At 29.1% G+C, this 144,179-nt stretch overlaps 1 protein-coding gene across 1 annotated transcript; it reads right to left on the reverse strand.

Annotated features, from left to right (window-relative positions):
- Window positions 1-10,218: 10,218 nt before the first annotated feature.
- LOC129960510 (MFS-type transporter SLC18B1-like) lies at window positions 10,219-117,240 on the reverse strand. Its single transcript, XM_056073986.1, has 14 exons — window positions 117,093-117,240; window positions 91,440-91,666; window positions 62,408-62,503; window positions 61,492-61,565; window positions 59,664-59,811; window positions 58,421-58,489; window positions 56,043-56,130; window positions 54,553-54,692; window positions 37,303-37,401; window positions 33,260-33,351; window positions 22,864-22,959; window positions 17,951-18,025; window positions 15,909-16,002; window positions 10,219-10,524 (listed from the first exon to the last, which is right to left on the reverse strand). The coding sequence occupies exons 2-14, from the start codon at window positions 91,641-91,643 to the stop codon at window positions 10,429-10,431; spliced, it is 1,371 nt and encodes a 456-aa protein (XP_055929961.1). The 5' UTR covers window positions 91,644-91,666; window positions 117,093-117,240; the 3' UTR covers window positions 10,219-10,428.
- Between the last annotated feature and the right edge of the window lie 26,939 nt (window positions 117,241-144,179).

Below are 144,179 nucleotides of genomic sequence, written 5' to 3' on the forward strand. Positions count from 1 at the left end.
TAAAACTTTTCTTTACATTGCCAGTTACTATAATGAATACTGAGCGCTGTTTCATCAAATTAAAATTAATAAAAAATTGTCTTTGGTCATGTAAGCATAACGCTTAAATGCAGTTGCTATACTAAGTATCGAAAAAGAAATTGCAAAATTGTTTGGTTTTCCCTTAGTAACTAATAATTAAGAAAAAATAACGCATTAAATAAACATGCAATAATTATATGTGTTTGTATTTGTATTTTTATTTCTTTTATTGCTTTGCAAAAAAATTTAGGGTCCCAAATGGTTTCTTGCACCCGGGCCTCTTCATAGAGAAGGCCGGCTCTGGTCTATTTCTAATTTATGAAACGATATATTGAACGACTCAGGATAAGATGAAATACTCAGGATAAGATGAAAGATAAAGTTTTGCATATAGGAGAAAAATGCCTTAACTTTCTGTTCATGAACATTCTGTCATAATTAATAATTGTTCTGAAGTTAAAGAGTAAACTTAACTAACGCATTTTAAATATGCTTTATGAAATTTTACTATCAGCTACTGGTAAAGATTATTTTCAACTGTAAAAATTCAGATCTTAATTGGTCCTTATATAAATAAATTACCAAACAGCATTTTTTAAGGATGGATTTGATATTATTTAATTATTATTGAGCTCTTCTATATGTGTATATGTAGGGAAATACGTATAAAATCTTGACAATTTTGTTTATTATGAAATATTGAATTTTGAAACACAAATTATGATTGGTAATTAATTATAATTGGTATTTAAATACATCTGTGCAAAATAAAGAAGACCAATCATATCTTTGAAAAACTATTTTATTAGATATTTTACTATGATTACTGTGACTTCTTTTTACGAAAGATAAAAAGAACATCATCATTGTTTGCAATAAGGATTATTTAAAGTGCACAGTGGATTAATGAGTTTCAAGAATATAAATATATTATTAACTACTCTGATTTGAAATACTTCGTTAATTTTTATGTTTTAACAAAGAGTATTAAAAATACTAATTTATCATTAGATTAGAAATGAAAAATTGACTATTGCATTTAGATTAAAAATTAGTTAACGCATATATATTAAATCTCTCAAAAACTTACTGTTATTATTAACATTCAGTACAACTCTAATATTATTATTGGTATTTAATGTTACTTTTAGTTATTTAAAATATTTTTATTTTATCAGATTCAAAAAATTCATTCAAATTAGAATGGCGGGACATGCCAATGAAATTTTAAAACAAAATTAGAATATTTTTTTAATGGCAGACATGAGCAATCAAAATATTCAGAAATACTTCAATATAAATTATTTTTCTTTAACATTTTTTCCTTTAAATATTTTGACAATTGTTTAAAAAATAAATAATTTCCGAGGTTAAATGTTAAATGGCATGTGGCATTACTTTTGTCATCTGACGACGCTATTTACGTCAACTGGTTCCATAATACTATTTGAGGCGTCATTTTTATGCGAACAGTTTAACAAATTAGTGCTTAGTCAGTTAAATTTTAAAAAAATGTTAGAAAGTATTAAAACACCAAAATAAAGAATACACTGTTGTGCATTTCTTATTTTAATTAGTAGATTCGAATAAAAATGAAATTTATGATAATTTTAATGAATATTTAATTTTATACTATGTTTGATTTATAAATTTATGCTAACTATATAGATGTGTTTTATTTTTGCATTAAGCAGTTTCAATAATTTTGTCCATACTCAATTATAGAACAATATATTTGAAAAACCACTGTAATATTTATGATATAAATGTAAAGATATATATAATCTATTGTAAGCTATATTTATGATATCAATGTAAAGATATATATAATCTATTGTAAGCTATATTTATGATATATATGTAAAGATATATATAATCTATTGTAAGCTATATTTATGATATAAATGTAAAGATATATATAATCTATTGTAAGCTATATTTATGATATCAATGTAAAGATATATATAATCTATTGTAAGCTATATTTATGATATCAATGTAAAGATATATATAATCTATTGTAAGCTATATTTATGATATATATGTAAAGATATATGTAATCTATATATATATATGAAAGATATATGCAATCTAATGTAATATTCTGTAATATGTAATGATATACATTGTAATATTCTGTAATATGTAATGATATACATTGTAATATTCTGTAATATGTAATGATATACATTGTAATATTCTGATATTATATACAGAAATATGTTCTATAACATATTTTTGATATTCTGATCTCAATAAACATTATTTATTGTAAAATTAACACAAAATATTTTTGTTGTTGTTGTTGTCATTTATTAAAGCATTAAATTATTCACAAACTGATGCATGATCGGATGCAAATTAATCTAATTAATCCAACTTTGCGATAACATTTTTGTATTTAAATTATTAATATTAGTAAATTGAGTTCTTGAATTTCTTTTTATACAATTTCCGTGTTCTAGCCTAATTATGTGCAGATAATTAGATTGTTCATCTTCATGAATACAGAGGTCAGATTTGAAAATGAACTTTCCCTTTTTTAGCATTCACACTAAAGCGGTCCATTTATTTCCATGTCAAATTCACGAAGACAACATGAGAATGAATTCCTAAATCATTTAACAATTAACAGAAGCCATAGAAGTTCTTGTCATTTTTCAGTCTTTCAAAAATTTAAGGTTTGAAGATTTGTGATGGAAATATTCTACTCAATCAAAAGAATTTCAAACCAAATTTATTATCATATTCAATAGTTATTTTAGTCGCATGATGAGTATGGCTTGAAAAACTAATGACAAACTGTACTCGTCATTTTATCGGAAATAGTTAAAATCTATTTACTATAACTTTCTCTATCCGAAATTGAACTTCTGTAATGTGTATCATCGACAGCTCTATAAAACAAATGCTGAATGAACACTTTTTCTGGAATTTAGAATGTTACGGAGGTATAAAAGCATTGAGCAATATCCGTTGGTAAACATGCAACGTTTTCTTAGTTTCAATTATAGACTCGATTTACTTAAAATATCATCTTAAGATTTTTAAATCATCTTTCATTCTTTAAAGATGTGTGCTTGAAGACTAAAATAAAAGATTTTTTTCATTGGATTTTCTGTTAAGGCCTTATCACACGGGCAAATATATATATATTTTTAATACCATCTACACTTTCGTTGAGGGTAAGTTATCCGGAGCACCCGCCTTGCGTAGCAAGGCTATCTCCATGATCCTGGTAATGAAAGCCTGGCGTTATGGTATGCCTTTAACTTCGGTAATAGATGGTGAGCTGTAGCAGGGAGCTTTCGTGGACAGTTTTCCGTTTATATTCGCAGATAACCGGTCAAACAGGATTTTCCTCATCGTGGACTGTTTTCAACCGGCTTGAAAGTGTAGACGATAGTGACGGAAAGATGGTTTGCAAACGAAATTCAACCAATCGTACATACTTTGGTAGTGACGTAGTTGCCAAGAACGGCGCGATTGACGCCAGTATAAAACTAATTTGTAAACACATTTCCGAATCACTCCTTAAAAGACGGCAAAAAATGTTGTATGGTCGTGTGATAAAAAAATGGGTTTTGATCGACTTTATTCATGAAAAGCCGGCTATTTGGAAACCACTGAATATTCATTATTAAAGAAAAATGTTACACGAAGAAATTCGTACAGTAATTATCAGAAGATGAAGAGATATTGACACCCGTAGATAGTCATCAAAACCAAGGAAATTTATTTTCAGAATTCAAAAAAATTATTAATGTTTATGTAAACTGTCTTCTTTTTGTGAACTGTATTTGATAAGATTAAATCTTTAATTTTTTTTTTAAAATAATGGTAGAATTTTGAATTTCTAAAATATGTCATTAACATCTTCCATACAGTAAAAAAATTATTTAATTCCTATGCTGTTGTGAAAGTTAATAAGGATCAATTCATTTTATTACCGCTGAAATATTGTTCAGAGCATTATATAATACATTTGAGGGAATAGCAGAATATGAATGATTCTGTTATTGTTTAATGTTTTAATTAATAAATAATAGTGAAGTTTTTATTTTTAAAATTAATTGCACATCCAACTCACAAAATCGCTTATTTAGCATATTTCTGTGTTAACCCTTTAAAGGGCCATTTTTTTTCTAGTCATATTATGTTAAAATATTTTTAGGCTTGAAATTAGAATAAGAAAAGGGATTCATTTAGCTTATTAGATAAATTTAATTTGATTAATTAATTAATTTGGTTAATTAATAATTAAGTGACAAACCAAGACACATCATTTTGTGTGAGATAAAGAACTGAAGCATCTAAGTTTCTGTCTTTCTAAAAAAAATTTGTCAGAATTTATGCCAACCTACATAATTTCATACAAAGATTGATAAATTTGGTGGGAAGCATACTTCCCAAGGCCTTAGAAAGTGTTAAATTTGATTTTCATTATTTAATCTATAAAATACCAATACAGATACATTATGCAACTATTAGATTTTTTTTTGTACGTAAACCTGTCGTTATTACTGAAAAATTAACAAAATTGATGGAACAGCATTATATCCCAGAATATAATGTACGGAATGTATGAACAGGAATCCCACTAACGAAATGAGAAACAGAAAAAGCGAATAAAGAACGATAAATTAGCCATAAAGTACACCTGTGTTTTAAGTTTACCATACAGCAAATCACCATGTGACGTCACTACACACATTTTTCCGTGCGCGTTTATCCACGAAAGTGTAGACGGAATTTGCCGTCTGATAAGGCCTTTAGAGTGCAATTCTTAAGATGGCGCTATGCTTCCAACTTTCTTTATATTTTGTATATGTTGCAAGAAAAATAGTTATCTTTTCTGGGATGCGCAAGGAAAAAAAACTAATATTATTAGGAAATTATAAATTCTGATTTACTGAACATTAAATTGGCATCAATAGTGGAGACCTTGATTTTAAGCAATACTGCATGTCTATCTGACTAATATGCAAGTATCGTCCACTCTAATAAAATTTGATCTAATATTCATAATACATTTATCCCCTCTCGTCCCATTAATGCTCATCCGAAACTTGGTAATTTTTGTATTCTATTAAGATTTCTTCCCAAAAAGAAACTTTCGCAAAAATAAATAGATACATATGAATGGAAAATTACAAAATGGTTTATAAATACACTGTGAGTTGTCAATAATTATAGCAGGAGAAAGAGAGCAGGGAAAATACTGAATACAAGAAACAAAGTTAAAAAAAAAAAAAAATCATGATCCAAGAATGAAATATCTGCGTTGTTTGAGCAAAATATTATTTTTGAAACTAGTTACTCATCTTAATGGGTTTAACAAAAATAAAATGCCGGATCTAAATCTGAAATAAGCTATGGGATCGTATAAATGCAGAGCACTACTATGAGAGAATGTAGATATAATGGAACCTTTTTATTACATTAAATATTTAATGAATAGTGTAATAAATAATTCATTTATAAATAATATTTAACTAAGGATCAAAGGAAAAGAAATTTAACTGAGAATTAAAAAAAAAGAAATTTTCTTTTTAATTTTAATTAAATGTTTCAACCGTACACACTTTAAAGTCGTTAATATTCGGTCTTAAGAATGTAAGAGTAAATTAGCAAATATATGTGAAATCTTTATCTATTCAAACTTGTTCCAGTGCTCTCTCTCGTTTTGTTGTTGCCTGCTGATAATTTTCTTAAAATTTCCACCGGCGACATTCACCGAATTATAAAACAGCTGTTATAAATCAAATTTTACAATAAAGTCAAAGAATAGCAAATATCTTTGTGTTCCTCTTACCATATGTATCGATCATCCAATATGATATAAGCTAATCTCAGTATTACATTGAAGAACTATGTCCTCAATATTACTTGCTGTATTCCTCCCTAGTTTCTAAAAATCTCATAAAAAACAATTTACAGCTGAATAAGATTTGATAGATGTAAATTTAGCTACCTGATATTTCCTCTGAATTCGTCCAATTCACAAACTAAATGAAACTTCAATTGAATTTCTTGGACCATTTTGGGATAATGCTATCGGTAATATATTGTCCAAGCAGAAGCGTCTGTGTCCAGTGCAGTGTTAATCATTACAGCAACAAAATGAACTTATTCAGCGATGATATTTATATATTGTTACACAACCAACATTGATTAATGCAAAGTAATAGCCTCAAACTAACCCAAGAAATGGATCAAACCATAACATTGCTTTCAAAGAAGTGAATACCTTCAACAGAAGGATTGGAACCCACGCTCTAAGTCTCTTCCATTTAAATTCTCACTCTTTTTATGCCATGTCAAAAAGATTATTGCAGCCTAAATTTGCAATACAGGAATTCCCAATTTCGCATTATATAGTAGATATAACAGAAATGTTTTTCCCCTGTAGGTTGTAAAGAGTAAAAATTCTTGGCATCGATATCCGATGCGGTGTAATATGTGCCTATTTCTTGTAGATTTAATAATCGTTAAGTCATGTGATGCTTGGCATTTTCTTATTGAAATAGAAAATTCTGGACATCTTTTTACATTGTTTTAATGACTATGTCGAGATCCAATGGTGTGACTAATAATCTGTTCCTTTAGCACTTATATTACAGTATTTCTTAAGAATGCCATAAAAATAGTTTTCCTCCAATACGATCCGTGATTTTAATTTTCAAAGTCGTTCGAACGAACTTTTTTCAGCTGTCCATCTCAAGCAGTTCATCCTGACAGTTCTTTAAAATTTCAGTTTAATGTGCCATTCTCCCTCTAATGGCAAAAGTGTAATTTTATAGTTACTTTACCTAAAACTGAAGTTTTCATAATAAATTAACAAGTCAATCATAATTTTCCTGATTATATAACAAGTGACCTTAGAAATTTAATGATTTATCAACGGCGAGCTTGAAAAAAAAGTGCTCCCCTGAATTAAGAAACAAGAAATTCGGGGAGTTCTTATCCTCTTCTAATGCATAGTCATTCTCTCTGAAGTTCCAGAACAAGAAATGAAAAAAACTGGTTCCCATGTGATTTTCAATGCATATAGTTTAATGAGCCCTAAACTGGATTTAGATTATAAAAGTTTCTTAGAAAATGGCCTTGAAGCTCAATTCAGGGCTTTGTTCTTTTATCAATATCTAATGAAATGGCACAAAGAGTTTTTATAGATCTACCTGAAATTTGCGTGTTTTGCTAACTCGGAGATTTTTTGTTTGATTAGCTGTGCTAAATAGATGCAAATTGTATTGGTTTTTCAAATGTAGTAAGGGGAGTATACATTTTTATTTGGCTACTAGCAATATTTCATGAATCAACAAATCTACTCGGAAAATTTTCGCCGTTATTTCAATCAAACTGAAAATTAATTTTTTTTATAAGCAACGCTTGCGAATAAGTTTAAGTAGTTCTGTATCAAAGCGAATTGCATTAGGTATGATCACGACGAACAGTTCGAAGAGTGATCCTATTAAAGTACATACCACATATCTGCATATATGTTATATGAAATAAGATGGGGATTCTTCAGTCAAAAAAATATGTGCTAATGCGGAATAATTCAATATGATAACGCTAAGTTACTTTTTTTAATGTTTTCAATAGCTCATTAAATTTAAAACAAGAAATAGGAAATAATTTTAGTATTAAGAATATTCAAAGCAATAAGACAGCACATGAAAAATAAGAATTACCCCACTACCTATTTTTTGCCTTATTAGTTGTCACTGCTTATAGATTACAGACTATTATTCACTTAAAGATACTAATTACTGAAAAATGTATATATGATTTAACCAGTTGAAATACAAACAATCCAGTGACGCTGTTCATAGACGTGCATTGCTTTCCTCATCATACAATAAGGGTAATATAGGATGATTAAACGGTCTCATAGAATGAGAGGGGGGGGATTATTTGAGTTTCTCCATCGAATATATTAATTTGATTCAAACAAGTAATTAAATTTCACAATTCGGTAATAAATCATTCAGTTTCAAAGGTGTTCCAACGTTAATAGTAAAATGTCATTTCTGAATGGCGCATTTAGTTATAACAGAATTTTATTAAATCTAGTTGTACAAGAAAAAAAAGATTTCGAATAAATAGTTTATAGATTTGAAATAAACACTATGTCCTATTTTTATTACCTATAAATACAAAAAAAAAAGGTCAATTGAATATCGACATTTAAGAGCAATCTTCAGAGAAGAATGGAAAGTCGTCTCCTGTCTTCTCTGAATTTTATAATTTAAATGTGAATTTTCCCCTCAGTTTCGTATCCATTCATGAATAAATATAAGAATTTATCAGGTGTGCTTGCGGTCAGGTATTTAATTTAATTTTAATTTATCAGGTATTGCTTTGGGCTTTCAGCATATTTTTCTGATTTATTTATTTCCTAAGTGATCTGATCTTTTTTTTCCTGCATGAAAAAAAAAATGCGTCGTTAGACTTTTTTTTTTTTTTTTTTTTTTGTAAACGCACATTATTTACCGAAGATTCTAGTTTAAATAAGAAGCAAGATATTTCAAATAATCTGTTCTTAAAATTTCAGTGCTAAATCCACAGATGATTGAGTTCATCCACTTCTAGTTTACAGTGTTTTCAAATAAGTTTCTCGGATTTTAAGCTCAATTAATCAATCAAATGTAAGATATTGTAATACTTCCTATGGCTGTAATTAGATACTTAGTACAATTCCCAGAAAACTTACCGATATAAATTATATTATTGCTTTGACTACAAGCCAAAACAAACATTTTTGATTTAAATAAAAGAGCTTATAAACCGTCTAAAGGACGCTAAAGGTATTCTGAATCTTAAGTAAGCATACAGCTTATTGTGATCATAAGTAAGCAACAACAGATATGATTTTCCACAAGACGAATGGGTTATAATCGTAGAAAAAACAACTTGTGTGATAAAGTTTTCCTACTGGAGGTATATTCTTGCTTTTTGTGTAAAATTAAAGGTTTCTAAATTAAACTTTCGGTTAGACGTAATAATAGATATCAATATAAAGAAACGACCGTCATATACAAGTTTAAAATAGTTGATACTATGTTACACAAAATAATTAGATATAAGTAGCTATAAAAATCCAATTTTGGTTCAAAATCCTTCTCAAAATTCTTGAAAAGGAGCGTCGACCTTATTCACAAAAGATTTATTGCAATTTTGTAAACGAGGATGAAAATGAATGCACGATTAATGAGCTTCTCTAAAATTGAATATATCTAGTACATTGAAAAAGGAACCAGAAAATTTGGAACCATTTGTTGGCATGTTATTTAGCATATAAAAAATTTCAAATGAAGAAGATTCAACATCGCAAGATTTGCCCCCAAGAACTCAAATAAAAAATGAACATCAAGCTAATTAAGCATTTGATGCTCATTTTATAAATTTATTCATCTACTATATGGTAGATTTAAAATAAAATGTACATTTAATTTGATAACAAAATAAATCAAAATATTTCATGTCTTAACTTTAATTATGATGAAAAGAATTATTTAATTAATAAATCTGGCTTCTAATTAAAAAATGTACTTTACCTTTTTTCCCCGCCAATATAGATTAAAAGACTTGCATGATTTCAAACACAATTTTAAGTTCCATTCGAAATTTAAAAAATTACTAAAAATTAACTTGCCTCGACTTTGAAAGCAATTTGCTTGTCTTCGATGTATTCTAAATTTGCTATAGCATCTTTTGAAAAGCCAGAAAGAAGATTAAATACGCGTGTTTTATCCAGAAATTTTAACCCCATCTGGCAGTGACTAACCAGTACAGTGTTAGAAAGAAAACAACAAATTTTCAAAAACATTTTGTTAATACTGTACAAATTTTATGGATATTTAAACATGCTACGCGCATTTTCGATTGTGTTTTGTGAAATTTGCCCCAGCCCAATTGGCCATTAAAATCTCATGACGTGTCTGTGGCGAAAGGAATTGATCATATTTTGAAGTACTTCAGTTGTCATCATATAGTATCACATGCCATTCGATAATACGTATTCAGCCTGTGATTTTAACACAAAATCAAAAAATATCCACCCATTATGAGCATTTTCTAATAGCTATTAAATCTGGATAAGAAGAGATGAGAAGATATGTATTTAATAATGCACTTCAGGAGGGTTTTTTGAAAAATAAAAACTGACAAATAGAATGAAGAATATTCGATTAATTTTATTTCCTAATATGTAAAACATATTACCATAAGCCAAAACAATGATGTAAAAGAAATAATTTTGTCCTTAAAAGTCTATATTTGAAGACAAAAGAATACTCGATATATTATGAAGTTATCACGCGCAGTACAATTCGATGAAAGTATGCACCACGATGAAGTCTCTGTTTAGCTGTTATTTCAGGCAGCGTAGGTGATGGGGACTTATGATTCCAATATGGGATGTCGTTCATCAGATGCAGCCAAATTTCTTGGAGATCTGTAATTACGTTTGAAGGCAAAAACAAAAGACACAGCAACCTACAAAGAAAATAATTTTAATTGATACAATCTGAAAGATTAATTTAGAAATGCAATAGAATATAAAATACTACACGATCAATACATAAAATATGTAAAAGACAAAATGCATGCAACAGATTGGAAATTTGCTTCAAATTTTTTTTTCTGCTAAAAACTACTTTATGTAGGAAGTTAAATATATTTCTCTTCTGGAATTTTAAATTGACACGGTTATTAAATAAAAAACAAAGTCCCAATTGTGCATTATTAGGTGCAGCAATTTTCGCAAAATATGAAAGAAAAAAATTCTTATGGCATATTTTTAAATTCATTATTGAATTATTAATAATGTCTTGTTAGATGGATTCCAATTTGTTCCAATTTTTAATTTAATAATTTTAATGATAAACTACACTCATTAATTTTCAATAGTAAACTTGAAATCCATAATCTCATGCGTTGATTCCTGATCTAATCTAGTATCTGAGAAGATACGACATTCGTAGATTAGTTTCCTATTAACATATATGGTCTGAAAGTTATAATATTATACCATTGTAGTTAACATCTTAACAATTTCAAATACTTAAGTTAATTGATTAAACTCCATGGATTATAAATTATTATTATGAAATTTTACTATTGGCGGATAAATACTTGAACTTTAGATAACAATTTTGAACTTTCGATAATAGGAATAGTCAAGAAAGTATCTTATTATTTTAAACGAGCAATTCTTGTATTTATTTATTTATTTCGTGTATCTCGGAAACGGCTGTAATGATTTGGATCAAATTTTGCACTTAGATAAGGTTTTGCTTTTTAAATTTATCTACATAAGTGTCTTTCCAGAAAAAACGCGAGTTTCACACAATTTTTTTGTCACTAACTATTAGATAAATATATTTAAGTTCGACTTCGAAGTACAGTAAAGTGGTCAGAACAACATGAATGATGTGTGTGTTACGGATCCGCGGTTCGAGTCCCGCTTTTTGCTTTATTTTTTTCTATCTGCTCTCATGCTGATAATATCACATAGCGCCATCTCGTATCCGATTTCACCATGGTTAAGCTGAGTGTAAGTTCAAAAATATAAGTAATGATAGATGAACTGTTAAATGAATACTGTAATATAGCAAATTGCTTCGATTAACATGTTAAACTAACTGCATTCATGATTTTTTTATTTTTATTTAAATGACCAGTTCATATGTAGGCAAGATTGAAAAAATATTCATATGTAATCAGTATGTGATTCGTATCTAAATATATCCTCTAAAAAAACAGAATTTTACAAAAAAAAAAAAAAAAAAAAAAAAAAAAAATGCCTAGTGAAGCTTGGTTTTCCAGATATTTCCTCTTTAAAAACGTGAATACTCAACGGGGGGGGGGGGGGGAGCCGCGAGAGGGAGATAACTCGATGAGAACTTGCCGCTTGAGTAAGAAAGTAGAAAGTACATAACACAGCACAGTAAGAATTTTACAGCTGATTAACGGTCCCATCGAAGGTGAAAGGACCGACCCCTCTTCTGAAGATCCGCCGCACGAGATGTCTACTTGTGTGGTTTATAGCTTTTGTATTATTGTCTGGTGCATTCTGAACTTTTTATAACACCGCATATCCATTAAAGGTGGGACAGGTCTTTATTGTAATCAATACTAGAATTTTTTATTATGATCCGACTGTACTATTATACAATCAAACTTAGATCCCAAGATCAGATTTTGTATACTATATAAAAAGTTGGATCTTCAGTGGTATGAAGATATTTAAACAATATTATATTATCAAAATAGACTTCGCTTCTATTTGATAAGCAGTAGACCATATCTAAGTCATGTAAGATTTGGAAAAAAAATCACTAAAAAATAGCATGATAGCATGACGTTAACCCCAGGGTCAACTCAAGAAGACCAGCTTTAAGAGGAGTGGATCCCGATTCGAAAGAAGAAATTTTAGTTAACAATTTATATATATTTTAAGAATCTAAAGATTTGGAATTAATGAAAAAAAAATGGGTTTGTACTCCTCTCGACTTTCCACAATATGATGCATTATATGCTAGTATAATTAAGAGAAACGTACGAGCGATTCTTTTCACTCATTAGGAAACAAAATTCTATGCAAAATTAGAATTTTTGTAATCAGCAAACATAACACATTTCATTTATCTAAGATGTTGCATTTTCAGTAAGTTTTCACATGCCCATAAACAGACTGACAGACAGTCAGTGAACTCTTTCACACATTTGGTTCAAAATATGAGACAAATGTACGACTAGATAATAAACTATATGCATAATTTAATCTTTCTAATTCTTTTCGTTTTGAGTTATCATCCATTCGCTCAAACAAGCAGATTTACCAGCATTCGGATTTCATTTAAAATTTAATCAAAATAGGAAATTTTGTTATTATCACCACAAACAAATTTCATGCGTTGCTCTTGGGTTTCGCATTAGACTGACTTAATTTCAAATATAGCATTTTTTCCCCTTACTGATTGAGGTCTAGAAAGTGGAGATTCGTCAAAGTTTCGAGGTTGAATTTATTGAAGACTGCCCCCCTTTATTATATATGTTATATGCTACAATATAAGTAAAAAAAAAAATCAAACTCTTAAATTCTTTAATTCAATTTTGCACTCTCTGAAAATACATGCAAAGCATTCAGTTTACTTAATGTAACTCTAGTAACACTACTGAACTGAGTTGTGAGTCAACATCATTTTTGGGCGAGTTTCCTTAAGCGCTGGGGCCAATTAGAGGCAACTGATTTAATCGGCTGAAAGCCGACCCTGCAACCCAAATCAAGGGCAAAAGATTGAATCACTCAAGGCCCTCGACACTAAATGATATTGGGGGAAGAAATGCTTTAAAAAAAATGCGGAAACGTCTGTAACGAATTTAGACATTTTGCGGCTTTGAACAGGCCTACATCAACAGGTTAATTTTTTTTTTTTTTATTTTAGTAACTTTGATAACGCAGATGTAATTTTTCTTATTTATTTTTGATATATATAACCATGGAAATAGTTACAAATTCTTAAAAATTAACCTTAACTATTAATTAGTGATTTTGTCAAATAAGCAAATGGAAGCATCTAATTATCATGATAGATTATAAAGTAATAATGAACTCCAAAAAATATAATACCAAAATTATTATTTTACAGGACTATGAAGTGGAAGATAATATAAGTTAAATGAATAATTAATATATCATTATATTCCTACCATTATTCCTACCATTTTATAATGTATAGGATTTGAATTTTTTAACATTCATTTTAAAATGAAGTTAATTACATTTTTTAATTAACCTGTCTTTGGTCCCTCCCATTCCTTCCTAAGTAGCTACCGAGCCCGGAATCTGCCACTAAATATTTCTACATTTGAATATTATCCCGCAATTTCTGCGCATTTCATTTTAGAAGCAGTGTTGGTAATGCATTTAATCTCATTCTTCTGGCATACAGTTAGCCCCAATTGTATAGTTCTAGTCTTAATTGAATGTCAAGAAAAGATTAGAATTTTTTTGCAAATCTGAAACCTTATAAGATTTTTTACTAAAGGACTGAAGACGATTTTTCAACTTTCGTAAAGAAGGAATGAAATCACATTTATCTTCGAGTTTTGTCTTTCTCAATACCACAAATAGTACAATATTTATTTAAAAATAAAATAACTCATTTGAATTACATCTAATTTTTTTTTCTGGAAAATTATATTAGCCTTATCAATTGCCGACTCAACTTTAGAAAGATCTTTCTCAAAGTTGAAAATAATAATAAAATGTTATTATTTTCAACTTTGACATTTAACATCAGTCAAGAACGATTCGCCTCCTTAATGCTTTTAACCAAATTAGCGTTAAGAAAAACTAAGAAGTTTTGAAAGAAAATGTTATGAAAATCACAGCTATTGTCTTCGAGTTCTCGCACGGACGAAGAGAGAGAATTGATTGGAACGAGGGACGATGGTAGCGTTATCAAATAAATAAATATTCTATCTGTATATATTGGAAAGAAATAGTTCGCTCGCTTTATCCCAACTCACCCCTATAATAAGTGTTATATTTTTCAAATAATTCTAATTCTTAACATACAAAATATAAATACACATAAAAATACAAAAATTATGAAATTAGCGAAATATTTTAGTTCTTCATCATTAGCAGCCATTGTAAGAAAACTTACAATTAACCCTCCAGCTGCGTATCCCGCGATTTACGCGGGTTGGCAATCAGTTCATTTTCTGTTGCATCCCTCGTTTTTCGCAGTTTAGAGCGTGTATTTTTATGATTACAAATGTTTATTATATTATATTATTATCGTGTAAGATAAAGTATCAGTTCACTTTCTTTGAAAAATATTTGAACTTATTTGCAAACATCGCATTTAAATAGTGATTTTAAAGAATTACGCAGTCAGAGGGTTAATATTTTAGTTTGAATATATTCGAATGTAATTACATTGTCTTCCAATAAATTTTTCACAAAATGAAAACGTATATTCATATTTCTTGATTTATTCAAAAACCTAGTGCATTTAATTCACTGAATTGCTGCTTGACTATACGGGTTTAAGGCTACTGCATCATTTATATATTGTTCACATTCTAGTTCAGACAATAAATTTATAATTTATATCATGTCTTTATAAAGTTCAGAAATTGAAACAGAATAAATAATGATGAATCGAAGCATTCAAATTCCTACAAACTGATTCATGTTTTACTATTTTCATATCTAAAAATCTAAGTTTTATTACCAAGCATTTCAAATCATTTTTAATCTTGGTAACAATTTCGTGACACATTTCATAATTATTACAGAAAATAGCTAAAACATTTACACACATGCAGAAAATAAGGTAATTTGGGCCATTTTTTTCGTAAGGAAAACACAATAGTCAGAAGGCAACAACATTAATCAAAACTTTCCTAATTCACCTTTTTTATAGTTATGTATCAATTTCTACCCAATTGTGGTAAGCCATAAACACTATTTTTTCACTTTACAAACCTTTTCTTCTCCAATTAATTTTTCATAACCTGGTGTAGGTAACATATGAACGGTTTTTTATAATTTACTATACAAATATACAATTTTTAGATCAAAGGACTTAACAAACAAATTTAATTTTGATGCAAGTGCAATTAATAATTGTACATTCTATATTTAACACAGGAAAATATGATTCTGAATTTTCCTTATATTTTATTACTTTATATAATTTCGTATATTATGTAATATTTTGTGCGGTAAGTAGGCATTTTTTTTTAAATGAACTTCTTCTAATGCGGCAGTCTTTTGATTTGATGCCTTCGAAAGACTAAGAGTCTATCATATTTATTTAAAATCGATTATATTTATGCTTTTCTATGCATTCATTACTTACAGTAACAACTTCAAGTGCAAGCAAAACATATATTGCTTCTCCCATATCTAAGTAGTAGTATGCAAAGCCTGCAATGAAGGAACCTGAAAAACAACTGCAAAAGACATTGGCTATAACTAATGAATTCAAAAGAAGAAAATTTCAGACTGCTAATACTAAAAAAAAAAAATGTTGCTAAAAATTTAATAGCTTGAACATAAAAAAATTTAAGATTAAGAAAAATAATTTTAAGTGTTCTTTCAACAGAATAATTTTTTATAAATATTTAGGGTGTCTATTCGATTCGTGGCGCAATAATTAGCTTCTAAATCGTTAAACAGGCATCTATTTTCAGTTGCAAAAATACTTTGAGTGAAGTAAAAAAATATTTTTATGTTATTTGAGAGAATAAATGTACTGTTGAAATAATTATGAAATTTGCCTTTTTATTCATTTTTCCGGTTCTGTTTTTCATATTTAGAAAAATATCCTCGATACACTAACAGCCAATATTGTTTGCTGAAGTGAAGTACATTCTTTTAATCAAAAAATGTTTCGCTTTTTTAAAAACCATTGCCTGAATCCCGAAGCTTTGATTTTTTTAAATTTTAGATCAATTTAGGCTTAGATTTGCTTCTAGGAGACAGAATCCATGGATTTTATAATATTCTTTGAATCAGCCTTTGAAATAGTTTAATATAATCTAAAAGAGTGGTATTCAAAGCTTCATAGAGGATCAGTTTGGGCTATAGAAGTATAGAGCTTTTTAGTTTAATATATTACTTCACCAAGAATATTTAACATATTCTTGACGAAGTAATATAATATAAGAATAATATAACCGAGGGAAATGAAAAAATTTAGATTCTATGATTTTTTATCAGCATTGAAAAACACAAGAAAATTATTTGACTCCATATTAAAGTATTAAATTGTTCAAGCAACATAAAAAAGTTATTCGTTATTTCATTCAAAGGAGTTTTCTTAATGGAAGTATATGCCTATCTTTAATGATTTAGAAATTATAATCGGGGCCACGAACAAGAGTGGACACTCTATATATTAAACATTCTGCAAAGCAACAACAGTATATTATCAAATTTCTCTATTGTAGCTTACAGAAAATTCTTATTAAAATGATAAATGTGACAGCTTGTTTTTTTATGAACTGAAAAATGTTCCTAGTGTCTAACAAAAGTATGTGAATTATCTATGAACAAAAATGTATTCGAAAAGAATTAAGAAAATCCATCTTCAAATAAGAATCGAAAGAATTATTTACTTTTGATTAACTCGAAAATAATGCAGTGATAATTATCTTCAAGAATTAAATTATTGTTGATAGTCATAGAATCATTATGGAATGAATGAGGTAAATAGATTTAAATTTTCTTCTGAAAATATAATATTGTTGCATTTTTTTGTTAAAAATTTATACTTATTGAAATAGAGTGACAAAAATTTTAAAAAATATCTTCCCATGTTTATAAAAAGAAATATATAAACAATTAGTAAAAAGGATGCGCAATTTGAATTTTAGCTTTTAATACACTTTGTTCTACATTCTTTAATTCTACAAAATATTTATAAAAAATGTAATTAAATAATTTTAAACTCCTAAAATGTAGGAGAAATGAGCGAAATTGTTGAAAAGTATAATTTTTTCAAATACATTGTTTATTTGAAAATATAATGTTTTTAAGTGTATTTGGAAATGTCATTCTAGTTCTTCTACTTACTTCTGACAGAATTCTAATTTGGTTTTATTTCAATTAAGAAAAAATAATAAAAATCACATATAAAGTAACTGTGAATTATATTTAAAAGAACTACTTTTTCAAATAAATTTTTAAAAATAATTTTAAAAATACATTTAAATAATCATTTTAACGCAAACTGATATTTAATATATATATATATATATATATATATATATATATATATATATATATATATATATATATATATATATATATATATATCGTTGGAAAAAATCGTTGGGGAAAATCGTTGACGTTTCATCGTTTTCATATTTCGACAATCATACAGTCATTAATACTTACCCTAATAAAGCTCCAAAACAAAACATTGTGGGGATGAGAAGGGGTTCTTGGGTCCCATTAAGGCTCTGTCTTGATCTGAAACATACATACATATGTAAAAACTGAATGTTAAAATAACATCTTTATAAAAGTTTTCATTTCTCAACGAAAAAAAACAAAACAAAATATTATTAAAATTTTGTTTTATTTTATTTTATTTCAATTTTTTTTTTGTTTTGTTAATACTGTCTTTCCTTATTTGTAACCAAATGATTTTCTTCTCTCCCCCCCTCCTCCCCCCCCTTTTTTTTGCCCCTTCTCCTTTTTCAATATTTTCTTTTTGGTTCTTCCTTTGACCAAATATATTAATTAATACTGCACAAATAATTTAAATTATTTAAGAATACATTTTGAAAAAGTAAGATAATTCGATTATAGACTCCACATTAAAAAATCAGCAAGGATGTTTTGCTCTCGATTTTCCCATATACTAACACAATATGGCGTTTTCGTGTTTCATAGAAATGACGAAAACTGAGTATGGATTTTTGGTGTCTTCTTTAACACCAATTGGGCAAAAATTTGATATAGATCTGTAATTTTGATGGTAAAACTTTAGACTAAATTTCATACATCTAGGTCCATGCGTTTTTAATTAAATTATCATATTCAAGTATACTAGGACAGATAGACAAATTGACTCTTCTGTATAAGGTTTCCTTCAAATTTTGACAGAAATCTTCAAATTAGGTATAAAGAACAGGTACCGAATTTCCTTTATCTTGACAAAAATGATTTGAGGCATCATTTTCACCAACAGACAAACAATTATAATTCCGAAAATAGGTGTTGTTGGACTCAAGGCGGTCTAACACGAGGAAATTCGTCGAAATATTGTGGTTGAATATTACCTGTACCTGCACACTTCTTAACGAAAAAATAAAAATAATAAATTCACTTTCTCCCGCAGAGGGAAGGAAGGACAAGAGCAATAACCTCACCGGGGAGGCTTTTGAAACGTTTTGAAGGACAAGAAGAAAGTGTGCCAAAAGAAGTCTGAGTAGTGGTTTCAAATATATAGGATTTATTTTATCGGCAACGTGATTTATTTTTATCTTTAAAAATAGAGTCAAACGTGTTTTTAGATCCACGTGTTCCAGTCTTCCGATTTCCATCTCTGTTGCTAGCCGGTGGTGTTTTGTTTGTAGCTTCCCCTTTTAACTTTTAAGCCCGAAATTTCTATCGTTGAAAATTGAGTCTTATCATTACTACCTCGTAAAAAATAAAAAATAAAAATAAAGAAATTAAAATTATAAATAATTTTCACCTTCATTGTCTTTAAAAAACTAGAAAGGTTAGAGAAATTTAAGACATAATTCAAATTCTTTATACTCAAAATTTGCAACATAAGTATCTACTTATATTTAAATTCAAATTTATTCGATGGAGATTGGCAATTATTTAGTATAAAGACACTAAAAAACTATTCAAGATAGCTAAATACATACTAAATAGCCAGCGATAAATGCATTAAAATTTCATTTTAAATTAAATTTGTTTATTTTACTTGATTAATTTTATCTCATTTGCTCTAAATTAAATATACAGATTTAATAATTTCAGAGGTGAATTCAATTTTGCACATTAATCACTTTTGTCATCTATGAATGTTTCATATTTAGGCTTACTTTTCTCGTCTTTTATAATTGTTAAATAAAAATTATTGGACTGCAACAATAATAGAGGGTAAAATACTGAATATAGAATTTATATAAATTAATGCCTTTTTTTCTCTCATAGTCAAAAATACTTTTTTTTTAAATTTTGTAAAAATGAAATGTGAATGTCCTGATGTACTAATAAAATTTGTTTTAAATTGTTAATAATTGAGCTCGCTAATTAATTTAAAATTATCAACCTTACCTGACCTAATATCTGAGCAACAGGGTTTTTTTTTTCAAGCAATCTCAGCACCTTATTAATAAAGGATCAGAAAAGGCATTTAACTGTTAAATGTATTTAAATGAAAGCAAACTTCAATACCGAGAAATTGATTAAAAATGATAATACCAAGATGCAATCGTAATGTAGGTGAAAACAGCTGCCTAATGTAAAAAAAAAAAAAAAAAAAAAAAAAAAATCCGCCTTTGTTTACTTTACTGATCGCATCAACTTAAACAGAGCGTGAACGTGTGATTTATCAAAAATATTAGTTTACCTTACATGTTTGCTTTCTGAAACGGTTAGTACTTTCAAATCTGTGACAACAGCTGTTTGCTCAATAAAGTAACGCTGTAATGCATTACTTGTAAATACTTCCTAATAAAATTAGAATAATATCAATGCTTCAGTTTTGCTCATGGGTCAATGTCAAAATGACCTTCACGTTTGTTCATCCAAACACACCAAATTCATGCATCAGAGAATAGGTGCCGTGATGAATGAAAACGTGTTCTAAATTGCTGTATGGATGTAGAAGCAGACACTGGCTCAACATTTATTTTCTCTGAGTAGGGATTATATAATGCTCATAATTTGTTAGATAGATATTCTATTTTGAAGCGATTTGAAGGGCTACTTATAATAAATATATCATATGCTTTTTATGTGCAAGCTATATTTTTAAAGGCATATGATATACACCAAAGTAACGTTATAATTTTGCCAGAATTTAGAGTAAATAAAAAGCATAAGAAATGTAGCCAGGAAGGAGGGGGATTTCAAAGCCCCTCCCAAAAAAGTAATAAAAAAGTAGAACTATCAGAACAGTAATGTTATTCAGAAGATGAACCGAATTAATTCGACTTTCATTAAAATTTTTACATCTGAAAGATCAGTATATGTATTACATCTGAAAGATGTGGAAATAAAATGAATGAAATGAAATAGTAGTATCTGATTTACAACTGAAATATTAACATTTAATTCTTATTTACTCTTTGTGTTCCAGGGAGGACATTTATTTGCATGAACCATTTATGATAAAGCATATATTTCACATATTTTTAAGTACATTAGGATTACTTTCATGGCTATTTAATTGAGATTAATGATACAGCATCACAGCCAGTAGTATCAACTTATAATTATCATTAATATTAACAAATTCTATTTTGAAGAATATCAGAGCATCTTAAATTCTTTCTATTTTCTACCCAATTTCAATCCATAGAAGTTTCACTGCTCCATTTAGTTCAAAAATCTATTAGTGAGCATCTATCGCCCCTCTTCCCCAAGTACACATTCATATTAAAAAGTATAAACACATAAAACTAAACGCTAATTAATGATAAATGGGGAAAAAATCGTTTAATATAAATACTCGATACATTTTTTCAAAGTGTGAATTACAATTTTTATCTTATCTATCTGTATTTTTACTAATATTATTAATAATAATAATAGTAAAGAGTGGGACAAAAGCAAATATTGGCGAAATTTATGCGAGAAAAAAAAGATCCATTTGGGATATGGACTTATAAAAAACTACCATCTCTGTGCAGAAAAAAAAAAATGTACAATACAGTTAGTTTCCAAATATATCTTGTCGAACCTTTTAAAACCTATGCGTGTTTAATGTCATTTCCTTCGTGTTTCTATTATGATGATCTCCATCATTATTTTAGGCGAAGAACTGTTTTCGGGATCCATTTCTTTTCTCCCATTTCCTTTATGGAAGAGAGAACCTTTTCAATTTGTCATGAGAGCTCTCTCTCCCAGCTGGAAATAGAGTATTGATTTTTTCTAGTGAGAAGCGGTTAGAACTTTCTCCTCTGTCTCCAAGCAGGTTCTGAAAAGCTATTGTAAGAGATAGAAGGCGATTGAATTGTAATAAAAACCTGTTGGTAGACAAGATTTCGCGAAAGGGTAAAGTACTAGGTTGAACAAGCAGATGAATAGCTCTGCAGATGGCCAGGTTTACAATGAATACTTTCCGCCACAGGGGTTCCTTTTTACGCCTTCTGCAGAAAATAGAAAGGACCCCCTGTGGGGGTCCTAGCGGCAATATTCTAGAACTAAATTTTACGCTGAATTAAGCATAAATTTTAAAAAAGAAACCACAAAGAATTCGATTTCCAGTGAGCTCACAAATATAAAATATATACTAGATAAAGAAGTCAATAAGAATCCAAGTCTCAAAGGAGATTTTTTGAAGATTCTACGTCACATTTTGATTAATTCTGCATTAATATATGCATATATAAAAAGAGTTAGTGCGTTTAAAAATCATTTTTAATTCAACGAAGTTTATTCTCACACTATAAAATATATCATAAAATTTTATGGAATGTAGAACTTTTCATTATACCTCTTGGCTTGTTTTTGATGGCAAATATATCGCGAGCTTCTAACAGTGGCAGAGTTTTGTACTTCCTTCAATCATGTCCCATTATTTACCTTTCAATTGACTTAATATCTGTGTTGTAATAATTTTAAAACATATGAATACATATATATATAAAAATTATTTGAAATCATTTTCTTTTTGGTGAAGGGAAATTGTAAAGTTCTATGTAAAATTCTGGATGCATATACAGAAAGACTTCAAATAAAATTGTTTTATCTTTAATACAAAGTTGCTGAAGCTTGAAGAAATCTTAAAGACGTTAATCTAAAATCATCATTCATTGTCGAACTACATTTTTCTTCATTGTTTTTCAATAAATGATTGCTTTATTATTTTTAGCTTAACAGGAACGGCCCAATAGTCTTAAAGATTGTACTTCGAATAAATAACTTCGTTTTCTTTTCTTATTATAATTTGATGTCGCATAATATTTGAATCAAGGGTAACATTTTTTTGTCGAATCAATCAATATCATATAAAACTAAAGGGTATTTTCGTATTGAGTTAGATTATAAAACTACCTTAATATATTAGGGAGAAAAACGAAATTTTAATTTTAAGAAATTCAGTTCGCAAAATTACTTACCCGAGGTCTCTATGAGCCGTATAAACAACGCAGGCTAGCTTTCCTCCAGTGCCAAATCCGCATAGCAAAAGAGCTGAAGATACATTAGCAAGAGTTCTGAAAAACGATGATAAAAATACTATTAATCATTTACTGTAGCAAATTACTGTTTAAGAATTAATATTAGTTCTACAGGTTATTTATAATGTCGGTAACAATTTTTCTGTGTCTAATCATTTATTTTCAGTTCTCAAAGCTTAAATAAGAAAATTTTTCAACTCATTTTCCTACCATCTTTAAAGGTGAATAGATGTGTTCACCAGAAATTACTTTTCAAAACCTGAAAATTCCTACACGAATGGAAAGGAGGGGAGAATTTTTTGTTTTTGGTTTTTGTAGATGTATTTCATAATCAGAAAATTTGACTATGATAGATAAAATAATATACTAATAAACATGGCTTATCTCACGATATTATTCTATAAAAAAGGCGATAAAAATAAATATTTATTTTATTATATGTTTCTAAACAGATTAATATTAACCGCTTAACTATTTTGTCCGAGTGCCATACGTGCATCGATTTATCGAATTTTGATAGTTATAAGCAAAAAATAAACCATTCATAACGATTATAATTCAGTATTAAAATTACTTCGAATACATAGATAAGTCAAGTATTCAATGTATTTCCATTTGAATCAAAATAAAAAAAAAATATTCCCGAAATAGAAGGTGTCATCTTATTAGGTAGTAAAGAAAATAAAACAGTTAAGGGGTTAATCTGGTTTCAAAGTTCAAATTTGCTGCTGAATTAGACAGCAATGATATCCTTAAATGACCCTTCTTTACTCAAATAATTAGTTATTTTAAAATGCTGCACAATGCACATGCATCATTTTTTTTTTTTTTAATATTTCAGTTTGCAGTACTTTTTACATCACCTTTGTAACTTCGTACAGGTTAAACATTCATTCTTCTTGACGAATGAAACCATTCAATGGAATGAGACACCAAACATAGTAATAATTCAGGTATAATGTTTAATGTTATTTCCATTTCACAGAGTTTTGCATACATTGATATTATTACTTGTTGTATAAAATGCTTAATGCGATAAATTTAAGATTTGATATTTAGATAATATTAGGTGACAAAAATTCTGATGCAAATATAATTTTGCTGAGAGACAAGCACTCCTCTGTTTAGTACATTGACAGGTAATTAGTGAATTACCTATTAAAATTACAGCACTAGAAACTATTATTTTCCACATTTTCCTCATTAGCATTCCTTCCACGAGCCCTCGAAGATGTAACTATGTGTTTATAATACTTAAAATATGTGATCTCCATGTTATTCGTCTTTGCTCTCTTTATATAATTATGTGATAAATGTGCTGTCTAAAAGAACCATGATAAAGATATTATTTAATAAACAACAGTTTTAATGAGTACCCTTAAGAGAATGGTGGCAAAATTTCATTTTAATTCACTTATTCTCCATAAATTGATTCCTAAAAGCCAATCGGCTTGTTTGCTGAATTGTAATTTTTTTTTTCCACTTGCATCATGATCAATACATCCAATTTTTATAGTCCCATTTCCAAATACAACTATTTCGTTTGTTTGTTTTTTCAACTTATAATTTAAATTTCAAAGGAGAAAGACAATTTGTAATCATTAACTTATACGAATTACAGTGAAAGAATAGGAAGTAAGATATGTTTCTTTTTCATAAATTTAAATGATAATGATGTCAAAAAATTGATTTCGAGAACATAAATAAAAAGCTTATATGCTCATTTTTTATCCCTTTTTTTTATGTGTGGGGGAATTTTACTTAAATTGATTGCTAAAAAATTAGAGAAAAAAGAAATGTAAAAAAAGGGGAATAATAAAAAAGAGGAAACTATTTTCAGTATTTTGATCCTCTAAATGAGTTAAATGAATCAAGAAATAAGAAGGTGGTGAATTAACTCACCTTCCCCAGTTACAGGGAAATTAATAATACAAATATAAATATAAAAGAATTCAAGTTGTTACTCGAAATGTTTTGTCTGGGGGAGGACAGGAATCCGCAAACAAAATCTACAAAACAGCTAAAAATAGCTGTATGTTCAATAGCGATATTTCAATACATTATATAAGTACACGTAATGTAAACAACATTATTTTTGTTATTAAACTGAAATGTCGTAAGGAAAAAAGTTTTTTTTTTTTTTTCTCTCTAAGATATTTTTTTTTCGTCAGTTATCCAATTATCCAGATTGATTCTGATAACTGTGCATGTACTGTGTGCTGAATTCAACCGTGCATCCAGATTGAAAGTGATAGACGGATTCGTAGGCTATGTTAGATTTTGCTTGAAACTATAATTTACTGAGTATAAAATATATTAATATAATGACATTGGGGGTCATTTGATTGCTATCTCATTTATAATGTCGTTTTCATTCAAATGTACTTGCTTCGTCATGCGTTGAAATAATGGTTATCTGCAATTGTGTTCAACATCTTAAACAAGTGAACAATTTCTTCGAAATCTTTAGAGTCAAAGATGCCTAGATTTTAATTAACTTTACCAGAATTTTTTTTTAATTAGTAATTGTTGAAATTTAAAAACATAGTTTATGCAGTAAAATAATACGCTTATCTTATAGATATAGACGAAAATAACAACAAATCATTACATTTGTTTACAATATTTGCATCAGTGCACTTTGTTTCTTTGAAATAATTTACAGAATTAGACAATTCTTTGAAATTCATGTAATTATTTTGCTTTTCGTTCTTTTCTAGGTAAATAAAACCGAGACGAAAACGTGGATTATTAAAAAAAATAATAATAATAAAAGAGTTTTAACTGAATTTCTTTCTTACTTCAGATTTCATGACACATTCAGTTCTGTGAATTTATTTTCCTTTTTACCCGTTTATGAATGTAAAGAACATTTGATGTATTTAATTGCATTTTATCAATGTTATTGCGAGACTAAATGCTCTAAATGAGTTCCAAAATTTTTAACAGATTCATTATCTTACAGTGTTTTTGCTTGCATGGGGAAAAAAAATAAATAAATAGAAAATAATAAATATGCAATTAAATCAGATTTTGTTTTAAAATTCAGAATCTTGTTGCACAGAAAATCAAATATTGGTTACTGAAATTCAATTCCGTTTAAAAAGTATGTGAAGTACTTTATAGCGTGTTCGAATCAAACGAAACTATTTAAGTGAGTGAAATGATTTTAGATGTTCACTCCTTGAAGTCCTTTTCAGCCACTTTCAAATAATCAAAGTGGAATTTAACACAAACGAACATAGATTAATCATCTCGCGTCTCTTTCCTCCCCCCCCCCTTTTTGTTTCCCACTTCCTGTCATTCGTTATCATGAAACTGTCTTCCCCATAGGGATATTATCTCCCACGTTGTAGAGGGATGGAATGACTAAGAATATTGACTTGTTTCAAAACGCCCTACATGATGATGCCCCAAAATGCCCCACATGAAATGAGAGAGAGTTCTTAAGACTGAGCTCGACAAAGAAAGCGGCGATTAGAATATAGAAAATGGACTGTAATAAATTACCAAGAGACACAGTTCAAGTTCGTTAAAAAAGGGACTGTAATAAATTACCATGCAACACGGTTGAAACTCTTTAATTTGGATCCCAATTTTTACTTTGCAAAATATCCAGCAATGAATATTGCAGATGGCGATATTCTTTTTTTTAAAGGATCATAAAACAAAATCATTATTCTATTAATCTGGACAATTCTTTTTATGTTAAGTTTTAAAATAATTTTTATCAGATTCTTTAGATAAATAACGATAACCAAAACATTCTCTTTGCTTATTGTTTACACTTCCGTTAGGAGAACTTGTGACAAGACATTCTATTTTCCATTAGAAATGCTAAATTTTTCTGTGACATTTAAATGCTAAAGAGAGCGAAGCAGCATTTTTAACGCATTTCTAATCAACATAGGACTTCATTGACAATTTTTAAATAAACTTTTAAATCACTTATAAGGCTTTTTACTCTGATGTTTCTAACAACCTGCTTCTTAAAGTCATTGTTTAGTCCTTCATAAACACTGAATCAATTCCTTTTTGTTTTTAGGATTTCACAAGATATTATGTCAAACAATTTATCGTTTTGAGACATGTACTCCTATTAAAATAGCATATTTAATGCTCTTGAATTATTCTGCTCATACTCTGAGTTAGCGTCCATCATGATTTTATATTGGATAAAAAATAATTATCCAGTGTTTTTTATATTGAATTAGGCAAAATGCTTTAAACGGAACAATGCAGTCAATGCACATTCTCGCATCAAAACTTCCAAAAATGCTATGAAAATAAACGTGTTTCATCATAAATGATAATTGATGATGTCGTACTTTTCTTACTGTGTAGGCCCAATAGATAGCCAAATGAATTATTTGCTCTGTTAGTAGTTCCTTGTTCAGAAACACATAAAAACCTCCAAAAATGAAACCATACTTTATAGGACCAGTGCTATCAATTTAGCTGCCACGCAGAATAGAAGATTGCAAGTGGTTCCTTGCGTGATACTTTATTTCGACATAGCGTGTTGTGCAACAAACACATCATCCATCAACGATTCCTGTCTACACGATACCTGGACCGTAAAAACGGGAAACAATTTTTAAATTTCCGTGTTGTTTTGATGGACGCGTATGAATATGTTGGACCCTACGCCGAAATAATGTTGTTTTGAGTGTGTTCATCTTCAAAAGATTCACTCAATTTTTTTAAGAGGAAATTTTTTTTTAAGAAAAAATGAATTGATTTTTAAAAATATTAACCAGAAAAAAAATTCATTTCGAAGTTCAGAAATCAAAATGATTGACTGTTGTATTAGTGACAATTTAATTTTTGGTAGCTCTTCAACAAGTCAGTTTCATTTTAAAATTAATTATTTGAAGTTTAATATTTCAATACAAAGTTAAGTATTTTAAATTAATTGTAAAATAATATTTGTTTGTTTGGTGTGAAAAAGTATTTTCAAGTTGCGGCAGTAAAGTTCAAATTAATTAATTAAAACTGCATACATTATTTAAGAAAAATTATCTAAATATATGCACACTCGTGTCAATTTTCAAGCGAGGACTATAACGATAGATAATTTTCCTGAGAATTTGTGATAATTTACATGCATCCATTCAACTAATTTTCAAAAAAGTTGCCTTTTCTATTTTTTTAAATCGGCTTTTTTTCTTTTATAGCGAATTTATACGAGACTTTTCATTTAAACAGCAATTATTCAGAGTATTCCAAAATTGCTGACTTAAAAAAAAATGTTTATTGCTTTTTATATATGGCTGCCATTAATAATCTTCTTCATATCTTGATTCATTAAAAGTATAATATTTGGTGGAGTGGTACATTTATTGGTTTAAACACATGAAATACTATGTGACATTTCAAACAAGCAGTCTAGATTATTTGGTATGAAAAGGCTGTATCTCTTATGCATGGTAGACGGATAGCAAGTCTAAAATGAAAGTGAAACTTCTCTTCTAATTCTGGGAAGTGCAGTCGGCTTTATGAGATCTATAAATTACGTCATTATCTTTTCCCCTTCCTCTATGCTTTTAGTAGTACTAGCACCCATGCACTTTGGAAAATAGCTAGCAGCCTAGATAATGGTTAATCTAATAAAGAAACGGCCTTTGGAATAATGGTAGCGAAAATAAAATATTTGCTAAATCATAACCTCAAAACATAAACTTATTTCAAATGTAAGCGTGGTTTATTTTAAAGTAGTATCTAAGGCATTCTCTTTGGAATCATTTTATAGCATAGCCAAAAATTTATAAATATTCCGTGCAAAGACACTAAAAGCTCTTAGTAGAATTCTTTCAATTAAGTTATGTAATATTTTGGTATTAAATAATGAGAGGCTTTTGACTGAAAGCCAATGAGGATATTGCAATTTTTTCTAACCACAAGTTATATTGTAATTACTATTGTAATAAAGTGAATCTCATATATTTTATAACGAAAAAGCGAAGTATTAGGTAAGTGTAGAATATGCAATTTTTTGTGTAACTTCATAAAATGAGAACATAAAAAAATCCTGGCATTCGCTCATGTTTTTTCATATGTTTTAATGATTTCAAGGTCAAATGATAAAAATTTGTTGATTGAGAATCTATTTGCATTAAAGAATAAAAAAGATAATTTAAACTGCTGAAGTCTTTGAAATTTATCAGTAAACGGGATTTTAAGACAAAAGAAGTTGCTGATTAGTCACATAGAATGAATGAATCGGCAGTTACTTCGGTTACATGCTATTACGATTCATTAATATGATATTTGAATAAGCGGCTGATGGCTGCAAATATACCTTAAGGCACTGATTTAACATCTGAAAACGAGCCAAGGAAATTATATTATTTTGCCGTCACATAATCTGAAAATATAACCTAGGACATGGTGAAAAAAGAGAAGAATTTGCTTTAGTATTATTCTAAAATTATTATTATGCAACTGAAATCAGATTAAATAATACCGTAATATAAGGAAAAAAACTTTTTACAGTTTAAATGTACTTAAATATAAAAGGTGCAATGTGTTGTCTTAACTCGTCCTTTATTTTATCAACCGTTGGTCGTAAACACGCACATATATCCAATCACAAAAATCTTTCAAGTAAGGTATATATTTACGTTATGATATTTTTGAGTAAAAAAAAAATCAATTTTATAAAAATCATGAAATTTAACTTTTTATATGGCTACTCGTTCCCTATAGTCATATTTAGCAAAAATTCCTACATACCTTACAAATATAACATAAAAACTTTTGTAGGAAAATAATTGACAGATATTTCATTTTAAAATTGAAGATGAGAATTCATGAGAATTTCGATGTTAGATTGAATTACGCAGATAGAATATGCCAAATTAAGTAGAACTGAAACACTGAAAATCAAAAATGCTCTGGAAGAACCAGATAAATGGTAGCGGAATACAAATGATCAGCGGGGCTATAAAGGACAAGTAAATCGAGTTTATACAAAATTAGAATACTGCTACAGAAACACGTTCGTATCTACACATACACAGCCACACATAAACTGGGTCAGTTCAAATTTTGAGAAGAAATATCTCTTAATTTTTGTTCTACAAAAGTCAAACTTTTTGTGTTATATTCGTTAAAATGTGTGTAAACTTTTACTACTTATAACTCTAGAGAATGGGGGAGCATTAAAATTAAATTTCTCAATTTTTATAAAATTGATTTTTTTTTTGAATATACCGTAACTTGAATGCATATTTCATTTGAAAGATTTTTGTAATTGGAAATGTATGTCTATGATCGATAACTTTGAAAATAAAAGTCGGTTAAAGATAACAAGTTGACATCAAATATGGAATATTCATATGTATAGGATCCAAATTTTTAAGATATTCATATAATCCATATTGTATTGGATATTAAATATTAAAAATACTTGAATATTTGCAAAAATATCAAAATTTAATTCTATATAATTGAGTGTTGTTGGTAAATCAAATTATAGAAGAATGCCGCCATTCTTCTATTTTAAACTCATTAGTATTATTAGGTTATTTTTATTTTCGAATCCATATATAATATATTACATTCCATTTTTCCGGAATATTTCATACATTTAATGACCGATTAATTAACATCATAAATTTAATTATCATTAAGAAAATATCAACTTTATTTACGATAAACATTTGAATGATGAATTTGAAATAAGTGAAGATTCAAAAGAACAAGAAAGTGTCAATATCGTTACAATACTAGAATATGAAAAGAAAATCGTGAAAATAATGAAATCAGGGAAAGAAAAATTGCTTTTTCTTGACAAATAATTTCTGTCATGTAAATCAAATCTAAATTTTATACAATACAATAATAAACGTAGAATAAGCATCAAATTATAATTTAAAAATTTACATAAATATGTATTTAAATGCATGAGAGTTTCTTAAAATATTTTTGATTATAAGAAACGGAACCGGTATTACTTGAAGTTATTGGAGTAAAAAGTATTATCGTGATTTGCAGTTTAGAAGTAATTTAAAACATCTAGCATATACATCAATAAAAATATTATTTTAATACGATAACTTTTTTTTTCTGAATTAAAATTTTTCATTCACAGTAACATTGCTAAATGACATTTTTCCTTCATATCTTTTGGTGGAACGGTGCTTTATTTTTTATAAATGACAGAAAAACGAACTGCCCTTTGATATCTTAATTTACTTTCTGTCGCATTCAAGATCCAACCAAAACAACAGGCGATTTTGTGATAACAAAACATACACTTCGGCTTTTTACACTTACCGAGTTTGAAAATCATGTGACCATGACTGGGTCATTTAAGGTCGCTGAACTTTTTTTTTTTTTCCTTTCACGTTATAAACAAGGGGGGGGGGATTACGTAGAGTATAAAAAATGCCTTTTAAGATATAAAAAAATTATGCTGTTTTAGTAAGTTTGTGTTAATATATTTCTTATACATATAATTTATTTTATATTACTTCTAAATCAAGAAATTATTTATGTTTATCAAAAGAGAGCCTACCTTTATACACGCATGCCTTGTCGATTAAAAAAAAGTTTATTTATTTAGTTTTGAATGCCTGTATAAACGAATGTATCCAAATTGCACAGTTTGTAAAATATTTTCAAAGGTATTCATGGTCTGAATTTAAAAAAAAGAGCAATTTTTAGAGTTGAAATTTAATAATTAGAACTTATTTAAATTCATAGACAATCGTATCAAAAGTATCATGAAGCAGAAAAAAAATATTCACTTCTAGGTTGTTGTGTGTGTGTTTTTTTATCCTAAAATCTGTAAAGCAGGAAAACTAAAATTTTAGTTTAAAATATTCGTTTGTAAAAGAAAAAAAAAATATATTTTTTGTGCATAATTTACACAAAAACAATTGTTTTTGTCACACACTAGAATTTCAATAGTATAGGTATTTTTAAAATTAAATCGATTATATGAAAACAGAAGTAATTTCCTCTGAACCTGTAAATGGATTAAAATATTTTGTCTTTATTAAATTTGTCTTTAAAAGCTTATGAGAATTTTTTAAAAAAAATACAGTGACGATGTGTATTGTGAAACAAAATTGAAACTCTTGAAGAATAATGCATATAAAGTAGAATCCCATATAAAACGATTAAATAGTGGTGCTTTGAATGAGTATGTGTTTTAGGAAAGCTCTCAAACCTGCATATTATTTACGAGAGACTTCTCTGCAGACAAACCTCCGGTTTTGCGAGATGATCAATAATGTGCATTCGTACAACGCGCACCCTTTTATCAGCGTTACATTGGAATCTCCGGCTGAATAAATCTGCATTTTCATTCCAGATAGTAAATCTGAAGCAGTATTGACATGAAAACAAGTTTAGGTATTCAACTTCTACTCACAGTTGTAACTTAAAATTTTTACATATTACAGATATTTATTATAAAAAATGCTCATAATTTTTCAATCATAATTTTGATCAACTCAATCTCTACTCAGAATTTTGACATATTTCAGAGCTCGTTACATAAAAATAACATATTTTGTGAAGCTTAAAATTATTCCAGAAAGAAAGCTGTCAATCAAAATACATGATATTTTAATATAATTTTACTTGAAAAAAACTTTAACTAAAACAATGAAAATTACTAAACTGAAATGGGGGAAAAAAACCTTCAATCACTGCCCCTCCATGGGATGGAAAAAGATTTCTAAATAGACTGAGAACTTATGAATTTGATTAGTAATATTTAATTTCTCTTTCCTGATATGCCTGATTTAAGTTCTAGTGCAGTAGACAATGGTTAGAAAAAATAAAATAAATAAATAAATAAAACTCTTGCTCATCAGTGAAAATTGTGTGTATGTATATATTTAATTTTGATATAATGGTGCGACTATATATAATCACAAAAACACCCACTATTACATAATATCGCTGAATTTTCATTTGATTGGAAATTAAATGAACATTGTACGATATCATTCCTTTCTGGACTATTTTTGCTTTTAACTGCATGAAAGTGAAAATTGTAAAAAAAGTGAAAAACTTTCTGAAACAAATAAAGAAGGTTTCAAAAGATTAAAAAAAAATTAAAGATAAATTTATTTATCTATTCATTTAATTTTTTCCCCTTTATATGAGAACTTAACTTTTTTCTACTCACGGCCTAGTTTTCATCTGAAACTTTCTTTTATTGCTTACCAACATATAAGAAAAGAGTGCGAGCAGATAGAAAAAAAAATCAAATAAATAAATTGAAAATTAATTTAACCTTGTTGATTGGCGAAATCTAATGAAATTTGTAAAATCTCCAAAAATAATCCTTAGTTAAATATAATTTTTTAATACTTACAAATCTAGTCGAATGAATGGTGGTGGTCCTATCAGTAACAGTGAGGCGAAAATCAGAAGACCTGAGATACAGATGAGAAGAACGCTGTTGATCTAAGAATAAAAATTTATTAAGTAACGTAATAAAAAGACAATTTATTTAATGTTCAGTGCTTGATAGAAACCACAATATTATTTAGTACAATATCAAATCAGAAGTTTTGGTTGTTGGTGTCCCGCGAAATCTATATGATGAAATGATAACTAAAATTTTCTGAACCAGTCACACCAGCGCCAAACAAAAGAATCTCGATTAAACGTGTGGATGGTATAGTATTAATTGCAAAAATTAATTGTTAATTAGTATTAACCCTGCTGTTCTGTTTTGGTATATATGACCCAAAATAAAATTTATGCATTCATAAAAGAATATAGTAAAGGTGTTTTTTCATGAAACTCTTGACATCTTTGGTAAATAATATAAATATGTACTCCTAGAGGGATTTATGTTTATTTGTATTTCGAAAGAATATTTTTCAATTTATACCTAATGTATCGTTCGGGTCAGTATGACCCAAAGCAAAAACATCATTTATTTTTACTCACACGTGTTCACTTTTGTTTAGGATAATTCAAAAGAAAAGAATAATTATAGTTTCTGTAATGTATCCGTTTTCTATATCTGTTTCGCTGACTCGTGTGCTTGGTCACATGGCAAGAGAGCGCGTGCGAGGTCCGAAAGTTGATACGATTGGCACGGGCCAAACTCTTTGCTCTTATTGCAACGAGTCTATTTTTCTGCTGTATTTCACTTTCTGATATACTACAAAAGATTTTTACCTGTGAATGTGAGAGAAAAACATGGTGAATCGAAGAAATTTGAGTCACGCTGATGTAGCTAAATTAATAGAAGCTTCTGGCAACGAAGAAGAAGTATCCGAGTATGAAAATAATACACGTGATGAAATTGAGAGTGAAAGTTCTGGTAGCGATTTTGATACTAATATTCAAAAAATAATCTATAAAGGGGAGATTCAGTCCAAGAATAGTGAAATAAAGTGGAAACTGGATTCGCTGCCACGTTTTTCTCAATCAACAGATGCTAATATTACAAAAACTGCTCCAGGGGTCACAAGATATCAACGGCAAGGATAACAGATATAAAAAGTACATTCGAGGTAGTATTTAATTCTGCAATTGAAAACGAAATCATAAAAATGACTAATACTGAAGAAGAAAATGTTTATGGAATAAAGTGGACAAATATCGAAAGTAAAAGTTTTCAAGCATATATTGGATTATTATTTTTAGCTGGTGTGTATAAATCATATGGAGAATCAACAAAATGCTTACGGGATAAAGAAACTGGCAGAAATACATTTTGTGCATCAATGTCCCACGAAACATTTTGTACCATATCGCGAGTTATTAATTTTGATAATAAATCTACTCGTCAAGTAAGAAGAAATTTGGATAAATTAGCTGCAGTGCGAAATATCTGGGAAAAGTGGATAGAAATTCTACCAAAATTTTATAATCCGAATGAAGATATTAATGTAGATGATCAATTAGTATAAATCCGTGGTCTATGTCCTTTCAAACAGTTTATACCAAGTAAGACATCTAAATATGGGATCAAAATATGGACTTTATGTGACAATAAAACTTCTCATGTACTGAAAACACAAATTTATACTGGTAAAGAACAAGGGTCAAAGTCAGAGAAAAATCAAGGAATGCGAGTAGTGTGTGATCTTACTTATGGGTATTCGGGGCACAATATTACATATGATAATTTTTTCACATCTTACAATTTAAGACAACTTTTTCTAAAATGGAAAATGACTATACTTGGTACCATTAGAAAAAATAAATCAGAACTTCCTGAAGAAATGCCAAACAAAGAAGTTCACACCTCATTATTTTATTTTACAGAAGACAACAGTTGTAAATTACATCCCCACAAAGAACAAGAATATTATTCTTATGAACACTTTGTATCATGACAAAGAAGTTAGGAACAGAACTGACAAAATCCATTAATAATTTTAGATTAAAATTCAACTAAAGGGGGCTTGGATACTCTCGACCAACTTTTAAACACATACACTTGTAAAAGAAAACAAATCGCTGACCCATGATAGTATTCTATAACATGTTTGATACGTCTGCGTACAATCCATTTGTTCGATGGACTTCAATACATAGAGAATGGAACGAAAACAAATTGGCTAAACGAGGGCTATTTTTGGAAGAATTGGGAAAATCACTCATTTTTCCACACATTGAAGCAAGGCCACACCTACCAAGAAGTGAGGACTCAATCAAAATAATGAAACGAATACAGAGAAAAGGTAAAATCTTCATTGTGTTTCAAACGTGCAAGGTGCAATCTCTGTTCATCAAGCAATGACAACAAAACGAATATGTTATGCTAGAATTGTAAGAATCCCATTTACAAATATCATGTAAGATATCAATGTTTAAATTGTAAATAAAGGTAAGTTTCAATTTTGAATATTTTTCTGTTATTTTTATAGATGCTTTATATTATTATTGTAAGTTTCAATTTCAAATATTTTTTGTTTTGTTTTTATAGATGTTATTTTATATTATTAGATCTATTTTAAAACTTACATTACTACTGTTTAAACCGTTTCTTAAATGGCACCTGTCATTTACTGCAAGAAAGATTAGTTTTCTGAATCGAGTCATATTGACCCGAACGCTACATTCGTGGTGTAAATGCAAACAGAAAGCAGGGTTAAACCAGTTGAGTATTTCGACACCGGATTTCTTCTTACTTTAGCACATATTAACTTCATTGTAAAATGTTCTCGTATTTCCTGACCCAATTCCACACGCGCTCTATAAGTTGCTTACTTCAACAGGTTCTAACGCTCCTAGTGTAGGGATAAAAAAGCATTCTTTCGAAGATACCTACATTTCCCTTTCCTAAGTCTAGAAAATATCTTTCAAAATCTAATTGTGAAATTTATATCACGTAATTTTATATTTCTTCCACACACACACACACACACACACACACACACACACACACACACACACACACACACACACACACACACACACACACACACACACACACACACACATTCTCAATAAGTATGTTTTCTGTTTAGTTTCGACTTATAGTGAAGAGAAATGAGTATGCAGGTATCACAGAGGTTCACCTGGTGCAGAGGTGATCGTTCTCTGATTCAGGTCTAAATTACGATCTGTGGATGAATGAATGAAATGCATGAATGAAGTCCGCCCCATAAAAAGGATTTTGACGTGTGAGTTGCTAAGTTGCACTCTTGGCGCTACTGAAAAAACAAAAGACGATCAAAAGAAATCGCTGGCAGATAACTGTCATTGGGCTTGTAAAGTACCATAAGTCACCTCAACCACCATACGTTGCTTTCAAGTTTAAAGCATAAGTGTTTCACTTTTTTCAGTAATTATTCAGGAATTAGTTTTTTCCATTTTTATGAATTGTTAAAGAGCTAGAAACTGTTCTTTCAAAATTTTGTTTAAGAGTTAAAAAAAGAACTGCTGGAATAAAAAACCCTAATCAGATTGTCTATTTCTGTTTGTTCCGTTTTCGTTCAGTTCATTTCATTTTATCAGGCCTAATTACGTTTGTATGTCCGAAAAAAGTTATTGTTTATTTTAGTCACAGAGAATGCTTTTACTTTTGACGATATTCTTTTATTCAAGGATTATAAATTACTATTGTTTTGCATACAACAAACGGTGAAAGGTAGCATGTTGTTACTTCAGTTTCATTTTTTATATAAACATCTCCACGTTCTGATTATGCTGCTATAAATGATTTTCTTTCAATATAGTGCGTAATACCTCAACAATTTAATGAATTAAAGTAGCATGATAGAATGAGTAATTGTTTGTTATTGCATCATAAGCATTACAGATACTTTTTTTAGTGTGTTCACATAATCTCAGACGGCATTACAGTCATTTTCTGAGTTATAAAACCATTTATTTCCACGAATTATTGTTCAATCCTGTATACTGAATAATAGAAAAACGTCTACTTACTCCTTTTTTAGACACCCATGTCCAGCCTGGAGCAGAAAGGCCACAGGAAAAGGCAGGGATCGAAAACAAGACTCCATGGAATAATTTACTTAAATGAAACTACAAAAACAATAATATAAGAAATATATTATTTTATTAAATGCTCCATCAAATGGTATATTTATCAAGATATGTTCCAAAAGGAAGAGTAATTAAAAAAAAAAAAAAGATCTGAACTCATGTGCGTAGTTTGCATATTACTGACATAAAAAGTAAATAGAGAAATTTTTCAAGGCAAAATTAACATAACTATAAATGAGAAACTGCCGAACAGTCACAGTATGCGGTCTGACAGTATAACGGGATATTTGTAGACAAAAAAGCCAGTCTTTCACTGCCATTGTAGCCCACACCAATAGCGTGATGGTACTCTACGCTATTTCACTTTTTATTTCGTCCATTAGGCCATTCATTCGCGAGTACCCGTGACTAGGGATTGCAATACCGGTATACCGGGATACCGAATACCGGTATTTTGAGCCATTTTACAATTTCGTAATACCGGTATTCACAAGTTTAAATACCGGTTTTTCGGTATTTACTAGAAATTTTTTTAATTGTCTCCACTATATGTTCAGGGATCGCCAACATAGCAAAATAGTATACGTTTTTGTTTTTATGTCTCCCTAACGGGCGAAATTAATTAGCTAATTAATGGCTTAATTAATTGCTTAAATATAATTAACGAAACATGCATTATCCCTGAAAGAGGGATATTGTATCCGTAACTACTAATGGAGCAACAGTTATGAAAAAAGTTGGAAAATTGATTGGTGCAAATCAGCAATTGTGCTTTTCTCATGGAATTCAAATAGGAGTAATAGATGTCTAAAAAAATAAAGAACAGAAGAATCCAAATATTGTGGATATAGAAACTTCGGATTCCGACTTTGAAGAGAGTGAGAGTGATATTGACAATGAAGATAATGACAATATAACTGTTGAAGACGATATTGCTAATGAGGATGAAATATTAACCCATCAAGAATAGCTTCCTATAATTTATAAAGTTCGAAAAATTGTTAAGATATTTAAACGTTCCCCTACAAAAAATGCCATATTACAAAAATATATACTAACTGAAAATAAAACTGAATATATGTTAATAATAGATTCTAAGACACGTTAGAACAGTTTACTTCTAATAATTTTTGAAATTTAGAATTCCCGATTTTTGAAATTTAGAAACCCAATCCAAAAAGCAATAATCGACTTAAACCTGTAAATTAAATTTCAGATAGTGAATTCGACTTAATATCCAGAACTATATCAGCTCTACTTCCAATAAAACTGACTATAGAGGCATTATGTCGGAGAGATTTTAATTTATTAACAGCTAATGCAACAATAAATTTCATGTTGCAGTCATGAAAGAACAGCACACATCACTAGGCATACCGAAATAGAAAATGTCTTATGGTATTTATATAATTATAATGATTTTAAAAATAAAAATGAAAAAGAAGAAAAGAAAATAATCAATTTAAACTTGATTTTTATAGTAAATTTTCTTAAAATTTTTTACCCACAAATCTATCCACATTCGGAAGAATTCGGTAGTTATCGAAGATTATGATGACACTAATGTAGATAATGAAAAGGAATTGTCTCTTGAGCAAAAATTAGAATGAGCGATAAATAAAAAAATAAAAAATAAATGAACCAAAATACAATACAGAAATCAGCTATATCCAAAACCATCCGACGAGAAATTGATTTATTTGAAAATGAGGGATTTAGAGGTAAATACTTGGAAAAAGTATATCGTGCATTGCTAACAGTATCACCAACTAGCGTAGATGCCGAAAGAGCGTTTTCGACAGTTGGTAATTTTCACACAAAATTACTTTTCAGGCTTAAAGACAGTACAATTGATGCATTATGTTTTTTAAGATCACATTTCAAAAATTTGTAATAGTACCACAGACTGAATAGTGATATTTACACTTTTTTTGTGATTTAAATAAATAAGTTGTTCCTTTACTTTTTTGTGATTCTTTATATGCTGTTATAATTTATAAGTTGCAATTTTTTTTTTTAATATTTACCCTCTCTAATAAAACTGGCAAATAAAACAAAGAAACACCTGCATTTTCTTTCTTTTTCTAAAATTTCTAATACCGGTATTAAAACCGGTATCCCGGTATTACGATCTAAAAAATACCGAATACCGGTATTGAAATTTTGGTCCGGTATTGCAATCCCTACCCGTGACAATCCATTACAATAACTCTGCCTTAATCTCCCCTTCTCCCCTTCAACGATTTCCTCTGTGAATGTATCGTGAAGTAGAGTGTACTAAAACGATACACTGTACAGCTCCCTTCATTCTGCATGCAACCTCCCACATATATGCACTTATTATACCCTCCCCCAGCACTTCCTCAATGTACCGGCAATGTCTATTCCAAATGGCGCGGTGTGAAGGAAATTAAAGAGGGTCACATATCCAGCCCTCCTCTGTACACCATAAGAATTCTGAAATGTCTTTATATTGAGGACCGATTTTGGTGTAGAAAACGATATGCGTGGCGTGGACTGCACGTGAATGACGGGCTTAGCACGATTTACTGAATCACATAAAACAGGTTCTATTATCAGGTGTCGAGCTCTCACAAGAAGGTTTATCCCATCATTGGTGATGAAACCTTTAGCCATTAATGTACCTTCAAGGATATCGTTTATCTATTTATTTACGCAGAAACTTATCATTGTATTTGAGGTGCTTAATTTGCATGAGATAAGAAACTTAGATACAATAATATATACATTTCATAAGACTGTACGAAGTTATGGCTGACTTATAAGGATAAGAAAGTTAAAGAACAATGAACAACCTGGCGTAAGATTTTATATTAGTTTTGATTCAAATAAAATTGACGAAAACGGCTTAGTAGATCGCTGTTAAAGACTTAGTAGATTGCCGTTAACGTAGATTTGTTTCTACTTTGATATGCTGTTTTGTCACACTACTTTTTTGTGTAAGACATAGGGAATTTGAATCGTGCTTTTACCTGAATTTCTTAAAAGAAGTGCTGCCCAATACATAAAAGTCATGTCGCCAATACTGTTACTAACTAAATGCAACCAGCGTAAGTGTATAAGAATTCAGAAAACAGATAAAAAATTAAAATAGTCCTTTTTGACAAATAATTTGTCTAGTAAAAGCAAAGTCATAATAACACGAGTCATTTTTGTTACTTAGTTGCAAAGACGTAGCAAATGTAGGAGGCATCCAGTGCATAAATCCTTTTTTTTTTTCTGCCGTTTTGTCATGAAGTTAGAAAGCGAAATAAATGTTCTTTATATGGACTTAAGAAGCTCAGGAAAAATATAAAAACATAATATTATCTAGACGTTTTATAAGTTTGACTCTTGGGACATTTAAACCCCTTTTGCCCTTTCTGGTTGTCGCCCTACTTTTGAGAAATTAGAAAAGCAATTAATGACACTTTTCTTCAGCAGTTTTCATAGAAGTCTGAAGGAAATCGAAATAGAACTGGAAGTATATGTGTATATACACTGGTGGATTCAGGCATTTTGCAACCTTAAGCAATGTAAGCTATGAAGCCCTTCTTTTAATAAAATGATCAATTTAGGTTCATATTTCAACAGATCTCAAATTTATCAAGGTAACGATTTATTTTAGATTAATTATTTTTATATCTAAGTAATTTTGCGAAAATGGATGTTTTTATTTATATATTTTATAATTCATGATTACATAGCATCTCCATTTGTACTCACTATTATTTAAGATTCTCAGATTTTATTACCTCAGATTTTATAAATATTGTAATAACTAAGTAAGCGTAATAAAGCATACAAGAATCTGACTAATTATATTTGACGAAGTGATAGTATTATCCTATTATTTAATTATTCATAGAAATTGTATTTCCTAAATATTTATTTATTTGGCAGCTAAATTAATGAAAAATTTTAATTGCCTCGCGTACGAATCTACCTTAACCTAGTGGCTCTAGGCAACTGTCTAGTATAGAATTTGCCAGTGGTACAACCAGCTGCTATCAGCATACTTCGCGCTGTTAATCGCTTTTCCGACGTTTTGTGTTTTTAATGACTTGCCCGTCACAAATCGTGTGTGAACTAGATCATATTATCCGTTTCGTAAGAATTTAATACACAACATATTAAGATAATCATATTGACTATTCTTTTAATAATATCCATAACAGTACTTGAATTCAAGGCAAAACCAAATGGCAATAGTTTATAGAACTTGGGTGTATTATCTAAGGGGAAATGTAACATTATAAATACAATAATTTAATGAGCACTTAATAAAGAATAACTTATAATAACTAATAATAAGTTAATAAAGTTAGCGACACCTTTTTAACGGCTTTGATTACGGATCTACCTTAACCTAGTAGCTCTAGTAGGAAATTTGTCATTGGCACAACTCAAATGCTATCAGCATACTTCAAGCTATTAATCGCTTCTTCGACGTTTTGTGTCATTAATAACTTGCTCGACACAAATCGTGTGTGAACTAGGTCATATTATCCGTTTCGTAAGAATTTAATACACAACATATTAAGATCATCATCTGACTATTATTTTAATAATATCCAGTACATTAGTTGAATCCAAAGTAAAGCCAAATAGCAATAGTTTATAGAATTCGGGCGTATTATCTACGGACAAATGTATTATTGCAAATACAGTAATTTGATAAACACAGAAATTCTCTAATAATTTAATTAAATCATTAAGAATACTTCGAATTTTAATATTAGTTAAGGTTTCGATTGGGTTCTTGCTCTAGACGAAAGAAAACAAGCAAATAATTTTTTGTGTTGTCTAGATTTGAATGAGTATTCTAGAGATGTATGTTTCAGCGACTAATTAAGATAATATAGATAGTAGAGCATATCAATGAGAAGAACATAGAACAAACATGCATTAAAATAAGCAATTTGGATACAGTTCATCAGCTGCTTTTAAAAAATTCGCAAATGGAGATAGTCCCCCAGTAGAGTTCCAAAACACACGCGAACCCTCTCTTTATTATGAAGGAGATAATTATATTCAGGTAGCCTGGCCAGTAGCCAAGTAGGAGAATGGGAAAGAAAAACATATGTCAGCAGGATTGGCATAGTTGAGTGTTACAACTAGCGTAGTTAGTTTTATCTAAGCGTAAAAAGTTACATAATACTTCGTCAAAATTAGCCGATTTAAAATCTAACAGGCATGGTAATTTAATATTTTTCGGAATATTCCTCCTTTTAAGTTCAATAATATCAATTATAAATCCTTTAACTACTATTAAATGAAAATATTTCTTACTATGATAAAAAAGATTTTGAATGTTTTAGTCATTAGAAACAATGACGGGTTTGAGTATTTAGGGCCGTAGGCTCTGCATATTAAATTGATCAATTTTGTTTCACATTTCAATACATTTTTAATATGTTAATGATATATTTTAAATTAATATTTTTACTAAATTTGGGAAAATCTATACTAAATTGGGGATTTTTATCTATAATCTATACTAAATTGGGATTTTTACTAAATTTGGGAAAATCTATACTAAATTGGGATTTTTATCTATAATCTATACTAAATTGGGATTTTTACAAAATTTGGGTTATCTATCATCCCTCCAGACTGCTCGGCATCTATACTTCTTCATAATATACACTTCTAACACTTTCACATATACATGCATCGTTCATTAATTCATTTACTATATTCAAACACCATTATATGAAGTTGAGATCAAGTGATGATGTAATGAATTGCGTCAAAGGATCGTCTCAATGCATAGCCGGATATTCAAACAGACAACTATGCGAAACTTATAGCGTCTGGGTAAGTTTAGTTTAGTTATATTAGCGCCCCGTTTTAAACAAACACTAGGGCTACTTTGGGAAGGATCTCGTAATTTTAAACCGCGGTCAGATGACGAAGACGATAAATTAGCTGGCACCCTCTCTCCAAGCTTCCGCATCTCACCAGAGGGAGGACGTTTGGTCCCGACGGATTTAACTTGCCCCAGACCCGCTTACACGACGGTTTTTCGGCTGAATCGGGTCTCGCACCTGAAACCCTCCGGTTCTGAAGCCGAGACCTTATCACCATGCCACTGCGGCTTCTATATTTTCTCAGATACTCTGGGTAAATTAGCTCTTTAATTGGCAAATAGCTGTGGATTGCCCATAAGAGCCAATAAAAACACACGCTGCTTCTGAGCAATCATGCCAAATAAAGGGTTAATTATGGGCTTTCATTTGATTTATAATGACAGTATACTCTACACAAATAATAAAAATCATGCAAATAAGGAAAAATATCAAGTATCTTTTAAATTTCAGAGATTCATAAGATTTTTTAAAACCTGCTAATAAGTTCGCTTGCAGATCAGCGTAGTTCAAATTATTGCAGTTATTTATTGACTTCCTATTTAACAAACCAGAAAAACTTTTTATCAAAGTTTTTATGTCATTTTTTAACATTCTGTCTAGAATAATTTTTATTTTAAATTTATTTCTTATTCACGAAATACTGAAATAATCTATTTTGATGGTAAAACATATAATTATGACAAACGCATAAATATGCTTTGTCATATCAGTTTATTATAATATTGTCTTTTAACTGTTTATATATGTATAAACCATTAAAACTTACTTATATGGATATTTAATTAAAAAAATAATTTAAAAAAACAATAAAAAATTTATAACTTGGAAACTGAGAAGAGGAAAAAGACTTTTCAACTTGCATGGCCTAAACGCCCTTACAAGTCTCATTTGACCTTGTATCAGTGACAAATGTGTGCATTTTACGGCCTCAAGGAGTGCACAAATGAGGCTCCACATTTAATTATTTGATGGATTTAGTTCCACAATTCTACATATTTTTTTAAATTTAATTAACATGTTAATGGCTTATTTTAGATTTATTTTCGTGACATTTATTTACTTATAATACACATAACTGCTTGACAATATACAATATTATTTATGCAGATGTTCGGTGTCTATAAATACAGCAATAATTGACTGCACGTAATGAAACGGATAGGGCGCTGACCATTTATGTTTGATAGAGTTTGAATATTATCCTAATATTTTTTTTTTATTCAGTGAATTTATATTTACAAATTTATTTATTTGGCAAATAGACTGATAATATCTTTTTAATCGGCTTGTCTGTAATCTATGATATTGTAGTCTAATTTTCATAATGCCGGTAGTTCAATATCCTTTGTGCTGAATGTTTTTCTTCAGGTTGAATGTTTCAGAAGTGTTGTGTTGAATGTTTCAGAAGTTGCAGGTTTCTCAAATATTTCTCTCAAATCTAAAATATGAATTTTTTTTTTGTGAAGTATTATTATCATATTACAATCTCAACAGACTGAAATTATTATAAACAGTAGTTATGCCAGACAGCCATTTTATTAAACGCAACAAACAAAATCCATTTTTATAACAAGTATATTTTTATACAGAAGATTGGTCGATACGATTGCAATTTTCAGATAACTGTATTATCAGAGAATGAATAATTCATGTAATACTTCAAAATAAATTTAATGCTTCTAAATTAGTTAATTACTTAATAAACCCACTTTAGAACAACTAGGATCCGGATTTTTTTTCCTTCCATGTCTGAAACTTTATGATTTATTTATTATTAACTTTATAATTTACCACTGAATTATTTTCGCGTTGTAATAATTCAATGATAAATGTTTTTTTTAATAAAATTAATTTTTAAATTGTTAAGTTATTAATAAATACACAGAATCTTGACTGAATTTGTAATCAACAGAAATGAAAGAAATACTTAAAAATATTTATATTTGCATTTTTGACACGCGTAGCTCATTTGAGGTATAAACAACAGAGAACTAAAGATGGCAACTGCTTTGATACCACTATCTTTATCGTAATGGACGAAATACTTTCGAGAACAGAAACGTGTTTTGAACTGACCTATTTGGTGTGGTCTTTTTTTGTCTCTCTTGCTTTGGGCGATGAAATTAACTATGCAACGCTTTCATTAATGACGATGTAGATTAGAGCAGTGACCTTGTGGGAAAAGAATATGAATTCCCGTGACAATAATAATCATACGTAAATTTCATATTTTTGCTGTTAAATGCTGTTGAATACACAAAAAATAAAGAAAAAAAAATGGGATGCCCTACGCCAACGCCCCCTACAAACAGAAGCCCATTTCTCTCATATTTGACGTCATTAATAATTGGGTGATGCGTTGCCTGGAGACAGCTGACGCATGACACAGCAAGCCAATCACAGAGCAAGAAAATCCAACAAGTTGTGACGTCATAAAGCAGCGCCCCGACCTGTTGCCAGGGTACCCCTTACCCTCGCTTCCCCTCTGATTTAAAGATGGGAGTATTCCTCAAGTTTTGAGCTGGGAATATTTTTTATATTTTTATTTATTTTTTCTTTCTCCTCGGAATGCGTTTGCAAGAGCCTTTTCCGCCCCCAACCACCTACTGTCTAGGAAAAAAAAAAAAAAGTGGTGATACAATCCATGCGCAAGCAATTGTTCTTGCAATCACTGTTGTACACACATGCGTAAAAATTAATTAAACCACTGACTACAGTAGCGTAGGGAAGGGGGTATGGTGTCCCAGGCGTCCGACTTAACGTTGCTCCTTGAAAATAAAACCTTCATACCGCTTGTCACCGCTTAAAGCCATCCATAATAAAAAGGTGATAGAATAAAATAAATTGTCCCTATACTACTGACTAATTTATATGAAACGACAAGAAATTTAATTTGCAGTATTTATTATATAATTCTGATAAAATATTTTAAACTAGAATAGATTTCTGGTTTATTTTTGCTGACTAATATTGAAGAAACTGAGAGAGGAAGAAAAAAAAAGGGGGGGGGGACGTGTGTTAATCCATTAATTGTTCCTATCCATAGTTTATATCGTGAATTCTTAAAGTGAGAGTGGCGACTTTCGATTTTTTTTCTTTCTGAGAAATTAATTAACTTCGTGGAAGAATAAAGTCAATCTTTGTCTGTAAAAGTTGTTCAGTAAATCATATTGGTTTAAACCATTTCAACGGAAATTCCTCACAATATTTGGGATGAAAATAAGAAAGAAAATTGGGAGCAAAATAATGTCTTATTATATGATATTTATTTCGAAACACAAACAAGTTTAAACTAACTTGTGAAATTTATTGAAATGAAAAGTCATCCCTAAATCACAGAGAGAGAAGATTTTCTCTTCTAAATTAATTTTTTTTTTTTCATGAAGTAAATAATAGATTTTTGTTTTTACGTTTTTAAGCAAAGAATGAAAGTTTTAAAATAAAAATCAACACCATAAACTGAGATGAGTATTATTTTTGTTGTTTACAATTCATTGAATTCGAATAACGTATCGTATATTTAAATATTAAACTTCTAAAGAAATTAATGAGACAAATAAAATGAAAAAATGTAAAATTCACTCAGTTTGGTGTTAAAACCGATAAAAAATAGATAAAACAAATAAAAGAATATAAATAAAAAGGCAAACAAATGAATTCATTAAATATTTTTATATTGAATATTTCCATATCATTAAAATATTATTTTAAAAAGAATTTGACAGAAAAAAAAAAACTTTTTTTCAAGATTTTATTCTTTGTATCCTTTAATCATAAAACAATATGGAAAACAAAGAACATACGCAAATAATCAAGTTTCTAGATGATTCAAAATTTATATCAGGTATAAATTTTAATTAATAATCCGTTACTACCCATTGAATATCCAGTATAATTTATAATAATAAAATATATATCTGAATCATAAATATATGCACAGTTTTTTAATGAAACTATGATGATTGATTCATTTGAATTTTATATTATTTGGATTCCTAAAATTAGTTTTGATAATTTTCTCCAATCTAACGAGTTTAAAAATTTTAAATAATTAATATCTATGTAAGTTTTATATGACTTAGATGCAACTTTTTAAAAAAAATTGATATTTTATTTTTATCTTCAAAGAATTTATTTTAATGTCAGTTATTCAATTCAGTAATTGGACAGGCTAATTAAATTTTAGTCTTCTTTTTGACATCGTGACCTATATTTTGTTATTGCGCTTTCCCCTCCCTTCCTACAAGGAAGGATCTTGGAAATGTTTCGCGTTATTTTACTTAAAGAAAATAGTTCTTTTCCAATTAATTAACATCTTTTCCCTATAACTTATTTTTATCGCTATTATTTATTAACCTAATGTAGTTCTTAATTGCTAATGCTAAATTCTATAACATTTTATGTTTTCTGTAAAGACATTTGATTTCAACCTAACAAACAAACCAAAAAAGACCAATTATATAAAACATTATGTCTGTTAGTCAACATTGTCGCCAATTATAAATTTGCCATTTTCCATGTTATAATAAAAAATTTATTGACGGAAACGGAGGCGAGACTCTCCTCTCAAATGTTACAATGATGCAGAAATAAAGGAGCGATTTCCCGACTCTGACAGGTAGGTGGGTAGCGGATGAACAGAAAGGTGAAAGGGGAGCGAGAATACACGCTCACAACCCTCACCCTCATGGCGTTATATCGATGGCTCCACCTCTTTTTTTTTATATCAACGTTGCGGATTAGCCTAGGTAGACTCAAATATCGATTTTCTTCCTTGGATAAGAAATATGTCCCGGATTGAATTAAATTTACCAGATTGAGATAATTATATCTAAATCTTTTATGTAAGATTATTATATAAAATCTCCCAGCTGTTTCTAAGAACGTAGAATACGGTTATCCTAATCTGGTTAACGAAATGAAATGAAGTAGTGTCTCCTAAGGGAATCAGACGTCTCGGATTTGTTGAGACAGTTGAGTTTTCTAATTCTTCCTCCCAGAATTAAATAAAATGCCTCCAATTGTCGCGTTATTTAATTTTTTTTAACTTACAGGGAAAGAGTTAAAAGACTTAATATTTTTTTTTTTAAAGTTAGTTTTTAAAGAATTTTTCATTACAATTTTTACTATATATAGTAACTGATTTTACTATTATGACAAATGTGGATAAACCTAATTTAAATTCTCCATTACAATTTTTACTATATATAGCAAATAATCCATCTATTATGGCATATGTGGGTAAATCTAATTTAAATTCTCCATCACAATTTTACTGTTTATAGTAGATGATCTGTCTATTATGACGAATGTGGATAAATCTAATTTAAATTCTACATTACAATTTTTACTACATTTAGAATATGATCTGTCAATTATGACAAATGTGGATAAATCTAATTTAAATTCTCCGTTATAATTTCTTGCATATATATATATATAATTGCCCTATTATGACCAATATGGATTAATGTAATTTAATGATAAATAATAAATGTGAAAGCAAATTACGTTATAAATATTTTTTCAACTCATTTAATTTTTTTTCGATTTTTGTTTATTAATAATTCATTATTTCATCGTTTCGTTTATTTTATATTATATTATTTCTTTTTTGGATTGTGTCTACAGGAAAATTTCGAGGTAAGAATGTGTTGAAAATACAATTCATATTTTAAATTTTAAGGCGGCATGTTAAGTAGATTATTTTTTTATATATTTTTCACGGAGAAAATCGATTTCCCTTTAGAGTAAAAATTGATTTCTGCACATTGTATAAATCCGTTTTGATTCATGATCAATTTATTGTATATCTAAATGGATGAAAATTTTGTTAGATGAATAATAATAATAAATATACCTTAACCAAACTTAAATAATGAGAAATCATTTAATTTAAGCTTGTTTAACTCTTTCACGTTCGATCTAATTTAAAACTGCGAAACTTTTTAATAAAAAAGCTTTCAGTAACTTCTATAAATCCTTTTTGATTTGTTATTAAATTATCAGTTTAGCCACTAAGATGAAATTTTCTTTTAGACGAAAACGAAATCTGTAAATTTTTAGTTTGTTTAATTTTTTCACGCGCGATCTACTCCAAAATCGTGAATATGGTCAATTGATTTATTATCTATTTTCTAATACCCGACTTCTGTTTACTTAATCTTCAAGCGAAGAGCGTCATCTGACGTCAGCAAATCAATCCACATGGACGCACTCGTTGATTGGATATCCTTGACCTTGCTCTTATCTTTAATAACCTCTAAAATATAAAAGATTTCAGGTAACTGACATTGAGGGGTTTTTTAAAAAAATTAGAGACTAGAATTTCTTATCAGACATGCTTCGGTACTAAAACATTTCTTTTCCAATTAAAATACTATTACAATTAAAACTGTGTTGAAACATAATGAGAGCGATAAATGAAAGTTAAGGAACTAGCACAGTTTGTTCCTTAAAAAAATCGATCTATCAGCTTTAATCTCTTAAAAGAAGAGGCATTCCGCTATTTACAGAAATGCGCGACGTGCATAGGTTTGAAAAACTGAAAGTTAATTCATGAATTTTTAGAAATGTATTTAACAAAAGTCCCTATAATGAAAAGATACTTTTTAGCCATTTTCTCAAAATATTTTTTTCTCAAATTTTGATAAGCATATATAACATTATTTTTATTAAACTAATATGAAATTTTATTACTACAATATATGCAAGTATGATGCATCTGTTAACTTTTATTTATTTCTACTCAGTAGTATATTTTAATAGGTTATTTATCATGAAAAATGTCATGTATTTTTTAGATTTTCAAGTAATACGATATTCAGCTTTTTAAGAATATTTATTTTAAATATATTGAAATGAAAAAAATAATCACTGTAATATTGAACCTGTATTCACATACTATACGAATTTTGGTGTGGTTTTATTCTAAGTTCACTGATTTATAGTTATAAACTTCTAAATTTTAGCATCACAAATCAATTTCGATTTGCCATTTATTAATAAATATTTTTATGTTGTTTATTAGAGAAAACGGCTCATTTTACCTACTTATATTAAATTTTTTTGATATAATAGTTACTTTAAAAAATCCTTTATTTACAATTCAAATTTCACTTATTTTTGTTGCCGAGAAATCCTAGCTTCCTTGCCCCCATCACGACGGATGCGCGCGGAAATGCTCCCTCGTGACGAGGCTGGCAAGTGCCGACTAACCGTATAGTTTCTCCGGAACACTTTCTACGGCTAAGCCTAACGCCCGTTATATTTCGGGAAAATGTATATACTAATTCATAAAATGAACCCTTTACAGAGAAATGCTACAAATTTTAAATATGTAACAATATATATTATATTTTCAAGGATAATTAAAAAATTAATTAAAATGCTTGATATTTAATATTCAAAATAATATTATATATATATATATTACTATGACTGATAGTATTATACTTAAAGTAACACCAGATTATTGATGCAAATTATAAAAATATAAGAAAAAATAAATATGTTTATGTAGCATTTTAAAATACTACTAGAAAATTGTAATTATACATGTTTCAAATCCGTAAGAAAAATCTTAAAACGCAGATCAGCGTTGAATCCGATATCATACAATTTGCATTCATTGTGGAGTCTCATCTTTTATCTTCACTCATTTTATCATAAATTAATGTTTTGTTACTATCATCGGAAAAATCCAAAGATTCATCATTCATAAATTTACGTATCCCTCCCCCCCTTCCGTGGAAAAATAAGTGGTCTTTCAGTACTGACTACAAAAATGAATGAGAGGAATAAAACACTGCTAGAATTAAATTCCCAAACCAAACGAGAGTATTAATTATACGAACTACTTCAAAATGAGCACATGTTTCTCTTTATAATAGCAATCACGTGTTTCTGTTTACATTTGGGAAATTCCAATGATTCAACGACACTTTCCCAATTCCAATCTGTCCTCGGTGAGAGAAATATTAATGTATGGTACCAATCTTTTAAAAGAAACATGGAATAGTAACGCCATCTAATAGAAAGCATAGTAACGCCATCTAATAGAAGACAGTACCTACACTTTATCTGGAATATAAAAATGATGGTTGATTTATATTCCAAAACAGTTTTTTTAAAATCCAAGATTATTATTTTAGTGGAACACAATGTTTTAAAAATATATGTAACATGTAATATTAGTAAAAATGTAATTTGATTGAAATGTTTATTCATTTTGTATTTTTACGCCACTTTTTGTGACTACAAAGATATCGTTGTTTAAAACAACTATTCGTTAAATAGCAGAAAAATTTGAGTTTGTATTAATTTCGGAGTACTTAACACTCACACAAGAAACGTAGTTGCTTCATGAGATATTTAAATTATTGTGAGTTGTATTATAGCATTGATATTCCGGGCATAAATATTTTGAATTTTAAGAAACAGGAATTACCTAACCGGAAAGATAAGTAAATGTTCTTGTAGAGAAAAATAAAAAAATAAATTTACAATCGCATTTTTTGTCAGTTTCACAATTTCCCCAGTACTAGTATATATCAATAAACTAAACATGCATTATTCTATTCTAATTTTTATTCATGCATTCTTAAATCTTATTTTCATCAATATTTGTTTGATATTTTTAACATTCTTTCTTTTCTGCATTTTGGACAATGACCCCTTTTGAGCATTTACATTCAAGGAAAGGACTGAGGATAACAGCGCACGACAGTAATTTCATTACTTCGATGTAATGACTTTTTTAATAAAATCTCGAGGAGTGAAACCTTCTAATATCAGCTGTCGTTCAACAGCTGAAAGCTGCAAAAGTGCAACCCACGTTTGTTTCATTTGTTATCTATCCAAATGTTTGCTTGCAGTAGGAATATCGATTACTCCGGCCTCCCGCATTTTCTGAGAGAGGAAAAAAAAAAATCGATAGGATCTGGCGTGTAATTAATTTCAGAGATTCTTTGTTCTGCTTGAGTTGTTACCAAGACGACCAACACATTTTCCAGACAACTGTTTTTCGTTACCACGATAAACTATTTGCAAAGAGTGTTTTCACCACAAAGAAAAGTTAATTTCAAAAATATCAGTAATTGTTGGATTTATATAAAACAACATTTTTGTTTCATCTTAAGTGATAGTCTAAACAAAAAAAATTCTCTAAAAATAGTAATATTGAAAGTTTAAGGCTGAGCTAGCAGTTCTTTAGCTAAATAGTAAAATTAACTTTTATTTATTTATTTTTTCTAACCTGAAAGAAACCAGCTCATAAAATTGTATTCTTCCCGAAAGGTTGTTACCTATACTTAAGATTTAAACTGGGATTAAAAAATATATATATGATCTATAAAAAATACCTAAAGTTTGAGGCCGTATGGAAATTGCTTTTAACCTAATAAGTTACATTCAAAATTATTTTTTGAAAACCATTATAAATTAAAAATGAATTAAATAATTACAAAGGTGTTAGTAAAATAAAAAAGTCGTAGAAAATATAAAAATACTTTAGTTAAAAAAATATTCTAAAAATGACAGCTTGGTTTTCAAAAATCAAAATAACCTTTTCATACCTCCATATCCTTTTAGTAAATACGTATTATCTTAATTTTGATAAAGATTTTGTGTCGTATTTCTTTTTTAGATATTATAAAAAAATTAATATTTTTCAAATTGCTTATGTATTGATTTTTAACTCTATTATTCTGGTTTTGAAACAATAACAGGGCTATTTTGGACGTCATTTTGAGACAAGATTAGACGATAATAACAATGCCTGAGAAATGCCTTACTCACTAGGTATGCACACTGCACCAGTGAAGGACGTTTGATCTTTGCTTTAGATCAAACATGCGTGAGACCCGCATACATGCTGTATTTTTGGTCAGAATTGCGTTTCGAACTTAAAAGTCTCTGGACTCATCATCCAGACCTTAGTATCACACCATCACTGCAGATAAAACAGTTTTTATTCAGCAAAAGATATTAACATGAATAAAATTTATCCCAAAAGTATAAATTCTTTTACTCTCAGAATCAGCACTCTTTCTTCTTGAAAGTCAACAATATACTTCCCTCAATGACAAAAAAGGACAATTCTCTACTTATTTTAATAAAGAATGGACAATACCAATACAAAAATAGTTGTATTTAAAAATAGTAGTTAAAAATATAACAAAATAAATTAGTCAATTATCTGACACCTTTTTTTTTTTTAAACTTTCAAACAGTTTTTCAGCATTTCTGATTTAAGACGCTGTCTTTATGTTTATGAAATACCTCAATTTTAAATATTTTTGATACTAATGATATGAAACTATCTGTCTCTCTTTATATATTTTATATGTTTTAAATTATTTGAAAAGGTATTTAATTTCAGAGAAAAAATGTTTTTGTTATTAGTTTATTTAGAGAGTTTATCCTTTTCAGGTGGACGCAAATTGAATACAAAATGGTAAAATTAACCTTTAAATACCCTAAATTTGAAATTTTATACTGGATTTTGAAATCGAACTGTACACTTGCAGTTGGTTTGTTTTTAATATTTGGCTGTGTTTATGTTAAAAATGCATAATATTCTTTTGAACAAAAGTTTAAAAAAATGAACGTCAGCTATCAAAATTGTTCAAATAATATGACATTTTGTTTTCCAGCCATACTGAACTAGTGACATTTTTTTAGAAAAAGTTTAATGGAATAAATCTTTGACGCATTTCATTTTTCCGAAAAATAAAAATACTTTTGAGGTAAGTGAGTATTTTATTTTTACTATAATATAATTATTTTTAGCAAGGGCTTGTTTTGCTTGAAAAAAATCTTGCTATTTGGTGCGTATAAATTTTAATACTTCCTGGTAGAATATATTATAAATATGTATTGTGATTTTTTTAAAATTATTTTTCCCTTTATCTGCCTATTGCAATGAACACATTGATATTTTTAAAAATTTAATTTGTAAAATCAGGTTTCTAAGGGTTAAGCAATAGAAGCCTTGATAATAATGAAGCAAAAAAAAAAGGGGTTATAGAGTTTTCCCTTTTTACATTGGAAAGAAAATAACATTTGGATAAGAATTTTTTTTTTTTTTTTGCTTACAGAGTTCAAATAATAATGTAACAGATAAACATTTTTTCCCTCCATTGTGAGTTAAGGAAAGCAATTTTTACGAAATGCACTAAATTAAACAACTCGATTTTTCATTAGAAAGCCTAATTTCATAAGAACATGCATGGTCTATTATTACTTGAACAAAAACTGTACTTGATAGATGACGCTTGTAAAATCATTTTTACAGGAAAATTCCTGAGTAACTTACCTGCCGTAAATAAGGCTCTAATGTAACAGTTAAAAAGCCAATGTAATTAAATGTCGAGAATACCACCAGGAAATAAATAAGCATTCTTGACTTCTTCATCCAAGATATAAAAGGAATATCTTTAATCGAAAGCCTTTGATCTGCAATAACAGACATATGTGTTTAATAAAAAGGCAGTTTTCAAAAATTTTGTCTTAAAAATCAAATGCTTTTTATCTTTATTTCAAGTATTCTTGTAATGAATCTTTAATTCCAGTAATAAAATGAAGCTATGTGAGTACAGAGAATTTCAAGTAATTAACAAGATATACAAATTATTAGTGATTCAATTCCATCTATTGTTTAGAACTTCTAAATTATGGTTAACATAAATGTTAATTAGCAAAAAATATACGCGAACATTTTTAGCGCCTTTATTCTATGTGGAAGATCTGTTTTGTAGATTGATGTTATATCAGGAGTAACTTGGTACAAAACGGTTTATGGCGGTGCATCGATAGATAAAACAGAAAAGACAAAACAATTTACGCCATTCATGGGTTTCTCTAAACGGGTTTAGCACGCAGCAGTCCAATTTTTGTCTCTAAAGATGTTTGGAGAATCGATATTTAAAGACTAATGAAGGATGTATATGAATATGTGAAAAATATATCATTGAAATATATGAATGTTAATAACGGTATTATTCCACATAAAAAAAAATTATGAGATCTCTTTGGCAGATGATTGCTAGGTCATGAGAAACATGGACTGGTACGCGGAGTGGTTGTGTCAGTGAAGGACAATAAACACTAAGTGCCAATAAACACGGATGGGTGAGATAGAAGCGATAAATATATATATAGTCCACCCATAGATTCCTTTAAATAGGTTTAAAGCGTTGCAATCCAATTTTTGTCAGTAAAAGATGCTTGTTGAATTTAATGTTCAATGAAGAATGTGTATGGGACTGTGCTTATGCCACATAGTTCAGTTTTCCGATGTGCGATGATTTTAATCATGGGCTCAAGAACACAGCTGACATCCACGTGTAGGTCAGCCACACATCATTAGCGTGAAAATCACAACACCAATAAGAAATACACTTCGCAACAAAACTTAGTTCAATTAACATTTGATGGTAAATGTTAGTTTGACTAACATTTTCTGTCTACAAAAATTGGATTACTATGCGCTGAGCTTATTTAGAGGAATCCTTGGAGTTACGTACCTTGTTTTGTCCTTTCTGTTTCGATTAATGACATACCGCCACAAACTATTTCATATCAAATTTCTCCTGACATACGCAGTCATCTGCCATAGAAATCTCAACATTTTACCATATGAAATGAGGCAATTAGAATCATTGGCTGATTTTCATTTGGATGCTCCTCATATAAATAATTGGAAAACACATCCACTACTTCAGTAAAATTAAAATTATTTAAATGAAGACTATTACTATCAATACACTACTATTTTCATATTTTTAAAATAGATGAATAACTTGCCTGGTTCTGGAAGCATTAAGCCTAATAACAGCGCACAAAGACATAGTAAGGCGCCTACACCATAAAATGGGACACTGAAGTTGATTGCCTGGAAAAATAATGCAAGAATATTACTTAATTTTTGCTTCAAACTACTTTAGATACAAAACGTGGCATGGCAAAAAAACAGTAAACCACGTCTATGAAAAACTCTTATTTCTGAGCGCAAATATTTGTATAGTATTTAATAATTAAGAGTAAAGCTAAACTCGCCATACTAATGAATTATTTTTGTACTAATATTTTTAATTAATAGCAAAAACTAAATATAACGGCTTTAGATAAATTATTGTATGGTTCAGATTATTTAGTATGTAAAGAATATATATATATATATATACAATAAACTTAGTATTACCCAGCATTTACGCTTCCGTTTTTAATGTTTTGCCACTATTGACAGCACTTTTCGTTGATTCCGTCAGATTAATTTTAAGCGGTAATTAGTGGAAGTTCGCTTACACTAATTACTACTTAATTACATGATTTTCATTTTCTGCCAATTTACACGTCAATTCCTCGGTTTTGTTGAAAATATAAGAAGGATAATGCTGTACGAGCATTATGATTCACTTTTGTCAGAAATAAAAGAAATCTTAAAGTGATTAGTGAAGAAATTATGTGTCATAGTTCTCGGTTCTTAATACCAAATTTCCTGCTTCGCTATTAAATGTGATATCATTTTTTAGCTAATCCTTTTCGTCATACATTTCTGCAATACATATCCTAATTTTATAATCCCAGACATGACAGAATCCTAAATTTCCTTTATAAAAGGTAAAAATGAACTATTATTTAAGTGGGATGTATAAAAAGATTTACCAATCATAATTTTCAAGCGGCGAATTTGATAATTACTAATGGAATTATGATATTTTCAACTTTATCCTTTTTTATAGAAAGGGCATAATTCCTTCGTACGAAAAGTGAGCATTATAAATTATGTATTGATGATTGATAACACCAGTAAGCGAAAATAAAATATTTTTTAATCCTCTGTGCTTATTATGGTACTTTCGAGGAACATTCGGGACAAGTTGGAGCACTCCATGCGCCATCCTATTCTTCTCAACTCTAAGCGTATGTAACAACGCGCAATTCTGTTTTTTATGATATAATAAAATTGCATATTAAATATATAAATGATACGTAAAATAAAACTTTTTTTATTCTTAAAATTGTGAAAAACACGTAAAACTTAGAAAATAAGGTTTAAATATAAACGGATTTTTTTTCTTTGCAAAAACCCATATATCATTTTAATTATAGTAGGTACATATTGAAAAATATTGTAAAATGCAAATGTACTGAATCTTTTTTATTTTCGAAAAAAAAAAGTTTGTGCTTAGAAAATACAGGAATTTACATAAGTTTCAAACTTATAAATCTTACAAGAATAGAAATCAAATAAACAAATACACGACATCAAATAGGATACTAAAAAATCGAAATAAAATTTAGGAACCAATAAACTTTTCAAGCTTACTAGATAATTAAAACTGAGAATCAATAGATATAAAAATTTTCCATTGATGAATGAGGTCAAATTGAAATAACTTTAATGGATCACCTTTCTTAATCACTTTCAATACCAAAAATATTTTTATGTATCACTACTTAAAAAAATTGCCCTTTAAAGGGCTAATTCTTCCAAAACAGAAGCATATGATTCTGGAGGGATAATTTTCCAACACTTCATGATAATCATGTCAGCATACCGAATGCTCCATAGATCATTTCATGCAATTGCATGTGCGACTAGATCGAATTAACAATGTCAAGGTCAATGGAAACTATTGGGGAAAGTAGGGGTAATGCTAATTAGAGATTAGAAAAATGATGGGCTGTCCACCCTTACCGGTGTTTATTGGGTTCAACAATACATACTCATTGGCGTATATAAGCCGTACCTGTGCGCAGAAAGTTAATTTAAACTATTGGATTAAATCTTAATACTCTCCAGGACAAATTATTAAGAAATTAAATTAATAATTAATAAATAATCTAATTATTTTACTAAATGGTTAATTTATATATATAGTATTATATTTTGTACATTATTCACCATTATCCAAATTATACTGTCGTTTAAGAACATGAGGAATGTAATTTGTGTGCAAGTGATAATTTAATGAATGTGGATTACTCCAGTGACGCTATATGACATCATCGGATTAATCAGTCAAATGGTAACACAGGGCCAGAAGGATTTAATGTGGATCTTAATAAATGTAAACGACCAGTCAGATTATGGAAATTTAACTGTGTGTTTTTAAAATTTAGTGTTTATTATGAACTCGTGGTAGAATAGCTATCTATCTGAATAAGATTGTACTTACTGCATAAATGGCTTCTCCACAGATAGGACTAACAGAGATTCCAAGTACAAAAAATAAACATATTATTTTCTAAAAAAAGGAAAAAAATAGATAAAGATTTTAATATTTTTCTTTTTTATACAATACATGAATAAGCAGAGATTTTAATATTTTTCTTTTTTATACAATACATGAATAAACAGAGATTTTAATATTTTTCTTTTTAATACATGAATGATGCTGTCAAACATACATATTCTCCATGCATGCGTGCAATAAATCTTTTCTTCCTTCCTTTTTTTTTTTTCCTTCTCTCTCTCTCTTTTTTTTTTTTTTTTACCAAGTTGTTTAATGTTTATACTAAATAGGCTCCGTTATTTTGACTCTTTCTATATTTGTTTTGTGGAAAAAGTACGGCTTTTATAGTTTTGACTTTCAAAAAGTCTAGTCTGAATTGGTTTATATAGAGCCCCTCTAGAAAATCAAATCAACAAAGATTCTATTTTGCATTTCCTGGGTTTCTCTTCTTTTCGCTTCACACACGCTACTATAAAAAAAATTAAAAAAAAAAAAAAAAAAACTACCCAGCTACACCAGAGTCGCTGGTACTACGTAGTACCGAAATCAAGAGAATAAAAGGTCAATGAACTAGCTCCAACCCCCAATGTAAGACTTTTTAGTGAAGAACAAGGGGTGGAAGAATGTAGGGAGATGAAGCAAAAAAACGGGGTGAAGGATAAGAGGAAACGCCCGGAGGCCCACGAATATCGAAGGGCATCCAGAGCCAGAATGATGGTTTATTTAGAACTTCTTAGCTCCATATAACTAAATGTACTACATAGAAAATATTATTTAATCAAGAGAGTGTAAATAAACGATGTACATAAATCTTGTTTAGTCATTGACTGGGATAAATTTAAGCATCAACGCCTCCAAGATGATATACCGCCTCTTTAGGATATACCATTCTTAGAGGGAAGTAGCTGGTATTATTGTGATACCTCAACAAATTAGTTTTTCAAAATTGACCTTCATATTTTCTTTCCACTGCTCTATCCTCTCGATATTTTTTGTTCTTTATATGACCTTAAATTACATTCAGGCAGGATACAATCTAATACAAAATAATAAGCAATATATATAATTATAATCTCATAGAAAAACTACGTAGGCAATTTTACTTCGTTTTCCCAGATAATTTGATTGAAAATTATTTATATTTTACTAAAATACGTATAAGGATATGGATTTTTTTTTTACTTACTCTATTCCGCCCGCTTTTTTCTGTTATTTGAGAAAACATAACAATACAGGTAGTTGCCAATAAAATGCCAAATCCAATACCTTCCACGATTTGAATGCCATATGATAATAAAATAAATGGAAGAGCTTCCGTAATCCTTGATAGTGTACTATATGTAAAAGTATAGACAGTTGTTAATATTTCGTTTACCTAATTTTATCTACATTTTAATGAATAATGAAATTAATTAGCAACATTTACTGTGACAATAAATAACGGCTGACAATTCAGCATTCTGATGGAAACAATTAAGAATCCATCACTTGAATACTAGCTTCATGAGATTTCTGTTGAAATAGATCATTTTAATCATTGAAATTAGACAAAAGTCAGTGGAAGATTCTCCGGTTTATTTCCATTTCCATCAAATGTAATGCTGGATGTGTTAAGTGAATATTCATTTCCTAAGATTAATTTATTCATCTCAAACAAATAAATCTGAAGATACTTATATTTTATTCAATTGATTTAAAAAATCACCATAAACTAGCACGTGGTTAACAAGCTCTTTACTGCAATAAGCTCCTTTCTTTTACTGCAAGTAATTAACTCCTATATTTTCCCTCTATTTTTAAGTGCACAAACAAAGAATCATTTTATGTTATTAAATATACATTATGGCGATATGCAGTTTTAATGAATGAAGTTTCAATAATCTAATAAATGATCTTCCATTTGAATCAACTCATGCTCCGTGATACTCATTAAATGCATCGTATTGGTCTAATTTTGGTCAAGATAAGTTGGTCAAGATAAAAGGACATGATGTCACAGAACGTGCACTTAGAAGTGATCCATAGTTAAGATTATCATATTTCTAGGACGTCAGAAGAATTAATTTTATTGCTTTACTGCAATACTGAATTATATCATAGATAGACCTTATAATATAGATAGCCCTAATGCCCATTAAATCCATAGTTTCAAACTTCCACCCACTGGTGTGTTCAGAAGTTGAGTAGTGAACCCTAGCTTAGGCTTCGCCTTCTATGATTTTGTATATGTCACGCGACCGCATAAAAAAATCATGAGTCCATCACCAAATAGATCCAGCGGTATCAAAATGAGACGTCTATTGATTAAGCTAATAGTGAATCAAAACATCTATTGATTAAGCAAAACTAATTCAATAGATGTTAAAAAATAATGGTATATTATACCAATAAAATGTTAAAAAACGTTTCTAAAACTACAAAAAAAATATTATTAATTATTTGATTAAATATATCTTTCTGACATCTAATCTTAAAATCATCTTGACGTTTAATCTTTGACATCTAATCTCTTCCTGGCGTATTATTCTTATCTTAAAAATTCCTAAGAGTTATACTTAAATTAAGCTGATGTTAATTTTAATTATATCTCTAGGGGATTTTTCTTTACAAAGCTTACTTAATTTCATAAAATTAATTTCTTAGTTATAAAACTTGACTAGTTTAAAAGTAATATTTCATTTTCTAAAAGAAATTCACGGGCATAAATAAGCAGTAATTTATTTGTTTTAAATGAATATTACCATTGTCTTAGTAAATGATGTAATGTTACTAACTCCTGTAACTGCAATTTCTTCTAATTAACATAATTAGAAAAATAGTCAAGAAAAAAAAATTTAAAATTTTGTAGAAAATGTGTTTCCCAATCTTAACTTCAATAACGTACAGATGTCTATTTAGTTTGAAAACAAAAGAAATATGTTCAATACAAAAATATTAAAAAAATTAATTATGTTCTTAAAAATTCATTAAAAATATTTTATCTAGTTGATTAACATCAGTCTTTAAATACTCACCCAAATAGAAGTTTACAAGCTCCAGTAATGAAAATACCTAAAGATATAGCTAAATCACAGTTGACTGAACCTATCTGAAAGAAAAAAGTTATTCTTGTTTATATAATTAACTTAAAAGAAATATTTTGAGCATTCGCTTGAAAACTATTGAAATATTATGCTTAATTATTCAGCCCCTCATTCAATGAATTATTCTTCCTTTTTAATCTGAATGAATAAACGATTTTTAATTTATAAAAATGCATATAGAAAATAATCCAGATAGATTTAATAAATGAATAATAAATAAATGGTTAAGTTAAAAAAGCTTAAGAATTCAATATTTCAGAATTTCAACACAGTTGCAGAATTCATTAAATATCAAAAATAATGTTACTGCATAAAAATATTTAAATTGATTAATATGCTTTTAAAATGTCATTTAAAACAGTTTAATAATGAACACAAGATACAAGAAATGTGTAGAATCAATCATCTTTAGCTGGAACTGAATAGCTAAAAGTTATTTTAATAAAGTTATCTCACTTTCACTGCTTTCAACCTCCCCTGGAGTTACTTATTCTTGTATTACTTATTAGTTGATAAGATTCTTAATAGTAGTCACCAAAAACTGAATGAATTGGAAAACAAGAAAACAAAACTGTCTTTCCGTTGATTATATGCTTAGCAGATTGACTCAGGCAGGGAAAATGAAATCCTAAAGGTACAATGTTTATACCAATTTGCTGGTACTTAGAGGGAACTTATTAATATATAGGCTGTACCAATTACAAAGAAATGTTAATTTAATATGTATACTGCCGAATCTGCATATAATTAACTTGTTAACAAATATATTTATAACACTTATATCGAAAATCGGGTCTGCTTAATAGAATGAGTTCAAATAATTTTAGATATATAAAGAATTTCTCACCAACAGACAAGCTACCGGATAAAATAATAGCGCTGCCAAATAATGAATTGACATAGCTGGGCCATATATGTACGTTGCAACTCCATGGCTCTTTGCCTGAAAGAGATATCGAAATAAGAACTATTGATAGAAAATTGGAAAACATGTAAATCTTAATAGATTTTAATCAGAACGTTTATTACATATTTTATTTTGAATTTCAGTTATGCGTTACTGAAGCCATCTTTGACAAATAAAATTACATAGCTATGGTAAAACTACCTTAGTGATCTATATTTCGCGAAATTATTTCATGATGAATTTGACATTAATGATTAACCCGTTGCTTGGTCATTATTGCTAAACAACAGCCAAGAGTAACTAGCATTTTTGTAAATTAAAAAAAAAAAATGATTTTGTCCGCTTTTAGTACTAATGATCTAATGCATCTTTCAAAAAGAGTTTATACGAATTCCTTTCATTTTGGAAACAATGAAATCTTGTCTCTGCCGAGTACATATTTGGAAGATAATTGAATATTTATAATTCCAACAGTAAGATCGGCAAACGTTTGTTTGATATTATTTCTGGGTTTTGACATAAATAAACATTGAAGCAAAAAGAAGCGCATAAATATTTGGAAACAAAACAACAACAAACAGTGTGGCGCCAGATTTAATTTTAGAATCTATTATACACCTTAACAATTTAAAGATGATTCAGACTTTTACCAGAGATCAGATTCCGATCCTGTACGATCATGGAAAGCCATTTCGATATTAAAAGACTAAAGAAAAAAGTACAGTGGTTTCACTTTATGTATCATCATGTACGAGAAAGTAAAAATTTCACTGAATTCTTAAAATGAATACATTAAGTTGTACCAGGCATTCAACTTCTTACGTTCGAATTGCTCATCACTTTTTGATTAGTAAATCGAAGTTTAACCTATATTTATTTTTGTGAACTTTACTTCTTTTATAATTAGAACTTATTAAGTATAATTTCATTTTATTAACTCGATAAAAAGAGTAAATATAGCAAAAGAACTATTCGATAACACCAAATTAATTTCAAATACTTTCATTTTATTAAATACAAGACACAACCATTAATATTTTTAATCAACTTTAACACATCACAGCATTGTTTTGTTTTCAAAGAACTGAAGCTTTTTTTTCCCAAGTTACCAATATTGCAGATGTACATTTTATTTATGCAGGTTAAGCACTCTAATCGTGCTCAACAGTGCATTTCTGAACCTTCAGATAGGTATATACTTCCTACTGGAATATTATTTATTTTGTTTTATATTTTATGATGTTTAGGTCAGTAAATACAATGCTTAAAAATTACAAAACTTAAATTTTTTTTACTGCTCCCCATGTCATACAGTCATATTTACCAAAGTACTTTTGGCAGACCAACATTTTATCAAAAAATTTTCACTCTTCTGTGAATAAAACTGGCTGAATTAAGAATCTTTAAATATCACTATTTCAAAGGCCACCTCCAGAAAATTTACAAATCAACGGGCAGCGCTTATTCAAGGCGGTTGTTGATTGACTTAAGAAAATAAAATTTAAAATTTTATAAATAGGCCGATTTTTGTCGCAGAAAAATGGAGCTTTATTTAAAATTTTAAAATGTCAAGAATATTTCTCTAAATATGACTGGTAAAAATCAAGAAATTGCATAAAAATTTAGACTTTGTAATTTTTTCAGCGGTATATTTATCGACTAAAGCAATATAAAGCATAATTCTTTATGTAAATTAAAACATTTGTTCAACTGGAAGTATACGACATCTGCAAACAGTTTAGAAATCAATTATTGAGTCGCAATTAGAGTGGACTCCTGCATATTTTTGCATCATTGTGAACTATTTATTTTTTCAGTAGTTTTAAAATTATTTTAATTTGTTAAGACTAAAATGCTTTTCATCTACTAAGCGACCGAATGCATTTTAATCACCATTTTTTAAGCTAAAGTACTTTCACTCTTAATTGAAATAACCTCTTTTTTTTTTTTTTTTTCCAGTTATAAGCATGGCGACTGGAGGTGTGATTATATGATTAAATAAAAGTAGTTTTTCTACTTTACATGTCTTTCTAAAACTTTATTCTTCATTATACAAATAAAATTTACGTATTACTGATACTCTTTTGAATTATAATGTTTGCAGAAAGTTAAGTTTATTTTCATTAAAAAAATAAATGAAAAAGGTCTGATTGCAATTATTCTTTAGCATGAGGAAAAATTCAGATAATCTAAGATTAATCTGACTGAATTTTATCATTGTTTACATTCAGTGCTCTGATATGTAAATCTCTGAGTCCTATCATGACAAATAATGCTACTAGTTTAGAAAAATATTCAGAAGAATGCATATTCAAGTTATCGCATCCTAGTAGATACTATTGATAAGAAAAGCACATGTTCGGAACATCTCGCTTTGTTTGTATTAAAGATTAAGAGATCCGTTCAACTGATTTATCTGTTCGTGCTAGCAGCTGTTAAAACGGTAGATAAAAGAAGATATTTTGCAAGAGTATTTTGATTTACTAACGGAATAAAGGTGTAGTCACAACAAAACTATAGCAGCCTAATTCCATTGTATCTTATTAATCCACAACAGAAATGAATAAATTATTTTTTAGAAAAAAGTTTTAAAAAAAAGACGGTTAGTATTATTTATCATAAAGCTCAACAAAGGCTCAAAAATATTATTTAAAAAATCATTTAACAAACAATTGAAATTTATTTAACAAATAAAAAAAGGTCACCGAAACAGTGAAAGATTCAAAGATTAAAAATTAAAAACAGGCAGAAAGACATGAAGAAACAATAAGAACGTATTTTGCTACTGGCTGATTCATCTACACTGGCCACAATAAGACGACCATATACCATGTATAATAAAGTTGTAAAAGAGAACTCTTAAGCAGTTAACTTTTTAAAAAATTCTATCTAGTTAATCTTTTTTTATAATTGAACTATTTACTTACAAAAATGGGACAACAAAAAAAAAAAAAAAAAAAAAAAAAAGAAGAAGAAGAAGAAGAAGAAAGGACAACTCAGAACATTTAATTCAAAGACAGCAATTTTTTTCAATCCGTTGGAAATAAGCAAAAATCGGAACTGTCCCTCTGATTATTTTTTATAGAATAAGAATCTCTTTACTAAATTTCACTAAAAATCACTTTCCGCCTACTAAATTAATATGACTATATTCTACTTATAAAAATGGCGGTAATTAGAGTTCAGTTTTACTTTACTTTCTTCAAAAAATTTTTTAACTAATCCTTTTATTATTAAATCGTGTGAATCCATCTTTCAAAAAGCTATTTGCTTATAAATAAAAATCGAGATGATTCGGAACATTTAAATAAAATTCGATTCAAATCTGGGGCACATTTTTAATTAATGATGTCTAGATACTTCTGATAAAAAAAACTTTTTGAATGTGATTGTAGCCTTGAAAAATTTATATATTTGGTCGACTATCTTCAAAATAAATTGGAAGTGATATTGTTTAAATTAAAATCTATATAGAGAACTAGGCGTTATCGGTGATTTTGTAAGAGTTTGAACTTCGGAAGCGAAGTATCTTGGATTGATTGATTTAACAGGAAATCCGACGTATATCTGAGCCTAGTTCATCTGAAATCTGATGTCGTAGATTAAACGTTTTAATATTAGTGTGGCATTGAAATTTGGGAGGTAAGATCATCTCGGAACATTACGAGGCCTGTTTGATAATAGTCTTCATGAAGCATCGAAATGAAACATTAATTGATAATATTTACTCAATCACTTGATAACTTTCGATGCATATTAATTTTAAAATGAACCAACAGATTCTTTATATGGATAAAATGTCTGTGGCGATACGAATACATAAAACAATGAGATTGATGCAAAAATCAATAGACAAAGTTATACCATTTTGTTTTTAGAAGTTATTTATATCGACTTTATTACAGAAATTCAGCTAACCTTAAAAAAGTATGGACAAGAGGATTTATCAACTTTTTAAGAATTATCCCAAAAATTATGTCACGTAACTTAAAAATTCACTCTTACAATGAGTGAAAAATCATTACTAAGATTTTTATAAAATCAGCAAGGAACTGATAAAGAAGTGGTTAGCTTTAAATAAGCAATGAATCCTCCAGATCTCGAAATATAATATTTGTTAATACGTATTTGGTAATTTATAAAAGTCCGTACAAGCTTTGATTGCTTAACAAGCAAATCTATAAAACCTAATATTTTTATTATAAAAATTTTCATAGGCAAACTTGTTGACATATGTCGAATTTAACTAAAAGGCTTTTTATTATTTGGATTTAGAATTTTTATAGACTTTCTAAAACATGTTGACGGTTCTCATATAGTCTTTGTTAGATGAAAATGATAATATAAGATAATATAAGATTCTGAAGATGTTGAAATTCTGCACATTTGAAGTGACGCAGAAATTTATAGAGGTCTCCAAACACTCTTTTTCCGTTATCTGCTTTCAATTTTTTTTTTTATTTGTTAGAAAAAATTGTCCAGAAAAGTATTTTGATTCGAAATATTTCATAGGAAATCATTGAAACTGTTTCAGTAAATTTTTTTTTTCGATAATAGATAATAGCGATTTTTTATTTATAATTTTCAAAATGTTCTCTCATGACAAGCTTCATCGAAACAAAAATCATTAATATTAAAATTATTTCGGCTAAAATGAATTTGCAAGGAAAAAAAAAAGAATTCTTGGATTTTTTAAAAAAGAAAATAGTGGCGAATATTTATCTTCTGTAAAATTGACTTCACAGAACAAAATTATTAAAATTAGAACATTAAGAAATAAAGAATTAAAGGTTGAGTAATAATATATAAGTTTTGATAAATAAAGATGCAAAAAAGATATTTCTTTAATATACAATATGTCATAAACTGTTTATTGGATAATATAAACATTAGTAAGAATTAATGTTCTACTTAAAACACATGCTGTCAACAGCTGCTCTAAAAACGATGCGTGTATTTCAAATATTGATTCTTGGTGAATCGATTTTTATCCGAAGACAATAAAGGTGATTCTTCTGTTTGAAAGAAAGAAAGAAAGATCGATTTAGTAGGGCAAAATTCCATATAAGTGTGAAAAGAGGAAAAGGATGGGGCGATCGTTTACAGTACACCACCTGTTGTAACACTGCATAGCAACAAGAACTCAAAACTCGAAACAAACATTAATGCCATCTTAAGCGACTGTGTTTCATGAAATGATAGGAAATATTTAGAAGAAATCAATATATCTATCATATTTATTTACCTAGCTGTTCTCCACTTTTAGTATGGCGAAATGTTTTCCGCTTCAAGTTCTCTTAATTTTTTTATGTCAAAACACTTCTTTTTTATTTCTCATTGAATTATTTTATGATATTTTGGAATTAATAACGGTAGATAATCTCGGTCACATTTAATGGTATTATATAAAATATTCTTTATGCCACTCCTAAAAGCTTTTTTGCCACTTAAACTAACCGTATCAAAATCTTCATTCTTTGATTGTTAAGAATTGAAGAAAATCGTGAGATTTAAAAATTGATGAATCATTGAAATCGGTTTGAATTTCATTTCAGCAATGAGTATAATTATTTTTGAATACAGTCAAAATTAAAAATAGAAACTATTTGATAATTAATATGATATTTCTAAACTATAACAATTATTTTATCCTTTGAAATTGTGTACAAATTACATTTGTGCATAAATAGAGCCGAAAACTTCAAAATCACACTTATTTTTTAGATAATATAAATATTCAGTAAAATTTCAGAACGGGATGTTCCAAGATGCTCATTTCCATCCTCCAAAGTACATTTTGTATCAAATTGGTTAGATACAGTCCCTGTAGAACAATGGACACACGTGCGCAAATAAACACATATTCTCCTTTATTATTAGTAGATGACAATCATTTCATTCTTCGTGAGTTAACAGGCTTCCTGATGCTTTATAAAGTGGATGTATCACTGTCCTTGACAAAATTATATAAGTACATTACAAAGTGAAATATAAAGCAAATATTGAAAAAGTTGATAGTGTTAAGCTCTGTTATTTCTTCGTTGGTTCTATTTACCTATTATTTATTTACCTAGCTGTTCTCCACTTTTAGTATGGTGAAATGTTTTCCGCTTCAAGTTCTGCTTTATTTTTTCCTTTCATCTGTTTATTGTTTTTTTTTAAAGCAACACGAATGGCCTCGTAACGATATATCGGGATTAAATAACGAGGGCAACGCCTAAGAAGAGTCAATTCCTATTCTCACATCTTACTTACTTATAGCATAAAGTCATTCGAGCTGTATTACTTTCTCGTATACGAAGAATATAAGGAGAAAGAATTGCAATCCGCCAAAAATTCAAACTTGAGACTTTGATGAATTTCCACTGAAAAAGTATGAACACAGTGAATGTGATGAGTACTCATTGAGTTTGAACCCGATGCCTCTAAAATAGAACGAAAAATATTTTTGAATTGAATAGAATTGGAATTTGAAAGAAATGAGATTTGATATTCGGTCTTCATATGAAAATTATAGACCCGTATTAAATTTTGCCCCCAATCGGCCTGAAGAAAGAAGTCCAAAAATACATTTTCTGTTGCAAAACGCGTCATATCATGTAATAATGCTAGAAATTGGATGAAAAAACACTCCCGAAGCATAGATAAATTGGAATCTGCACTTTTTAGATACTCTCAATTATGACTTTTCTTCTCTATTTGTGTACATGTGAGTATAACTCATAAACAAAGCGAAATAGAAAATATTTTTGAATTGAATAAAATTGAAATCTGGAAGGAACGAAATTTGATATATGGTCTTCAACTGAAACTGCAGATTCATATCAAATTCATTCAAGAGGAAGAAGTCTAAAATAATTAATTGATTGCAAAAAGAGCCATGTTATTTAATTATATAAGAGAGTGGACGGAATAACTTTCGTGATGGATAGATTTAGGACATACAAAACCCCACAAAAACGAAGAATTTTTAGTAGAACCTAAATTGAGATCTCAGTGAAGAACTTGAAATTATGACATTCATTTTTTTCAATCCAATTTAAAACGTAAAATGCTTACTGTCTTATTTTCACCAGTTAATACTGATCCACTAATGCTTCAGGGAGTTTTTTAGCACAAATAATAATGTAAGTCACGTCGCATCCAGAACATCTCCTTCATTTCACTTTCTGAAACACCAATGAAGGCCACAAAAAGATTTTTTCTTTGACCAACTTTCAAGGTGAAGAGGCCATTATACTATGACCTACATTTAACAAATAATACGTTACTGCCTTAACTTCTGTGTTCGTTGATGCGGGCGAGAGTAAAGAGCGTTGAAAAGTTTTTAGAAAGCTTTCGGCTGAAAATTCGTTACAATTATTTTTTTATTCGAACGATCTGCTTTTACACAAAAACGGAGGACAGACATCTATTACATAAATAAAATGGCATACATTTTAGCTTGAATATTTCGCATTAAAATTTGATTTGTTGAGTAAATATTAAACTTCTTTCTGTTTAAAATTGCTTAGTTTTTAAATAAATAATAATTCTCTTAAGCAACTACTAAAAGCTGCATAAGTGAGGATTATTCAAGACAGAAGATCAGAAAGTGACTCTCTGAAAATTGCTTTCTGTTATGTATCTTGTTACTATTATTTGCATTATTTTCTCAGCCTAAGATTTTTATGAATAAGAATTAACATAGCTGCATATCTGAAAAAGTTAAGCACTGTTGTTCTAATAGGCCTGAAATTATCTTTTTAAGTTATTAATTAGAAATGCAGGGTCAAAGTTAAAAATCTTTGAAAGCTTTAACAATTAAAAAAAAAGTAAAGAAATTCGAAAGTTTCCGATTAGAAAACTAGAGCAGCAACTCCTGGTAATTTTTTTTGTTAGAATTTTAAGATAATAATAAAATGAGAAGTATTCTGTTCTAATAGTTTAAATTTTATATCTTTTAGGAATCTTTAATTGGTGTAATCCGTTTTTGAAGTTGACCCAAAATTCTTTTTTCGTCTTCTACTAACTAATTGAATTTTACCGTTATAAAACAAGGGAGTGTATAAATAAACTACGAACGGAATTTGATTTAAAGTGTATAACAAAGAAAACAAGTCTCTCACAGATGCTATTTTAGAAATAAATAAAAGTAAACACTTTTCCTTAAGATCTAATAAAAGCTAATAACGTTTAATAATGGGAATTAATTTAGTTTAGTTAGATTAACTTTCTGTGCTAAAGTTACAATACGCATATTTTTGGGACATATCTAATATTCTTGAGCTCTAATCTAACAACAAAAATTACACCTCTTTTTCATACTTTCGTTCCACCCTAGCAAAGAGATACTTAACCCCTTTGGTGGATTTAACGAGCATTATATCCACCTGCAATGTATACCCCAAATGAAATGAGATATCGAATCTGACATCCTTCAAAGACAAAACCCTACATCTTGGGCACATACATCCCTGCAGTAATGGTGAAAATAATACTTTAAATTTCATCTAAAAATAAATTAACAATTTTTCCATAACCCTTCTGCAAAAAAAAAAAAAAAAAAAAAAAAAAAAACGAATAATGCTTTTATTTTCTATTTTTTATTGAATTAATTAAATAAATGATTTCAGCTTTCAGTAAACAAGGAATATTATTATGGGGCCGCAATGTTGGAACGTCATAACAAACTGAAACACCACTGTGTTTATCAATAGTTACGACATTTTAATGAAATTCACATTTTCTATGAAATGACAATACTTTATAAAGTATTCATCATTTTTATGAAACAATTACATAAAGCCATGATACATAATCCTTTATGTAAACAATTCTGTCCATATCTGGATTTGACGACTTTAATTTACGATTCGGTGAAGAAAACGAGATAAGCGTTATCTGCTCGCTGATTGGCTTTGTATTTTATTGTCACAGGAAAAGATTGTTTTAATATATACAAAATTTGTCATTACTTAAAAAAATATCAAATAAAATTGCATTTCCATGTATATATGCAAAAGGTTTAAGCGTAGGTTTTGTTTTCAACAGCTCTTTATCATGTATGCTATGGGGAATGTTTCCACATTTATTATCACCTGAACATTTTCTAATGTTTAGTGATAGAGAAGTAATTTTAATTATAAAAAAATTAATAGAATGTTTTGTAGTATATTTATCTTGAGAGTACTTAGCTTTTTAAGGAATACAACTTAATGGAGGGAAAATAACAACATAAAAAACTGTGTGCCAGTCCATTTTAAGAAACTGGTTTCTCAGCTTTTTCTTTCTTTTCATCCTCGGATACCCTCAACTCGAAACCATTTCCTGTCAGTTGAATGAGTAAACGCGGGGAAATTTGTTGAAAAGAGAGAGGGAGAGAAAGAATGGGTACGGGAAGTGATGCTACGCGAAAAAACCTACGTTACAATATAGACTGTACAATGCTGAAAATGTTGGATAAGAAACAATGAGTTTATGGGATTTGATGTTTAGTTTATTTGATGATAGGACATGAAAGGAATTTTAGTGAAAACTTGATATAATTGAATTGAATTAGGGTGGGATTAAATAAATTATTTTGAACTTGGATATATTAAAAGGAGGTCTTCATTATCCTCGAGGATTTACACTAAGCTTAATCTTGGACGAGATTGGGGAACTGTTTCTAAAACGGAATCTCTTATTTATTTAAGCATGATTAAACGTTTTTTTTTTCTTTTTTTTTCATATTCAGTATTAAATGCAATATATGAAAACAAGAAAGAAATTTTATGCTCTTCTTTTTTTGCTTTTTCATTCAAGATATAAAACAAATATTCGACTTCTTTGTTCTCTATTGTTCTTTTTGATTTATCAATGTGTATATATTGTATATATCAATGTGTAATATTTTTGATGTCTTCAATGTTTGTTTTTGCTTGCTCTGGCTTGCTCAACACGAGGATTACTAGTTATTATAACAGCTATAGGGCTATTCCTCTAATTCAAGATTATAATCCAAATAATTTTAACAGTCCAATTTTGATAATTGTATATGATCCAATCTGATCTAGTTTTGGATAACAATTAAACTTATCTTTAAACTATTTAAATAAAATTTTTATAGTAAGTTGTTGCAAAACAAATACCCTCTCTGCAGAGATAATTACATATTATGCAACACATTTAAAAACAGCTTAATGATTGTTAGTCTTTTCTTAAAATATGTAATGAATAATTTCTAAATGTAAAAAATATTCAACATTTTTTTTTAAATGTTTTCATAATCCACTTTTATATGGTTGCAATCAAAGCTATAAATTTAAAGGCGCAAATATTTAATAGCATTGAAGACACGATTATCTGTCAAATCCAGGCGAGGGTCCAAATTTGGCGACTGTTGCATACTTCGAGTTAAAATACGTATTTGAGTATTGCACAAAAATAAAGAAATAAAAATAAAAAAATAAAGAAATAGAAATAAAAAAAAAAATAAAGTGAAAAAAAATTAGAATTTTAAATCTTTTTGAGAAGCAAATATTTACGTAAATTTTCGTTATAGTAGTGATACCTGTCTCAAATAAAAGGATTTCCCTTATTTCTCATACGAAGTGCATGCGTAAACACGCAATCACTTAATTATTCATGTTTTTAAAGATTATTTGTTCAAACTGCTGAATGCAGAGCTTAATATTATTGTATGTTGAATACTAGGCGATATTAAATAAATGCATAGAGAATTGTAATACTGAAAACTTTATTCGTTTACAGAAAATTTAAAATGACTATCCTTCAATAGATTTTTTTGTTTCTCTTTTTGTGGAAAATATTATTTTGAATTTCATATAATATAACAAAATGAAATTTGGAAAATTATTCAGAATGAGATTTTCAATGAAGTCTTGGAAATAAAGCCATTATCACATGAAGATTTTTAACTGAATACATACATGAAAAAAATTATAAACAAATATTTTGAAAAATTATTTTTTTCAGCATCTTTACACGCAAATTTTTTGTTTACCATACTTTCTTTTAATTATTACCGTTTTTATTTTGATGTTTACAAATATCCACATATTTTTCTTTTTATGATAAGTAAGTTTAAGTTTCGAAATAAGATATGATTTGTTTACCACTGGTATTATTAGCACAATATCAGTAAAAGGATATCAATATGTTTTTATTCTCTCATATATGAAATAAAGAGAAAATGCACTAATCGACAAAAAATTTGTTCTGGTAATTTTAAATCTCCGCGTCGCAAATCTATCCTTGTTGGAAGAAAACTCTTGTTTCTCTGTCTATGAACATGATAACTCAAAAAATGAAACAAGCTAGACAAATGAAATTTGGTATATGGTCTTGCCATCAAAAGTACAAATCTGTTTAAAATTTCGGATCCAACAAGCTAAAGGAAAGATGACCAATATACACACTCGGACCTCCTCCCTTTCCGGTAATTTAAAAGTAACAAGGCTTAAGACAAAAGGCATTATGCCAGAGTTTTTACACAAAATATATTGTGTAAATATACAAATAAGTCGAAAGGAGAAGCTCTCCTTAAAATTCCTTCTTCACGAGCTTCAATTGTAGCTTTTAAATTAGCGCCTGCGGAATGAGGTCAATGCATATTGAAGCGATACGCATCTCATGCATCATGCCATATTAATTTTTCAATTCATTCAAAATTTTACAATAGGAACAAGAATATGATGTCTTAGCTTAACTTAATACATGCGCACTTTAGTTGTGGATGGCGCGTACTGTTACATATTACAAACATTGCAACAGAATGTCTATGGTCTTCATTGTTGTTACTTTCATACTGTAACCAAGCTTGTACCGAAGCATGTCTTCCCTGACAGAACTGCCAAAATTGCGTACATCCCCAAATTATGTGCCATTTTTTTTTTTTTTTTAAATTTTCACCCCTCTCTCTGATTTTTTCCTTCTTCCTTTCCAGAAATCTACATTTCAGCAATATTTTCGTAGCCAATTTAATACATTTTATAATTGTGTACCAAAGTTTAGTCAAAATGTAGAATTCTTGAAAAATAATATTTTAATGCATTATGTTCATGAAAAATGCTGTACATTACAGATAAAATATATCACTGCAATAAGTAGATAACATTGTACATATTTCTAAATTATTATTATTTTTTATTTAATACAAGTTTTTAATAATCTACAGAAGGCATAATCTCTTTTCCTTTTTTTTACTTACATAACATATCACATCAATCAAATTCTTAATTTTTTTATAGTCATTGTTTCACCTACACTCTTTACCTGCGCTCTTGGCGGAAGTCAATCTCATCTCTCCTTCGGTAACACCCTACCTGTAACTACAGTCCCGATCGGAGAATTCGGCATAATTATTTATCAATCGATCAATATCAGAAAAGCACAGATTCCCAAGTATCTAGCCTAATATAGCGTAAGGGCCCGTCGGATAAAAATAAAGCCGGATGTTTTAGTGTTCTATAAATGCGTGCTTCCATCTCCATCCTTTCCAACTTGCCTTTGCGCCATACAGGACGGAAATTTAAACGAAGGAGGAGATGCTTCATTTTATTTAGCAATAAAGTAGACATCTATTATTATCGAAATTAGGTGGCGTAGAAAGCGCGAATAATTTGCAAAATTCGAATTAAAACAAAATAGTACGATGTAAAATGACAAGCGCGGAAAAAAAACCGAAACAAGTTCAGCGGGATGAAGGTCAAGATCAAAGAAATCCGGAAGTCAAGGGATTCCGAAGGTCTAAGAATTCCGGAAGTGAGCTCAACTTACTGACTACTCGCTAAAATTGTCCAAAAGTGATAGTATCAGCTTCCGGAAAAAAACCAAACTAAGTTCTTCCAGATAAACTGAATGACTTATTGGTCTACGCAGATAATAATTCGAGTATTGAGATTTGCTCAATGTTGCCCTGATAATTTCTGAATAGCACGGCGCAGCCCATACATAGACCCTACCCAAGGAAGTTCGGCCCATTAACCAGGAAACACCACAGCTGTCGTACCTCTAAGAGGAACTAGAACGGTCTTATTATTCCAAATGTCGGGGTTTGAAGGCATTATTCAATGAATTCTGCTAAGAAACGTTAGAACTGGAAGTCACCAACCTGGGAATTTTACCGTTGTCAGAAATGAAAAAAGTTTTAATTTTTTTGTGTGTTTTCAATGACAATGTAACATTTTAATATTTTCAGAACTTAACTCATCAATATGATTTTTAATTTAATAAATCTGAAGTTAGATAATAATCAAGAACAAATGCACTTTCAGTCGTTCCTCTTTTAAAAGCAACTGTAAGTTGACAGTAATAATAATAATGATAGCAATAATAACCTTCACTGACTGAAGATTTTTACTACTGCTTAGCAAATCTTGTTTTTAAGATAAGAAACTAAGAATATAATAAGACACTACAAAATTAGAAAGAAAAAATTAGAATTTTTTTTATTTGAGATTAAGAATATTATAAGAATACAAGAATAAAAATATCCGTCTACACATTAATATTTTAAATAAAAAAAGAAAATTATTATTATAATTTATTAGTTAGAAAATAATTATTATAATTTATAATAAAGCATGTTTTAATCAATGGGAAATTAAACCAAAATGAATATCATAAGAAAGGAAGTTTCTAAACATTCAATACAGAAAAATTAAAATATATTATGAATTCAATTAAACTTCCAATTTACTTCAAGACATCACACTTTAAGAGTTTTGTTTTGACTTTCAAATTTTTTATAAAAAAATTATTTTCTACTTTTTTTACACATATATCGCTCTTAAACTTTTTGAATATTTATTATTTCTATATTATTTCAAAATATGGATCAAAAGTTATATTTTCCGTTTATTTTCATACTTTTAATCATTTTCAACATAAACAAACCAGAGAAATATATTAACAGGTAAAATAAATAAATGAATTTTCTGACCGAATGAACATATCTGAAAATAAAAACAGTCCACACTTAAATAAACCAGAAACAATCAAATTTGAATTCATCCAATGAAATGTTTCCTGAAAAAACAAAGCCAAATGACTCATTATTTCCATTTTGAATCTGGTGAGAAATTTCTTAACCTCTTTCTTTGGAGACGGATTTCCCTCAAAACGCATTTCACGTCCCGAAGATTATAAAAAACAATAATTGAAAATGAATTGAAATAAAGGCCTGAAAACAGTTTTCTAATTGAATTTTGATCGTTGCAATCAAAGGAACTTTCATATTTTTATTTATATAAATTGCATTTTAATATATTTTCACAGCCGAAACTCTTCTTTAAAACAAATAATTTATCTTTCGTTCGAAACCAGTTTGCAGCTGAAAATACTCGAAAATGTAAATTGGCTTGCGCTGCTTTTATTCAACACGTGTACATGTAATTAATGTGATATATATAGAAATATGTAGATTGGCATCCCTTTTTTTTCTCAAATAAATTTACGTTTTTTATTTTATTTATTTTTTACTGATATAAAGAATTAGATGAAAGAACAGTGCTTAAAAGAGTAAAATAACATTATTTCTATTAACCTTTAAAAGTCCTAGGTTTCAAATTTAATACCGGACTTTTAAATCAAATTGTACACTTTCAGTTGGTTTGTTTTTAATATTTGGCTCTATGTATATTACCATTGCATAATGTTCTTTTGAACTAAAATTAAAAAAATAAACGTAAGCTGTCAAAATTGTTCAAATAATGTGGCATTTTGTTTTCCCACTTTATTGAACTAGTGACATATTTTTTAAAAATAGTTTAGTTCCGGAAAATAAAAGAAAATATTTTGAGGTATCTTATTTTTTCTATAGTATAATTATTTTTAGCAAGGTCATGTTTTTCTTGGAGAATTGAATCCTGCTGATTTCGAAAACTTGATTCTTCTCAGAAGTTTTCAGAAATAAACTTCCAGGAATTATCAGGTAAAGTTTTTTTTTTTTTTTTTTTTTTTTTTTTTTGAGGAAATTTATTTAGCAAAGATATTTCAAGAGAATAAAAAAAAAAGAAGAAGAAGAAGAACCTACTGATTGACAGATATCTCTTATGAAACAATGCATCAAGTTAAAAAAATGATATTACTTTTTCATAAACACTCCTACAAATATTGAGTTCTTCTCATGAAAGATATTCGAAGCCTTGACCTTTCTACTGATGAGTAGAAAGTAAAAAGAGAGTGGAGTCAAGACTCTCAACTGAAATTTTTTATTGAAGACTTTATTATAAGGCGTCTTATAATAAATATTTTTTGATATATTTCTTATAAGATATTTAAGAACTGATTTTGAGTGTACGTTTCACTACCTGCTTTCAAAAGTTTTATTGAAATTGAATGTTATTTTCCCCGTATAATGTAAATCGAGAAAACGTGGGTACTTAATTTAGGAAGATATTACAAGGAAACCCTTTCAATTTACAAAGCATTCTTCAAAAATATTTTCTTAAAATAAATTAGCATATTACTTCTAATTGTGAAATTCCTTTTGAATATAAAACATGAAAATTCTAACTTTTAGTGTGTGGTATTCAATGCGATATGCATATTTGCTTTCAACTGATCTATTTAATCTTAAACCTTTGAAACATTAATTCTAATCATATACCAATCGCGATATTTTCTTGATTAGAATATTTGAGAGGGTAATTAAGAACCTATTAATTTTTTGAAAGAGTGTTACATAAAAAAATAGTCAGAGATATGTAATGTTAATAAAGAACAGACACGAAAGACATATATCCCCGTTATTAATTTTTTTTACAGAATTTTACGACTGTTTTTATTTGAAATAGTTTGTCAAATTTTGATTGAAAAAAAATCATTACAGTTATAGAAGTTATATGTAATTAAAACTAACCAATTTTATTTTATTTCTGCTTTAATATCTTCATCAGATGAATTCTACGTACTTAAATAAATTACCTGATAATTGATGCTCTTGAATCTGTCATAGATAATGTTAAACATTTTATACAAAATTTCATTTTTCATTATAAAAAATGTCATATTCAAATTTCAGAGTTATTAAATGGCCGTCGTTAAAGTATTATTAAAATGATTATGTGAAGTTAATTGGTAACTCTAGATGAATACGATTCATTAAATTGTTTAAAACGATCATAGTTTATGGACAATCTCTGATTTCGATGGCGATAATCAAAATTTTGCTAAAGTAGAAGAAGCAAAATTTATTCTTCGAATTAACAAAAGTTTCCAAACTACTGAATAAAATTTTAAGGACTCCCTTTACTTTATGCAGGAAACATTTCCAAAAAGTACTAACAGAATAATAAGTGAAAAGATCAAAATCTTTTTAATGTATAACTCATGAATGAAGAAACATATTTCCATTTTTGAACAAATTCAATTTTGATCCTGAATTCTTTATTCCCTCAATTTTGGTTCTGTTGAATCTTCATGTTATTTATCTGATACTTATATAAATAACAAATTTTAATTAAAAATCATTGATTCATAGGTTATTGTGGAACATCTAAGATTTAAGCAAAATTACTTAAGTAATAAGAAGTAAAATAATTTAGAATTTTTAACAAAAATGGTGATTAGTTCAAAATATATTTATGAAATCCAGCAAAACAAATGTAATATTTTTTTTTTGTTTAAAAGTACTGCTTTAATTTATTTCTTAGATAAATTAAATCCTTTTAATGAGTCTTCGATATTTTTTTAAGTATGAGATAATATATTATTCAAATATAATGTTAAATTATATATAAGTATATATGGATATTCGGTATATTTTGAGCCTTTATATAATTACAAAGAGTCAAATTAAAAATATATCAATTTGTAGGAAAATATCAATTTGTGTCTGTAAGAGAACAGCTGAAAATTAGCTTTTTGCAAAGCCGATATCTTTCTAAACCTTAACGGTATGTAACTGAGATTTTATGTAATCTGCCTTATATATTGCTTGGAAATTATGAAAGAAAAATTATGCTATGTTTCTCACATGCATACTTAAGAAACTATTTGATAAGAAATTTTCCAATTCGTTGTCAAGATTCAAGTCGCATTTAGACTCAACAGTTTTACTTCAGCATCTTTTCATTTCTTCCACGTCTTTTTTCTTTAAAATAATCATTGGTAATCTCTGAAACCTTATGTGAATTTGATAATTTAACTGTTTATGGACAGAAAGTTAATCATATAAACATATTAATTAAATATCATAAAGCTCCGAGTTGCAGTACCTCATTTCAGAAATGTTCAGAATTTTGCAGTATTTGAACAACAGAAGAAATCATTTTGTTTCATACTCCAGATTTATTTGTTTTGCACGCATATTTAGAATAGCATGCTGTTTATTATTACTTCCAGAACAGTCTATTCATTTACTAACACCTCAAAGAGGCATGTGTTTTTAATTTCGATGGCAAAATTGTCCACCACTTAAAGACAGGAAAGATATCTTTGATTATCTAGAGTAAATTATGATAGATGTTCAATATCTGCTTCTAATACTTGCTTTAAAAAGGTACCTACTGCATGTGATTTGAAAATTTTTAACTGCTATTTTAATGACTGTATGTACTTTACATTTCAATATATATATATATATATATATATATATATATATATATATATATATATATATATATTTGTGTGTGTGTGTGTGTGTAATGATATTTTAAAATCTTAATTTAGTCCAAATTTATTTCCAAAGCTTTATCTTAATTTAACCCATAGTAATTTCATTCTCTAATTTCCTAATCCAATTCCACTTTCTCTACTTACTTAATTAAAGATAAGCTTTATAAAATTGCTGAATCGGCTAAACGCCGACACTTACACACGCTCTGCGTGAAGAGACAAAATACCGCTGACTTTACAAATTCTTCTAAAAGATCCCTGAGTTTCCCTTGCTTTTTGATTAACATGCCATGGAAATCCCTATTAAAACTCCACAGTATATAAGACAGGGATAATGTGTTTCTCCCTCTTTTTACGCCACTTCTTGACTAATCTGCTGCCGTGAGCGGACGCGCCCTTGTCCGCGCCTTCTTGTAAATAAATTATGCCTACCCAGGATGGATTAAAGCTACGTTTAAGAATTCAAAGTGTCTTCTCTATCTTTGAAACTGCATTCTGCTTCAAACAAAATAATGCTTCTATATATATTTGTCATTTAGCTTGTAATACTTCCGCAAATTACCAATTTCATTTTAAACATGTTGAAATGTATAGAATGCAATCAAATATGATCACATGATTCATGTGCGTATTTAATTTCAGACTGCAGTTAGCACTCGCAACATGGGAAAGAACGTGATTTCAAGACAGAATCAATCAATCTGCATACTTGCGTTTGCCATGTGTATATGATGCTATGTGAATTGATTTTATTATACTGATGCGAATATTCTTGTTTGGAAATATTTTTAAATATAGAATACCATTTAAAACCTTATAAATGTAACAACTTGTATATTTTTTAATTACTGAAATATTTCATATGGATATCGTAGATGTCAAATGTTAAATAAATTTTTCATAAAAAGAAGCTTAAACTTTATAAAACGATATGATATTACTCTACTGTTTTTGTAGTTTGCAAAAGAAAAGCAATATTTTTACCGTTAAGACATCTTATTAAAAACTAAAACTTAACTATTATTCTTTTTTAAATAAATACGGCAGACAAAATTTCGATTACGAAATAGCGCATATAAAAAAAAGGAAATGTTCCTGCATATTTCTTTTACTTTATACCGGGAAGTTCGGATTTATTTATTCAGATGGAATCGTAGAAAACTTTCGCTAGAAGAAAAACAAAACTCGATTGTGAAAAGATGGTATTCCTAAAACTAGAACGTGCAACTTTAGAGCCTTTTCCCTTCTCTCCGTATGAACAGGTGCAAATAATATTTAATTTTTATAGGCAGATGGCAGTTTGAATTATTTCCCCGTGTTTACCTTCCATCTTGGGAATCTATTCACATTTCCTCATATTTCGTTTCGGTATCGAAAACTGTCTTTCCGCAGTCAATAACTTAGGTTTGTATTTCAGTTTTATAGTTAGTGTATATCTATCTCTTCTCAGCCATATTTTGATAATTTAAATCAAATTTCGTTGTAGCTCTTTCAGCAATATTTTATACAATTTTATGTATTAAAAAGGTTCATTTTTTATAAAACGTCTGCCTTGGTACTGTAGTTATCATGGTGGGAATTTAGTCTTGGGTTGTATTCCCAGTCAAAATAAATGAATTCTGATAACATCAAAGATCGTCAGTTGCCACAAGATATGACTATGAAGTTTATTTTTTGATTATATATTATTCTCTAGAAATATGAAAATTTTCAACGGGAATTAAATTTTTAAAAAAATTGTTCAGACTTTGAGTAGTTTCATTTAATCTATGAGTCACCACTGCTAAATCAAAATGTCATATGTCAAAAAACCACACACAGAAAAAAAAAGATTCGAAATTGTAACACTGGAATACTAGTGATTATATGATATTTTCTGGCAACCTGCAATAATTTGAGAGTAAAAGTAGCTAAGCTATACAATTCTTTTGTATAAAAAGAAGGCTTTTTTTTTTGTTGCCGAATTTGAAGTATGACATATGTAGTGGAAATATGTCTGTTATAGCTCAAATTATAATGACGTATTTGGTACTTAGTCATATAAAAGGAAAGGAAATCGTACACGATCCATTTTAAAGATCAAATTCACTAAAGTTAAAATTTTGAAATACCAGAAGTTTATAAATTTTTAGCTGGCAAGTTTGCAAACAATAAAATAAAAAAACAAACAAACTTGCAATTACATAATTGAATAAATGATGATAAAATTTAAATAATTATTTATAATTTTAACAAGATTTCCAGATTTCATATGCTTGTTGAATGAAAGACATATCTCTAAATGTTCTGTCCGTTAACTATCGTCGACTAAGGCAATAGTAAACCAATCGAGGAAAAAAGGAATAACCTGTTTCTGGTGGCGATTTTCGAAAAGCAGAAAAGAATATTTATTTGTTTTATCGTACATTTATTACTTACTACACTATATTTGGAAAAATTTATTCTGCGTATTTTTCGTCATCGCCCAAAGCGTCCCTGCACCTGCATTCTATATTTTCATGTGTTTAGATCTGTCAGTAATAGCAGCAGAAAAAATAGAGAGAGCGCTTAATGCCTGCAACCGATTCTAAAATCTCATATTTGTATAAATATTTAATAGATTTTAAAATACTTATAAGCAAAAGGGATCACATCTGAGAGAAAGCTCATGAACTGAAATTAGGTTAAGGACCTATTTTTGAAAATACATGAGGGTTTTTCTGGGGACGAACCTCTTAAATTGAGCCGTAATCAAAGGTCCAGGACGATACCTGAAATGGCAGATCTTCAAATTACTATATCAGTCGGAGGATTGCCGGGTGCGATAATTTTCTGATCTTGTACCTTAATGTCACGAATAATTTAGTCTATGTTATTATGTTGATGTTTCGTTCTATAAAAACACGATGTCCTCTAAATGGCAATTTTGAGCCATATGTTTAGTGTTAAATATTTTGTTGTTAACGCACCATATTTAGCGAGCTCCTAAATTAGAGTTATACTATATTGCAACTGTGCGAAAAAATCAGAATCGGAAATGAGAATGCACTCAAGATATTATATTATTATTAGCTAAGCTAAAGCAATATTCCATCTTAAATGTTCCTTTTATATGGTTTCTTCATTTTGTCACACCGTAAACTTTTCACCACTGCCTATATTTTAACATGAATTTAGAATTACTGTATTCTTTAGCTACACCACTACTTCCATTTTTATATGCAGTTTCTGTTTATTGAAATTATCGATGGTCTTTATTACTCAAATAAATGACTGGTAAACAACTCTCCTCACTTCTACAACACATTATGTGACAGCATCTAACTCAATATGTTAGATTTACCATGCATGAAGTTCAAATGCTCGACAAATTTTGGAACATGCGACCCTCGTTTGAATTGTAGTCACAAGATTGCATACCAAATTTCATTTTTTAAGTCATTACGTTTTACCGCTTTGACATGCATGCAAAAATACATACCGACCAGATGGTCAACTCTGCCATATTTGGTTTAAAATGTGATAAGAATCGACATTTTACTTGCTAAATTTGTGAACAGAATTTTATCTATTTGGCATTTTGTAGTAATCGTGTTCGCTACTTGGGACAAAAAGATCGCCCCAGAATAGATTTTGTTTCAAAATTTAATAATATATATCTACTAATTTGTATGTACTGCGAGCAGAGTGGTTATAGAAACTTTGCTTTTCTATAAGCTAAACATATGAATTAGTAAAAAAATATAAATTTTATAAATTATATAATATTAGGATAAAATTTGTATAATAGAGTAATATTAGTAATAATAAGAATAAGAATAATAGTAATAAGTAGAAACATAAGCATAATAGATCAGGTTCCTATCGGCTATAAATGCTTATAAACACCGATCTTTTGTTTCAATAATATTATGTACATATGCAAATCCCGGGCAGGTTGGAGAAATAATAAACAAATACGTTTTTAATAATAAAATAGAAAAAGGTTAATCCAAAATAAAGCTTAATTTAAAATGCGACTATGAATTGATCAGTTTATTAAAAAAAAAAAAAAAAAGGAGAAAAACTTCGTATTGCTCGCTGCCTGAAGCACAAAATAGCTAAATACACCATTATTGATCCCAACAACCAAGCAATATATTTTGCACAATATCGTAGTTTTAAATCAAATATAAAATTCCCAACGGTGAGAATTTCAATTGAAATAATAATTTTAATTTGATAATCAAAGGTATAACTAGATGTCGGAGATCAATTGAAGGTATTTTAATACTTAATTTTGCTTCTGCGTTTAGTAAAATTTTGTTTATTTATGCGCTTAATATATTTAATGTGTTTATGTAGCTTTGAATCAATTCTATCATCATTAATACCATTTCTGGAAGTATGAAACAATTTATTAATAAAATCCCTCTCTTTCCACTCCATATAAGCTAAAACATCATGGGCCCCCCAACTGTTCGAATAGGATGTATATTTCCCTCCTTTTTTCTAAGATCTTATATCTTGCACAAACAAACAAATTTCTTATTAAATAATTAATTTTGAAACTAACATGTAAAAGTGCTGTTATGTTTAAATACTTTCAAATTATTGACGCTTTTATTAAAATGATTTGCATTATTAATTTATCATTTTAGTTATTAATGGGAAATAAAATGCCAGCTGAAACAAACTATGCCCAAATTAATAAAAGAAGAATTTCAAAAAATAATAACTTTCATCCGATAACAACGACAACGGCGAATATTTTTTGCCTTTAAGAAAATCATCGATTTCATTCTAAAAATAGTACCATGTAATCCGATACCAATTAGCGCAAATGTCGCAAAAATCGATCCGATATTTTCACGATACCGAATAACAACGTACAGATACCGATCGATATTTTGCGCTAATAGGACATGATACTTGTATCTGTATATCTTGTGTTAATAGTATGCAGACATTGATTGATTTTTAATGAAGCAATTTTTAAAAGACTATCCAGCTTTAAAACAACACAACAACCTTTCTTTTCTTTCTTTCTTTTTTTTTTTTTTTTTTTTTTTATAGCTATTGATTTTTCAAAGAAGTTTCAGTTCCTAAAAAAGAGAATAAGGTAAAACAAATTAATAGCTCTTCAAAAGCTTTTTTTTTTAACAAATTATAAAAAATAAAACACTCAACTATGAAAAATTAAAATTCATTTCTGCACAGTACATTTGCCAGATATTTAAAATATTTTTCTGAATTCTTTCGTAAACTAAAACTAAATAATGTATATTCAGGTTCTTATTATGAGAATTTATTTCAGACAACTAGAATTAAGAAATCATTAGTTTTAAAAACATATTTTTTACAGCGCTATTTTGATAACTTTATGAAAGATGAAATAACTGATGGCAAATTGAAATAATTTTCACTTGTTGTACACTGTATTATTATTTTTCAATATTTTCTGAATGAATTAGAATAAAATAACTGAATCACACGCATAGCGCTTTGATTTGCGGAGTAGAAATGATAAGCAAATGTGACAAAATGATTCTAACGTTTCGTTTTCGATTTTCAGAAGAATATTACAGGAACGGATTACTTAATTTTATAAAAATAATTGCTGTAACTAATTCTTATTTTTTAAAGAAATACATGCTGAAAATATTTGCTATCTTTCGTAATTAAAAAATGATTAAAAGTTATCGAAAATTATTGTAGTTAATTTTATTAAAATTTTAGTTTTGTCAAGTGTGCATTTTAATTTTGCATTTCAATTATTTAGATTTCAAATATTAGTGCAATGTTTGCTCGATTCAGCATAATTTTCATTAGAAATATTTCTTTGTTTCTTATAATTAAATCTTGTTATTAATTTAATTTAATTTATTCAAATTATTACACATTATTTAAATTGTGACTAGTATATTAATCATATGTGCAGAAAAATATGATTTAGAATCTTAAGCGAAATTTTAGGCATTTCTAACGAATATATTTGATGCTGATTACTGACAGTATACACTGAAACTATATTTACTGAAGCTGGGAACATGTGGTGCCATCTAGTTCCCATAACCAAAAGTATATCACATAAGCACCGGAAACTGATCAAAACATCGATAACTTTAATATTTAGGGTATTAAAAAAAATAATATGCATAAAAATACGATTTAAAATCTCAGGTGAAATTTTATGAATTTCTAGTGAATAAGCTTCATGCTGATTACTGATTCGTATGACAAATACTCGAAGCCATATTTATGGAAACTCCGACAGGTAGTGCCATCTATTTTCCATAACAAGAAGTATATCAAATAAGCAATTTTCAGTACTATGGCACTTCTGCTTTTTATCTATTAAAAACCAAAGTACAGACTCATACATCACAGAATAACTGGAACTGATAAATAATTGAATATTCAGATCAACAATAATGAAGATATTAGGGATTCGTTTGATGTTAAAATGCATTTTTGCATCGGAAAAAAAAAAAAAAAGATATATGACTTTACATTTCATGATCAATCTTCAATCAACTCTCTAATTCACTTCTGTAATACATATGTGCCTAATACAAATCTGGTGATTTGAAAATTGATTTATTTTTTACTGCTCTACTTTTATCAGTTTTTGCAGCCTCTGCCTAAAGAAGCAGTTATTTTTACAACGGGGTAAATTGCAAATCTCATTCAAACAGACTAAAATTAGTAAATACAGATTTAATCTATAATTATAGTTCTGTCTTTTCATTCTAATAAATTCCTTCATATAATTCCTTCTTTTAGCTCTTCACCACTCTTTATCACCAAGTTTTTAATTTTTTTATTTAGTCTTCAAAGATATTTCTGTATTCATTTCTTAAATGCTGAATGATGCATTATAATACGGCTTGGATTCGATTTTAGGTATAGTAAAAAATATTTATCATTTCAGAACAGAATTCCTGATTAAATATCTTCATTAGCGTAAAATGCCATGAATTTCTGTGACTTAAACTGTCGACATCTTTCGTATTGCCTCAAAGCATTGTGTTTATCAAACATATCTTATCAAAGTCTTAGATATTATCTGATATTTTTTATCGCAGCATTTATTTCCATCTTAAAATATTCATGTTATTACTGTGGGGTCAGGTTATTCAGGTGAGGTCGTAATAATCTTAATACTACATACTTCAGACTGATTCTTGAATATTAATAAGCAAAATCATTCAAGAAACTATCCTGATTTTTAAAAACATTTCTCTTAAATACTGGAAATAAACGTATCTGATTCTTTCTTTATAATTAAGTTAGTGTTAATTGGCTTTTTAATTTTGATGTATAAAATATTTTTAATGCTTTTAGCTCATTTTGTTTTAATACATAGCTATTGTCAGAAGGTCTCCACCATCCCTAGTAAGAAGGAATGTCGGGAAGATAAAAGCTTTTTTTGGGGGGGGGGCGGGGATACCAGAGTTAAATGTCAGATTTAACATTTAAACATAAACATATTCCCTTCTGACTTATTAAAAGCGAGCTTCCATAAGAGATTTTAAATATAAATCATTATTGTTAGATATGATTTTTTTAAAATTTACTACAATTTTAATAATGAATAAGTTAAGTAGGCAAGACAATTATCATATTTCTAATCGTTATGAAATTTATTTTTACACTTATTTATGAAAATTACAATTTATGAAAATGCAGATGTAAAGGAAACTTTACATTTTCTTACGACATTTTTATAGGAAGTATACATATAGAAATATTTTAATCATCAAAAATGTGATGATTCTCGTTTAAGATCTCGCTCAACAACAACAACAACAAAGTTCTTTTGTCTCTCTATAAACAAGATAACTCAAAAACGCATTAAGCTAGACGGATGAAATTGGGTATGCTATATTTATTCCAAAATTAGACGAAATTGAATAGCAGAAATTTGCGCGTCTATCCGTTTCGACGCATGACAACACATAACTCAAAACTGCAACTAGTTAGATAAGAGAAATTTGGCATCTGGGTTTATTTAAATAATTGTAGATTGTTACCAAAATTTGTGCCAAATCTACCTAAAAGTTGGCTGCTTAATTAACTGATTAAGTTTACGCAAAAATGTAGGGAGATAAATGGATGAATTTTAGTATATTATAATCATACCAAAATTGTAGTATTGTGTTCAATTTTGAACTTTGTCGTTCAATGGCTAGAGTAACTTTTCAAAGTCATTTCGAACATTAAAATATGAATAACTTTTTGATTTTTTAAAAATCTTTTGTTCTCATTTTATTTGCTTTTGATTTCATTAGATATTATTCATGTTAGTAAATATGGAATTTTGTAACTGATTTTCACTCGCTTCTTGATTTCCTAGGTTTTTGAAATTTTATATGCATATGCATACATCATTTTAAAATTTTATGAATTGAATCATCAATTAACCGATTAATCTATTTCATTTTTACGTCCACACTCGCAGCGCCATCTAGAATTTCGGAAAAAGTCCAATTCAAGTTACTGAACACATAATTTTTTTATTTTTAATATTAAATTATAAGTTAAAGTAAAAAAAAAATTAAATAAATGAAATGAAAAAAAAAAATCTACCTTTTAGCACACTTATAAAATACATTTTAAAAACAGTTTTAACTAAATTTATTGTTTATTTCTTGATATGTTTCCTTTTTAATTGGAATTTAATTTTTGGAGACTTGTTTTCTAGAACTTCCTCCACCTCCTCCTCCTCCCCAACGATGTCTGAAGTCAAAGGAACAAGCGTTATTATAAAAAAACATTTTCGGCCTGCTGTCAGATAAGAAAGCTCACCCCTAGACCAACTTAATTTATTTTTACCAAAATAAGGGGAGATGACTGATAGAGGAAAAGTTTATTTTTTACTAAGCAATATATAGAAATAAGGCAAATTTCAAATTAAATCAGAATGATGAAATGCAAAAACGAACAAATACCAAAAGTATTGGGTTGGATCCGTGCTTAGCAGAGAACACAGGAGAATTCTATTCTTAGTCATTGCTTATCATCTATTTTGGAGGACAGATTAAAATCCTCCAAAATTGATAGACACGAGATTTTGAAACCAATAGTTTTTATTTCGATAAAAGATAAAAAAAAAATTTTAATGGTTTTTCCAAAAATTTATGAAACAGTGTAAAAGGGATAATAAATATTCAGTTGGTACTAACTTTTTACTTTCTCTTATAGGCAGTATAAAAAGCAAAAGTATTATATTCTTCAAAGAATTTGAATTCGAAATTTTGGAGAATCTATACTTTCCAGATTTCCCTGAATATGAAAAACTCATATTTGGTATTATATATCTCCCTGTGAAAATGATATCACAAAAATGTTTAAAGCTAGATAGATGAAATTTTGTGGTCTTAACATTAAATTTGTAAATTTTTTTTTTCTAACTATGTGCGAAATTCAAATAGATAAAGTTTTCTGTTAAAGTGCAAGTCAGCACGATAACTACAAAACATAACAATGCAGATAGATAAAGTATACTGCAAAATTTGAACATCTAGATTATAGATTAATATCAAATCAATTGGGCTGTCTGTTTGTCGGTCTGTACATACGCATGTATATTAATGCGATAACTACAAAAATCCAATGATTTCGATAAATGAAATTTATAATTAGTTAAGAAATTGTAGTTCTGTATCGAATTTTGCTTTCAATCGGTCACTCATTTCTTCACAAGACTACTAAGTACAAATCACTTACTCAGGACGCTGAAAATAAAAATCTGAAATCTCGGGGCATCATGGCTCTGATCAAAATCACATTTTTTTTACGCAGAGGGAGGGGGATAATACATTTATTCGGCAGTATGCGAGAAAGTTTCAAGGAGACCCCTTATGCTTTCATTTCCATAAATAGCACAAGCTAACAGTGACGTAATGAGTAAACTTATTTTATAGTTGTAAAAATATAATAAACATGTTTTGAATGATGATTGGGGACGCCCCTAGGATTTTACAGTACATTTACGATAATCGTTGGCTTTTCAAATATTTAGAAAAATTGAAGTAACTAGGAAGTATTTAAGTCAAACTTCATTTTTGAATTAAAAATTATAAAAAGGTTTAACTAAAACTAAATTAATTAAAAGTAGTTTAATTTATAATATTTAAACTCGTCATTCATTTCTCAGGAAATGAAAATTACAAACTATGAGTATTCTATTCTATTCTATTTCTTATCATCATGCATCCTTGTTGCACATTGTTAATAGAAATAAAATTGCTTTTCCTTTCTTTTGTTTAACATCATTAATTTCTGGGAAAGAAAGGGTGAAAAGAGATTTTATCATATCAAACATTGAACCCTTAGTAATTTTTGTTCGGTCTTATTTAGTTATCTAAACATTGTCAGATAAGTTGTATTGGTGATTTCAGATAAAACAGAATCAGTTCGCTGAAGGAGACCGGAAAAAGAATTTCTAGTGTTATCTGTTGAGAATTATCTGAACAGCTTTCGTGATGGAATTCGTTAGCAAATTTGTTGTTTGTTTCCCTTCATTACTATTCATATTTTTATCAAGCAATGGAGCGTAAACAATAACATATAGATCATTTTTCTCTGCTTAAAAAATTGCATAGCTACGGGACTTGAGTTGGAGAAAATGATACATTGTTAGGTTTCTGATAACAACAGCGCTAACTCTCGTTTAGTTTTAGTTTACACAGTAGAAAGAAGAGAATCAGGTACGCATTTTGGACTTTTTCCCAGTGAACTATTAAATTTAAAATTTGAGAAAATCTATAATGTATGTAAAAAATTACAGACTTAATTTCATTTCCATAACTTGATGCGTTTTTGTATTATCAAACTCATGTACACAAGAAGAAAAAAACAAACTGTCTATTCATTAACGGATTTAGTTTAAAAAAATGCCCTTTTTTTTTTTTTTTTTTTTAAGCTGTCGCAATCACATTCGCGTGGACGGACAGATAGATTCCCCTTTCGTATAATTTCGACCAACATTTGACCAAAATCTACAATTTTGATCTAAGTACCGCAGATCAAATTTTGTTCGTCTACTTCAACCTTTTTAGAGTGACAATTCTGTCGTAACTTGATCTGTTTGTGACAGAATCATGTCTATCACTTGGGTTGCAGTTTTTAAAGACATTTTAAGATTTTTGATTGCATTTCTTCGCAACTTTAGCCACTCCGTGTTTCACGTCTCAAGGCGGAACATCATGAATCAAAACCCTAACGTTTTATCCTTGTGCTCGATATGGAACCCGGAATGAGAGAATGTTGAACAGTGAAAATAAAATGAAAAATGACAGAATAGTCTACGTATAAATTAAAATATACATTCAATGACTTTATGCAAATAAAAAGATAAATTATATTATTAATTCTCAAGCGCAATAAATTATTGTTACAATACCTGTTCCGGGTACAGTGGGCCATAGAGACCCACACTCAACCCGTAGAAGAAATAAGTGCAGCAGAGCAAAACGAGGGTGTAAGTTTCTTTTTTTTCGATCTTGGAATTCATTCTTATAAGTTCATTCTTGATCATACTCGTGGGCCGGGGAGGAAATTCGTCGGGTAGAGTTACCCTCCTGCTGCCTGAGCGACCGTTCGACATAGTGCCAGTCGAGCTTCCTGGATCTGGAATAAAAGCTCATTTTTAAAAACAAAAACATTTAAAAAATATTTTAAAAACAAAAACTAAAAACAAACCTCCCTAACATTTATTTGAATGAAAATTATGATAGAAGAATCGAGTGTTTAATATGTTCATCTACATAGAATATCCATTCTAATTGTGACCTAACAGCTAATTTCTAAACCGTTAGAATATATTTCTAAATCGTTCGAATGCATTAAAAGATGTAAATGATTATATTATATATTGTTTGAAATTATGATAGAAGATAGATGACTTGATGAATATGATAGATGATTTTTTGAAAATTATGATAGAAGAATCGAGTGTTTAACATATTCATCTACACAGAAAATCCACTCTAATCGTGACCCAATGGCTAATTTTAAAATCGTTAAAGAAAAGTATATGCTTCTAAATCGCTTGAATGCTTTCAAAGATGTAAATAATTATATTGTATATTTTTTTCAGTTTATTAAAGTACTTCTGAAACAAATTAGGAAAAATATACTTGTATTCAGTTTTCCGGTCCTATTAGTCATATTTACAGGTGTGGATTAAAGGATCACGGATCCTGGACTCAAAGTTAACTCGGATATGAAGCTGCTGCTTTAATATAAACATTTTTTACCATCTTGATTAATCCTTCAATGCACGATTTTTTAAATTAAAAAATTGAAAAAAAAAAATATGCTTTTGGCATAAAAAGTTCACATAACAATAAAAAAGTGCACAAAAAAAAATCAAAATAGAATTTTGATATTATTAAGTTGAATTTAATGAACACATCAAATTTCAGAGCAGAGTGTGCAAAAAATGTTCTTCTTATTGTATCAGGTTTGATACAATGTATACAAAGTTAAAATTTTGTATAACTTTTTTAAATACTAATATTTAATTATTCACATTTGAAATGATCTGAAATAACTGTTTTTTTTTTGTTTAAAGAAAGAAATACACCACATTTTTCACATTTAATAGATGATAATTTTTCAAATTTACATTTGCACCGTTGTCAATTGCCAATGGGCATTGGAAAGTGCCCAATCCTCTCTATACGGACATCACAAGGTGGTGCATAAAATACTGAAGATTTCTGACATTTCTTGTTCATTTGTATATGCTGAGGGTCGTCTATGCTTTTTACTTTCTCGATACGAAGTATAGAAAAAATATTGTAATCATCAAAAAATTCGAACTCGAGAATTTGATGAATCTCCACGTTTTAGACCTTCCTAGCTTCAAAAAATACATTTTTGAAGCTAGGGAGCAATATGTCTGCATGTGTGTCTGTCTGTAACAAAGATAACTCAAAAAACGGTTTGAGCTAGAAGGATGAAATTGGTTATATAGTTTTTACATCAAATTTGTAGACTTCTATTCGAATTTTGAGCTAAATCTATTGGGAGGAAGTCTGTCTGTCTGGCTGTTCGAATATAAGTTAACACGATAACTCCGAAATGAAGAGAGCTAAATGGATAAAACTGGGTGCACATATTTAGCATCTATATTGTAGACACCTATTCAACTTTTGAGGCAAATTCAATTGGAATTGAATGTCTGTCGGTCTGTACTTTCAGAAGTATGTAAACGCGGTAACTCCAAAGCGCAATGATTTAAATATATCAAATTTGGTATGTAATTTTGTGACTATAATTGTAGTTCTGTGTCCAATTTTGGTTTCAATCGATTGATAAAAACGGGTCTAAAATACAAATTTGATTTTCGAATAATATTAATCGCGTACCAGGGATTAATCGTTCCCATGTGTTTATAATACGAACAAAAGATAGCTAGCAGTTTATAGAGATCCTTTTCTTTTGTTTTTTATCAAATTTATCTACTATAGATATTGGTAACTGTCTAAAAAAATTGAGAGGTTAAAGACGCTGTTCTATTATCTTCCCATGATGCAAGGTCTGAAATGAAATAAATTATTATTTTCTGGTCTTTTAAGTTGTGTCTAATCTGATAAAATGTGTACGAGTAGACAAAAAACTTTTCTATTCATTACTAAGATAAAAAGTAAATTATATATTAAATTTGATACAGTATGTCGTGAAGGGTTAATTCTTTTCACTTAAACAGATGTAAAAGTCTACTTCAAACAGTATTCTAAATAATTAGATATCTATTTTACCAGGCGTGAGAAAAACCCAATCATTATAAACAGGTTCGGATTATCAAGCAGGAAATGTAGGCAACAGTTTAGAGGCCCCGTAACATAAGAGGGACTCGAAATTTCAATATATTCTTTCTGGATATTTTCTGATTATATTAATTCCTATTCCTTCTAATTATATCCCTTTAATTTCCAAGGATCATGCACTGAAAGTGATTCTAAATTGAAATCGGGTTTCGGTTAAATGCTAAAATATTATTAAAATATTCTTAATTAATTATCTTTTAAAAGTTTTCTTTATCATGTTATTCAAAAACATTGAAAAATATATAGCTTTATATTTTTTTAAAAAAAGTGCCCGATTCTATAATAGTCTTTAGATTTTTCTCAAAAGTTTTTTTTAAGTTGCTTTAAATTTGAATCTTAAATATTTTTTATATGAGGACTCTCTCAAAAAGGTTCCGAAATTAAATATTGTTACCTAATTTTCTACATAAAACTTTACTTTATGTAGAAAATTTTTTACTTTAAAATTTTTTACATAAAACTGCTTATACAAATAATTAAGGCCAATAAAAAGATATTTTAGGTAATAAATTAAAAATCGCAAAAGGGGCCCCAGAATCTGCATTTCTAAGGCCCCCTTGGACTTAATTCGGCTCTGATTACAAAGGTAACATTTTCTCAAGAAACTGTAATTTAAAATATTAAAACAAGCAATGAGCAATTTGAATCTTGAATAGTTTTTATATGAGTAGCATTTAAAGCAACTCTGTCAAAGAGGTTCCGAAATTAAATATTGCTACATAATTTTCTACATAAAATTTGACTTTATGTAGAAAATTTTTTTCTTTAGAATTTTCTACATAAAACTGCTTATACAAATAATTAAGGTCAATAAAAAATATTTGAGGTAATAAATTAAAAATTGAAAAAGGGGCCTCCGAAACTACATTGCCTAAGGACCCCTACGACTTAATTCGGCTCTGATTACAAAGTAAATATTTTCCCATGAAACTGTAATTTAAAATATTAAAACGAGCAATGGGCTTTCCTTTTCAATCAATAGCAGTAATTATTAGCAATAAAGAGACAATTCGGTGAATAAAATCATTGTTCCAGTGCATTCATCAGGCTATTTCGGAGGTTGAAAATCCTTCCCTCCCGAAGCCCTTCAATTTTCTTTCACATTATTGTTGAGGGCCGCTGTGGCCTGGTGGTAAGGTATCCGCTTTGGGCCCGGAGGTTTTTAGGTTCGAGACCCGAATCCACCGAAGAACCGTCGTGTAAGCGGGTCTGTGCATGCTAAATCCTTCATCTCCAAAACGGAAAAACAAACGCAAGTTAAATCCTTCGTCCAAACGTCCTCCCGCTAGTGTGGCATGGAAGTATGGAAAGGGGTGCCAGCTCAGGTGTCGCCCTCGTCATCTGTCCGTGGATCAAAATTACGAGGTCTGGCCCAAAGTAGCCCTAGTGTTACTTTAAAAATGGGACGTTAATATAACTAACTAACGCTTTTGTTAAATATCCATTTAATGTCATTTGAGAATACTCATTAACTTTGGAAATCACAGTTCCACTATCCAAACCAGGAAACTTGAATAGAAGAAATCTTTAAAAAATTTATTTATTATTTAATTTTTTAATTAAATTTTTGCTAAAAATTTATTACTTCTTGGTCACGATAACGTGAGAAAGTTTACTACTTTCTAGAAGTCAATATTTTAGAAGTAAATCTCTTTTAAACCTTTTGAAAACTTAAATAGGCGAAGAAAGAAGCCTTGATATATTTTTTTAAATCTGATTTCATCACAAAAAGAGCAATACTCTTTACATAATTGCTCAAAAACAAATTTTTCTTCCGTTGAAAATCATAATCAAAAAGGTAAAAGTTTTTAAAGAGTATCATTATAATGTTGGATATTTTTTTACAGTAAATATTAAATATAAATATTTCACTGTGAATACGTGAGCCCATTAAGGTATGTGGAAACGTTTGAGATGAATTTTTATACAATGTAATTAAATATTTTGATCAAGAAACGGGGAATCAATTATTCCGGGCACACATCCTATAGAACGAGTCAATCAAATTGCCAGCATTTCTATTAACGGCATTAAAAAGACACACTACGAAACAAGAGATGAACTTAATCCACATTTTTCTGCATCTAAAAAAATAGTATATTTTTGATAGAACATCTATTGATGAATTTGACTGCAATATTATCAGTTTTTTTCCTTCTCTGAAATTTACGAAATTTTGACTAAAAAAATATCGTTTTCAAAGCAAGAATTTAAATAGCAGAATGAATATTTTAATTTCTAAAAAAATGATAGAGTATCAAAATATGAATTTCATATTTTTCATCAAATACATTTTTTTTAATAGTTTAACGTTGATTTGAAATAATCGAAAAGTGCTTATAAAATAAATCCTTTAGTTTTTTGCAGCATGCATGCATTTGCACTATAATAATTTCAGTTTCCTTTCCCCCCCCCCGCATTTTGTCCTATGGGCAGTATTTTTTCAACAGAACTGCAAATAACCATTTCCTATACAATGTAGAATTAAATTATTCTTTTTATAAATAAAGAAAATAATTTTTTCATACATGTAAAATTTCAACCTTCCTTTTTTTTCATAGGAAAAAACAAAACAAAAATATGTTTTAATTAGATGGAACAAAAATACTTTTATTTACTAACAAAGATTAGAACGGCTTTATTTATTTCAGAAAAAGATGAGCTTTTGACAAATAAATTCAAGAAAGAAACATCGTATTGTGCCTGAATGTTATGATTTTGATTAAACGGCTTTCTACATTGATAGAAAAATGTTTTAAAATTATTATTATTAATAGTAGTAAAAAGATGACTTAACAAATTTTCAGTATAAAGATCTATCATTTATTAAATCATAATTCTTTTAGAATGCAAACCACACAAAAAAAGTAATAAATGAGTACAGATAAATGTATAAATGAGTACATATAAAATGTTTATGATTAAGTTTAATAAAAACAGTTTGTATAAAATACTCTTTTATTACCGTTGTTAAATAAGAAAATCCACCAAAAAGTAGAATTTTCTTTTTCTAATTATTTTCTATGATTTAATCTTTTATTAGAAATTCATTATTATGAACAGTATGGAATCACGATCAAGTGGTATCATTTACATGGAATCAAATGTTAATTAAATTAATTAATTAACGGTTAAGATCTAAAAGCATTTAACATTGTCAGCCAGAAAACATCGATGCACGAAGTTTCAGAGGTTAAGCATATCATTATCTTTACAAACATAAAAACCAGCAGTCAAAAAAAAAAAAAAAAAAAAAAGCGCACCATAAATAGTAAAAATCGTGCACACTTTCGTAAATTTGTTTTATGATCTTTTAGTCCCGTCCATGAGTACTCGTAAAACACTGAAAGATGAGCTCAGATAAATATACAAAGATTTTAAACAGCTGGATCTGGAGATCATCAGAATAGAAATATCGGAGCAGAATAGATCAAAATCGCTATTACTTCACTAATTTATGAAGATAAACTAATCCATCTGAACCCAAGCAATTAATTATACTTCGCTGTAAGCCAACGATTGCATGAAATTCAATAATACCATGAAGGCACTTAAATCACGTAAAATCATCGAAGTTCGTGGAATGCTGCATAAAATTCGGAGAAAGATTTATGGAATTCCTATCTCAAAACGAAAGGCAATCATTCTTCTCTACGTCTGTGTACTTTGGAGCGCGATAAATAATGAATACTCTTCTCTAAATTGTAACGGATTTCTGATTTTTTTTTCATTCAAAAGAAATATTGTGAAAATTGAGTTATTTAATGTTTATGCATTCTTTAATTTCTTGTAAAAGTAAGTTGCGAGGGTATTTAAAAGAAGCAATATTTCTTTTTTGATTTCAAATTTCATTATTTGTTTAGTTTTGTGTTTCTGATAAAGATTTGCAACAAGGATGTTGCCTCTTGGTATTAGTAAATATTTTATAAATACATACGAATTTATTTTTCATGCTTAATCAATAGTTTTTAAGACAATCACATTTATTATTAAAAGGCATTTGCTCATTATTAATAATGCTGCTACTTTCATAGTTGTAAAATTGTTTTTCATTTGTAGTAATTTTATTTATTTACTATTCAATCGCGATTAATTTGCTTTTTATCGAAAATTTTGTAGTATGTTTCTTTTTTGAATTTATTTGTCAGAAGCTCATCTTTTTCTAAAATCAATAAAGCTGTTCTTGTCTTTGTTAGTAAATAAAACTATTTTTGTTCCAGATTATTAAAACATATTTTTGTTTTTCTTTTCCCATGAAAAACAAATCTTATGTAAAAAAAAGGATAAAAATCACCCTCAAATCGGTTAACCGAAACGTTTTTAAAATGTTGATAGGTTGCTCGCCCCTTGATGGAATTATTCTATCTCTCCTGCCAATTCTTAATTATTAGTTTTTTAGTCTCATTTCTGAGGTGGATTTTGGATTCATCAGAAACCTTGGAAACATCTCATATGCAAGATTACTAGCAATGGTAAATGAATTTTACGTTTATGTATTACATCATTTGATCTGCAATTGAAAAAAAACTGGCTAAGTCTGACATGATAATTTATGCTACTTCTTGGCTTGCTATGAGATAATATCCATCATTTATTTCTATACAAAACGTTTTTAAGATAGTGCAAATCTTCTAGTACTTGGAATATGAACACAAATCTATTGTTCAATCAACTTGACAGAGAAACACATTTATGGCACATCCAGAGATTTTCCTTTTGTGCATGTTGTTTGATTCATGAAAAACTACTAGATACCTGGCAAGCGAAAGTATACGAAAAACTCTACTATTAGATTTAAGAGATAAGAATGTCTGCAAACCGCCATAAATTAATTTTGAGATAAAGGATTACATAGATCTTACTAATTGGCATTTTACAACAATCATAGAACCGCTTCTCATAACTACCTAAAGTGAACAAGAGCTAGAGTTGCTCACAGAAACAGACACTAGCAGTGTAAAAATTCTTTCGCATATACAAGAAATAGAAATAACTGTAAAGTATATTATAAAAGCTTTAAAGTACATTTAGAATTTCAAAAAAATGAGATGGATTCATTAGATCAAGATTATTGAACAGAAAATATCCTCCAAAATCTGAAACAAAGCATCATTTTACATCTGCAACTAAAATAGTTCGGAAATAGACATTGCATAGAACTTTACTTTCTATAAGAATAAAATATAGTGAATAATATTTGTAGTCTTTTTTAGTAAAATTATTTTTAAGTCTTTTCATAATTTTATTTCTCTCACACCAAAAATGAACTTAATTATTCATAAAACAAAAAATACGATGAGTCCTATAAACAGATTTCAATTTTGAAATAGTTTTTATTTGCATGGCTGTAAGAAATTTGTTAGTAAAACATAGATGAGAAGCAAATGGAATCGTCAACAATAGACTTGTATTTTACAACTAATCCGGGAGACTAAAATTTTATGACGCAGATATAATATTTTTTCTGTTAATTAACATTTTAAATTTTACATTTTTAATGTTCAAAAAACAAACTTTGATTTTTATTTATATTTTAAAAAAAATTAAAAGTCGTTTGATAGAGAAAAAAATTCAAATCTAGAAATTTCAAAAAAAAAAAAAAAAAAAATCTTTACACACCCAATTGTCTATCTTTAGATATATAACAGTTTACCCAATATTTATTTTTAATAATGTGTAATGTTTTTAATAATATTTTTTTACCTTTATTTTATACTTCCTTAATGAAAACATTTTGATGAAATTATTTTGATTAAGAAGTTATTTTGATGAATTTTAAAAACGCTTTGATATACATAAAATGGTGTCAATCATAATAAACTTCTACTGAAAATATTATAACATAATTGTGACATTAAAAATAGCGTTACCAATACTCTTTCTTCTCCAAAATAATGGTACTAATTCTTGTTCAAATGCTATCGAGATATATCTTCGGGTTTTCTATTGTCTTCTATTGCAAATAAAATTTTTGATCAACGTCACAATGCTGCTGACAATTACTAATGAATAGGAACACCATCAAACATTCAGGTGCAAAGGAAAGTCGTGAGAACAGTATTGTTAAACACATTTTATAGCTGCTATAAATGAAAAATAAAATCGCAGAAGTTATTTGAAAACAGTTATATAAGTTATGATTCATTAAGATGGAAAAGTGTTTTTCGCATCGTAATTATTTTTCAGCTGTACATAAAAATACTGTTTTAGAATGTGTGTGTGTGTGATACTTAAATGAAGAATAATTTTTAAAACCTATTAGCACGTTTTGTTGGATATTTCGAAACTAAGCCTGATGTTTTGCTTAATGATTTTTATGAAACAATCCATGAAAGACTATATTTGTTCTCCATCGTTATTGATGGTTATAAAATTGATTTTAAAAGATATTCTACTATATGTTTCACGTTAATTAGTTCGTTTTTTCTTTATAAATAATTATGTTAGTAATTATTTATTTATTTCTACCTTTTCAGGGATATTTCTTTTTAATTCATTATATATTATCCTGCTGATTTCAGGAAAAACTATTAATATGTTTTATTTAGCACATTTCTTAGAATTTCATATAAATGTATGCAGTCAGTGTATTACAAAATTTAATTGAATCATATCTATATGTATACTTTTATGACTAAAAACAATAAATTTATTATGTAGATATTTGTAAAGTATTATTTCTGTAGTATAATTTTTAAAAAATCTACAAAGCAGTCATGGTATGATGCGGTTTATTGGCACAAGGTCCAATTTAGGACAAGCTGCGCCATTCACAGGGGTTTTTAAATAGTTCCAGTACAAAGTAGTCATGAGATATATATAGTTGGTAAATTTAAGACTAGTGCTGTATTTAAAATCCAAAGAAAGAACAAAAGATTTTTAAAAACTGTTCAGAGCGAATAAAAAATAGTTAAACTCTCAATAAATACTTTTCTGTGTTTTAAATAAATGTAAGAAATGAACCGAAACTTTGCGAAGGTTGTATTAAAAACTAGACTTTATGCACAGTTTATAAATAAGCCGATAAAAATTCGAAAGATCTCTCATGACATAATGAAAAATTAAATATAAATAAAAGTGTGAAAAAATAAAGAGGTCGCGTGAATAAATTATTTGCGGCTGCATTTATACAATAGCTGAATTAGTAAACAGTTAATCTTTTCTTATCTCAACATTTTTATCAAATACAGCTTAATTTACAATGTTTATCCTTTTTTCTACTTGTAAGTACTAGTTTCGGACCTTACATTTGTGAGAACTGATTATACGGCACAATTTTATCAAAAAAATCATTCCTATTTCTAAAATAAATGACATCATAAACAAAACTATGCCATGTTTGACCTCAATTTAACTATGCCATTTAGATTCAATATCAATGTTATTATTTTTGAAGTCGAAATTAGTAAACAAAAATTCTGAATGGGAATAATATTTCATACCTTTTAAATATCAACTTTTTTTTTCGGAACTTTTCTATTAACTGTTGAGCAACGAAAATTTAAGTGCACTAATAAATAGGAAGAATTTTCATGAAATACATCAGTGATAACTTCCATATGGCGATGCAAAGGCATTTTTTGCTCGTCATGTCTGCATGTTGTGACAACGATCTTGGGATCAGCAGACTTTCAACAAGCTGCATTCGCTCGAGCCAATGATTCGTTTTTGGCCTACCATCTCAGTGCTTGGGTTAGATGTTAAATAAGTCGGTTCCGCATTGGTCATACTCGCCGCAGCCACAAACACCCTTTATTTAGTGAACCATGTCCAACATGTACGTCATGCCATACAGTTTTAAATGTACGTCATGTTTTGTCAAAATATGATGAAGTGTAAAATGAGCTTGACATTTGTTGCAAGTAGGCGGATTTTCACCAAATATAAGATGTTTGTGGGTGAAGCGAGAGTGTCCTATACGGAGAAGCGCCATTTTGACATCCATCTCATGTATAGGAATAACAGGCCACAAACCAATGACATTTTTAATATAATTTATTATGGATCTACAGATCCCACGTCTTTTGCCAAGTAGAAAAAATATGATGATTAAAATACCTCCTAATATCTCAAAAGGAAAGTCCAATGTTCGAAGACATGACTCGGAACCCAACAGAAAAGGATTTGAAATCCATCATTCTGCAGTAGTCGCAAAGTAAACAAAATTTTAATAGCAATCGGATGCATCCGATTATGTTAATGCGAAAGTGTCTCCTAAGCATTCATGCTATCCGTATAGATAATAAATTTACGCTGTGTAGAAGGTGAAATTTTCTGCAGAGCACATAAAATTGCCACCAACTCAGCAGTAAAAACAGAACAGCAATTATGAAGGCGGTAGATCAGTGTATCAGACGAAAGTTAAAAGCAAACTGCAACAGGTACCATTAGGGACTCAGAAATGGACATATTCCTTTTATTTTTATCATTAATATTTTATCAGATTTCAATATTTAAAATTAAATAAACACTCTTTTCGAGATTTGAAGCACATTAAATATTGTTTGGGAAATAATAGTTATTTATTTATTAATAATGCACAACATTATGTTGCTAAGTAATACCTAATCGCATCTCTTTCTTTTGACTCCTTAATTTCTTTCAATTACATTATGCGCATTTAGGATATAAAAATGAAATTTCTGAATTTAAAACATTAATTTAATTATCAGAAAAAATAATTATACTAACTGAATAAATTAAATAATATAACAGTTACAATAAGTATAAATGCAATTATGATGATTATAAGTATTCTAAATTAGATTATTTTTAAAATTTAATGACTGACAATTTCAGACATATAAGTATATATTTTTGATGTGTTCAGGAAGCCCAAAAGAATTTCAGTACCAGGGACCCACAAAAAATTTATCCTGGACTTGACTAGGTTTTTATCCGAACTGTTATTAAATATTTATTCTTTTAATTCTAAAAACACGATTTGTTATAAACATTTTTTTAAAGATATCTATTGAAAGCTTTCCTAATTGGTACGGATGAAACTCCATGAGGTAGGAATGATTATTTAGTCTCACTAGGCTTGTAACTCACATTTCAAATAGGTACAATAAAAAAAATAGAATATTTAATTTTTAAAATAGGTAATATGTCAATTTTACAAGTAGTTTATCTCCTGCAGCATAATATATTAACTATAAGTTATTTCGGTTAAATTTTTTAAGTCTCAAGAAATTTAAAAGGAACACTAGTTCACAATTTATTTCAAAAGAGGACGGAATTGGTTTCAATATTTATTTTTTAAAATTAGATCATAAAGAACTTTCAAGATCAGTATATATATAATCGTTCCTCAATGTCTGCAACGCTGGGTTGAGTCAAAAATATCCCCGCCCTTTTGGTTTGCGGTATTATCGGGAGCGAAATCCCAAATTCTCATTTGACGTTTAGCAACTAAGACAGGTTTCTTTTTTATACTTAAATTGACAGATATATCGGTGTGCGAATAAAGGTAAGCATTAATGAAAATTAATTATGGAATCAAATTTCACATTTTATTTGAATTTTTATTTTTTATGCTGGATAGTAACAAAGTTTAAAAAGCCGATGTCTGTAATTTTTATTATTTTATATACATGCTGATTCGTAGTATTCTCGTTTCAATTGGAGGAATTGCTGTTATTTTCTTTCAACATTATTTTTATCTTCTTTTTGGCATTGCATTTTGCTTTTCTTTTAGTGGATCATTATTTACTTCAAACCGATTATAGTGATTAATTTTCATTTGAGTGTTCATGAGCTTATGAATAGAGAGGGTCATACTGCAAGAAAATAAAACTTTTAATCTATATACTTATAATAAAGCTCAATGTGTGTGTGTGTGTGTGTGTGTGTGTGTGTTGGCGCTCTACAGGCCAGGTCATTTGACATACAGCTACCAAATGTGGTACATGTATACCTTAGAGGTCGGGAATGTGCACCTGGGGTCCTTTTTTTGAAATTTTAATTAGAATTTTAATTATTAATTAAAAACTAACTTTCCCGCCAAAAAATCTTCCATTTTCCCCACCGCCAACTTTTCCGCTAAAAAAATCTTCCATTTTTCCCATCGCCAAATGATTAAGGCTTCAGTTTTTTTTTTTCTCCCAACAGTAATGAGGCTAGGGTTAACATTTTTCGACGGATTATTTCAAACGATTCTGTTTATTTTCTAAATGTTTTAATCATTTAAAATTAAACATTGTTAATTAATCCATGTTTCAGATTCATTCTGAAGTACTTTTGAATTAAAATAACACAGAATAAAGGAAATTAAAAATGTCTAATATGCATAGCGTTACCCCAATTGGCGAAGAAAAATTCACGCATTTGCGTTACCGTAACTGGCGAAGAAAATTCACGTAGGCGCATTGTGTTCTGATTGTTGCCATAACAACCATTATCAACGGATGATTTAAATTATTTTTAGGTTAGTTGCTTGCTTTTGTAATTAAATTGTATTTATGTTCGTTATATATTTTTTTGTATATGCTTATAGTTTTAAGTACATCGTTTTTTAAGTAGTTTTTTTTAACCTGTTTTCGACCGATTATTTTAAACGATTCATTTTATTTTCTTAGTGTTCGATGCATTTAAAATTAAACATTGTTAATTAATCGATCTGTTCATGATGAATCTGAGAACATTTTGTTGACAAATTCTTGAGATATTACATAAATTAAGAAAGATATTCTTTAGTGCCCATAAAGTTTAAACGCTCAGTGACTCTATTATCATTAATAATATTATTAAAAAAAATGCTTTGTTTCAGTAAAAAATATTATTATATTAATTGCAGATTAATCATTTACACTTTAATTTAAAGCATAAATTCTACGAGGGGTAACAGAAAATTAGAGAGATACATATCACGTTATAACTGAAGGCCTTTATAATATTATGAGTGAATTATATGACTATCAAAATTTGAAGTTTTAAAATATTTTGCTGAAGAATCTATTAAAGTTGGAATTGCGTAAAATATTTAATGTTACGACCGGAGTTTAACCCCCTGCTTGGCTCAATTTTTAATAGTCGCCAACAACGGCCTTGAGCAGATGTTCAATTATAGTGCATAATAAAGATTGCCAGCTTTGGCGCGTTATCGCAACTTGGCGAAGAAGGGGGTTAAACTCCGGTTCAACTTATTTAATTATTAAAATTTAAACGAACATTAAGATTGGCGAACTGGCTGGTCGCCAAACGGGGCTAGTATTACAATATATTTAATTTTAATATTACATATATATTACACAAATAACAATTTTTGCTTGTTTCTTAAGTACTCTTCCAATATGCATGAGATTTTCTACTACAACTATCGATAATTAATCTGCGACAATCATATCCATTAGTAACAAGGTAACAACCCGTATAAACGGCATATCTTCTAGCTGAATAATAATATCCTTTCGGGACTAAAAATTTAGGTCAATTGCACTTCCGTCAAATAACAGTTTTGTTGAAGTTCAAAGCAAAACTCTAATTTTAATTAATGCAAAACAAATTGGATTAGGCAACTAATCGTTGGACTATTGCAGAAAGGCATCACAGCATTGAGCAAACTACTGGTTCCGATCTTTACTATTTGTCAAAATAAATTTAACAAAAACAGTTTTTAACAACTTTATTTGTGTGCTATCGGGCATAATTTTTTTTTTATTTTAAATATTGTATACTTTTTAATCATTCATTTATAATTCCTTGTTATAAATATTTCGGAGTATTAAATTGAATTCGAGTGAGTATTGAATTCAATTTTTTCTCACATTCATTACTAAACGGCACACTCTTTTGAATCAACTTTTAATAACATCAATCAATAAATTTATTATTAAGGTCTGAAAAATTAAAATAGCATATTGTCGATCAGAGGATATAAGTTTACAAAGTTTTAAATCCTAGCACATCTAAAAGTAAAGTGCGAAATCAATTACGAAATCCCATCTTTACAAATAAAAAACATATCAAGTAAAATCAAAGTGTATAATTAAAGTGTTTGATTTTAATTAAGGTCCACTGCTTTATAAAATACAGGGTGGTTATAATTGAAGTTACACTTTGAAATGGTCATAAAAGGAAAAGTACTGGACCAAATGTTATCAAGCTTGGTAATAGTTTAAAGAAGGCCATGGGTATTTCGTTTAGACCAAAAAAAAAAGTTCAAAAACTCAACACCAGGGCAGAAATGCTGCTGTATGCAATATTGTTAAGCAAAATAGGACATGAAGACATCGGTTTAAAACATCTTTAATCGTTTCTGAAACGTGTTACAAAGCATGTTCAATGTGACTTCCATCATTTTCTGAAAGCAAGTTAAATCGCATTACTGCATTCTCAGCAGTAGTCTTAGCATATCAGGAGAAATGTTACACACATATCGGCGTATCGCATCTTTCAGCTCCGCCAAACTGTTTAGATTATCACCATAAACAGTGCTTTTGGAAATAACACACATTGAACATGCTTTGTTACACGTTATAAAAACGATTAACCACATTTTAAACCGATGTCTTTATGTTCTATTTTGTTTAACAATACTGCATACAACGCCATTTTTCTCCTAGTGGTGAGTTTTTGATTTCTTTTATTTTTGGTGGAAAAGAAATTCCCATGACCTCCTTTAAACTATTACCAAGTTTGATAACATTTTGTCCAGTAGTTTTAATTTTATGACCATTTCAAAGTGGAACTTTAGTTATAACCACTCTGTATATATAAAATTTAGCCAATTTAGTTACAAAAATACTAAAATATAAAAATAATACATGTATACTAATTATCATGTGTATGGTAACTTGATAAATTATGAAAAGAAGAGAAGAATGGAAATCCAAATAAAATTAGAAAACAAGAAGATGGAAACTAAAAATACAAAACTGTTCTAACTAGCGGACAATAACGAGAACTAATTATAAAATTAAAAAAAATATTTTCAATAAAATATCATAGAACTGTAATATATGTAACAACATGTTTCATAAACAACCCAAGTCGATTAAAAAATAAGAAAAAAGAGAAAGAAATGCAAAATTTGGGCCAAATATTTATCAAAATTAAAACTGCATGCGAACTCATTAAATCATAATAAAAGGAAATAAATAAATTGTTTTTATAAATAATTCGCACTGTCAAGTGCAAAAAAATTTGTCAATTCGGGAAATATTTAAAGAATCGGAATTGTTAGTAAAATACCGGGGTAGAATAAGTATGCACATTAAAAATGCAAAGTAAGTTTGTTATCAGTGATGATAAATAAGATGAATTTTATAGAAATCTGCACTTGAAAAAGCATAAAAATTAAAAAATTAGAAAAATATCTTTCATTAATGCTCTATTAATATTTGCTCGTAAAATTCTCAGTGAAAAGATATATTTATAAAATTCTCGATTTGCTCTGTAATTCTTGTCTTTACAATAGCATGAATACCATAGATTTTTTTAATAAGTTAAAAAAAAAATTAAATTTTGTATCCATTAAACAAAATGAACTCAGGTGACCTCATAGTGACGAGGCAAAACTAAGATCACACTATATATGCAACTAAATGTTGAATATATCAAGAAAATATGCAACTAAATGTTGAATATATCAAGAAAATATGCAACTAAATGTTGAATATGTCAAGAAAATATGCAACTAAATGTTGCATTGTATGGCTGTGTACTATTCTACTTTCATCTTATGCAGTTAAAATAGTGAGTTAGGAAAAGACATTATTGATTAAGGTTGGTTTTGGAGAGATTCGATAATAATGGCGGACCTTTTTTGGTTTTTTAATGATTTTATTTGTTTCTCCGCTTTGGGGAGTTTCTTTGAGCTTTGCCTTTCGGCGTGCTGCTACGTCGATGATGTTACAAAGACTGATGGTTTTTTACATATACCGCTAGAGGGCGTTACAAGTGAGAGGCGGGGCAACATGCTTACGTAACAGGTTTGTTGATTTAAGTTTAATGGTTTAAGAGCCAAAAAATAGGCTATACTGCAGCAATCATATGGACATTATTGTTCAAATTTTCGTAGCTAGAATAAAAGAAAGAAAAAACAACAACGCAGTATTGTTTGATAATGCACTTTTTTTTCTATTTAAAAATCCTAAGTTATTAAAAGAATTGACAAATAAAACTTGAATGGGATAGTTAAGCTTAACGCATTTATAACTACGATGGAGTCATTATTAGTCCGTCGTAGTCTACGACTAATCATATGGACATTAAGGAGGGGCCGTCGTAGTCTACGACGGACCCTGCTTAAACATCCCGGGTAAACTAAATGACTATCGTCGAGGAAGCACGGAAGCAAGACTGTGTCTTAATGTCCATCACCAGCCATGGTACAATCTCTTTTATAGAGAGCACTTCGTGTCATGCAAGTGGAGGCAATTTAACTCTACAGCTTTAATATACCCACCCGAAAAACGAGAAGTAATTACAATACCGGAAGTTTCCTATTCTCATATCTGAAGTGTCTCCAGGTGGGATTGCACGTATTTATAAACTGACAAATAAAATATGAATGAATATTATGAATAATTTAAATAATACAATCCATATACATTGTAAATTAAAGAAATGTAAAAGCAATTTTAAACAGACTTCATCTAATAACGTTAATTAGTAGCAATGACACAACTTTAAATAGAAAACAATATGAAAGAATTAAACAAAATTTAAAAACCAAAGGAGGGGGATGAAAGTTCTAATCTAAAAACTGAAATTACTTTAGCAAAGAAAATATAAAGCAAAAGATAATCAGTTATTTCAAACAGAAAGAGGACTGCTCTTATAGTACGAGCAGCAATTACACGATATACAATGGATTGTAAATTTGAGTTGGCGCGACGCACTTTATAAAGCGAATATGAATTGGCACCATTGTAAACATTTTCGTCATTGAACTCCGTTTCAATAAATATTTTAACAATGGCGTCATTTTTTCTGTATAAGGAAACTGAAAATTGCATTTTCAATAATGTAAAACTCATTTATTCAAAATTCGGAGATTCTTGCAAATGCAATCTGTGGTTCATTTTTTATAAAATAATTACAACAAACTGAATTTACTTCCAGTTATTCTCTTAAATTCTGAGTCTACTTATAGATATTTTCGTTAAATTTCAAAATCTGGAAAAAAAGATAAATATTTCCAAATAGATCTCCAATAGATCGACATTATTCCATATTTGATAATTCGATTGACTTCACATTGGTTAGATTAAGTTTAAATATAAGGCATGTACGCAATTCTGTTCAATAAAATAATATATAAAATACTGAGGCGAAATGAAGAGATTTTTCTCACGATAAACCAAACGTAATTTTTCAAAATCTGGACAAAAATTTAAAATATTTCAAAATCTGGATAAATCGATAAATATTTGGAAGTATATCTCCATTTAGCACATATTTTCGACGTTGTTCCATACTTGATTGTTCGATTGACAGCACATGGGTTAGATTAAGTTTAAATATAAGACGTGTGCGCAATTCTGTTCAGTAAATAAATAAAGAAAATACTGTGTCGTATTGAATGGATTTTTCTCAAAATTTAACAAGGATAATTTTTGTTTTCTGCCATTTGCGATTTTAGAGCAAAGATTAGGTACTGAAATTCTACCGTATTGTGTTTATTAGTTTTCGTTTCTATATTTATACGAAACAGACCGACCGACACAGAATCAACCCATTTACCGATTTAGTCCAAAATATGATAAATATCTATAAGTCATTGGATATAGATACAATTCTTGGGATTAAGTAATATTCCAAATTTCTATTACAGCACTGTTTTTTTTTTTTTTTTTTTCCTTCCTGAGTCATTAGGTATACAAATATACTGACTCTTAATCAGACATTTCCTTTGACTGATTTCATGCAAAATGTCGTAAAAATTTACAATTTTTATGTTGAGATTACGTACCTAATCATATTCGCCTGAATCTATTTGTTTTTCAGAAATCATATTCCCAAGGAAACAGTTAAAAAAAAAAAAAAAAAAAAAAAACTTTTATGAGTTAGGAAAACTCAAAACTTGGAAATATTTGAAACCGAAATTTCAGTGGATTTCAAAACTTTCTCTTTCTATGAGTAATATATAAGAAAATGAAGCAAGGATAATAATAAACGAGTCTTTCAGTATTTGGACAGGATCATATTTTTACGAAAACAAATCTACTCACTCAATTATAAAAAGAAGTCCCGAGATAAGATCCGAAAACTGAATCTGAGTTTGTGCATTTTGATAGTAATTTAAATAGAAAAAAAGCGTGTGTACGCATGCGCGCGAGCATGCGTATGTAAATAATTCTCTGAAAAACAAGCGAAGATCTCTTTAATGTTTTTTCTTCTTCATTATTTAATACACTTGTTCAATTTTTATCTGTTGATGATGTCGTGACCGCGTTACCACGGAGAGGGGGTACAATAACTTCTGAGTGTAAAGACCCCTGAGCACCCGAGGGCAGAAGTCTAACTTCTAGCTCATATGAAGATGAAACTCACACATTCGCTTGCATAACCCCTTTTTACAAGGGGGCGGGCACATTCACACACCTCACAGATAGAACACAGATGAAGAACAACCATGCCCGAACCGGGATTCGAACCCGGGAAGCCCAGATCACGGGGAAGATGAGCTACCCCTATGCAAGGACGCCGACATTTTTATCTGTTATCAAGATTTTTTAAAAGCCATGATGTGTATAGTACAGCATACCAAACAGGAAATCAGAAAGCAAGAGAAAAGAGAGCATGAGAAAGTATTTTGAACTCATATAATTTCAGAAAGGAATAGAAATGAAAGGAATTTGAAGAAAAGAATTTAGTTCTATGCGAAATTAAAACCCACGCAACTCAGAGGCTAGAGTGAAGTCGGAGTTCAAATGATTGGAAAATTGTTTGTAGAACGTACTTTAATTAGAAATTATTACGATTTCCTCCCTCCACAAGCCTCATCTGATAGCTTTGCCTTTGCTATCAAATATTTTTGTGAAGATGGGACAACTTAATAAACACGTTTAAATAGCTTTATAACCTAATTGAACATGGATCATGGCTTGAAACAACTATACAATATGCAAAAATACAACAAAATAATTACAAATGTACATTGTACAAAGATTCAAATGCTGTAGAAGAAATAACATAAAAAATAATATACAATAAAAAATACCTATAAAATCTGTTGATTAAAAATAGTGATAAAATGAAGTATTATTTTACAAGATGTTTGAATATGATGTTCATTTTGAGTACACGGTTGAAAGAAAATGTAGTCACATGAGATCGAACTGTTTGTAGCTCGTAATTTCTAAAATGTTCTAAGTATTTGCAAAAGCAAAAGAAATGCAAATATGAATTAAAATATGTGACGATAAAATAATTTTTATCAAAATATGTAAACAAAAAAAGACAATATGTTTCGAAAAGAGACAAATGCTTTTCGGTACAAATGTTTCATGTCAACAGTGATATCTTCTGGTTTGACACCATTGACAAAAATATCATTATTCTTGCAAGGTATCTGTCCGAAGAACGAAACTGTCTTGGGAAAAAGGAGTAAGGAGTATGGGCATTGTGATTTATCCCATGCGTTATCCCAAAGAGTGACAATGCATAGGACATAAAATAAGAAATAAGTAAAAAAAAAAAAAAAAAAATTCCAGCATCTTCAAAATTGTGTTGTACATAGAATTAGTAATGTCAAAAATAATTTTGAAATGTTTGAACTAATTTCATTGATTTTTGAAATCTAAGAAATCTGCTGAATTAAGCATTTTGACATTTGACAAATTGAAATAATATTTTATTTTGAAAAAAACTTATAATTTTATTGTGTGTTAAAAAATTTTGAATTTTAAGATATTTCATGTTGAGAAATGAAATGTTTATTTAATTGCATTTTATTTAATCTGCCAAGTTTTAATTGTATATCGTTTCTATATTTTCAAATCAGGTACATTTTAAATGTTAGTATTACTGTGATGTATTGCTATATTAAAAGGAATTCTTCTTATAATGCCGGTAAATTAAATTCATGTTGATGATATGTTCTGAAATGTTACTGTTTTAGAAATTTCCATAAACAACTACTTGGTATTATAATGGAGAAGTGTTGCTTCTTTAAAAATTATTTTTAAAATGTTAGGTAAACCAAATTTTCAATGCTAGTTTCAAAAAACATTACTGTTTTTGAAATTTTGAAAAATTTTCCTCATACATGTGAAAAAGAAATCAAAATGCTAGTTTCTCTATCACTTGTATAGCACCTCCTCCTAGGAGAAGTACGTTTGCAAGCACTGAGTCGTTCTGTAAATATTCTTCCTAAAATGTTGCTGAGAATTCGGAAAACGACGTTAGTTTTTCTTCTGCACCGGGGCTAGAATAACTATTACATATAATGTTTCAAAAAGTTCCTCGTTCTTGAAATATGTCTTTATAGTGGGAGGCTTAATATCCACATAAGACTGTTAACTAAAAAATTTTTATTTTCTACTGTATTCCATTATTTCTCTGAGATATCTTAAACCCTCAATTTTTCAAATTTTATTTACTTTCTTTATAGAGTTGAAGCTGCAATTAATGATCAATCAAAATGAACATCAGCATACGAGATTAGCAAATTTCTGTTAAGTCATGATTATTAGATGATATTCTACTAAACAAATATTTCTCTATGAAAGTTTTTCTGCTTTGAATAAATTTGCATTTCCCAAATAAATATTTTCATCTAAATTTGTGAAGATCCCCTCTAAATTTTGAAATAAGCAAATTTTTGGAAATTTTGTAGATAAGAGCGTAAAATTTTGTTTGTGCGTAGATGAATGTAATATAAACAGATTTTTAACGCAATGACTGCCGCATGACGCACTTGTGCGTTACAGATAATATGTAATTGTACCAAACCATCTATCTTATTAGATGACCCCTTCTACAGTTAAGAGATAGCAAAGAAGGGGTCATTCAATTAGATAGATGGCTCGAATATCAGGCGTGAGTCTTGGCAGCGAACGTGTATATTGACACGTTTGCACTATGAGAACCGAATAAAAATTTAATTTTTTAAAAACTTTTTATTATCAACCTCTACAGAAGCCAAAATGTTTTCATACAAGTGCCGACCTTATTTATTGAAAACTTGTGATTGGAGGCATATGTCTAAGGAGACAAATTCTTGTTCTACTTTCTGGGGACACCATATATATAAACACAGAATGCGTTCTCAAAGCCTCTAGCTCTGCTCTGCAGCGCTGTGTACTTTGCATGTCTCGTCTCGACAAGGCTTCTTTTCCGCTGTGGGGAGTTTCTAGACATGTCTTAAACGAAGAATTTATTTCAATGTTTAAAAATGCATTTCTTGCTTAATTATGAAGAAGAAGAAGAAGAAAGCTGTCATGTAAAGAACTCCTCTCTTGCTCGTTTTTCAAAAATTATATATCCCTGAACCGTATTGCTGATGAACAAAAGGCATCCTTATGAATCAGGAATAGTTTCCAGACATGGCTAGACAAAGAATTTGTTAAATGTTAAAAATGTATTTCTTGCTTAGTTATGAAGAAAAAGAAGAAAGCTGTCACTTAAAGAACTCCTATCTTGCTCGTTTATCAAAAATTATGTATCCGCGCACTGTGAATTCTTTACTACTGATGAACAAAGGGCATCCCTATGAATCAGGAAAATGTTCTATAATTGCAAAACCAGTACAAGGGAATATAGGAGTACTTTGTGCTTGATTTTTCAATGACGTAGCATTTTTTTTATTAGCTTTGAAAGATAAAAGTAGTGAAAAATAATAAAGTGCACTTTTTAAATGTATGAACTAAGCTTATATGTTATACAATGAAACCTTTTTAATTGATGTTCGTTTCAATTGAAACCCTTTCGCTTTGATCCCAATTTATTCATATTTATTTTAATACTAGCCGCCTTTGGCGACCAGCCGGTTCACCAATCATAATGTTCGTTAAAATTTTAATAATTAAATATTTTATGCAATTTCTACTTTAATAGCTTCTTCATCAAAATATTTTAAAACTTCAAATTTTGATTATCATATAATTCATTCATAATATTATAAAGGCCTTCAGTCATAACGTAATATGTATCTCTCTCATTTTCTGTTAGCACCCGTAGAATTTATGCTTTAAATTAAAGTGGAAAGAATTTATCTTCAATTAATATAATAATATTTTTTACTGAAACAAAGCATTTTTTTATAATCTGATTACTGAAAATAGAGTCACTCAGCGTTTAAACTTTATGGGCACTAAAGAATATCTTTTTAAATTTATTTAATATCTCAAGAGTTGGTCAACAAAATTTTCTTAGATTCATTATGAGCAGATCGATTAATTAACAATGTTTAAATTTAAATGCATCAAACACTAAGAAAATAAAACGAATCGTTTAAAATAAACGGTTGAAAACGGTAGAATTTATGCTTTAAATTAAAGTGGAAAGAATTTATCTTCAATTAATATAATAATTTTACTGAAACAAAGCATTTTTTTATAATCTGATTACTGAAAATAGAGTCACTCAGCGTTTAAACTTTATGGGCACTAAAGAATATCTTTTTTAATTTATGTAATATCTCAAGAGTTGGTCAACAAAATTTTCTTAGATTCATTATGAGCAGATCGATTCATTAACAATGTTTAAATTTAAATGCATCAAACACTAAGAAAATAAAACGAATCGTTTAAAATAAACGGTTGAAAACAGGTTTTAAAAAAACTACTTAAAAAACGATGTACTTAAAACTATAAGCATATACAAAAAATATATAACTAACATAAATACAATTTACTTACAAAAGCATGCAACTAACCCAAAAATAATTTAAATCATCCATTGATAACGTTGTCATGGTAACAATCAGAACAGAATGCGCATGCGTGAATTTTCTTCGCCGGTTACGTAACGCAAATACGTGATTTTTTCTACGCCAGTTGGGGTAACGCTATGCGGATTAGAAATTTTTAATTTCCTTTATTCTGTTTTATTTTAATTCAAAAGTACTTCAGAATGAATCTGAAAGATTGATTCATTAACAATGTTTAATTTTAAATGCATCAAACATTAAGAAAATAAACAGAACCGATTGAAATAATCCGCCGAAAAATTTTAACCCTAGCCTCATTACTGTTGGGAGAAAAAAAACTGAAGCCTTTCTCGTTTGGCGCTGGGGATAATGGAAGATTTTTTTGGCGGAAAAGTTGGCGGTGGGGAAACTGGAAGATTTTTTTGGCGGGAAAGTGAGTTTTTAATTAATAATTAAAATTCTAATTAAAAATTCGAAAAAAGAAACCCCAGGTGCACATTCCCAACCTCCAAGGTATACATGTACCAAATTTGGTAGCTGTATGTCAAACGGTCTGGCCTGTAGAGCGCCAACACACACACACACACACATTGCGCTTTATTATAAGTATAGATTAAAAGAAACTTTAATGTACTAGCAACTATTTGATAGGATGTTTCTTAAAACAACAAGTGAACGCGATAAATTCAATTCATAGGGATGCAATTGAAATTCAAGATCAAACTGTAGCGCAATCGAAACAGACAGAATCTATTTCTATAGAAATATAAAGTATTAGTATTTCCTTACAAATTGCTTTAAAAAGAAGGATTTTGCAAAAAGTAAACATTTTAATTTCTGTTTAATGTAGCAAAATTATTTAATTAACGAAAAATATCCAACAAAATAATCACATTTTAATTTCGATGAAAATTAAAAAAAAAAGAATAAATATCTAAGAATGATTATTCAAAGAAGGTTATTGTACTAAAAATGATGCAACTACTATTATGAATTATTGGATATTTAAAAAATTTTTGAGTTAAATGTTATTTAAGTACTTTAAATCTTAATCATATTGTATGAAATCAGGAACATACTAGCGTACTAAATGATTATGAATGATGAAATCAAATTAAAAGTTAATCTATGCCATTTTTTGAACCAAGATTCAAAAGCACGTTTTGGAGCGGTTCCGTGAATGACGGTGCTTAAAAGAAAATATTGCATTTCTATTATCTGGTAGGGCATTAGAAGATTTCACCACTGTTACAATAAAATGTATCATGTCAAAAAATATATAGACCCAAACATATATTTTGATACAACAGAGTCACTTGCAATATATGGCATTTTGTGACAGCAAAGCATACAATAATCACATGCAGCTATTTGAGAGCAGATGTAACAAAGAACGTTTGCAAGTCTTTTGTATTAATAAAATGTTCCAACAATTATACACTTAAACATATATGTTGATGCAACATTTGGAATCACTAGTGACATATGACATTTTATGTCAACATAACATACAATAACCACGTGCAGCAATTTAAGAGCAGAAGTTGCAAAGAATCTTTGCAAATGTTTTGTGTTTATAAAGTGTTCCAACAATTATACTCGTAAACATATATTTTGATGCAACATTTGGAACCACTACTGACATAAGATATTTTTTGTCAACATAACATACAATAACCACGTGCAGCAATTTGAGAGCAGATGTAGCAAGGAAACTTTGCAAGTGTTTTGCTTCAATAAAGTGTTCCAACAAATTTGACATACCACATTTGGATATAACAGTGACTATTTATGAATTGTGAGATGAGAAGATTCTTTATTTATAAATTCCGATTTGGAATATCAAATAAATTTAATTTTAACAGAAAACTTTAAAACACAATTTATGAATATACAAAGACTAAAAATGCAACTATTACAGTGAGCTTAATACTAAAGTATCGCAAGTATGCTTAGAAAAAATGACGTATTAAAAATAACAATTTTAACTAACCATAACGATTAAATACTAACTATAAAAGTGTTCCAAATTAATAAGTGAATTAAAAAAAATTAACTTGTAAAAAATTTGCAATGAACTTGTAAATAAGAAGCTAGATGACGACCGACAAATTTTCTATTGAATTTACTCATCACGAATTGTAGCAATCCAGATTTATTTTGTAATTTTGATGAGTTTCCTATTGCCAATTACCTCCTTATAAGTAATGATGAAAAATTAACAGAATCAATCTGCTATTTTTTAAGAGCAAATCTGCTATTTAAGAGCAAATCTAATATTTTTTTTTCTTTTGTTTGAAACAATCACGTACAGAAAAATGATAGCAGAACGCTATATAATCTCTACATTATTAAGCATTCTTTCTTTAAATAATAAAACAATGTAGATCCTACTTACAAGATATTCTTGGCGTGCAAAAGATCAAGGAAAGAAATTAATATCCGAGTTACTGAATAATGATTTAATAACTTTTCCCATCAATATTTGCCTATTCACTCTTTAATGTAAACAAGTACTTGGATTCAAAACACATAAGCTCTCGAAATAGAAACACCACATCAAATGGTAAATAAATTATCGAAATATAATCAGTAACTTATCTATTGTTATCTAGTCTTTTGTTCAAATCTCGCACATGGTTTTCGATAATGCTGAGTAACATTCTGAGGTAAGTTTGCATGCCAAAGTTCCGGAAAATCAAAGAGTTGATGCATACAATTAATGAAAGTTTGAAAGTTACACTTTTTTGAAATGACAAATGGGATTCAACTGAATGAATTAAAGATATCTGATGTTATAGAATTAATATGACTACAATCTCTAATAGTATTTATTGTATATAAGGCAAAGTCGAGTTGTGTTGGATTTTTTTACATAAAAGTAAAATAATCTGTCATGTGATTACAATCAGAAAAAGATATCTTGCATTGAGAAATAAATGCGTCAAAATTTCATTCGATGTGTTTTGGTTCGAAATGCGGAAATTTTTAAACCGACAGAAAGTATTTCTGTTCCATTTACTTCCATTTTCTAGGTACTATTTTCGGAATATTTACAATACTCAAAGTTTTTACGAAATCGAGTCACAAATATTTCTGAAGTAATCTTTATAAATAAAGCTATTGCCTTGTCTCGTAACGTTTCGTACAGGAATATATAATTGTCCACGTCTTTTCCCTAAATTTTATACAAAAATGGAAAGTTTTTGTAGAACATCTAGTTTTAAAATGAGGTATTTTAGCATCCAGAATGACAAGTAATTTATTTTTAAATTATCTTTCAACATTATTTCATTGAAAGCGGTGTTGATAGAATATCTATTAAATAAGGATTTTCATTCACACTCGGATTTGCAAGATTTTTCATCATTCATTTTCCATTTATTATTTCATTAATAGAGGCTTAAATTATGTTTAATTTTTATTGTATGGAAATTTAGAGGAAACAATTCAACATTTTAAGACCTTTTCCTACCAACTTTTCTGAACAGTATTTATAGGTGAGAGTCCTGAATTTCTATCGATATGTTTTATATTTATTATGCTCATCATATTAAGTAACATTTTAATATGATTTGCTTATATTTTAAGTCATTGAAATCTAAAATTACAAATATTTATTAAAACTGCGTTTATATTTCATCAGTCAAAACTGTATCATTCTTATATATTTTATATTATTACTTACTCGTATACGAAGTACAGTGAAAGTATTGTAATCTTCAAAAAAAAAAAAAAAAAAAAATTCGAAGCCTTCTAATTTCACATCTCTTTGAAATCAAAAAACACATTTTTTGGCGTTATGTTTATCTCTCACAAAGATAACTCAAAAACTCTTTGAGCTAGACGGATGAAAATTTGTATATGGTCTTTACACCAAATTTTTAGATTTCTGTCACATTTTGAGAAAAATCCATTCAGAAGAAGTCTATTGTTGCTTTAAGTTGTTGAAGTAAGGTGCTTGCACCAAACAATATCCAAAAGAGTTTAGGGAAAAAAAAACAGAAGATAATATTTATGGGTATCCACGAAAATGTACAGAATCTGTCAGAATAGGTAGGCATGATTTGGATAACCGATTGGTTGTACCTTATAATCCTTGGCTTTAAAAAAATTCAATGTTATTAATGTTGAAGTATGTGCTTCGATTAAAAGTGTCAAGTATCTGCATAAATATGTATATAAAGGACATGATGCAGCATCTGTAAGATTTGAGAAAGAAAATATCCTAGATCATGATGAGATTTTATTATTTCTAGATGGGGGATATGTTAGTGCACCAGAAGCTATGTGGCGTTTGAACGAATTTAGTTTATCAGAAAATCTCGTACTGTTGTACGATTAGCTGTTCATTTGCCAGATCAACAGACTGTTGTTTATGAAGATGGGCAAGAAGAACAAGCTGTTGCAAGAGCTGCTACAAAACAAACAACTCTTACTGCATGGTTTGAGTTAAATAAAAATGATCAAGAATCTCACATTTATTTATATACAGATATTCCTCATTATTATACTTTCAATAAAAGTACAATGAAGTGGCAAAAACGGCAACGAGGAGGTGAAAAAGTTATTGGAAGAATAACTTTTAACATTCAAGATTCAGAAAGATATTATTTGCGTTTGTTGCTTTTAAGAGAAGTGGGAGCTGTAAGTTATGTGGATTTAAAAACTTTTGATGGAATTGTGTGCAATACTTTTCAGCAAGCATTCAAATGCAAGGATTACTTGAGGGGGATCAACATTGGTATGGCACAATGAATGAAGCATTACAAACTCAAGTTCCATTTCAGTTACGTTTATTGTTTGCTATGGTTTGTGGTTTTGGGGAAGTGAATGATGTTCCAAAACTTTGGTTTCGGTATAAAGATAGTCTTAGTGAGGATTTTATTCGGCAATGTTTTGAAAATAGTGGATTTTAATATGCGCATGTAGAAACTGAAGTACTTCTTAAAAATTATAATTTAAATCTTAAAAAATTAAAATTACCTACTGTTCATCTGCTAGATACTCTTTCAAATTTATCATCTTTTGATGCATTAGAAGAACAACAGAAAGGGCAAATTAATACTGAAAAACGTAACGAAGAACAAAAAATGATTTTTGATATTATATTAAAAGCTATATATGAGGACAAGGAAGGTGCATCAAAATTTTTCTTTCTGGATGGCCCTGCAGGAGCAGGAAAAACTTTTCTTTATAATACTTCGTTGCACATAATTAGGGGAAAAGGGCATCGCGTAATTCCAGTTGCTTCAACGGGTATAGCTGCTACTTTGCTTAGTAGTGGAAAGCCTGCACATTCAGGTTCAAGATCTTTAACTGTAGCCAGTTGTTTGAAAAAGCATAATCTGTGGTCTAAATTTATTAAACTAAAATTAATTAAAAACATGAGAGCCCTAAAAACTGAAAGAGAGGTTAATCCCAGGCAAATGGGAACCAATATCTGAAAATTGAATTACCGTTTAAGACGGATTTTTTGTTTTTGTTTTTTTCTGATTGAAATAAATATTGTAGTCATAAAATCACATATCAAATTTGATATATTTAAAACATCGCGTTTTTGAGTTCGAAAAATAAATGCAAATGTTTTTATCCATCGTTATGTTTATCAGAGTAAATTTTTGCATGTTTCATATTGAAATAAGTAAATTTACTATAAAACATAAAAATATCTAATTTAAAGGTTCTTTACTTGCCTTAATAGGCGCTTTCGATGTCATCTTGCAAATTGATTAAAATTCTTTCGATTGCATCATCTTTAATACCAGAATTAACTAAGTCCCCTTCTTTTTTTTCCTATATATTCTATTTTTCCTAAGTCCTCTTCTTATTTTTTCTGCGTGTTTTACACATTTTTTCCAATCCTCCACTGTTACGTTTAACAGCAGTGCATTGAGCAATTCCCTAACATCTATAATTTTGAAAATTTAATTTTTTTTCGCAATTTCACCTTTTACCTGCGCCCAGATAAGTTCTATAGCGTAGTATTGGCAGTGATGGGGGGGGGGGAGGCTCACTACTTCATGTCCCATTTCGTACGCTACCTGATCAAGCTCATATTCTTAATATTTTTCTTTGTGCTTCTTTACAATGCTCAATAATTCTGGTTTAGTGTTGGTAGCATTGTGAGGAATATTTTTTCTCAGAAGCCAGGACACAATGTCAGATTCTTTTGTCTTTGTGGAGGGAATGTTTTCAGCATATGTCGAATGATACATCGCATTATCCATAACAATGACAGATGGCTCCTCCAATCCTCTAAGTAAATCGAGAAATCACGCTTTGGAAACTTCACCGTTCATCTCCTCGTGGTAATCAAATGTACTTTTAGATTGAAATACAAGTTTTGCCGATGGAATAAAGCCTAGATCAGCAGATCCAGTATGGCAAATGATCAATCTTGATCCTTTCCCTAACGGTACTTTTAAGCCTCCTTGGGAAGTGGAACTTTTCCACACATATTTAGGTGAATAGTTAGCGTTTACCCAAGTTTCATCAAGGTATATCATTGGCCTGGTTAAAGAATCGTCTCTAACTTTGTGCATTTTTCTCAAAAAATTCATTCGAGAAACAATGATGTCGTTTCTTTCCATTAAAAGCCTGCGACCATCATTGCACTTTTTGTAAGAAAATCCCAAATTTTTCAAAAGTGCCCATAATGATTTTACGCATACAAAAAAGGAATTTTTTAAAACTAAATGTGAATCTAATGAAACTCTTAATTATCATTGTTGGATATTCGCTTCTGTCATAAAATTCTTGTACAATCTGACACACGACACTTTTGTCAAAATCTGTGACAGGCTTTGTTCGTTGATTTCTTTTCTTGGGCGATTCGAAAGCTAGGATGTTATTCGAAGTTCAGCAGATGTAGTCTTATAAGGGTCTGCACAAATACGCTGTACCGTTCTGTTGGAAACACCACACATTTCGGCAGTTACATTCTGGGTCTGCAAAAACAATTCTCTTACCGTAGCATTCGGTTTGGATGAGACCAAATTTTTCAAGTAATTGTATACACATTGTAGACAATCATTGTCTCCGGGCATCAGGCCTATTCATGATAGCAGAGCTTAAAAAAGACGCTTCAGTACTATGTTGTGAAAAACGAAGTGACTTGTAATTGAGAACAAAATAGGGAAAAAATGAAGAAAGAACAAACTGTTGCGCATCCGATGCTCTCAGTCGCATTTGCGCATCTCATTAAATAGTGTCTTTTGCGCTTAAGCTTCAAAAAGGTTACCAAGTAATAAATTTTATCTTTGCATGTAAGTTTTGGCGATTTTACAATGCACGCCATATGGTAATCAATCACTGTCAGAGTGAGAATGATACTCCATGTCCCTGATAACGAAACGAAGCTTCCGTGAAAAAATGCTAACGACCATTACCGCGTATCAGACGAGTGTTGAAATAATAAATAAACGTTTATAATTTTCCTACACAGAAGACATTTATAAAAATTATAATTTTTATGTGCATAATACAAATTTAATCTAGTAAAGTGAAATATAATTTTCCGTTTTATGACGATTTAATCTTTATATCTCTTACGGTTTAACTTTATTTAACAAAATGAAAAAAATGCTTAGAAAGTGCATTAAATTCAAATTTAAATGAATATCAATAATATTTAGTTCTTCCAATATATATATATATATTCCGCAAACTCATACTTGAAATGAGCTAACGTATTTTTTAAGTCGAAGTTGTTCAAATAAGTTGCATTTTTTTTTTTTTTTTTTTTTTTTTGCAAATTAATAAGCGCTTTGGCTAAAATAAATGAGATAAGAATCATATTAATTATTTAAAAAATAACTGTTGGCTAATTATCAGAGAAAAAAAAACATATTTTCAATAAAAAAATGTTGATAATTACTGAAATTCCTTCACATCTGAAATATATTACCTCATTTTCTAGCTTATTTATTAGCTTATAGCATTTTCTAGCAACCAATATACCAGTAATCGACACATAAATGCAGCATCTATACGTAATACATTAAAACGCTTAATTTTCAAAAACAGTATCATGAGCTAAAGTTTTATACGCAAGTAAACGCAGTAGCAAAATTCTGCCTATTTTCTTAAAAACGGTACTAAAGATTTAATACTAATTTTAAATTTGTCCTAAATCTATACGCGAAAGAAAGCTAGAAATAAAATATGTTACTTTATATTTTATTCGTTCTAATTTCCTTATTCCTCCTCCTGATTTTCTTACCAACAGTATAAATTCATATAGAATGGACCTTTATCGTCATCAAAATTGAAATTACAATAGTAAAAATTTAAATATTAGGCCGTAAGATAAGACTAATTTCACAGCTTTGTAAGCTATGCATCAATTTTTCCCTAAAAAGCATTAGGTGGTTGCACTTAGGAAAAAGTTTTTTTAATACTACATCTAAACATTCTTTCAATTATAAAATTTGATTAAATAATGTAGGCAATTGTACGAAATTAAATTTTTATACGCTCATCATGATTTCAAGTGTTAATTAGTATAATTTTTCTCTTATTTTCATCTATGCGTACAAAATTTCCCATTTATATTTAGAAAATTTGCAGATATACGCTTAGTTTGAAATTTCGAAGGACTGACCACAGATTTGGAACAAAGCATTTATTTCAGAATGCAAGCAGTGTATTATCCAGTCATTATGGCACAAAAAAATTTGATAATCGTGCATTAGATTTTTATTACATTATATAATTTTGTGAATTTATATAGTTAGATCACTAAATCTTGAATTTGAAGCCAAAACTTGTCTTGTCATAGCCAAAAAATTCATTTCCCTATGTATTAGATATCCTATTCTAGCTAAAATATAGTTTTCAAATTTCGTTAAGTCAAAATGGTCCTCTTTAGACATCTATTTTCTTTAATTTTTTTGTAAAATATAATTATCCTTTAGACATCATAACGTCAATGTTTAGAAGAGAAAAATTCTTAGTGAAAATTTATCAGTTTTATCGTTAGAAAAAAGTTGAATATTTGAAGGAAAAGGGCCCTTAATCATCAATCATTCTCCAATCAATGAGAGAAATGTGCATTCTCTATAGCCCTTCTAGATGCATGTCAAGTTTTCCTCCCAAAGGTAATTAAATCCCAGAAAACCTACAATGCGAGCGTAAATGAATCCCACAATCCCGAATAAACTATAACGAACTTGAACAAAGTATAAAGAAGAAAGCTACCCGAATAACTTAACAACTATGTAAAAAAAAAAAAAAAAAAAGAGTGACACTGTTGTCTGCCTCAGCGTTGCGAGCCAGACAACAGCAACGAAGTAGAAAAGGTAACCTTGAACCGCCTACAAAAGATACACAGACTATAGTTTACAGAAAAATCTGTTCTAACTGCAGAAGCATAGAATGCCAATCCTTTGATACTTGATGAGATTCGGAATCTATGTACAGGGTGATCAAGAAATAACAGGAGGTGTTCGGAGCCCTGTAGCGTGTTATGTACTCGACGAAATATAACAAAATTTGGCCACCATACACATTAAAGTATGCGGTTTCGATTTATCAAAAGAAAAAAAAATAGTTTCAAAAATCTCCGATAGAGGAAATTCTAGCGCTCGTATCGAAAACTTTATTATGTAATTTTCTTATTCAGGTACTTTGTGACATGATATCGAAGATAAAAAGAAGAATTGTGAGAATTTATGTCCTGCAAGAATTAGTCCGACAATTCATGTGACGTAAAAGTCACATGTCATGAGCTATCCGCGCATGGCATTTAAGTTTCATCCCCACCGCTTTCGTTGAGGAGTCTGCCATTAACGTTCTCCGCCGAGTATGAAGCGGATTTTTTTGTTTACATTTGAAGTTATAATTTTTCAGTCATTTTCTTTCCTCTTATTATGTGTTAAAAGAGGAAATACTGCTGTGCTGATGGATGCTTTAATGCGAAACACAAGAGTGACTATCATGATAAAATGTTTTCTTATTTTCCTTTCAACAATTCTGCCTAGGGTTGGTACCTTTGGTATAGATTTTTTCAAGCCTTCGAAGTCGGTGATATGCTTCGATCATTTTGAAGAATTCATTCAGTGTGTATTCATTTATTAAATCGTAAATGGAATTCCAATAATCGCAAATGTTTCAATAATTTTTTAGAAAAATTCTTCGAAAAAAAAGAAATCGGTAAGCGATTTGCCAACAAACAAACAAAATCGTGAGAGCATTTCTAATTCACTTTATTCACATTTGATGAAATTTCTGATAATATTGAATATGTTTAGAAGGTTTTAAAATGTTTACATGAATATTACATTGCATTTTCTAAAAAATCTTATCTAAATTTAATTAATGTAAGTAAACAAACTCCTGCTGCAAAAATAACAACTACTATAATGCTAAACTTAGGTGGAAGTGAATAAATTTTTTAAAGATTTATTTAATAAGTGAAATCTTTACTAACTACTGAAAATTTAATTTTCTTATTGACTGTTATAATATATATATATATAATTGATGTATTTTATTAAACGTGCTCTTACTTTGATAAATTGAATGCTATATATAAGAAATATATATATTTAAGTTTTAAAAACACATGTCATTTAATTAAGTATATAAATTAGTTAAGTATAAAAACCATTAATTAACGTCAAATACTTTTTGCATTTGATTTTTAGTTTTTGGCAATATAATAAAATGCATTATGAGGTTTTACTTTTTTATTATGAACCTTAAAGTTTTCTTTATCTTTTAGTAATTCATGTTATTCAGTTATTGCTGGGTAATCATGTCTAATAACAAAAGAGCAAAATAGATGGCTCCAGAAAGCATTATTATAGTTTTCTAATTACATTTGCAGATTTGCGATGGATTCAAAGTGAATTTATATCAAACAACTTTCCTATTGTTAAAAATGAAATGTCAATAGTTTATTTAATTTAAACTGAAATTGACTTTCATCATAATATGTTATACCATTGTGCACCTCAGTGATTTCTGTTTTAATAAATACAGGTCTTTTCATTGAAAATCAATTTCCATATCAGCATTTATTATATAATTTTTATTCCCAACTTCATTGCTACATGCATGTCTCACTTTTTTTTTCTATTTTTTTAACATATCAATTTTGAATTATAAAATTCTGTAAAAGCATTTAAGTGTTTCTTCTAACTCATCTTTATATCCTATTTAACTTCTCTCTCTCTCTCTCTCTCTCTCTATATATATATATATATATATATACCATGACCTTATTCTTGTTTATTAAATTTATTGTATTGCATGTTTTATTTTATGATATTCATTCAATGTAATTTTTATCAATATAACTTTAACATTTAAAAAAAAAATTCATAAATGTTCTGCTTTAAAAGTATATTGTTCAACATAATGTTTTTATTCATGATAAAAAAAAACTGTTGTTTAGTATTTAGAAGGTTTCTGTTGAATAAAATTGATTTCATCATTTACATTGACATTCTTGTCATACTGTGTTTATATTTTTTCTAAGTGTCTAGAAAAATAAATGTTGATAAATAGTTTTTTGAATGAGTGAGTACATTGAAACATCCATTTCATCACATTTTTTCAAATAATTATCATATATATTTTATATATATATAATATTTGCAATGTGTAAATAAAAAATATGAAACTGTAATTTTGTTTGTTTTCCTTTAATGATCTCTACAAATTAAAATGAAATAACTGATTCAGAAGTTGCATAGATTTAAAAAAAAGGTATCTATACCTTTTATATTTCATAATTTCAAATTGTAGACATAATTTATTCAATATATACTAATTTGAATTTCATGTTCTTTCCTCTGAGCAAACTGAAAACATCAAAATCTCAATATTAATAAAAATCATTACATCAGAAAAAAAAATGTAATAATTTTATTAGTAAGCTTTAAAATATTAACTTAGCTAAGAGTAATAATTTATTTTTAAAAAGAACTATATTTATAAGATTCAAAATTCAATAATATTTAAATAATATGTAAAAAAAGAACATATCTAATTTTTCAAAAACACTGCCATAGTCATTTGTCAAAATGCATCCTTTGAATAAAAAAAAGGGGGGGGGGAGGATATGGGAAAGGAAAGAATAAAGCAGACCAAACGAATTAAAAAGCGACGTTAATTAATTATGTAAAAACTATTATTCCATCGAAAATACTAATTAAAATTTTAATGTAAGAAATAAAATTATATAACTACGAAAATTTGGAGAAAATAATTCAAAATAATATCTTTAAAAAAAATCAGTTTTTAATAATTGCTCGGCTAGCGTAACATTTACTAAACATTGGTTTCATCAAAGTTATCGACAGACATCCCGACATGCGCAGAACGGTGAAAAATTGAACAGAAACGGTTTGTTTGGTACCTGACACGTGACCGTGAATTGACCCCATTACGTAGTCAATACGTGAACGCGCTTTATTAGTCAAGTTGATTTACCAGCACGATGAAAATGCCAGTGCTGCTCTTCGTTAATACGGGCGGTTAAAACAGGTACGTAGAGGACCGATGACCATAACTAACTTATGAAAAATTGTTGAATGATTTGAAACAACAGGAATTTTTCGTGTGTCGAGGACGTAAAGTTATGAAACAGGAACAAGATGAAGAAGTTGCAACTGCCGTTATGGATCAGGCGATAGCTAATAACCAGGTTATCAGCAGTGCACGTTCAATATCACAACAAACAGATTCTCCGTTCTCGACGATGCAGAAGATATTGCGTAAGATCATTAAATTTTATCCATATAAGATAACACCCATTAACTGATGACACTGATCTGAAGCTTGGCAATTTCTGGTTGTGAGGCTGTTCTAGTTCACTTGAAAGGCGTTTTGTATCAAGGACATGTTCCTGACATTCCTACTTTAAAAGATCAAACAATGTTACATGTCAGACGAATAAATGCCGATATGCTGCGAGCTACCGTCGAACGTTGTCTACCGCATGCAGTTATTGGAACATCAAGTTGGTGGTCACGTTGAGCCAAATTTGTGAGTTGCTATAATAAACGTTTTTCATTGGTATTTGGTGTGTTGCTATTCCGTTTCCATTGGCAGTTGTGTATTTCTTTTCCACCTATTATGCACTTGCAGCGCCAAGATTTCCCCAATCGGAGTTTTTTGGTACTAATTTTTTTTCGTGATAAATCAAAACGGCCTATTTTAATGTGTATGGTGGTCAAATTTTGTTATATTTCATACAGTACATAACACGCAACAGGGCTTCGAAGACCTCATGTTATTTCTCGATCACCCTGTAACATAAAACCCTTACTTGGGCGCAAAATCAGGCCGAATTTGTTAATTGCCGTTTTGCAACACTTGGCACCGCCAAATGAGTAAGGCTTCAGTTTTTTTCCCCACGTTTAAGAGCATTTAAAAGTAAACATTGTTAATTAATCGGTCTTTCGGATTCATTCCGAAGTGCTTTTGAATTGAAATAAAATAAAGGAAATTAAAAATTTCTAATTTGCATTGCGTTATCCCAATTGGTGTGGAAACTTCACGCATTTGCATTACCCCAACTATCGTAGAAAATTCATGCGTGCGCAGTGTGTTCTGATTGTTGACAACTGTATTTTCATCTATATATTATTTGACAACGGTTTCTAAAACTCTCCGTCCTTTTTCGCATGCGTTAAAATAAAACAAAATAACGGAAATTAAAAATTTCTAATTTGCATTGCGTTACTCCAACTGGTGTGGAAAACTCACGCATTTGCAACACCCCAACTGGCGTAGAAAATTCACGCATGTGCAGTGTGTTCTGATTGTTGACAACTGTTGTTTCACCTATATTTTATTTGACAACGGAATCTAAAACCCTCCGTTATTTTAAGCATGCGTTAAGATTTGTTTAATTCGTCAAAATAGGGGCGAGAAGAAAGATGAAAGGAGGAGATTTCTGCATCTATAGGGATGTCGAATATTTTACGAGCGGTTATTACGTAACCAATATCAAAAATTCACAAATACCAGTGATCAATACTTTTCAAAGAGGGGTGTGCTTCAAATCCTTGATACGATCTTACTGGTGATATTTCAATTACAGGTTTTGGATCACGATAGAAAGTAACAATCGATGCTATATCACTGAAATTTACCGGAGCGGTGACTTCACTGGAAAGTAACAATCGATACGATCTGTCAGTGGAAGCTCTCGAACGAAACAGAAAAGGAGAAATCTGCGAATGGCTTGAAAAGTGAACGGACCGGTTATTCTTGGAATTATCGTATCATTGAATTCCATATCACTGAAATTTATCTTAGCGGGGACTTTACTGGAAAGTGTGAAGTCGCCGCTCCACTTCATGAGAGTGATCTTGACCTTCAGATATTCGCATTTGATGATGCGCTATTCCATACAAATCCTTTTTAATTGCTTGTGACTTGACTTTGCATATATTCCGTTTACTGCTGGCGCCATCTATTGGCAGAATATAGAACTAAAGTAAACAATTTAAAGAAATGACATATATATTTAATTCAAATTTTTTAGAAAATGGTTTACTCCAATAAAGAAATTAAATAAATAGTTTTGAAAAAAAAATCAAATTTAAGAAGTAAGCTGAAACAGATAAGTTAAATCAATCACACGTTACTTAAGTATTAAAGTAAATTATTAAGTAATATATTATAGTAATAGTAAGTAATTAAAAATTAAGTATTAATTACAATTAATAAATATTACATTTAATATTAAATAATAATTTTTAAATTATAATATGATTGAAAAAACAGATATTTGCAACAAATATTTAAAAATAATTATAGCCAATTTATTTGTTATTCAAAAAATCGTGGATTATGCATCTCTATGCATCTATATATTTATAATGCTTACGTGCCAACAATATCAAGCCGAATTTGTTAATCGCCGTTTGGCAACACTTCGAAAATTAACTGGGAAATTAACGGATAAAATTCTTTACCTACCTTAAATTCGCACCGTAACGATTTTCAAACGAAATTGTCGAAAAAGAATGGTCAAGAATCGTGCATATAAAGGTCCAGTCGGAATGAACGATATTGTGTTAAACGTTTATGTGTACGAGGAGAAGTTTCCCTACTACAGGAACATAGTAATGGGACTATGTCATGACAGACTTTTGCACGTGGTTACTAATTGTTCTCTGCTATTTGGTGGTCAAGTTATTATGCTTCGTGGTGACTTCAGTCAAGTTTTGGCAGTTGTTTTGAAAGGTGCAAGATGTTTAACTGTAGTGAATTGTTTCAAAAAGCTTAATCTGTGGTCTAAATTTATTAAACTAAATTTAGTTAAAAACATGAAAGCTCTAAAAACTGAAAGAGAGTTTTAAAATTAGAAACTGGAAGTTGCTGAAGGAAAGAGTGGAGATACAATTATGCTTCCAGATGTTTGTTATCCTTCAGAAAAAAGTCCTATAAAACAACTATATGGTGATTTAAATTTCAGTACAGTTATGCCTAAAGAACTAAAAGAGAGCTATTCTAACCATTACTAATGATGCTTCCATTGAAATAAATAATCAGGTATTGACATGTTTGCCTGGGAAAAACTGTTGATAACATTGTTGGTGATGATCCTAATGACAGACTAATATTTCCTGTTGAACTTCTTAAATCTTTAACACCTACAGGAATGCACCATATAAATTGTATTTAAAGCCAGGATGTATTATGTTATTGCTAAATTTAGTTCCAATGAAAGGTTTGTGCAATAGAACTTGCTTAATTGGAACAAATTGAAAACATATTTGATAGCGCCTTTATACCTTCTGACAGCAATATGCCATTTAAATTTAAACAAAAGCAGTTCCCCACTTTGTTTGGCTTATAGTATGACAATTAATAAAGCACCAGGAGAAACCTTTGAAAAAAAATTGATGCTGAATAATCCAGTTTTTAGTCATGGACAGTTATATGTGGGCTTCTTGCATGTTGAATCCTTTTAATTTCTAAATTTTATGGACAGCATTTCATTCAAAACAAACTAAATATAATATTTTGTTTGCAAAAAAGTTTTGAATATTCTACATAAAGGTTAACAATTTTAAAAAGTCAATTTCTAATTGGTTTCAGTTTCTGATTGTGAACATCTTTCAGGCCATATTCTCTTCCCAAACATGTCTTTTTCTGCTTTCTGCCATTCATTATTCACGTTTGAAGCAACCCTCTCACTACATTTTTTATAATGAGTGATTTTTTAAATTCTGTTTCTATGGTATAGTTCTCAAATCTGAAAAGTTGTGAGCAAAGCACAATTTTTTTGATTTTGTTTCTGTAGTGGATGTATATAGTTCCTAAATGAGAAGTTATTTGTATTTACAAACAACTTTTCTAAGGAGCAATTTTCGAGTGTACTTTTTGCTTTACATTTTTTATTTGTTTCATTGTTTTATCTTATTGAGGAATGGACTGAATTTGAATATAGTTGGTTTCACACAATTTTTTTTTTTCTGTAAATATCAATTTTTTATTTTGTTTCTATGGTACAGTTATCAAATTTCAAAAATTGTAAGCGAAGCACAATTTTTTAAAATTTGGGTGGTGGATGTATATAGTTCTGTGGTGTATGTATATAATTTCTATACAAAAGCTATTCTAACCATTACTAATGCTGCTTCCATTGAAATAAATAATCAGGTATTGACATGTTTGCCTGGGAAAACAGTTATTTTTGAAACTGTTAATAACATTGTTGGTGATGATCCTAATGACAGACTAATATTTCCTGTTGAACTTCTTAAATCTTTAACACCTACAGGAATGCACCATATAAATTGTATTTAAAGCCAGGATGTATTATGTTGTTGCTAAATTTAGTTCCAATGAAAGGTTTGTGCAATAGAACTTGCTTAATTGGAACAAATTGAAAACATATTTGATAGCGCCCTTATACATTCTGACAGCAATATGCCATTTAAATTTAAACAAAAGCAGTTCCCCACTTTGTTTGGCTTATAGTATGACAATTAATAAAGCACCAGGACAAACCTTTGAAAAAAAATTGATGCTAAATAATCCAGTTTTTAGTCATGGACAGTTATATGTGGGCTTCTTGCATGTTGAATCCTTTTAATTTCTAAATTTTATGGACAGCATTTCATTCAAAACAAACTAAATATAATATTTTGTTTGCAAAAAAGTTTTGAATATTCTACATAAAGGTTAACAATTTTAAAAAGTCAATTTCTAATTGGTTTCAGTTTCTGATTGTGAACATCTTTCAGGACATATTCTCTTCCCAAACATGTCTTTTTCTGCTTTCTGCCATTCATTATTCACGTTTGAAGCAACCCTCTCACTACATTTTTTATAATGAGTGATTTTTTAAATTCTGTTTCTATGGTATAGTTCTCAAGTCTGAAAAGTTGTGAGCAAAGCACAATTTTTTTGATTTTGTTTTTGTAGTGGATGTATATAGTTCCTAAATGAGAATTTATTTGTATTTACAAACAACTTTTCTAAGGAGCAATTTTCGAGTGTACTTTTTGCTTTACATTTTTTTATTTGTTTCATTGTTTTATCTTATTGAGGAATGGACTGAATTTGAATATAGTTGGTTTCACACAATTTTTTTTTCTGTAAATATCAATTTTTTATTTTGTTTCTATGGTACAGTTACAGTTTAAAATTTGGGTGGTGGATGTATATAGTTCTGTGGTGTATGTATATAATTTCTATACAAAAGCTATTCTAACCATTACTAATGATGCTTCCATTGAAATAAATAATCAGGTATTGACATGTTTGCCTGGGAAAACAGTTATTTTTGAAACTGTTAATAACATTGTTGGTGATGATCCTAATGACAGACTAATATTTCCTGTTGAACTTCTTAAATCTTTAACACCTACAGGAATGCACCATATAAATTGTATTTAAAGCCAGGATGTATTATGTTATTGCTAAATTTAGTTCCAATGAAAGGTTTGTGCAATAGAACTTGCTTAATTGGAACAAATTGAAAACATATTTGATAGCGCCCTTATACCTTCTGACAGCAATATGCCATTTAAATTTAAACAAAAGCAGTTCCCCACTTTGTTTGGCTTATAGTATGACAATTAATAAAGCACCAGGACAAACCTTTGAAAAAAATTGATGCTAAATAATCCAGTTTTTAGTCATGGACAGTTATATGTGGGCTTCTTGCATGTTGAATCCTTTTAATTTCTAAATTTTATGGACAGCATTTCATTCAAAACAAACTAAATATAATATTTTGTTTGCAAAAAAGTTTTGAATATTCTACATAAAGGTTAACAATTTTAAAAAGTCAATTTCTAATTGGTTTCAATTTCTGATTGTGAACATCTTTCAGGACATATTCTCTTCCCAAACATGTCTTTTTCTGCTTTCTGCCATTCATTATTCACGTTTGTAGCAACCCTCTCACTACATTTTTTATAATGAGTGATTTTTTAAATTCTGTTTCTATGGTATAGTTCTCAAGTCTGAAAAGTTGTGAGCAAAGCACAATTTTTTTGATTTTGTTTTTGTAGTGGATGTATATAGTTCCTAAATGAGAATTTATTTGTATTTACAAACAACTTTTCTAAGGAGCAATTTTCGAGTGTACTTTTTGCTTTACATTTTTTTATTTGTTTCATTGTTTTATCTTATTGAGGAATGGACTGAATTTGAATATAGTTGGTTTCACACAATTTTTTTTTCTGTAAATATCAATTTTTTATTTTGTTTCTATGGTACAGTTATCAAATTTCAAAAATTGTAAGCGAAGCACAATTTTTTAAAATTTGGGTGGTGGATGTATATAGTTCTGTGGTGTATGTATATAATTTCTATACAAAAGCTATTCTAACCATTACTAATGCTGCTTCCATTGAAATAAATAATCAGGTATTGACATGTTTGCCTGGGAAAACAGTTATTTTTGAAACTGTTAATAACATTGTTGGTGATGATCCTAATGACAGACTAATATTTCCTGTTGAACTTCTTAAATCTTTAACACCTACAGGAATGCACCATATAAATTGTATTTCAAGCCAGGATGTATTATGTTGTTGCTAAATTTAGTTCCAATGAAAGGTTTGTGCAATAGAACTTGCTTAATTGGAACAAATTGAAAACATATTTGATAGCGCCCTTATACCTTCTGACAGCAATATGCCATTTAAATTTAAACAAAAGCAGTTCCCCACTTTGTTTGGCTTATAGTATGACAATTAATAAAGCACCAGGACAAACCTTTGAAAAAAATTGATGCTAAATAATCCAGTTTTTAGTCATGGACAGTTATATGTGGGCTTCTTGCATGTTGAATCCTTTTAATTTCTAAATTTTATGGACAGCATTTCATTCAAAACAAACTAAATATAATATTTTGTTTGCAAAAAAGTTTTGAATATTCTACATAAAGGTTAACAATTTTAAAAAGTCAATTTCTAATTGGTTTCAATTTCTGATTGTGAACATCTTTCAGGACATATTCTCTTCCCAAACATGTCTTTTTCTGCTTTCTGTCATTCATTATTCACGTTTGTAGCAACCCTCTCACTACATTTTTTATAATGAGTGATTTTTTAAATTCTGTTTCTATGGTATAGTTCTCAAGTCTGAAAAGTTGTGAGCAAAGCACAATTTTTTTAATTTTGTTTTAGTAGTGGATGTATATAGTTCCTAAATGAGAATTTATTTGTATTTACAAACAACTTTTCTAAGGAGCAATTTTCGAGTGTACTTTTTGCTTTACATTTTTTTATTTGTTTCATTGTTTTATCTTATTGAGGAATGGACTGAATTTGAATATAGTTGGTTTCACACAATTTTTTTTTCTGTAAATATCAATTTTTTATTTTGTTTCTATGGTACAGTTATCAAATTTCAAAAATTGTAAGCGAAGCACAATTTTTTAAAATTTGGGTGGTGGATGTATATAGTTCTGTGGTGTATGTATATAATTTCTATACAAAAGCTATTCTAACCATTACTAATGCTGCTTCCATTGAAATAAATAATCAGGTATTGACATGTTTGCCTGGGAAAACAGTTATTTTTGAAACTGTTAATAACATTGTTGGTGATGATCCTAATGACAGACTAATATTTCCTGTTGAACTTCTTAAATCTTTAACACCTACAGGAATGCACCATATAAATTGTATTTCAAGCCAGGATGTATTATGTTGTTGCTAAATTTAGTTCCAATGAAAGGTTTGTGCAATAGAACTTGCTTAATTGGAACAAATTGAAAACATATTTGATAGCGCCCTTATACCTTCTGGCAGCAATATACCATTTTAATTTAAATGATAAGGAGAAGATCTGATCCTTTTAATTCCTAGTAGCTGAGAGAGAGCACGGAAAAAATCACTCTCAATCTGTCTCCCTTGGTCAGTAGTAATTCTTGCAGGACAACCAAATCTGGCTATCCAGTGCTTAAAAAAAATTTTGTGCTACTGTCTGTGCTGTCATGTCTGGAATTGGTACGGCTTCTGGCCATCTCGTGAACCTATTTATCATTGTTAAACAATAATAGTTTCCTTGAGAAGGAGGTAAAGGGCCTACAAGGTCCAGGTGCACATGTTCGAACCTCTGTGATTGGACTACAAATTTTCCTACTGGGGTCTTAGTATGGCGAATTACCTTCGATTTCTGACACGTGATGCAATGTTTAGCCCAATTGTTGCAGTCTTTTCGAATGGAAGGCTAAATAAAACGCGATCGAATTAATTTTGAAGTGCTGCGAATGCTAGGATGAGATAAATTATGTAATGATGCAAAAATTTGTTGACGAAATGATTCAGGAATATAAGGTCGAGCTGTACCTGTTGATACATCACAATAAATGGGAGTTTCGCAATTTGGAAAAGCAATTCTTTTAAATTGTAATGTTGCAGAATTATCGATTAAATTTTTAAATTCAGAATCAATTTGTTGTGCTCGTGCAATTTCGTTATAATCTATGGGATTTGGCATGTTTATTGCGTTTATCCTCGAAAGTGCCTCTGCTAATATATTCTCAGAGCCTTTTATGTGGTGAATATCGGTGGTAAACTGAGATATAAAATCTAATTGTCTAGTCTGTCTCGGAGAACATTTGTCTAATTTGAAATCTTTATCGTCATCCATGTCTGCAATAACCAGTACGTCACTTGCATTGGATGGATCGAGATTGTTTTTCAGAAAATTAGAGCATTTTTCTTTCAAGCTGAGAATGCAATACTTAGCTGCAGCTTCATACAACAGAGATGCAGCTTTCACATCCAAATCTTCCAAAGTGTCAGTATATATGTATAAAAGAAGACGACTCAAAGTTTTAGAATCCACATCAGTAATATGCACTTCCTTTCCACTCGCATCATTGGCGAACATATTTGTGAACCACCAGTTTGGTGCGTGGTTTAACACGCATTGCCAAATTTACTTTAAATTAAAGTATTAAAACATTTTTACTTAATGAAAACTGCCAGCCATGTAAATAACAAAAATAAATTTTAATTACAAATTAAGTTAACAAATATAGAATGATACATTGGCCGTAATTCCTTCGACCAGCAGGAGACAGACGTTCTAAGCCAGCTGGCGAAGGCAGGAAGTGAGTCACTCGTATCCGTTGGAGAGCAAAGTTCATCTCCAAAGGTATGATTTATGCATATCGCCAACTGGCGAAACAAACAGTCATTTATCGCCTGTTTGGCCGCTGCACCACTCTCTCACTACATTTTTTATAATTAGTGATTTTTTAAATTCTGTTTCTATGGTATAGTTCTCAAGTCTGAAAAGTTGTGAGCAAAGCACAATTTTTTTGATTTTGTTTCTGTAGTGGATGTATATAGTTCCTAAATGAGAAGTTATTTGTATTTACAAATAACTTTTCTAAGGAGTAATTTTCGAGTGTACTTTTTGCTTTACATTTTTTTATTTGTTTCATTGTTTTATCTTATTGAGGAATGGACTGAATTTGAATATAGTTGGTTTCACACAATTTTTTTTTCTGTAAATATCAATTTTTTATTTTGTTTCTATGGTACAGTTATCAAATTTCAAAAATTGTAAGCGAAGCACAATTTTTTAAAATTTGGGTGGTGGATGTATATAGTTCTGTGGTGTATGTATATAATTTCTATACAAAAGCTATTCTAACCATTACTAATGCTGCTTCCATTGAAATAAATAATCAGGTATTGACATGTTTGCCTGGGAAAACAGTTATTTTTGAAACTGTTAATAACATTGTTGGTGATGATCCTAATGACAGACTAATATTTCCTGTTGAACTTCTTAAATCTTTAACACCTACAGGAATGCACCATATAAATTGTATTTAAAGCCAGGTTGTATTATGTTATTGCTAAATTTAGTTCCAATGAAAGGTTTGTGCAATAGAACTTGCTTAATTGGAACAAATTGAAAACATATTTGATAGCGCCCTTATACCTTCTGACAGCAATATGCCATTTAAATTTAAACAAAAGCAGTTCCCCACTTTGTTTGGCTTATAGTATGACAATTAATAAAGCACCAGGACAAACCTTTGAAAAAAAATTGATGCTAAATAATCCAGTTTTTAGTCATGGACAGTTATATGTGGGCTTCTTGCATGTTGAATCCTTTTAATTTCTAAATTTTATGGACAGCATTTCATTCAAAACAAACTAAATATAATATTTTGTTTGCAAAAAAGTTTTGAATATTCTACATAAAGGTTAACAATTTTAAAAAGTCAATTTCTGATTGTGAACATCTTTCAGGACATATTCTCTTCCCAAACATGTCTTTTTCTGCTTTCTGCCATTCATTATTCACGTTTGTAGCAACCCTCTCACTACATTTTTTATAATGAGTGATTTTTTAAATTCTGTTTCTATGGTATAGTTCTCAAGTCTGAAAAGTTGTGAGCAAAGCACAATATTTTTTGATTTTGTTTCTGTAGTGGATGTATATAGTTCCTAAATGAGAAGTTATTTGTATTTACAAACAACTTTTTTAAGGAGCAATTTTCGAGTGTACTTTTTGCTTTACATTTTTTATTTGTTTCATTGTTTTATCTTATTGAGGAATGGACTGAATTTGAATATAGTTGGTTTCACACAATTTTTTTTTCTGTAAATATCAATTTTTTAATTTGTTTCTATGGTACAGTTATCAAATTTCAAAAATTGTAAGCGAAGCACAATTTTTTAAAATTTGGGTGGTGGATGTATATAGTTCTGTGGTGTATGTATATAATTTCTATACAAAAGCTATTCTAACCATTACTAATGATGCTTCCATTGAAATAAATAATCAGGTATTGACATGTTTGCCTGGGAAAACAGTTATTTTTGAAACTGTTAATAACATTGTTGGTGATGATCCTAATGACAGACTAATATTTCCTGTTGAACTTCTTAAATCTTTAACACCTACAGGAATGCACCATATAAATTGTATTTAAAGCCAGGATGTATTATGTTATTGCTAAATTTAGTTCCAATGAAAGGTTTGTGCAATAGAACTTGCTTAATTGGAACAAATTGAAAACATATTTGATAGCGCCCTTATACCTTCTGACAGCAATATGCCATTTAAATTTAAACAAAAGCAGTTCCCCACTTTGTTTGGCTTATAGTATGACAATTAATAAAGCACCAGGAGAAACCTTTGAAAAAAAATTGATGCTAAATAATCCAGTTTTTAGTCATGGACAGTTATATGTGGGCTTCTTGCATGTTGAATCCTTTTAATTTCTAAATTTTATGGACAGCATTTCATTCAAAACAAACTAAATATAATATTTTGTTTGCAAAAAAGTTTTGAATATTCTACATAAAGGTTAACAATTTTAAAAAGTCAATTTCTAATTGGTTTCAGTTTCTGATTGTGAACATCTTTCAGGCCATATTCTCTTCCCAAACATGTCTTTTTCTGCTTTCTGCCATTCATTATTCACGTTTGAAGCAACCCTCTCACTACATTTTTTATAATGAGTGATTTTTTAAATTCTGTTTCTATGGTATAGTTCTCAAATCTGAAAAGTTGTGAGCAAAGCACAATTTTTTTGATTTTGTTTCTGTAGTGGATGTATATAGTTCCTAAATGAGAAGTTATTTGTATTTACAAACAACTTTTCTAAGGAGCAATTTTCGAGTGTACTTTTTGCTTTACATTTTTTATTTGTTTCATTGTTTTATCTTATTGAGGAATGGACTGAATTTGAATATAGTTGGTTTCACACAATTTTTTTTTCTGTAAATATCAATTTTTTATTTTGTTTCTATGGTACAGTTATCAAATTTCAAAAATTGTAAGCGAAGCACAATTTTTTAAAATTTGGGTGGTGGATGTATATAGTTCTGTGGTGTATGTATATAATTTCTATACAAAAGCTATTCTAACCATTACTAATGCTGCTTCCATTGAAATAAATAATCAGGTATTGACATGTTTGCCTGGGAAAACAGTTATTTTTGAAACTGTTAATAACATTGTTGGTGATGATCCTAATGACAGACTAATATTTCCTGTTGAACTTCTTAAAACTTTAACACCTACAGGAATGCACCATATAAATTGTATTTAAAGCCAGGATGTATTATGTTATTGCTAAATTTAGTTCCAATGAAAGGTTTGTGCAATAGAACTTGCTTAATTGGAACAAATTGAAAACATATTTGATAGCGCCCTTATACCTTCTGACAGCAATATGCCATTTAAATTTAAACAAAAGCAGTTCCCCACTTTGTTTGGCTTATAGTATGACAATTAATAAAGCACCAGGACAAACCTTTGAAAAAAAATTGATGTTAAATAATCCAGTTTTTAGTCATGGACAATTATATGTGGGCTTCTTGCATGTTGAATCCTTTTAATTTCTAAATTTTATGGACAGCATTTCATTCAAAACAAACTAAATATAATATTTTGTTTGCAAAAAAGTTTTGAATATTCTACATAAAGGTTAACAATTTTAAAAAGTCAATTTCTAATTGGTTTCAACTTCTGATTGTGAACATCTTTCAGGACATATTCTCTTCCCAAACATGTCTTTTTCTGCTTTCTGCCATTCATTATTCACGTTTGTAGCAACCCTCTCACTACATTTTTTATAATGAGTGATTTTTTAAATTCTGTTTCTATGGTATAGTTCTCAAGTCTGAAAAGTTGTGAGCAAAGCACAATATTTTTTGATTTTGTTTCTGTAGTGGATGTATATAGTTCCTAAATGAGAAGTTATTTGTATTTACAAACAACTTTTCTAAGGAGCAATTTTCGAGTGTACTTTTTGCTTTACATTTTTTATTTGTTTCATTGTTTTATCTTATTGAGGAATGGACTGAATTTGAATATAGTTGGTTTCACACAATTTTTTTTTCTGTAAATATCAATTTTTTATTTTGTTTCTATGGTACAGTTACAGTTTAAAATTTGGGTGGTGGATGTATATAGTTCTGTGGTGTATGTATATAATTTCTATACAAAAGCTATTCTAACCATTACTAATGATGCTTCCATTGAAATAAATAATCAGGTATTGACATGTTTGCCTGGGAAAACAGTTATTTTTGAAACTGTTAATAACATTGTTGGTGATGATCCTAATGACAGACTAATATTTCCTGTTGAACTTCTTAAATCTTTAACACCTACAGGAATGCACCATATAAATTGTATTTAAAGCCAGGATGTATTATGTTATTGCTAAATTTAGTTCCAATGAAAGGTTTGTGCAATAGAACTTGCTTAATTGGAACAAATTGAAAACATATTTGATAGCGCCCTTATACCTTCTGACAGCAATATGCCATTTAAATTTAAACAAAAGCAGTTCCCAACTTTGTTTGGCTTATAGTATGACAATTAATAAAGCACCAGGACAAACCTTTGAAAAAAAATTGATGGTAAATAATCCAGTTTTTAGTCATGGACAGTTATATGTGGGCTTCTTGCATGTTGAATCCTTTTAATTTCTAAATTTTATGGACAGCATTTCATTCAAAACAAACTAAATATAATATTTTGTTTGCAAAAAAGTTTTGAATATTCTACATAAAGGTTAACAATTTTAAAAAGTCAATTTCTAATTGGTTTCAGTTTCTGATTGTGAACATCTTTCAGGCCATATTCTCTTCCCAAACATGTCTTTTTCTGCTTTCTGCCATTCATTATTCACGTTTGAAGCAACCCTCTCACTACATTTTTTATAATGAGTGATTTTTTAAATTCTGTTTCTATGGTATAGTTCTCAAATCTGAAAAGTTGTGAGCAAAGCACAATTTTTTTGATTTTGTTTCTGTAGTGGATGTATATAGTTCCTAAATGAGAAGTTATTTGTATTTACAAACAACTTTTCTAAGGAGCAATTTTCGAGTGTACTTTTTGCTTTACATTTTTTATTTGTTTCATTGTTTTATCTTATTGAGGAATGGACTGAATTTGAATATAGTTGGTTTCACACAATTTTTTTTTTTCTGTAAATATCAATTTTTTATTTTGTTTCTATGGTACAGTTATCAAATTTCAAAAATTGTAAGCGAAGCACAATTTTTTAAAATTTGGGTGGTGGATGTATATAGTTCTGTGGTGTATGTATATAATTTCTATACAAAAGCTATTCTAACCATTACTAATGCCGCTTCCATTGAAATAAATAATCAGGTATTGACATGTTTGCCTGGGAAAACAGTTATTTTTGAAACTGTTAATAACATTGTTGGTGATGATCCTAATGACAGACTAATATTTCCTGTTGAACTTCTTAAATCTTTAACACCTACAGGAATGCACCATATAAATTGTATTTAAAGCCAGGATGTATTATGTTATTGCTAAATTTAGTTCCAATGAAAGGTTTGTGCAATAGAACTTGCTTAATTGGAACAAATTGAAAACATATTTGATAGCGCCCTTATACCTTCTGACAGCAATATGCCATTTAAATTTAAACAAAAGCAGTTCCCCACTTTGTTTGGCTTATAGTATGACAATTAATAAAGCACCAGGACAAACCTTTGAAAAAAAATTGATGTTAAATAATCCAGTTTTTAGTCATGGACAATTATATGTGGGCTTCTTGCATGTTGAATCCTTTTAATTTCTAAATTTTATGGACAGCATTTCATTCAAAACAAACTAAATATAATATTTTGTTTGCAAAAAAGTTTGGAATATTCTACATAAAGGTTAACAATTTTAAAAAGTCAATTTCTAATTGGTTTCAACTTCTGATTGTGAACATCTTTCAGGACATATTCTCTTCCCAAACATGTCTTTTTCTGCTTTCTGCCATTCATTATTCACGTTTGTAGCAACCCTCTCACTACATTTTTTATAATGAGTGATTTTTTAAATTCTGTTTCTATGGTATAGTTCTCAAGTCTGAAAAGTTGTGAGCAAAGCACAATATTTTTTGATTTTGTTTCTGTAGTGGATGTATATAGTTCCTAAATGAGAAGTTATTTGTATTTACAAACAACTTTTCTAAGGAGCAATTTTCGAGTGTACTTTTTGCTTTACATTTTTTATTTGTTTCATTGTTTTATCTTATTGAGGAATGGACTGAATTTGAATATAGTTGGTTTCACACAATTTTTTTTTCTGTAAATATCAATTTTTTATTTTGTTTCTATGGTACAGTTACAGTTTAAAATTTGGGTGGTGGATGTATATAGTTCTGTGGTGTATGTATATAATTTCTATACAAAAGCTATTCTAACCATTACTAATGATGCTTCCATTGAAATAAATAATCAGGTATTGACATGTTTGCCTGGGAAAACAGTTATTTTTGAAACTGTTAATAACATTGTTGGTGATGATCCTAATGACAGACTAATATTTCCTGTTGAACTTCTTAAATCTTTAACACCTACAGGAATGCACCATATAAATTGTATTTAAAGCCAGGATGTATTATGTTATTGCTAAATTTAGTTCCAATGAAAGGTTTGTGCAATAGAACTTGCTTAATTGGAACAAATTGAAAACATATTTGATAGCGCCCTTATACATTCTGACAGCAATATGCCATTTAAATTTAAACAAAAGCAGTTCCCCACTTTGTTTGGCTTATAGTATGACAATTAATAAAGCACCAGGACAAACCTTTGAAAAAAAATTGATGCTAAATAATCCAGTTTTTAGTCATGGACAGTTATATGTGGGCTTCTTGCATGTTGAATCCTTTTAATTTCTAAATTTTATGGACAGCATTTCATTCAAAACAAACTAAATATAATATTTTGTTTGCAAAAAAGTTTTGAATATTCTACATAAAGGTTAACAATTTTAAAAAGTCAATTTCTAATTGGTTTCAGTTTCTGATTGTGAACATCTTTCAGGACATATTCTCTTCCCAAACATGTCTTTTTCTGCTTTCTGCCATTCATTATTCACGTTTGAAGCAACCCTCTCACTACATTTTTTATAATGAGTGATTTTTTAAATTCTGTTTCTATGGTATAGTTCTCAAGTCTGAAAAGTTGTGAGCAAAGCACAATTTTTTTGATTTTGTTTTTGTAGTGGATGTATATAGTTCCTAAATGAGAATTTATTTGTATTTACAAACAACTTTTCTAAGGAGCAATTTTCGAGTGTACTTTTTGCTTTACATTTTTTTATTTGTTTCATTGTTTTATCTTATTGAGGAATGGACTGAATTTGAATATAGTTGGTTTCACACAATTTTTTTTTCTGTAAATATCAATTTTTTATTTTGTTTCTATGGTACAGTTATCAAATTTCAAAAATTGTAAGCGAAGCACAATTTTTTAAAATTTGGGTGGTGGATGTATATAGTTCTGTGGTGTATATATATAATTTCTATACAAAAGCTATTCTAACCATTACTAATGCTGCTTCCATTGAAATAAATAATCAGGTATTGACATGTTTGCCTGGGAAAACAGTTATTTTTGAAACTGTTAATAACATTGTTGGTGATGATCCTAATGACAGACTAATATTTCCTGTTGAACTTCTTAAATCTTTAACACCTACAGGAATGCACCATATAAATTGTATTTCAAGCCAGGATGTATTATGTTGTTGCTAAATTTAGTTCCAATGAAAGGTTTGTGCAATAGAACTTGCTTAATTGGAACAAATTGAAAACATATTTGATAGCGCCCTTATACCTTCTGACAGCAATATGCCATTTAAATTTAAACAAAAGCAGTTCCCCACTTTGTTTGGCTTATAGTATGACAATTAATAAAGCACCAGGACAAACCTTTGAAAAAAATTGATGCTAAATAATCCAGTTTTTAGTCATGGACAGTTATATGTGGGCTTCTTGCATGTTGAATCCTTTTAATTTCTAAATTTTATGGACAGCATTTCATTCAAAACAAACTAAATATAATATTTTGTTTGCAAAAAAGTTTTGAATATTCTACATAAAGGTTAACAATTTTAAAAAGTCAATTTCTAATTGGTTTCAATTTCTGATTGTGAACATCTTTCAGGACATATTCTCTTCCCAAACATGTCTTTTTCTGCTTTCTGTCATTCATTATTCACGTTTGTAGCAACCCTCTCACTACATTTTTTA

This window comes from Argiope bruennichi, chromosome X2 (genome assembly GCF_947563725.1).
Source record: "Argiope bruennichi chromosome X2, qqArgBrue1.1, whole genome shotgun sequence".
NCBI classification, from domain to species: domain Eukaryota; kingdom Metazoa; phylum Arthropoda; class Arachnida; order Araneae; family Araneidae; genus Argiope; species Argiope bruennichi.

Coding starts and splice junctions, on each gene's coding strand:
- LOC129960510 (XM_056073986.1), bottom strand. CDS start 91,643: ATGTCGAACGGTCGCTCAGGCAGCAGGAGGGTAACTCTACCCGACGAA. Junction 62,504..91,439: donor GCCCACTGTACCCGGAACAG/GTATTGTAACAA, acceptor TATCTCTTTCAG/GCAAAGAGCCATGGAGTTGC. Junction 59,812..61,491: donor GCTTGTAAACTTCTATTTGG/GTGAGTATTTAA, acceptor TTTTACATATAG/TACACTATCAAGGATTACGG.